Here is a 144,179-nt window from a genome sequence, read left to right on the forward strand (position 1 = left end):
ATAGATAGATAGATAGATAGATAGATAGATAGATAGATAGATAGATAGATAGATAGATCCTTAATTCTATCTATCTATCTATCTATCTATCTATCTATCTAATAGACCAGCGTTTCTCAACCTTTAAGTATTTGCAACCCGAGTTTTCATAACAGTTTTAATCGCGCCCCCCTAATGTTTTTTTGAAAGGAACCCACTAATATAAATTTGTTCTTTTTTAATTAATGATATATCAAGATACATATTTTATTATACCTACTTAACTTTTATCGATATTTATATAACTCTGTATTTATTTTTCTAGTATCAGAATGTAGTTTAAGTTAATTTGTTTTGGTTTCAATAGATTTATTTTTCATATTTTCGATTCTTGTTTTCTTTTTTTCACATCTTCGCGCCCCCCTTTTTGTTGCTTCACGCCCCACCCCCGGGTTTGAAAACCACTGTAATAGACATTCATTTTAGTATAGTAGGCCTGATAGATAGATAGATAGATAGATAGATAGATAGATAGATAGATAGATAGATAGATAGATAGATAGATAGATAGATAGATAGATAGATAGATAGATAGTATAAAGTATCTATCTATCTATCTATCTATCTATCTATCTATATAATAGACATTAATTTTATTATAGTTGTCAGGATAAAACAGACAGAGGCATTAAGCATTGCTCTCTGTCTTTCTAAAACCAATATACAAGTCAAATAGTACAGATAAGAAAGGCATCATAGGTATGAGATAAATTCTAAAAAGTAAAGGCAATTTAAAAATGACCCAGTAACCCCAATGGAGAGAAGCTAATGCAAGACAGCACAGTCACAATGGCTTATGGGTAGTCTGAATATGCACCGTGCAGCGCTCTACTCTTTGTCTCATTGAAACCAAGGTGACATTAACATAGATACGCCACTGTGGGTTTGTACCATTGTTGAACAGCGCACCACAGTGAGATTTCTTTAGGCAGAGGTAGTGGAGCCTATTGAATATCAAACACAATGTTGGCTCAGTACGGAAGTGAAAACAGCAGGACACAAAATGAAGTTTATGAATGGGTAGAACGGTTTAAACCAGGAAGAACACACATAACTGACAAAGCTCAATCTGGATGACCATCAACATCATGCTCACAAGTCTATATCAACATCAGAGAAGACTGACGGATCACGCTGTCCACTGTTGCTGAACCTTTTAATATCAGCTATGGATCTGCATATGTCACAGTGCATGATGAGTTACGCTTCTGTAAACTTGGAGTAAGAGGTCCACCCAAACAGCTTACAGATCTCACAAGCCAACATCCTTCGATGAACTTCAAAAGTTTCACTTCCTCTACTCAAAGAAATCTCACTATGGTGCATTGTTCAACATTGTGTAATCCTGCAGCACAGAATTCATGCTCATTTGACCTTGGCACCAACTAGACTAATGGCAGAGTGCTGTGCTGTGTGTGTGTTCAAACTACCCATAAGCCACCGTGAACGTGTTGCATTTTGTTAGCTTCTATCTGTTGCAGTTACTACATAATTTTCAAATTATCTTCATTCTTTGATTTACCCCATAGATAGATACATAGACAGAAAGATAATTAATTTAGTGTAGTCAGCAGGATAAGATAGATAGATAGATAGATAGATAGATAGATAGATAGATAGATAGATAGATAGATAGATAGATAGATAGATAGATAGATAGATAGATAGATAGATAGATAGATAGATTGATAGATAGATCAGAATTACTTCTATCTATCTATCTATCTATCCTGCCAACTACACTAAAATTAAAGTTCTATCTATCTGCCAGACGAGTAGTATGGTGTATTGGTTAAGGCTTTGGACTTCAGACTCTGATACTGTGAGTTCAGATCCCACTTCTAACACCATTAACAAGTCACATCATGTGCCTGCGCTCCAACTGGGGGAAACAAATTTAACCAATTATGTCATTCACATATTTTAAGTCACCTTGGATAAAGGTGTCGGTCTAATATAATAGATAGGAAAGGCACTATAGGAGATAGATAATCAAATGGGACACGTGGGAAAGGCACTTCAGTGACAGATAATTCTTGATACGCTTTAGCAATTGCTAACAAGAACGATAACTAAATAGTCTCCCTCACAAACCCAGTGTCCTACGTTAAAATCTCATCACCCGCTGTTGCCCGTTGGAGTCTGCATGTTCCCTCCATTTCTAAAATTTTTAAGCCAGCTATCTTCAGTTTTCCTCCGCACCCCTGAAGACGTGTGTGTTTTGTGAAGTGGCCATTCCAAAGTGGCCTGCTGGATTTATTGTGGTCTTGTGAGCCATTGAGCCCTTTGACCGACCTGTGCCATCTTTAGATGTCTTTACTGCTTTGTGCCCGTTGCGGTTATGATGGAATTCTGGCCCTCCTGGCCTCTGCACTATAATTAGCAAGTTTGAGGATGTTATCATTGCTTTGATTATTGTTTGTATTTAATAACATTTATTCTGACAATTAAAAATGCCTCATTGTGCTTTGTTAATATCGTATCATGGTTTACTCCATTTCCATTTAATAACATTACAGGAACCATTGCTGGGCTTCTCTAAGGCTGGACAAATACCTCCACAGTGTTAGCCTCACCTCCCAGTGTCTTCCCAGTCCCACCCGGTGCCAGCTCCCAGTTCTCTGCTCAATCCTTGCCAGCTGCTCGTCACGCTCCAGGTCTCTTCTCGCCAGCGCCTGCAGCCCCAGCCCATTACGAATGCAGCAGCAGGATCGCCCTCTCTTTTTCTCATTAAATCCCAGTGGCTGGCCCTCCTGCTCTCTCTGTGCTTCTTATTCCGCCAGCATCCACTCGGCCTCTCACAAGTTATTGAACTATTTTTATTCAGCCTGCCTCACTTGCTGGGTTTCAATGAGCGGCGAATTCTCCAGACCGTACGCTACTCCGTGGGTGACATACAGATGCTGTCATGTTGGGGGGGGGGGGGGGGGGGGGACGGTAATTACTAAGACTCCCAGCACCTCCCGCCCACGCTTGCACAAACCCAAGTGAAAAGTTTTAGTCGCATTAAACCCGATGCCCCCCCAAACACACGGCCCCCCCCATTCAAACAATCCAGGCACCCTACTAGGAAAAATAAAAATCACAACATTTAAGCATAGCAAAGCAGATACCATTGATCAGCAAACTACAGACAAACAAGTGGCCATCAATAAAATCCACAGCTTGGGACTGGCTGAGCACGAGAAGAGATAGAAATGAAAGGCACAGATAGATAGAAAGACAGGGAGATAGATAGATAGATAGATAGATAGATAGATAGATAGATAGATAGATAGATAGATAGATAGATAGATAGATAGATAGATAGATAGATAAAGCACTTTATTGTCATTGTGTAGCACAACAATATTAATTTTTGTTTTTTTTAGATAGATAGCAGTTTTAATATAGTATGCAGGATAGCATATTTTTCAACGGGATCCACTCCCTCTGCCCAAATAAATCTCCTACAGTGGTGCAATCCCACAGCGGAGCGCCCGTGTTCATTTGACTTTGGCAGAGCACTGCGCTCGGCGAGTTCAAACTACCCAGAAGCCATCGCGAACAACGTGTAATTTTCGAACTGCCTTTACTTTTTTGATTTACCCTCGTGTTATTTTTGGAGCCTGTACTGGACTTAAATACGGGTTTTTCCTGGTACTTTTCATGATTCTTTTGGAAACTAAAAATGTTTTTTCCTATGGCATCGTTCTGAAGAAGCTCTCTGGCACTTTTACTTTTAAGAGCCCGGGTGTATGTAAAGTTGCCCCTGTTAGCCGCGCCTCTACTGACGATTCACCAATCAAAACACGGTTCTCTCGAGACCCCGCCCTCTTAGTTTAGACGGGTGAATATGGTAGCTGTAATTTGATTGCGTGTTTCTTGCTGCATGCAATGTCATTGAATGAGATAAAGAATTTTAAGTTACTTATAATAGTTAGCAAATACATAAAGAAATAAACAAAAAACTATTTCATGATACAGGGTGGTCCAGGTCTAATTATGAAATTATTGCATTGCATTGCATTAAAAGTTGCATAGTTAGATCTGGACCAACCTATACATTTAATTACCATTGTGTTTTTATTTTATTGCCACATTTTACATAAATAAATTTTGCCAATATAATGCTCCCTAACTTGATGTTTACTACAATAACCTTGTTATGTCATTTTGTAACCCACCTAATCCAGACCAAAGTCGCGGCTTGGACGCCACAGCCTGTCCCAGCTAGCATAGGGTGCAGGAACAAACCCTGGTCAGGTGCCAGTCTATCGCAGGCGAACACACACACACACACACACATACAAACACACACGCACACCACCCTCTAGGGCCAAAGGAGTGACGCCAATTCATCAAACCTGCATGTCTTTGGACAATCGGAGGAAATACACGGAACAACCTAGCAGAGGCGGCCTTAGGGGTGGGCGGGGCCTAGGGCTGACCAACCCCGCACGCGGGCGGGGCCGGTTACGTTAAACGCTGTTACCGGTATGTGTGGACTGTATAAAACTTGCGCGCGAATTTAATAAAAATTAAATTTAATAAAATGAATGTTAACATATGATTTGCTCATTACAGTATTCAGCTAATTTATTTTATGTTAATACGCGGACTTGACCAAAATATAACTGGAGAATATAAATTCGCTCGAATGGGACCTCAAAAGCGGGACCCTCTTTGGCGCGGGGCCTGGGGGGGTCGCTCCACTTGCCACCCCGAAACGCCGCTCTTGCAAGCAGGGATGCGAGCTACCGCACTGTGCCACCGTGCCGCACTACGCACTACAATAACTATAATTATAATCTTCCCTTGTCTAAAACATGGCTTATTACTGATATTACACATTTTTTGAGTACTTATTTGAAAGGCGCTATAGAAAAGTTAGCATTAATTAAAAGATTACTATCGCATTAACTACAAAACGTGCCCCTAAAGGAATCCTTGAGGTGGAGACACATTTTGTGAAAATGTCTGCACGTATTAAATGGAAGAATACCGATTGACTACTTTAAATATATATCCGTAGAAATGTATTACATGCGGTAATTAAGTGAGACTCGCTTTTTTTGTTGCTGTAATGAACTTTTACAAATGTTGGCGTTGAAATGACAAATTAAACCTAAGCATTGGCTCGGGGGCGATTGGTGAAAGCTGTCACCAAGGACGGGATTTTGTCACCTGAATAAAATGGTCGTTTTGAAAGCTGATTTGCTGACAGATTCCCCCATTAATCAGCACAGAACTGCTTTTTCTGCGGGCTTATAACTAAAAGTGCTGAACAAAACGGATTACGGTTCAAATGTTCCTTGCGAAAGCGATGAGAACGACACGCCCAAACTACACTTAAACTTTATTATCTAACCGATCACCTCACACGGGAAAGCTTTATGAAATGTTAACTAACGGCTTATGAGAAGCCAGTTATTAAAAGCGTTTTGAGACGTTATCCCAATCGGTGCAAAAATAATCCCTTCTCGTCGTTTTAAAAATGAAGAGTATTTTTTAACGCTCAAATAAGTTCACTAGGAGCTGCTGTTTACTGCTTGTAACCGCTCTTTTGACCGGATCCGTTTATTACTAATTATTGCTCAAACACGGACTTACTACAATTGTGTTAAATTTGACCGAACAGCGTCTTAGTACAACTCAACTACCACAGTGGACGGAGCAGTTTATCAGTTTAGCGTCAATAGGGAAAATGCGTGACGCTGCATCCCCTCGTGGAAGCTGCCGGTACTACAACTTAATCTTTCCAGTGAATGCAAATGTAGCTTGCGTCAGCGGCTCCGGGTGATTCTGAAAAAGAGGACTGGAGTTCGAGGGCTGCCACAAGTGTGTGTGTGCGAGCAGAACCGCAGTGTGTGCACGCGACGAGTGATGTATTTTTGCAAGCGCGCTGCATACATTGAGCAGGGTCACTCTTTATGTGGGATGTGCATATCCTCCCAGTATAGAGACTTGCAGGGTTCATATCCTGCCTGGTACCTCATGCAGTAGGGACTGGCACCAGCCACTAACAACCACCAATTTGGTCATGAAAGGGGGTGAGCTCAGCAAAGAATGGATGTAATTTCCAAATAAATAAATATAAATAAATCGCAGATTTAAATTTACCGATTTAGAATTTTAAAAATTATTTTGCAGATCGTTGTATTCACTCATACTATTTTACAGTGAATTGGAGATTGAACTTTTAGGTTTAGAAACATTTACAGGCATAAACACTGTATTTGCTTTTTTTTATATTTGCGCATTATTAGCCTATTTCAGCATGTTCTTAATTATATATATATTTTCCCGAATGCGTTCTCTTAAAAATAGCAGTTCTTGAATTCTTTTAACACTGGGTTGTGTGGTTCCTCGTAGACCAATTGCTTAATAAAGAACCGCGTCATTCCGGGAAGGGTTCTTTGCATATGAAGTTGGGGCTTTGAGGAGTTCAAAATGTGGATGAAACCGACATCTTGAATGGGCAGTAGACCACCTAGGAGGACAGTAACAGACTCAGAAAACCGGAACTTCGCTTGTGTTACAATATGCACTATAAGGCTCAGTACCCCACTGGCATTTCACAAATCTGTTAACATCAGTTTGTGGCTATTTGGGAATCTGTTATGGGTCTAAATAAATAAAGGATCATTCGGGGTCCTTCATTTGCTTGGGTCTTTTGTTTCCATTTTCCAACCCGCTATATCCTAACTACAGGGTCACGGGGGTTTGCTGGAGCCAATCCCAGCCAACACAGGGTGCAAGGGAGGAAACAAACCCCGAGCAGGGTGCCAGCCCACCACAGGGCGCGCGCGCACACACACACACACACTAGGGACAATTTAGAATCTCCAATGTACCTAACCTGCATGTCTTTGGACTGTGGGAGGAAACCGGAGTACCGGAGGAAACCCACGCAGGCACGGGGGGAACATGCAAACTCCACGCAGGGAGGACCCGGGTCTTCTAACTGCGAGGCAGCAGCGCTACCCACTGCGTCACCGTGCTGCCCCGGGTCTTTTATTTGTGAATTAAAAATGTTTCCACTCTATGGCATTGTTCTGAAATGCCAATCTGGTACCTTTACGTTTAAGAATACCGTACACTCTTAGAAATAAAGGAGCCGGAGAGGTTCTTCAGAGTGATGCCATTGTGGCTCCAAAAAGACCCGCCAATGTGACGGTAACAGAAAGAACCTTCAGATCTGTCAGAGGCTTCATACACATGAATAATAATGAATAGCAGCTTTGTGAAATGCCAGCAGCTCATGATTTTTTTAAGGACTCTCGCTGCAGACGCGCAGGTTAAGTTCGGGTTTTCATAGATAGATAGATAGATAGATAGATAGATAGATAGATAGATAGATAGATAGATAGATAGATAGATAGATAGATACTTTATTAATCCCAGGGGTACTAGGGTGTTGTACCGTGTTAGCCATTATGAATGTAGAGAAAAGCCAAGCAAAATGACACCTTTTATTGGCTAACTAGAAAGATTACAATATGCAAGCTTTCGAGGCAACTCAGGCCCCTTCTTCAGGCAAGGGGGAAATTCACAAATCTTAATCTGTTAGCGTCCTACTGGTATCCTACCAAACGTCAAGGATGTCAGGTTTCTTACATATTAGCAATTTTTTTTCGAAGCACTAACAACCAACTTCATATGCAGAAAATCCTTCCTAGAATGAACGTTTTGCTTTGTCGAGGGATCAACAAGAAACCACACAAGCCAGCAAAAGAACGAAGAAGTGCCATTCAAGAACCATCATTTCTAAAAGTGTATATAATTACCTATCCATTCATCCAACTCTGATTTGTTCACCAAGTTCAGGGACGCGGAGTTCTGCTCGCCATCTCGGCAGCGCAGCCTGAGATGAGAGGTCAGTCCATCGCAAGACACACCCACGGAGGCGGAGTTTTGCGTAGGATGTCACGCCCACACACACCGCGGTTGGCGCAGTTCGTTTATTACTGAAAGCCGAGCCCGTTTGACATTTCTTCTGAAGACGAGCGCATAGACATCCACTTAATTTGTCTTTTAGAAGTGTATCTTATTAACATATATTTAGTATACAATCCAAGATTAAAAAATTACAGTCTTACGCTTTTCTTAATCAGAAGATGTGAAGCACTGTAATTTTCTTATAAAACGCTCGCCTATTATGTACAGCTGGTGTATCAGCGAATAATGACTGGCGTTGCCAGACCTGCTTGGCATTGACATTTTTCTCACATGTACACAATGCCACAGCTGTCGAGTTAGTAAATTACACGGATGGAAAATTAAATTGTCACGTACCAAAACGCCTCGTGTCGAGCCAGCACCCACCGTACGGCGCGGTCCAAGGCGCGGCGCATGCCAACTTGCACGGCTTGCCTTCGGCACCCGCTGCCCTGAACCTTCAATCAGAAAAGAGTTTACGGACCACGTTTCTTAATTTTGTGGTGTGAGCAATTAAAAATAAAACAGAGCCAACGCGTAAACGCGGGTGTACCCTAATCCCGCGAGCCCAGCGACACCTCGATCAGGGCGAGCACAGCCAGGCTCAGGTGCCACTTCGGACGGTGGCTGACTTCAGTGGTCTGGTCGCCTAGGAGCCGCCTTTAATTGGGTCATCGTCTCATCCAATTCGAGAGTAAGTCAAACCCCCGATATTTACATCCACGTACAAAAGTCGCGATGACCAAACCGAGTTGAAGTCCCATGAAGTGCGTTTGACTCGGCGCGCTGCTATACATGGAGTGACCCTTTGGCATAACGGCTAGTCAGCGGTGACAAAAAAAATCAGAACCTTATCACTATATTTCAATGATGAATAACATATACAGTGCAATGAACTGAGGCCCCTGAAACGAACTGGCTAACCCGATATAATGCACTGTGATTTAGTGGCGCAGCGACAAGGAGACCGGGGTTCAAGTCCCGGATGTTCCCTCTACACGTGGAGTTTGCGTTTTCACCGGGTGCCCCAGTTTCCTCCCACAGTCCAATGACATGCAGGTTAGGTGGGCTGGTGATGTGTGAATGTTCAACTACGATGGGCTGGTGGCCTTATTGTCCTGTAAGTTAAAAAGCGTTTGCCCACTGTAACCAAACACGGGCCACGCACGTAATATTATTATTTTTGCCGCCACAGTGTTTATGGTCAGTCGTTATCTGTCATGTGGCTGGTGGGTATTGCCACTCATTCATAAAGAAGTAAAGCATACGCAGCTCCGATAAGATCTATTAATATATATATTTTTTTAATTTTATCACATTTCATCCTCTCCCTTCAATACTGTGGAGAAAATGGTGTAAGAGCAGTCCATACATCAGTTATCAGAAAAGTCGAGATTATTGGGGAGGGGCTTCAAATAAGAGGAATAGCCAACCTCACCCTATAGCATCGGATGAAATGTGAATATTTCAACAAGACTCCATTGGAGAGAAATGAATTCTGAAATGAATAAAGTAAAATAAAATAAGTCAGGTATCAGGAAGAGTTAAAGAGAAGGTCTACAGGACGGTAGTGAGACCAGCTATGTTATATGAGCTGGTGACGGTGGCACCGACCAGAAAGCTGGAGACAGCTGAAGATGGCAGAGTTAAAGATGCTAAGATTTGCATTGAAGGTGACAAGGATGGACAAGATTAGAAATGAGGACATTAGAGGGTCAGCTCAGGTGGGAGACAAAGTCAGAGAGGTGAGATTGCGTTGGTTTGGACATGTGCAGAGGAGAGATGCTGAGTGTATTGGAAGAAGGTTGCTAAGGATAGAGCTGCTAGACAAGGGGAAAAGAGGAAGGCCTAAGAGAAGGTTTATGGATGTGGTGAGAAGGCATGCAGGTGATGGGTGTGACAGAACAATATGACGAGGTGTAATAAGTGTATAAGTTTAATATGTCACTGTGCTCTGTGCAAATATATTTTATAAATCAGCCTTTTTCTACTCACATGCACAGTTGACACAGAGCCAGAAACTGCACTCGTTAAAGTAGTAAATGACTTGCGGATAAATGCAGACAGAGGCCATTTATCTGTTCTCATCCTCTTAGATCTGAGTGCCGCATTTGACACCATTGATCATAATATTCTTAAGAATCGCCTTAGTCAATGGGTGGGCCTCTCTGGCAGTGTCTTAAATTGGTTTGAATCCTACCTGGCAGGGAGAAAATTCTTTGTTAGTTGTGGTAATTCTAACTCAAAGACACATGATATTCTATATGGTGTTCCACAAGGCTCTATCCTGGGTCCACTGCTCTTCTCAATCTACATGCTTCCATTAGGTCAGATTATCTCGGGACATAACGTGAGCTACCACAGCTATGCTGATGACACACAGCTGTATTTATCAATAGCACCTGATGACCCCAAATCTCTTGATTCGCTAACACAATGTCTAACCTGTATCTCAGAATGGATGAATAGTAACTTTCTCAAATTAAATAAAGAAAAAACCGAAATCTTAGTGATTGGCAATAATGGATACAATGAGACTTAGAAATAAACTGGATGCATTAGGATTAAAAGTCAAATCGGAGGTAAAAAGCTTAGGGGTAACCGTTGATTGTAATCTGAATTTTAAATCGCATATTAATAAGATCACTAGGACAGCATTTTTTCACCTAAGGAACATAGCAAAAGTTAGACCTCTTATATCATCGAAAGATGCAGAGAAATTAGTTCATGCGTTTGTTTTCAGTCGGCTAGATTACTGTAACGCACTCCTCTCAGGACTACCCAAAAAAGACATCAATCGTTTGCAACTAGTGCAGAATGCAGCTGCTAGAATCCTTACCAGGAAAAGAAAATCTGAACACATTTCTCCAGTTTTGATGTCACTACACTGGTTACCTGTGTCATTCAGAATTGACTTTAAAATTCTGCTTATGGTTTATAAAGCTTTAAATAATCTCGCCCCGTCTTATATATCGGAATGTCTGACACCTTATATTCCAAATCGTAACCTCAGATCCTCAACTGAGTGTCTCCTTAGAATTCCAAGAGCAAAACTTAAAAGAAGTGGTGAGGCGGCCTTCTGCTGTTATGCACCTAAAATCTGGAATAGCCTGCCAGTAGGAATTCGCCAGGCTAATACAGTGGAGCACTTTAAAAAACTACTGAAAACACATTACTTTAACATGGCCTTCTCATAACTTCACTGTAATTTAATCCTGACACTCTGTATATCCAATTCATTATAATAACTATTCATTCAAAATTTGTACTAACCCCTACTCTCTCTTCTGTTTCCTTTTCCGGTGTCCTATTGGTGGTCCACCATCTACCCAAAGCACCATGATGTTCCAACAATGATGGATGGATTAAAAGCCAGAAGTCTGTATAACCATCAGCATCAAGTGACTCCATGAGAACCCTAACTACAAAGAGGACTATTTCATTTATGTTAGGTAGAATGCCCAAAGGGGACTGGGCGGTCTCGTGGCCTGGAACCCCTACAGATTTTATTTTTTTTTCTCCAGCCTTCTGGAGTTTTTTTTTTTTTGTTTTTTCTGTCCACCCTGGCCATCGGACCTTACTCCTTTTTATGTTAACTAAGGTTGTCTTATTTTAATTTCTTATTTGTCTTTTATTCTTCTTTTCTTCATTATGTAAAGCACTTTGAGCTACTTTTTGTATGAAAATGTGCTATATAAATAAATGTTGTTGTTGCCAGATTTAGCACACAGGAGTTCACCATATAAGAACTGCTAGGCAAGCATTTTAAGACAAGACAGGTTAGGGACAACTGCGAAATGGGCAGTCAGACTGAAGGCCATTGTACACGATTTCTGTGTGTCAAACTCAGCATGAAACTGTCCCCTCTTTGCCTTGTTTGGAATGACATGATTCACCTAAGTGGGGGCCTGCACATGAAGAAAGAGTATAAAGCCTTGGAACATTGCCCGGCCCACCTTTGCAGCTGACAGATGGGATGGAAGATAACATCATCCGATCCTGAAAATCCTTCCAACGCAGCGGTGAAAATGGCAGCCTCTATCCATTGGGCCCCCCACTGGGTTCTTACCATGGCTTCCTTCGTCTGTTATGCAGCGTAAGCTGTCATTAAAGAAAGCTAAGTTATTTTCTCTTATGTGATTTCTTACCCCCGTATCACTGAGGGAGAGGTATCGCCTTTAAATATTAGATCTATATAGATTCGGGTTACGTAACACGCCGCAATTACAAAAGAAGTCATTCAAACAAGGGAGCTAACGCTCCCTACTGGATACACGAGGACAGGAAGATCTGGAACAAGATGATCTGCAGTGGGTGGCGCTGCTGCCTCACAGTTAGGAGACCCAGGTTCGCTTCCCGGGTCCTCCCTGTGTGGAGTTTGCATGTTCTCCCTGTGTCTGTGAGGGTTTCCTCCCACAGTCCAACGACATGCAGGTTAGGTGCATGGGTGATTCTAAATTGTGCCTGGTGTGTGGGTGTGCCCTGCCTGGGGTTGGTTTCCAGTCTTGTGCCCTGTGTTCGCTGGGATTGGCTCTAGCAGACCTCCGTGACCCTACATTAGGATATAACGAGTTGGATAATGGATGGATGATCTGCAGTGGTAAGGAGACCTGGGTTCACCTCCCGGGTCCTCCCTGCGTGGAGTTTGCATGTTCTCCCAGTGTCTGTGTGGGTTTCCTCCCACAGTCCAAGGACATGCAGGTTAGGTGCATTGGTGATCCTAAATTGTCCCTAGTGCTTGGGTGTCTGTGTCCTGCCCGAGGATTTGTTTCCTGCCTTGTGCCCTGTGCTGGCTGGGATTGGCCCCCGTGTTAGGATATAGCGGGTTGGAGAATGACTGACTGACTGATCTGCAGTGATGACCCCCAACGGGAGCAACAGAAACAAGAAAATAAGTTCTTACAGGGTTGTCTAACACCAGGTTCGAGAATGAGAGGGGGTCAGACATTTCAGCAAGATGGTGCTCGCTTCAGAGCGATGGCATAGGGAAACCATTTTTGGACCCATCACATGAAACACTGGTTAAGCAAGTCTTAGAAACGGAGAACATCGAAGGGATGAAACGGAAAGCCAGAAGTCATGGAATGTGAACCCGAATGAGAATCAACAGAAAGTTATGCCAAGGAAACCCGCTACAATTCCAAAATTGTGGAAGAACCCGGAAGACTGGGGTTGGGGATTACAAAAATCAAACCAGAGCAGGGACAGGATAAAGGTCACATCCTGTGGGTGTAGATGTGGCAAAGCCATTGAAAGCAACGGCCTCGACACTTCCTATGAGATTTTGAATGCTGTAATCCTCAAATGGAGTCCAGAAAATTCATTTTTGTGTGTTTTCTTTTGCAATACGGCCCTGACAGTTCTCTAACTTTGATTAGAAACATGTACTTTTTCTCAAAATTACATACTTTTTGTTGAATACCGATTTTTCAAATTCTAGTTAGAACAACTGTAATCATAGCTACAGCTACTATGACATTCAATTTTGAGCAGTCAGCAATACTGGAAAGAAGCAATTTTTCATAAACCTTTCTCTAATTTTGATTGCTAGTGTGTAATAGAGAAGATTTCAAGAGATACTTCAACATTTGGTATTGCCCCTTCATTACTAATCTGGCCGTGTTTGCTAACCTGGGAATTAAAAGCTCATTATTGATTACACGTCAGCCGAGGTGGAAGATGTCGTCCTCTGTCTGTGTGCATAGTGTAGTCCTGGGCAGAACGGAGTAACGGTGCACCTTAACGGCTGGCGGTCCTCGAAATCCAGGTGTGGGTGTTATGTATGACTACAGTTACTCCAACATAGCAGAGAGCCTAAGGGTTAGGGTCAGTGAGAAACGCAAAATGTTTCTTAGGACATTAACAGAATAAACAGTACCAAGGTAACCGGGTACAATGCACCTTCAAAAACGGAAAAACACCTTTAAACAGAACCAAACGCCTGTGAGCTGCAGAGTCAAGCAAGAAAATTAATTACATCAAATAAACACTTGATATTACTTTATCTGGAGAGAGTTTATCAGTAATTATGAGGAGGAAAAAAAAAAATCCACCAACGTAGATTTATTCCATTTCAAAGAAGGCAACAGACAAGACTCAATGAAATGGCAGCAAAGTTTGGAACAGACAGAGGCGCATACAGCAAAAGGTCAAATATATACAAAATCTTTAATCGTCAGTCATACAAACATTCTCGTCTACCCCCCCCCCCCCCCCCCCCATTAAAAAAAAAAAACAAAAAAAAAACTAATAAAGGCAGCATTCACACTTTAAACTGTACAAACATTTTTCTTCTTGTTTAGTCTTCATCCAGGGCCATTCCCGGGGGTGTAAATGACATCAAATCCCGCCATGCAAGTGACTGTCGTACGGGGCCCAGGACAGGAGGTGTGAAGGGCAGGAGGTTGTCACTCTAACGTAAAAAGAGAACAAAAAACGTCAATGCATAAACCTAAGTGGCTTCTACACGATAATCTAAAACCCAGAAGGTCAAACCAGGAACTCATTTTGGACAAACAGAATACTAGCCACTCAATGACCTTTGACCTCGATAATCATTGGATATTAACCTGTAATGCACCATTTTTTTTTTTTTTTTGCATTAACACAGCGTTATGGTAATTAAAACACACAAATATGGAGACGAGAATCGAACTAAACATTACATAAATACAAACTTTTGTTTTATTAATAATCGGCCGTTTATTTGTAATATCTAGCACTGTGATAATAGAATGTTACTTAAGGAATAAAATGGTGACTTAAAAGAAAGAAGCAGCCTTTTGTTTTGTTTTTTTGGGAACATAAGCCATCGTAACTCCAAAGTTTTTAACACTGTGATCACGGATAAGAACTTCTGTTAATGGCACTTAGAGGGGACAGTTGAGCCGTGTGGGTGCGAGGAAGTGCAGACACGTCAGAGACATCGTTGTAGTGTGTATGAGCCCCAAATATCAGACAGGGCCACTTCACCCCCTAATTAATGATCAGCAAATCCTGAAGATTCTCACATGCAGGAACAAAGCAGCTGAACTGGAGGGCTGGGTCGTGCCCGAGTGGTTTCATTGGTGAATGCTGCACCCGGACACTGGTCCCGGGTGACGTGTCGGCGGCTACAGAGGTTTCCTTCCTATAAATACTACATTGTATCTAAAGCTCGGAGGCCATTTATAATTTAAAACATGCAAAAACCGAGGACATCAGATGTGCTGCAACCACTTTGTGATATACAGTAAACCGAGTGCACTTTGCATGCTAAATACACAAGGCAGACCATACGACGGCACACAGAATCGCACTTGTGCTCTAGAATTTAGACATTAGGGAATAGAGAGGCGACTCAAAAATCTGACTGAGCAGAGTGACTGCAGGAGGCAACCATGACTAGTAACATTTTAGTGACGGTAACTAAGGAAAGAAAGAAAGAAAGGAGTTTGGTAATTCTACTCTGTTAACGGCCAAGGAAAAACAGAGCACTTTCAGGCCTGCAACCCTCTCTGCTGCATGAAAGCCATAGTTGTAGTCCAATTTCAACGTGCAGATGCCCTGTCAAACCAGGCCATTACGGAGGATGAAAAATATATAAAATTCAACTTCTATCTGCTTTTCACGAGAGAACTACTTAACAGATTTGGATCGGGTTTTTTTCTATAATTTGCTGGAACATTCCGGTTGATTTTGAGACTTCTCTCATCGTGCTAAGTAGTGCACTTGCAGTACCGATTTATATGCACGAATCTGAGAGACGCATAGCAGATGGGGCCCTCCTCAGGTGCCAGCCTTGAAGCGTGTACCTTACCTCCGCTTAGCGAACTAGAGAACTACTTAACGTGTTTTTTTCTATAATTTGCTTGAGCATTCCGGTTGATTTTTGCGACTTCTCTCATCTCGCTATGTATCATAGTTTGCTTGTGGTACTTATTTATTAGCATGAAACCAAGTGAGACGCAGCAGGCAGCGTGGCCCTCTCACGCGCTAGCCTCGGGGTGTGTACCTTACCTCCGCTTAACGAACGAGAGAACTACTTAACGGATTTGGATCGGGTTTTTCTCTATAATTTGCTGGAACATTCCGGTTGATTTTGAGACTTCTCTCATCGTGCCAAGTAGTGCACTTGCAGTACCGATTTGCGCGAATCTGAGAGACACGTAGCAGATGGGGCCCTCCTCACGTGCCAGCCTTGGAGCGTGTACCTTACCTCTGCTTAGCGAACGAGAGAACTACTTACCGTGTTTTTTTCTATAATTTGCTTGAACATTCCGGTTGATTTTTGCAACTTCTCTCCTCTCACTACGTTTCATAGTTTGCTTGTGGTACTTATTTATTAGCACAAAACCAAGTGAGATGCAGCGGGCGGCGGGGCCCTCTCATGCGCTAGTCTCGGGGCGTGTACCTTACCTCCGCTTAACAAGCGAGAGAACTACTTAACGGATTTGGATCGGGTTTTTTTTTCTATAATTTGCTGGAACATTCCGGTTGATTTCGCAAGTTCTCTCATCGTGCTAAACAGTGCACTTGCAGTACCGATTTATCTGCGTGAATCCGAGAGACACATAGCAGATGGGGCCCTCCTCACGTGCCAGCCTCTGGGCGTGTACCTTACCTCCGCTTAGCGAACGAGAGAACTACTTAACATGTTTTTTTTTCTATAATTTGCTTGAACGTTCCAGATGATTTTGTTACTTCTCTCATTGTGCTAAGTATCACAGTTCGCTTGCAGGAGCGATATATTCACACTAATCCAAGAGAGAGAGGCTGTGGGCCGAGGAGAGGGGGAAGCGTTGTTTCTATCTCTTAAACCACAGGTGTCAAACTCCGGTCCTCGAGGGCCACAGTGGCTGCATGTTTTCATTCTAACCATCTTCTTCATTAGTGAGCCGTTTTTACTGCTAATTAACTTCTTTTGCTTTAGTTTTAATTAACTTGACTCAGGCCCCTTATTGTCTCTTTTTCCTTAATTAGTAGCCAAACAAGCCACCATATAACCAACTCACCTGTGCCCATCAAACAATATCTGAAAATAAAGAAAGGTGAAGGTCTCAGTAAGGTTGGTCTCTCAGGTCACCAAAAAATTTTGATGGTGTTCTTAGAAAAAACAACAAATTTGGAAATATCTGCTGTGGCAGAATGAGAGCAGCAACAAGCCATTGAATTAAATAACGGGCAAGAATCAGTTTCTCATGAAGAGACTGTTTGGAGTGAAATTGGTTGGAGTTTGAAATCCCAGTTTAGCTGGTCATCTGTTGGCTCGTTTCACGTCTCATTTCTGTTTGGCTGCCATTTAATAAAGAAACAAATCAATTCAGAGGACTGAATCCTTAAAAACAGGGCTACTGAAATGAAGGGAAAAGGATTTAATTAGCAGCGAAAACTGGTCACTGATTAGGAAAAGGGTTAGAATGAAAACCTGCAGCCACTGCGGCCCTCCAGGACTGGAGTTGGACACCGCTGTCTTAAACAAAGCAGAGAGAATGATTCTGAGCTCTTGCCATTCAGGTTTAAACCTGTCCAAACCCGCACGACAAACGACAGCACACTCTGCCGTTTAATTTATTGCCAGTCACCGTTTCATGCAGTTGCGTTTCCCCCTCGTGCGCCGGAATCCTAAGTTTAAAAGTGGAGCAACGTGTCCATTTCAAATTTCTAGTAAAATCGAGCAAAACACCAACGGAATCTTTTCAAATGCTTACTGAGGATTACGGAGAAGACCGCATGTCTCGTGCGCGCGTGCGTTTCTCCTAAATTGAAATCTGTGTGTAAAGAGACACCTTCTGAGTCAATGGATGCAGTAAAGAAGTAAACGTCTGAGGCATTGAAACAGCCGAAAGAAACTAATCTGCTCTGCACCTTCGACCAGTGGAAGCCAAGACTGCATCTGTACGTAACTACGAATGGGGGGACAAGCGTTACAACTGTTATATAGATAATAGGAAGTTATTGTGTCAGTCTTCTTATTTAATAGACAGACCTCGTATATATTACATTCTTAGTTCAGAATCGGAATCTGATTATTTAGGTGCTCACCTACCAGGTAACGCTTATGGTTGGTCGGCCAGTCTGCAAACATCCGTCACATCCTCTCAGTTGCCAGGAACAGCTCACAGATATGTGTAAAAAATATATAAAGCATACACAACATGAGTTTCATCCATATTAGAGCTCATCAGGTGTATATGAGCTGCTTGTGGCAACTGAGAGGACGCAGGGTGGGCTGAAAGGCCCGTCCACCTGAAAACTGGAGTAGCGTACTTGTTATGCAACAACGTGAGACTTTGTAGATCACCATATTAGGGACAGCTCCTTGGCCCCTGCTTGAATGCTCATAAAAAGATACTGTAGATGGGCTTTTGCCCAAAAACACATCTCGATTCCGGAGTTTATCATCTTTTGCATGTAATATTCTATAGCTTCAGTCCACCTATCAAATATGAGCAAATCTCACTATGCGATACTGAAGTTCTACTGTTTAATTTGTCAAATAAACCACACGTGTGCACTACAATCTCAATTATGTATTATTGGTTCACGAAGAGGGATCCTTGCCTAAAATGAAAAGCTGGACTAGGAGATGTGCGCCATTTACAATATGTACGGCACAGCTCACAGAACACTCCGAATGCTCAACAGTAAGGTTATGGCAAAGATTACCCATTGTGGGCAGCACAGGTTGTTACTGGGCACAGAATGCCAAAGAGGCTCTAGAGACGTGTCTAGAAAACAGCACCGTCAAGTGAATATGTACTCATTTTTTTTTTTTTTAAATAGATCAGAAATAGAAAATATTTAACCCCAATCTGAAATATTAGTTACTGGTTCAGTTGCCAGTCATAAAGTAAGTAAGTGCACAAGACATGTAAATGTTCAAAAAACAAAAGCCAATAATCAGTGATGTCCTCAAATGTAGGCAATTAGACTCGTCATCTTCAGCCGCTGCTTTATCATTGTGCTTGTGTGAAATACATTGCAAAGGTATAATCTGCAGAAGCACTGCCCTTGTTGAGAAGTTTTGTTTCTGTTATGGTAGCAATCAACCCTTTCCGGAACACAAGTGTTGAAGTCTTGCTGCTTCCTTTCAAGAAAGGCTTTATGATCACCCTGGGATGACATCTTGTCACAGGTACAGAAGGCTCTTGTTAATCTACGTTTTGATTAGCTAGGAAGAGTAAATGATACTTACGACGGCGCCTTGGGTATCATCACCACAGGGGGTCTGAACTAGAGATGGAGGTGGGAGAGGGGAAAAAAAGGAGAGAGAAATAAATGAATACATCACAGACAGACCGGCATCAACACACACATCCTCTTTACAGTTTATGGAAATTGAAACGAAAAGTTCAAACACCTCCTGGAAGACCCAGTTCAAAATAAAACATCGGAGACGCAAAACTTTGAAGATAAATTAACAAAATGGCCTTTACAAGTCACTTACTGTAACAGTTTTTATTTACCACTAGCATTTCTAGTTTAAGGTACACGAACATTTTCAGCATTCAGGCCGAATCCCATTTCAGCACATGCAGAGACGCCCATTAATGTAACTGTGTATTAGAGCTGTCAAATTACACAAAAATTTTGATTTCCCACATTAAAAATAAGTAAACATAAATGAAAAGTTATAAATGCTACTACATGCACATTTGTATTTAACATGCTATTGTATGCTTCATTATGATTGTGTTTTGCAAACTGAGAATCGGACAGGCATTGTGCTTTTATGGCTTGTGCACGGACGCATTCTTCACAAACAAACGTGATTTTCTGTGCATGGACAGTAAGGTTTGGTATCCCACGGGTAAATTTGTTTGTAGCAGGATAATGCCAAAGCATAAGACATTGTTATGCAGGCATATTACTGTTGGTATAAAGGGGCCTTCCTTAGCTACTCTAGCATTTCAATACAACTCAAAAAAGTAAGGGCCTACAATGCCAAAGTCTGCAACGGCGCACCAAAATGTAGCCCGCTCACAGCGCAGGGGTCTCTGATGACGTTCACGAAGGGTTGGTTTCAGCCCAGCAGCAGAAGTTTTGCTTATTTATGCAACCATTCAAATGGAAGTGTGCCTCGTCACCACACATGATGATGGCATCTCGATGAATGGTTTGCAGAATGTTCACGCACAACTATCTAAGGCTCTTCCAGCGAGTTCCTGCACTACCTTCATTTTGTACGGATTGAAATGAAGGTCCTCATACAAAAATCTTCCTCAAAGACAGGTTGGAAACGCCTATGGCAGAAGCAGGTTTGCGTGCTGAATGTCTAGGAGGCTGCAAAATGGATGCCCTTACAGCTTGGATGTTTTCAGGCATTCGTACTGTCCGAGCACAGCCTGGAGATTTGTCTAAATTTAATCACCCACTGAAGAATTTGTTTTCCGATTTGGGACGTCACCATTAAGAGGAATGCCGAAGTGCGTTTGGAAGGCTCGTTGCGTAGTGATGATGGATTCGTTGTTTTTGAAGAACACTTCAACAGCGAAAGCACAGTGCGCACCAGACCAAGGTATGTTGCTGACTGAAAACGACGGGATAACTCGGCTGCCTCTACCTTGCATAATGACCTTGAGAAATGTGCTACTTCATTTTGGCTCACCCTGTATAAATTGCTTTACAATTTAAATAACTGAAAACACTAAAGGTTGCATTGTAATTTTTTTTTAAATATTACCTCCACATTCTTATTTTCTGAAACATCACATACTAACCATTCAAATATACAAATAAAAAGTAATGGAGTTTTCTGATCTTTAAATTGCAGGCATTAATATTTAAAGAATTGTTTTTTTCCTTCCAAATTTCTCCATTGGAATATTTTCTGATAAAATGAAAGCAAACACAACACATAGCTTGTTTTGCATTTGATACTTATTCAAAGATACGGCGTATCTGAAGATCAACAGGCCGAGAATTAAAAGGACAGTGCAAGCAAAATTTCCACGATGGTTTAAGTATAAAAAGGGGTTATATATGGAAATGAGGGCAGCAGCAAATATGAACACAAGTTAAAAGTAAAATGAAAGAGAAAACAGTTTCTGTCAGTCCTTTCACAATGGGAATTGGGACAGTGTCATGTTGCAATTAGGCCACTTAATGTGCCGTTATATATTCACATTTAAATTCTCCCGCGGATAAGTCAGGGCTTGATTTTATCGGATAATTTCCGATATTTGATAACGTCGGCCTTTTAAGTCGAATGTGGAAAAACCACACTATTGGTCCAAGAGATTATGATATGCCAACGGCCACCTGAGCGTAACCACGGAGCACACAGCCTTTTTTTTCCCCCCTTAAGTATTGTGCCTACGTGTCCACACAGTAATACCCGAACTATACTGAAGTGACGTTTGACCTGTTTTTTGTATCTCACGCCCTCGTAAACCTTTATCGTAACAGCATCCCTTATCTACGATGGAGCGTTCAATCAGAAGAAAATATGAAGCTGGTTTTAAATTAAAAGTCATTGAAGTGGCGAAAGAAATTGGTAACTGCGCTGCTGCAACAAAATTTGTTGTGTTAGAGAAAAAGAAAAAAAACATTTAAGTGTTGTATTTTTGAATGGGTGTATTAGGGTGTTTCATTTTTCCAAAGATGTAATTTTCATATGACTTTGCTAACGCCCCGAGTCTCAGTGATGTAAAAGATATATATGCCAAATTTCAAGAAGATTGGATAATATTTAGGGGTTGCACACATTGATCACTTTTATTTCAAACTAGTGAAATTTCTAATATTGAAGTGCTTTGTACTAATGGGCTTCTCATGTATTTCTTTCATCTGTTGCAGGTAATTGAACTTTAAAATGGGAACCAAAAGAGGAATTTGGCTGCTAGAAAAGGTGCCTAGTGGTGAGTTTTTAGGAGCTCGGCTCCCTTCAAAGGAACAAGTACTTTTAGTTTTTATTTACCATCACAAGGAAATCAAAGAAACACTTTCGGATGCTGCTAAATCTACCAGTACTAAACTACAGGAAGTGTGGAGGAAAGCAAATATCCCTGTTAAGACGGAGGAGAATATCCGTGCTGGTATACAGAAGCTGTACAAAGAATACCAAAATCTGGGTAAAGAGAAATCGAGAAACACGGAAAAAGCAAATGTGAAATGGCAGATTTGGAAAGGTGATCTCGTCGAGTTATTTGACATTTCCCGGCAAAATGTGATGGACATGACTAGCGTATCACAAGAAGATAAAGAATTTCTTAGGTCACAAAGAGAAGATCGCATGAGTTCGTCAATGAGTGGAGTAGACAAGGTTTTCGCCTTGAAAATAAGAACTAAGTGTACAAAAGAAGAAAAAAAAGATTCATATAAGAATAAACATTGCAAAAATATCGCTGAAATCAATAATAGTTATACTGGAAGATTCATCTCCATCATCATCATCAGCACCTAGTGACGAAGAGGCCGAGTTTTCGCCTCCAGCAACGAAAAAATTACGTTCAAGTCCTAGATTAAAACCTCTTGATCAGACACTCACGTCTACTTGGGATTGAGAACCGCAGAAAGAGGAATTGCTCTGATAAAAAAGTTTAACGAATTGGTCAGGGACGAACAACAAAGTTTAACGAATCGGTCAGGGACGAACAACAAAAACAATTCTTGTTGAGGGTAGTCAAGCATCACAGAAAAGTTGTCACCAAGCGAACAAAAGAAGGGATTGCATCGTTCAAAGTTGATTAATATAACACATGTTTTGCATACTACCTATTAATCTTAGTGTCTAGTTTTAATATTTTAAGTTTGTGATTTCTAGTTTTCCCAATAAAAGTAATTAACATTGAAAAATCATATTTTTTGCCTACTTTTACAAAACTGATCAAAGTGTGCAACCTCTAAATATTATCCAATCTTCTTGAAATTTGGCATATATATCTTTTATATCACTGAGACTCGGAGTGTAAGCAAAGCTTGCAAAAATTTTACATTTTATTTTTTGCCTTAGAAAATGAAACACCCTAGGGTGTATAAGTCGGTGTCTGATTTTCCGATTGACTTTTCAGGTTTCAAGACCCGACTTATATGCGAGTAAATACGGTAATTATGTGTTCACTTTTGTTGCATCATCATTGGTGGTGTCAGAACGAAAGTTTGCAGATTTCAGTATGACAAAGCTGAAGGATGAGATTTAGACCTTTGAACTTCGTTTTCAGATATTACAGGTGTTTAGAATATATCTGCATTTATTTTACAATGTCAGATTGGTATGCGACAGCTCTAATAGAAATAAAATTTGCACCAGGCATAACCCAGCATGAATGCAAAGATCAATCACAAAAGGAAAACAGACATGCACGTAAGTGCCATGGGTGTACTGGGGATTTGTTTGCACAGTTGGTGCTCCTCGTTTCACTGGTGATATGCACTCGCCTTTCGCGTTTTTCAGTACTACATACTCTTGTTGTAATTTTCAGTATCACCATTCTGTGTTTTTAAAAGGCAGAGATACCTGTACTTTGGTTGTCCTGGAAATTCTCTTCAGCGACTCTTGAGGTATCCATTATTTTAGGGGCGGGGCTGGACATTTCCACATCCTGCAGATCAGAAACACGAGAATCCTGTGGTGTCTCCTCAAGTAGAGGTGTTCTGAGCAGGGTCAACTCATAATCCTCATCACAGATGGCAGGTGTCTCAGCGATGCACCCTGTGGGATGTAGGTACTTCTCGAAATCTTTGCAGGGCTCTTCAACATTGGAACTCTTCACATAAAACAGAACACACAATGGCCAATAGATTACAAAATCGGAAAAAACAAAAACCCGTAATTCATTTCACACTTTTTCCTTAATCACTTTTCTACTCACATCTGCACTTACAGGAGTGGTGGGCGATTTCAGTTTAGTTTCAGTTTCCTCATTTACAAGGTGCATGCTAGAATGGGAAAACAAGTACAGCTGAAATATCGGAAGGAAAAAAGGAGATCTAAAACTTGCTAAAAAGAAAACTGCCAAGCTTCCTTAAACTCCAAATCATTTCGTATTAGAACTATATTTTGGTATTAGCATGAAATAACTAACTTAATTGTTTATCACAAATGACCTTTATTTCCATTTATTTGTTAAGGCAAAGCTCTTAGTCAGACATTTTACAGCTTAAAAAAAATTTCGGAATTCCGGAATCACCATGAATTGTGTGTGCCATCAATAAGGTAGATGTTAATTCTAACTTTATTTGGTCTGAAGTGTATTTGTGACAGAATAACACCGGAAAAAAAATTTCCAATAGCATCAAACAGGTTCTGGTGGTGCATCGATTCCCTGACTGATATACAGAGCACACTTAGCACTTTCTGAATCTGTAGTCTTAATAACAGAAACACAAAAATGGTGAAAATGTTTTGTTTCCAGTTGCTTTAGGGTACATCTCACTCTTTCTTATTACCTTTCCATAGCTGAACTCTGAGGTGAACATTGGACTTGTGCGTCTGGGAAGCGGCATGGAGACTCTGAACTCTGCAACGCCTCAAGAGCAGGGCACGCCAGAGCTATGGAGTTGTTGTGCTCTACTCTGTTCCGTGGAGTGGCTGCAAATTTGGAGACACTGCGTGGAGTCACTTTATATGGCGTCCTCTCAGCTGGTAAGTGAGAAAAGAAAAAAACACACATAAGAGCAAAGAGTAAAATAACAGTTTTAAACATCTGCTCAAGCAGGGGCTCCCAACTTCAATCGTGAGGATCCCTGTGATTATAGGTTTTGTTCCAACCAGCTTTACACTTCTCTTGTTGCTTTATTGCTACTTCACCCTTTATCCTCTGGAGTTTGCAGTATTACCTGCATCCTAAAAATGACAATTAACAGCAAGCAGAGAAGACACAGGTAAAATGACACTTAATAATACATTACAACAATCCACTCGAGAATGGGTCATTCAGCTCAACAAAGCTCGCTAATCCTACCCACTTAATTCTTCCAAAATAACATCAAGTGGAGTTCTGAAGGTCCCTAAAGTCCTACAGTCTACCGCACTACTTGGTCATTTATTTCATGTGTCTGTGGTTCTCTGTGTGAAGAAAAACATCCTAAGGTTTCTGTGAAATTTTCCCCCCAACAAGTTTCCAACTGTGCCCCTGTGTTCTTGATGAACTCATTTTAAAATAATCGTCTCAATCCACTGTACTAACTCCTTTCATAATTTTAAACACTTCAATCAGGTCTCCTCTTAATTTCCTTTTGTTTAAACTGTAAAGGCTCAGCTCTTTGAATTTTTCCTCATAACTCATCCCCTGTAGCCCTGGAATCAGCCAAGTTGCTCTTCTCTGGACTTTTTTAGTGCTGTTATGTCCTTTTTGTAGCCTGGAGATCAAAACTGCACCCAGTACTCCAAAAGAGGCCTCACCAGTGTGTTATAAAGCATGAGTATAACCTCCTTGGACTTGTACTCCATACATCAGGGCGTTAAATAACCCGACATTGTTAGGCTTTGTAATGGCGTCTGTCTGGTCAGTTGATAGTGTCAAGTCCACTACAACTCCTAAATCCTTCTCATGAAGTGTACTTTTGATTTTCAGACCTCCCATTGTGTATCCAAATCTAACATTTTTACTTCCAATATGTAATACTTTACTTTTACTCACATTAAATTTCATCTGCCACAAATCTGCCCAAGCCTTTATGATGTCCATGTCCCTCTGTGAGGATTTAACAGATTCTCGATTATTTATCAATCCACCCATCTTGGTATCAAACAACTTACCCAGCTTGTTACTTATACACTGTGGGCACAATTATTAGGCAAGTTGTATTTTTGGGATTAATTTTAATATGAAACAAATACAGGACCATCAGTCAATCCAAAATATTAATAAACCTGAAATGTTATGCAAAGGAAATCTGAGTGTGAACATTATCAGGGGAATACACGTGTGTGCAGAATTATTATGCAACTAAATCAAAAACTTACATTTTCCCAATCTCCCTTGTTTATTTTCATCTGTTAAAGTGAGAATAAACAACACACAATTTCCGAATAAAAATTTCTGGCATGAAAACAAACAAAAAAAAAAAAATCAGTGACCAATATAGCCGCCCTTCTTTTCAATAACAGCAATAAGCCTTCCATTCATGGAATCTGTTAGTTTCTTGATCAGTTGCCAATCAACATTTTGTGCAACCACAACCATAGCCTCCCAGACTCTGTTCAGAGAGGTGGACTGTCTTCCTTCAATGTAATTATCTCCCGTTTAAGAAGGGCTCACAAGTTCTCAATAGGGTTTAGGTCAGGTGAGGAAGGGGGTCATGTCATTATTCTGTCATCTGTAAAGCCTTTACTAGCTAGCCACGCAATGGAGTACTTTGATGCATGGGATGGAGCATTGTCCTGCAAAAAAATCATGGTTCTCTTGAAAGATGTTGACTTTTTCCTGTACCACTGCTTGAAGAAACTGTCTTCTAAAAACTGGCAGAAGGTTTGGTCTCATCAGTCCATAAAACCTTTGAAAAATCTGTCTTCAGATACTCCTTGGCCCAGTCTTGACGTTTCAGTTCGTGTGTCTTATTCAGTGGTTGTCGGGTTTCAGCTATCCTTACCTTGGCCATGTCTCTGAGCACTGAACACCTTGTACTTCTGGGCACCCCAGGTAGGTTGCAGTTCTGGAATATGACAGCACTGGAGGATAATGGGTTTCTGGTTATTTCACGTTTGATTCTTCTCAAATTTGTGGCAGTTAATTTGCGTCTTTTTTTCTCAACACGTTTCTTGTGACCCTGTTGACTATTGGCAACAAAACGCTTGATGGTTCTATGATCACGCCCCAATATCTTAGCAATTTGGAGAGTGCTGCATCCCTCTGAAAGACTTATAATTTTTGACTTTTCAGAGTCAGTTAAATCTCTTTTTTGGCCCATTTTGCCTGAGGAAGAGAAGCTGCCTAATAATTATACACACTTCGATATAGGGTGTTGGTCTCCTTAGGCCACACCCTCCCTCATTACACAAATACAGATCACCTGATACGCTTAAATCAAATAAGCATTCAAGTTTATACAGCTTGGAGATGGAATATATATATACAGTGCATCCGGAAAGTATTCACAGCGCATCACTTCTCCAAATTTTGTTATGTTACAGCCTTATTCCAAAATGGATTCAATTCACTTTTTTCTCAGAATTCTACACACAACACCCCATAATGACAACATGAAAAAAGTTTACTTGAGGTTTCTGCAAATTTATTAAAAATATAAAAACTGAGAAATCCCATGTACCTAAGTATTCACAGCCTTTGCTCAATACTTTGTCGATGCACCTTTGGCAGCAATTCCAGCCTCAAGTCTTGTTGAATATGATGCCACAAGCTTGGCACACCTATCCTTGGCCAGTTTCGCCCATTCCTCTTTGTAGCACCTCTCAAGCTCCATTAGGTTGGATGGGAAGTGTCGGTGCACAGCCATTTTAAGATCTCTCCAGAGATGTTCAATCAGATTCAAGTCTGGGCTCTGGCTGGGCCACTCAAGGACATTCACAGAGTTGTCCTGAAGCCACTCCTTTGATATCTTGGCTGTGTGCTTAGGGTCATAGTCCTGCTGAAAGATGAACCGTTGCCCCAGTCTGCGGTCAAGAGTGCTCTGGAGCAGGTTTTCATCCAGGATGTCTCTGTACATTGCTGAAATCATCTTTCCCTTTATCCCAACTAGTCTCTCAGTTCCTGCTGCTGAAAAACATCCCCACAGCATGATGCTGCCACCATGTTTCACTGTAGGGATGGTATTGGCCTGGTGATGAGCGGTGCCTGGTTTCCTCCAAACTTGACGCCTGGCATTCACACCAAAGAGTTCAACCTTTGTCTCAACAGACCAGAGAATTTTCTTTCTCATGGTCTGAGAGTCCTTCAGGTGCCTTTGGGCAAACTCCCGGCGGGCTGCCATGTGCCGTTTACTAAGGAGTGGCTTCCGTCTGGCCACTCTACCATACAGGCCTGATTGGTGGATTGCTGAAGAGATGGTTGTCCTTCTGGAAGGTTCTCCTCTATCCACAGAGGACCTCTGGTGCTCTGACAGAGTGATGATATGGTCAAAATACTCACTTGCCTAATAATTGTGCACACAGTGTATTCTTATCCAAATCACTTGTATGATAACACTGAATGTCGAAAGGCTGCAACTACTAGAGTGTCAGACCCTGTGTAGGGGATACTTTAAACTTTCCAGCAGACATACTGTATGTCAGGTGATAGGCTTTTAGCTGGAGTTTGGTCAAGACAAACAGGAGTGCAGTGTATGCTGGGAGACCTAGAACACAAAGTGGGAGTGTAACAGAGTCCTCACACTTGAGCTGGGTGACGAATGAGTTTGCCGCTTATGAACTTGGATGAGGAGGACATTTTTCCAACATTTTCTTTGTTTTTTCACATACATACTTTCAATGAGTTTTGAGAAGTTGGAAAATGTCAGTGGACGCAGCTAGTAGAGGTAAGAAGCAACAGGGTGTCTGATTAGGCAAAAGGGTGGGGAACAAAACTGACACCTTCAGAAAATAATTTTCATTGGGTTGCAATGAAGAATAAGAGCCAACCGAGAATGTTAACTAGAGTTTTACTGTTGCTATTGGGAGTACGTGAAGATTTAACCCACCATGACTGTAAGACTTTATGCATCAGTTTGTAGTTGCTGGAATTGGGTTTAATATAAATTATGGAAAAAAAAATTATATATATATATATATATATTATATATTATATATATATAAAAAAAATTATATATACAGTTGACCCTTGATATATGACTGGCCGGACATGCGAACAACTTGTTTTATGACCAAAATTTTTGTTTTGAATTACGACCAACATCTTGCGTTACGACCTGAATGCGGTCACGTGTATCCGCTTGTGCGACTGTAAACAAACAGCCGAGAGAGTTTGTAAGCGTCAGTCAGAGCTCAGATACATGTGTTTGTGGACGTAATTTCGGTCAGTGCAGTGCTTTATATAAATTCATTTCGATAACTGCTAAGGAAGGAAGTGAAGGTAACGAAGGTAAAGAAAGCGATCACAATCAAAACGAAGAAGGAAATCGTGTGGAAATATGAGAGTGGCGTTCGTGTGACTGATCTTGCTGATATGTACAACATGTCGAAATCCACCATCTCGAAAATTTTACAAAGAAAAGATTTGTATAAGGAAACTCCTTCCAAACAATAACCACCTTCCATTTCATTCTCCTCCTCCTTCCTTCCTGCAAGCCAAAGATGTCAACTTAAATGGTGAGTACAGTATGAAATTGTTGTTTCTGGTAGACTAGGCACTTTTTTTTAATAACTTTTTGGTTAGTACATTAGAAAAAGTATTGGTGTTTTTGGTAAATTATGCACATTATACAACCCTTTTCTATTAAAAAAAAGTTAAGTAAGTGTTGCTGTGGGTGGTTCGGAACACATTAAGGGCATTTCCATTATTTCTTATGGGAAAAATAGTCTTGACTTACAACCAACTTGAGTTACAACCAGCCCTCGCGAACGAATTGAGTTCCTAAGTCAAGGGTCCACTGTGTATGTATATATTTATGTTAAAAGAAAATCTTAAAATGAGACTATTGCCAAGAGATTTTTTCAAGTCCCACCCTCTTCTCAACCATTTTCAACCACACACACAGTCCTCTCACCTCTCATTCATGTGAATGCTTTTGTCAGACACAGTTCCTGCTCTCTCAGTTCTTATCAATTTTTACATTTTCCTCACTTTAAATTCCCAATAAAAGAAGACTTATTATGTCCAAATCTTATTGAAGAATTTCATCTTGAAGGGTTATCAACAGAAGAAATGAGTACACGGACAATCCTAGCAACTGAAGTCAAACTGTAGTAGACAAAGAATCAGTGAAATAATAGCCAGCTTGATCTAAAAGCAAATAAAAGCAAACGTTTGGTGGGAAATGAAAACCTGAAGACACAGAGGAGCCTTCAAGAATGAAGTTGAGGACCACCACACCAAACAGTGCAACATTCTTCTAAATGAGAAAGCACTAAAACCCACAACTCCACCCCCCACCCCCCTATTTTTCACATAATTAAAAATCAAGAAGCACCACAAAAGAATAATAATAAAAAAAAAAACCCTCACCAAAGCCAATTTTTGCAGGACTTTCGACCTTGAAGAATCCGGCATCAAACACAACCACGGGCACAGGAGACTCACTAACACTCGATGCCGCTTGCTTCCGTGCCTTCATGGCAGCTTTCACTGCTGCCAGTCGGCTCTTGGCTGCCGCTGTGCTGGCACCCTCCGTCTTCAAGGGTTTGGATGCTACTGCTTTCTGTAGAGGATGGAGGAGACGGCAATACTTTTTAATAAACAAACAACTTAATATGAAACCCAAGTCCATTTAAGCTTAGCTATAAATTAGTTTACATTGTTTGTGATACGTCTGTTCCATGATCAGTATCTTTCACCCAGAAGGTTCATTTATAATATTTCTAAAAAACACTACTTGCTCCACTCTCCAGTTCTGTATTTTTTCCCCACAAAATCCTTTTTGTATACAATAGTGTTATATCCACAAAAAGCCCCAACAATGGCCATGCTTGAAGAACAGAAGTGTCAAGAAGCATGCATACAGGTTTATACAAAAAGGGACAGTCAGTGCCAAGTCGGGGGACCTGCTGTATTCATCCAGAAGCAAAAGTGTAGAATGAGAGGCAAAAGCAATGCCAACAGGACCCAACTGCTCAAACTACAGCACCAAGGTAGAAGACACAGCCACTACAGCACAGCAAACCCAGACAGCCAGCCTGTCCTCCATGACGGTGACCTATCTGTGCTGCACACGGTCTCTACCACCCAACTGCGTTGACTAGGATATCGAGTACTTTAGGACAGTCCAATGCTGGATCCTGTCACACTGTGATATTAAAAGGCATGAAGAGGTGAACACATTGGGTAAGATGGGTGTACATAACGAACACCCAGGTTTAGAGATGTGACCAGTTGGTCATGTTGAATTTCAGGACTAAGCACAATAAACTGAAATTGCACCTTGCTCTGTGCCTCGTATGCCCCTGTGAAGCAGCAGCAGCAGACGTCCAAAAAGGCTGCAGGAGCCTCCAGCCTTTGATGGAAGAAAGTTGACCATAACTATACCACCACTGGAGAAACCATGCAGTCTCAAGAGCTGGACCTCCAAGTACAGCCAGTGAAAAACAAGATGACAGAACTGCTTATTTTGCGAATATATACATATACGAGGGGGGACCCAAAAATACGATATATATATATATATATATATATTTTTTTTTTAATCGTATATTTCTCAGAACAGTTCCAAAATGTAATCACCCTCAAAATACTCTCCTTGAGATTTAATACACTTGTCCCACTGCTTTTTTCCCCATTGTTCAAAACTGTTCTGAAACTCTTGCAAAGTGATGGCCTTCAGTGCCTCCGTCGTTTGCTTCTTGAGCTCCTCTACATCCTGAAAACACTTCCCTTTAAGGTCCCAGTTTGTTTTTGGAAAAAAGAAAAAATTGTAGGGTGCAAGGTCCGGGGAGTAGGAGGGTGAGAAACGGTTATTGTCCCGTTTTTCATGAGAAACTGCTGCACACTCATTGCTGTGTTGTCGTGATGTAGAAGCCACTCGCCGGATTGCCACAATTCAGGTTATTTTCTCTGCACTGCAGCACACAAACGCTTGGGCACTTCAGGACGCCACTTGGCCAAATGATGCAGAGGGCAGTCTACTACACGCATTGTCACACACGTGCGATTGGGAAACAGCTGAAGGTCTTAAATGATAGAAATTCTACGCCAGAACAGGGGGCGGTGGAGTGTGCGGTCTCTCTCAGTCTCTTGCAGACCATTAACGGGAAATTCCACACAGTTCCTGTGCCGCTGATGTCATCATTGATGCCGCACTTCCCGTACTGCCCTTTAAAACTGCAATCTTGCCTCAATACAAACCAGTTCTGTTTGTGGACTCCGCTCTAGGAACATCTCTGTTCAAATTTAAATAAGTTTTGCAGCCAGGAAACAATATACGGGAGGCAGCCCCAAACCTTTACGATGCCTGTGAGTCGTTATTGTGACAGCACCTAGTGGCAAACGACGGAACTAACGTCCCTCCAGAAAAAAAAACTCCCATTATTTTTGGGCCACAAGTCATTATATTATATACACACACACACACATATACATACATACACAGTGGAACCTTGGTTTGCGAGCATAGTTTGTTCCGGAAATGTGCTCGCAGTCCAAAGCACTCATATATCAAAGTGAATTTGCTCATAAGAAATAATGGAAACTCAGATGATTCGTTGCACAACCCAAAACTATTCATATAAAAATGATTAATACAAAATATAAAGTAAAAATACATAAAACAAGTTAAACTGCACTTTACCTTTGAAAAGAATCATGGCTGGTGTGAGTGAGTTTCTAAACTCTTGTGGGATTCCACCCAAAGGGACGACATGCAGAAGAGCGTCCCAAAGTAATCGCACTCTCCCAGCGCTGTAGCCGTAAAAGCGAATCCGAAAAGATCGCGGACATGCTATAAGCGCCTGCCATTGATGAGTGATACAAGGAAGAAGGAATAATATAAATGCGCAGGGCACAGTACTACTTGGCTACATCCCTGCCTGACTGCTGTGTCTGTGTATAGGAGAGCGGCAGATCCCGCTACAATAAATAACCGCACTGTTGATGCTTCAAGCTGAATAAAGCAGGTGTTGCTAAAGTACTGAGACTCAGCTTCGTTTCGTGTATGCAAGACGGGGACTCACACATCACAACACACACACACACACAGTCACAATGCTGTAGTAAACAGTATACGCTCGTACGGATGTTGACTATATGAGTGAGGCACACCGACTCCGAAGAATAGGAAAGAATGCCCACAATCCCGCAGCGAGAGAGAAAGAAGAACCATCAGCTCAGTTGTGATCACATGATGCTCAGCAGACAAAGCACACATATACTACTTGTATTGCAAGACCTCGCTCGTTTATCAAGTCAAAATTTATTAAAAATTTTAGCTCGTCTTGCAAAACACATGTAAACCAAGTTACTCACAAACCGAGATTCCACTATCTATCTATCTAAACACAATTCGCCAGCCTCCTCACTCACGTCCGTCCGAAGCTGAATGCATAGTCGCCTTCTGCGCAGCTGCCCGAAAAACCTTATGAGACCAACATCGCGGCAGGCGGCGGATTTACGGCCACGAAAATTCAAAGAGAAAGGCGACTTCGATTAAAGCTCTAGAGGCCTGAAAAACGATTTCGACTACAGCCCGAGGCCTAATTACGCATTCTGATTCAATTATGCATTCATTCAATACACCTATATCAGGTTTGTGGTGCTTATACTTATTACTATTCCACTCGTGCCCATTTCATCTTACGTTGTCGAAACGGGCTCTTTGTCTAGTATATCTATCATATATATATATATATATATATATATATATATATATATATATATACACACACGGTGAGTCAAATTTCTGTTAACATTTGAATGGCGGAAACAATTTATTCACAAAACATACTTCATATGTGACAGATGATTTACAGGAATGCCTCAACCTGTCAACAAGGTCGTCCATGCTATTTATGCAGCACACCAAAAATAACATGAAGTCAAGATCTTCAGATCCCTAAATTCGTACTCTCCATCACGCTACATGGTAGTTTACATCCCACTGGTGTACGGTTCGTTGCGTGGAGAAGCTTTCTAACATCTGTGCAAAGACTTCTTTTACGTTACCAACCATGTCCACGTGATCTCACTAAAGAATTTTAAAGAAACACCTGGGATCCACAGTACTAACTCCTTTCATAATTTTAAACACTTTGATCAGGTCACCTATTAACCTCAGTCTTATTGAACCAAAAAGGTTGAATTTATTTGATCCTCCTTTACAGCTCTTTAAACAGCTCCAGCATCGCTATAATTGGATTACAAATGTCATACCTTTATTGTTTTCCGAACGCGAGGTGCCGTCTGTGTGACCTCCTGCCATCCGTTCTCCTTAAGTTTGCTCAACTGAGAAAACTTTTTATTGACATCCTCAACCTAGGATGAAAGATACAAATCACTGCCTGAAGAACTTACTGTACATCAAAGTAAAGATTGAATGAGGAACAATGCATGTCCACACTGAATACAGAAACACACCACAACCTTCATATATGGTCATTTATTTTTGCAGGGTGCCATTACCTTGACAAATGAAATCCAAACTATCAGCCTCCTTAGCACTCTGAACCCAGCAGGCCGTTTTTTGGGCAGGCAGTGTAGTGGTACATACTGTACCTGGAAGGTCAAAATAACAGCCCACCTATCTACTGTAATAACCCTACAAGTCTGAATAACGGCCAACTCACATCTGTTACGGTACTCTACTCTTAAAATCTTGCGGCCGGCTGCTGTAGAGGCATAATCCCAAAAGGCGGTTACACCTCTGTCATCATAACCCAGCAGGCCGGACTACTGGCCTTCTCCACATTAGACTATGTGTATAACATGCTGCCGACTAGTTACAGTACTTATGCAAATGATGCTGTTGTATTTGTAGCTGCGGGTCAGTTTCGTTTTTGCTTATAGCTTTCCATAAGGAAAAGGAGCGGATTTCAAATCTAAATGTTACATGGGAGCATCTCTACCCAATAGATGCGTAACACGCTCAAAAAAGTAAAAGCAGGCAAGAAGAGCTTCTGCCCTTCTACTCCACGGAAGGTTTCCGGCCTTCCAAAGCAAACCTTGGGACATCTGCCTTAGGGTGCAACAGGTGTGCCAGCCCAATCAAACTCCCCACCTGCCACAGCCCCCAGAACAGGTAGCACCACACCCAAAGGAGTTTGGGAACTTGATGCCAGAAGCGGGAGCAATGCGGGAAAGGGGAGCCATTGGTCAATGGATCCAAAAGCAGTGAAAATTATGGGAGGTGTTGCTGAAAACTGTTCTGAAGGATATCACTTAAAGGTGCGGTTTTGGTGTTAGGTCTGTACAATGGATGGTAGAAAATGATAAAAATTGTGAGTCTGTCAGTGATAAAGTCTGTACTATAATATCTGCAAATGTTATGTTGATAAATGAAATTTTTTGTTTCCAAAATTGTTGAAAATTGCTGGGGAGGCTAGGGTTATAGTGTTAAAATGCTGGGGAGGGCAGGGTTCAAAGTGTTAAGACCACAACAAAAAACGAGTAAGAATCGAGGAGGCATTCCAATACCGTCCATGCCATGACTTGGCAGACTTTATTAATTTACAAGTATTTCTAACTTTTTATAGTATTGTTATCGCCTGCCAAATGTTAAAATTATAATCACACATCAATGTTCTCATCTACAAACTAAACTACAACTGGGAAGACAATATGCCACAACAGATGATTTTCAAACTGTACCTGATAGTAAACCATATCCCAGAATCCCTCAAGATCCGTGCAAGTTGTCTCCTTCTCTCCTCTTTTGAACTCACAGTTGTCCACCAGTCCAGCAAACTGTTTAAACCTTTCTGCCATTAAGAGACGAGCCTGCCCAACTGTAGTCCTGATCTGGTCACCAACTGAGTATAGGAAGTGAAAAAAATTACAAAAAACTGGATAAGGTGCACTAAATCAAGAAGTAGCCTGGCACAAACGAGATCAATGTGCAGGAGCTTGTTAGATGATTGGATTAAATATCATAGATATTCAAAATATGGTACACAGTACACCGTGACTTAAATACAGTACCAGAGATCTAAAAAAATGGAGTTCAGTTCATAAACATGCAAAGAAGATAAACATTAAGCATACGATTATTATGGTGATATAATAAGAATATCAAATCAGTCAAAACTCCTATATAGGTAAAGCAAATCTTTATCACAATACATCTATTATCGAGCCTTTAGTGAGATCTATACAGTGACGACTCGGTTAACATGACACTGCGCTTTAAAGATGGAGTTTCCAGTCATATACAATAAATTGAATCAAAGTGCATCGAAAAGCAGTTATTTTATAGTATTAAAATTTTCATTAATGTTTTGTTATTACTGTATTTCAATAATTATTATTCATTTATGTGATGTATAGATTATGTGAATGATAGATTAGGTTATGTCAGGTCAGTTTAATACTTGATGCATTATCACGGTGGCTAGGTTCTTACCATGCACTGAATGCAGCACTTTGTATCCAAAAATCAGCATGCCAAAAATTAAACCAGACACAGAGGCACTCCCCCTGTGCGATACTGGCAAGCCATTATCTTCACTGGGGGCCGTGCGCAGAATGCAACAATGCAGATGCACCCTTAATATACTTCAATGTGCTTAATGACGAAATCGACTAACGACACACTTACTGGAATCCTATGCCATCATTACACAAGAAACAGCTGTGCTATGTTGAATTTTATATATTACACAGTTTTACTGTCAAAGAGTACGCGACATGTGTTTCGCCCTAATTCTGGGCTCATCAGGCGTACACACTCACTGCACCTCCTCTTGAGGATCGAACCACCACCCACACAATCAGATTGTGATTCAGACTACCAATGCCATGAATATATATATATTATTAGCAGGCTGTAACTATCTTGCGGCCTTGTATGAATGTTATCATCCAGTTGATGCTCAGAACGTTTCTAGTGTGCTCCGTAAAAGCAACTGACAGTTTAATCATGAAAAATCCATAGTATTATTTGTTTGTTAACTATACTTTCAACTTACATTATACTTATCATAACAATGTTGTAGTGTCAATAGAATTAAATCAACCTAATATTTTATTGACGTTTTTTCGTTGTTAAAAATTCTGCATGTAAAAACTTATTACTACACCACAAAACAAAAATTAATCTGTCAAAAACCCTTAAAAAAGGATTTCGCTTTTCCCATTGATTTTACACTATTGTGAACATATTCTGCGATTATGTTTTGATGAATATATGCTATTATATATATAAGTAAGCAATTTTATTTTTTATCTACCATAAACATCCTATATTTATTTTCTGGATTCAGTGGCGGTTTGTGATTTTTGTTTATTCATCAATGAACGAATTGTCATTTGTTTCGCAGCATTTTAGCTAACATGATGGTGTTAAAACTACCTATTACTTTTTTACAAAAAAATTTATTTTTTTTAATAAATTCATAATCAATACAAAACTAATTTAATTAAAATCAAAATCAAAATCATAGACGAAATATTTCCGGTTTGTTTGGATCTTGCCATATCGATAAATAAATCTCAAAGACAATCATTGAAAACTGCTGGAATCAATTTGGACACAGCCCGTTTCTCACATGGACAGCTTTATGTGGCATGTTCAAGGGTAGGAAGTCTTAAGAACCTTTATATATTAGCTAAACGTGGAAAAACTAAAAACATTGTATATAACAAGGCACTTCAGTAAATATTACAAGCACATTAGTAAGTCTTCATTGTTTTGTTATTTTTCTTCTGGGCAACGGCAGGTATTTCAGCTAGTATATAAAAATAATAAAATGAATCAATAATATGTGGTCAAGTGTGGGCTGAGGTGCGAGTGTGCACATGGAGGCCCAATCTGAAGTTTGTTTCCAACCTTCACCCGGGTGTCCCTGGGATACGACCTTTTGAATTGGTTAAACATGATATGGATACAATATTCCAAATGATAACTACATTTAGGATGGATTGTTCTTACTTTCTTCTGGAATCCCATCTACTTCTGTCTTGCACTCCCAACAAACGCAAAGATGAGTTAGTCTGTCTGTTTCCTGCTGAATAACTCTCCTGTAAAAGAAAACAAGATCATTTCGATCAATAACTCTATAAAGTACACCCCAGGGCTACTACAGTGTTAATGCGTTATCAGAGTTTTCGGAACTCCGACTTGTGACATTTCACCTCCCTACAGCAGTGAGCTTGTGAAAAATTCTGGTTGTTAAAATAAAGAGAAAACTAAATATACTAAATGTGTATCACTTCACTCCAAATGCAATTTGACCAAAAAAAAATTCTGGCTGACTAGGCAATGTTTTGGTTTTATACAAACTGACTGAGGTGAAAGGTCAGAACTCCGTCACAATTTACGGAATTTGTGTGGCTTTGTTTTCATTGAATTTTCTGACTCGTACAGTGCTTCCGAGTTTGTAGAGCATTTGTGTGGTATTTCCGACTTAAAAACTTGCATTTACTATCTGATACCAAGGGAGCACTTCAAAATGCTGCGCTTACATGTTTGGCAATGAGAAAGCAACGGGAAGTTCATCCTGCATTAGCAGGGGAGACCAAACACCCCACACATCTGCCAACAGAATCTCCTGTCAAAAGTTACATCTCCCCTCCACTTTTCCCAACATTCCACACTGGACAGACAAACCATATGTTTGCGGATTCTTTCATTTTATTCCACTTAACATGTTGCAGTTTAAACAGTTCGTTTTACTAGAAACACACCTCTTGATATTCATTGAAGAACTTGAACACTTAAGAGACGAGACCAAAAGGAGCAAATCAAGAAGGACTGCAGCTGAACTTTATACAAGCCCAAGTGTTAATATTTGTAGAATAGCTAATATATTCCAGAGTGTGAGGTTGCAGCTTGCTGAAGCTAGCAGACTTGTAAAGTATGCTAATAAGCAGGCCAGAATGTTATTAAACATTCTAAAGTCCTATTCGGACAGTGATCATTACCCTAGGACCACTGTAATTGGAATTCCATCACTTGTGCCAAAAAACTCATCCTTCTTGACCAAAGCAGTATAAACATCGGTGGGTTACACAAAGTGTGGACAAGCTCCTTGACAGTCTTCATTTTTTTTTGTCGTATAGGGAAAGTATTGTAATCGTCCAAAAATTCGATATCGATATTTTGATGAATCTTGACATTAGACCTCCACAAGTCCAAAAATACCATCTTTGGAATTATGTCTGTGTGTCGCTGTATGTAAACACGATAACCCGAGTACACTTTCACTTCGTTCAACCAAATTTTGCATACAAGTATTTGGTACAAAACAGATTTCTATCAACATTTGAGCTATTTCCGCTAACTGGTACTTTACCTTTTATTCATGTAGCTGCAGAGTACATTTTTATTCAACTTTCTTCTATAATAATTGTTCAATATATTATTAATTTGTAGTTGATATTTCTTTAAATGTACATAACATAAAAATATCCCCATATCTGAGTATACGAGAAAGTCGAGACCACTCCCGATTTTTTTTTTTCCTGTGAAAGGCTCCAAAATCCTGGGGTAAAAGCCATTTTAATAGGAAATAATGGAATTCAGCTGCCATGTCGATTCGCACAGGTCAAGTTTAACCTTGCATTACTTTTAGAAGGTACTGTAAAAGGATTCTTAATCTTTACCGAAATGTGAACATGCAGTTCATAAAATTAAATGAGCAATTCTGGACAGGACTAAAATTGACAGTGGTTCCCCAATAATAAATTACACACCCACCATCGCACCTCCTGGTGTAAAACTAATCCCATCCAAACAGGGATTTACTTTAATTACTTTGTGAGAAATTTGATAAACGGTAGGACACCATTCAGTCAATCAAGAAAATTATTTTTTAGCTAATAGCTAAGCCATCCCCGAGAAAAGATATGGAGAATGTGGTAATTCAAAATAACGTAATGCTGACATTAAACTATTGCATTATGGTCCTGCTAAATCACCCAAGCAACATTAACACCATGTATATCATCTTGTTAAATACTTTCTAGCGTTACAATTATATCCATTCTGTTTGATATTTTATTTATTTAATCTTTTAACAGTCAGTATGTGAATAGCTTATCAGGCACACGTCCTGCTCTGACAAGAGGAGGTGATTAACCACTTTAGTCTTCAACAATGACAGCTACATGGGGACCTAATCCAGGCCTTCAAAAACCCCAGACACATTCAGAAGGTTAAACCATTTCAACACAAAGAGAATTTACACCTGAAGTCAAGCATGTTCAGGCCCGACCAGTACTTGGATGGAAGACCATCTAGGAAAAGCTTGGGCTGCTGCTAAAAAAGGTGTTGGACAGGTCATCTGGGGAACAAACCATGTGGTGTGTGTGTGAATCTCAATGCCCCAGTGCTGTAAAGAAAATGGAGTTGTCCTTTGAATGAAACGTAAAAATTGAGGTTCTGACTCTTATTGGTCGTTAAAGATTCCCGGGCATCCTTCGTAAAGAGTACGGTATATCCTGATGGTCGGGCTAAATCACCCTGTGTGGTCTGGTCTAGTCATTCTGGCCCCCTAATCATCCCCGGTCTCTAATTGGCTAACTCTCTCTCTAACCCCTTCACCACCTAATAGCTCATGTGTGGTGAACACACTGTTGCAAGATGGCTGCCATTGCATCCTCCAGGCGGAGGATGCACATAGCTGAAGTGCTTGAAATGGTTCCCAGTTTAATAAGTAAAGCATTTTGAGTAGCGAGAAAAGCGTTATATATAATGTAAAGAATCATCATCATCATTATTATTATTATTACTTTGACACTGGCAGAAATTGAGGAGAAGTGCAATCAGAAATCAGTCCAGGAAGCATTTCTGCATATAGTGGAGCTATGAGAATATGCAACAAACTTTAAGGGCATATAAATGGAGCCGGAAGTTGTCCACTCAATGTGTTTTCTTCAATTTTCACATTAGGACAACTCAGATTTGAACTATCCAAGCAAGTTTGATGGTCTGAACCAGGGGTGTTGTACTCCAGTCCTGGAGGGCCGCAGTGGCTGCAGGTTTTCATTCTAGCCATCTTCTTCATTAGTGATCAGTTTTTGCTGCTAATTAACTTCTTTTGCCTTTGTTTTAATTAACTTGACTCAGACCCCTTAGTTTTTTTCTTTTTCTTTAATGAGGAGCCAAACAATAATGAGACACAAAACAAGCTGCCACATCACCAGCTAACCACATTATCTGAACATAAAGAAAGGCGAGGGTCTCAGTAAGGTTGATCTCTGAGGTCACCAAAACATCTTGACGGTGTTCTTAGAAAAAAAAGAAAATCAACAGTTTTGGAAATGTCTGCTGTGTCAGAATGAGAGCAGCAACAAACTGTGGAATTAAGTAACTAGTTTAATTAACAGCAAAAATTGGCTTCTCATTAAGGAACTGGTTGGAGTGAAATTGGCAAGAGTTTGAAGCCCCAGTTTAGCTGGTCATCTGTTGGCTCGTTTCACATCTCATTTCTGTTTGGCTGCCATTTAATGAAGAAGTGAATCAATTCAGAGGGCTGAATCCTTAAAAACAGGGCTATTAAAATGAAGGGAAAACAAGTTAATTAGCAGTGAAAACTGGTCACTGATTAGGAAAAGGGTTAGAATGAAAACCAGCAGCCACTGCGGCCCTCCAGGCCTGGAGTTCGACACCTGTGGTCTGAATGGTGTCATCTCATTAGTCGCACTCGAACATTCTTATTTGGATAGACTGGATTTATCTTCTTTTTAAATCTTCATTTACCCCGTCCTCCTCCTAAACTGAGCCTATGAAATGGTTTGGCTGCATTATGACTTTTAAAGACAAGTTTTAAAACAAAATGTCAAGGAAAACAATAATGAAGTCCAATGACCAGTCGCGTACAAATGTACATACGCACAAACTTACAAAAGATTTAAAAGACCTCTCTTTTACGTCAGAAAAGATGCATGATTCAAATGTACCGAATGCCAAGTTAGCCAAGCTTTCATTAAGGACACGAACAAGCATTCAATCAACATACAAAGGGCCAGCTGACAAAGTCTGCATAATAAGCACAGAATGAAGTGCTTTCCCTGTGGCTAAGAGGTGAACAGAATGAAAGGAAAGTAACAAGCCAACGACAAGTGAAAGCAAGGCTTTAGATCTAAAGGGATTATTCAAATTAGGACTCCTTGGACAGCCTCTATAAAAGAAATTTTCGACTTCTAAGGACCGGCAATACAAATGCATGAATCCTACCTTTACCAAAAAAATGTATCAATTAGGCAAGTGACACATTACTTGATATTACATACAAATGTGTATTCACTGTAAACGACAGCAGGTTGGCAGGACACACTGCAGAGATTCTGAAACCTCGTCTAAGATGTGGTCTCTGATACTCCTTGGAGTAAAAGGCCAAGCTAAAGGCAGGTAGAAGAACTCATTTGTGGAAGATATCAGTCCTCCACATTAGTGTTGATCGGTATACCGGTAAGAGAAAAAAAAAAAAAAATGCAGCACTACCAAATTAAAAAAAAAACAAACCGCACTAAATACCATATATACTCGTGGAAAAGTTCTCCCACGGATAAGTCGGGACTTGACTTTACCGTGTAGTTTCTGGTATTTTATAATGTCGGTCATATAAGTGCGGAAAACTCACGCTGTTGGTCCAAGAGATTATGATATGCTAACGCACACCTGAGAGAGTAACCATATATATTGTGAGAGTAACCATCTATGTATTGTACCTACATGACCACACAGTAATACTCAAACTACTCCGAAGCAACGTGTGCACTGTTTTGTGTTTTTTATATCTCACACCCTCATACACCTTTATCGTTAAGAGCATCCCTTATCTACGATGGAGCGCTCGATCAGGCTACAGCTGGGTATGCCTACCCATCACTTCATTGGTGTGGATTCAGTGTAGAACTTGCCCTGCACCAAACACAAGTTTTTGGATCTTTCTGGATTTTTTTTTTTTTCTCCTTCAAATATTCTGCAGGTGGTTGAATCTGTGGATGTGAATCCCGCAGATACGGGGGTCCTACAGTACTAGAATTATGCAAAATTCAATACTGTTACCACGTTAAAACTTGAGTGAAATTGCTTTGTGCTGCCTTTACAAGAAAGCAAGCGCCGTGTCTCTGAGACATATTATGAGTAGGCGTACCGATTCTATCCACATTCGTCAAGATAGATAGATACTTTATTAATTAATCCCAAGGGGAAATTCACATACTCCAGCAGCAGTATACCGATACAAAAAACATTATTAAATTAAAGAGTAATAAAAATGTAGGTAAAAACAGACAATAATTTTGAATAATGTTAACGTTTACCCCCCCCCGGGTGGAATTGAAGAGTCGCATAGTGTGGGGGAGGAACGATCTCCTCAGTCTGTCAGTGGAGCAGGATGGTGACAGCAGTCTGTCGCTGAAGCTGCTCTTCTGTCTGGAGATGATCCTGTTCAGTGGATTCTTCATGATTGACAGGAGTCTGCTCAGCGCCCGTCGCTCTGCCATGGATGTCAAACTGTCCAGCTCCATGCCTACAATACAGCCTGCCTTCCTCACCAGTTTGTCCAGGCGTGAGGTGTCCTTGTTCTTAATGCTGCCTCCCCAGCACACCACCGCGTAAAAGAGGGCGCTTGCCACAACCGTCTGATAGAACATCTGCAGCATCTTATTGCAGATGTTGAAGGACGCCAGTCTTCTAAGGAAGTATAGTCGGATCTGTCCTCTCTTACACAGAGCATCAGTATTGGCAGTCCAGTCCAATTTATCATCCAGCTGCACTCCCAGGTATTTATAGGTCTGCACCGTCTGTACACAGTCACCTCTGATGATCACGGGGTCCATGAGGGGTCTGGGCCTCCTAAAATCCACCACCAGCTCCTTGGTTTTGCTGGTGTTCAGGTGTAGGTAGTTTGAGACGCACCATTTAACAAAGTCCTTGATGAGGTTCCTATGCACCTCCTCCTGCCCACTCCTGATGCAGCCCACGATAGTAGTGTCGTCAGCGAACTTTTGCACATGGCAGGACTCTGAGTTGTATTGGAAGTCCGATGTATATAGGCTGAACAGGACCGGAGAAAGTACAGTCCCCTGCGGCGCTCCTGTGTTGCTGACCACAATGTCAGACCTGCAGTTCCCGAGATGCACATACTGAGGTCTGTCTGTAAGATAGTCCACAATCCATGCCACTAGGTATGAATCTACTCCCATCTCTGTCAGCTTGTCCCTAAGGAGCAGAGGTTGGATGGTGTTGAAGGCGCTAGAGAAGTCTAGAAACAACTTACTTTACAAAAAGAGAGTGGCGGAAATGACTGATAATACTAGTCATCTCCAACTCGTTTATTTTTAACAAAACTGTCAAAGCGAGATACGGTAATATTTCATTAAAAAGCAAATGAAAAAAAGGGGAATCGCAAGATATCACAGCGCTGCAAGGTTTCCATTGCCAAAGGTAATGTCATAGCTAGTCTTTTCAATCCTTTTTCTTTTGCTCATCCCGTTGTTTTACAAAAGTTCATAACTAGAAGGGTGTGAAATGATATTTACACAGACAGCAGCATGGAGGAAGAGAAATCAGGAAAGAAAATAAAGTAGACAAGTGACGTGAAGAAGCAGAAGGTTAGGGGATGGGAAGGCCCAGAGGAGGACGCCGTTTTTCAGTACGTGTATTATAATTCTATAAACCACCCTTAAAGTATACATTCTTTATATTCCCTAACTGGACTATCACACCCTTGAGCTGAAACTCTGCACCTTAATTCTTGAAATCTGGTTCAAGATTTGCTCGTAATATGCTCCTGATGGATACAGTAGGGTTACACAGTTAATTGTGATTATAAAAATGGCTGCCACAATGTGTTAAGCAATGCAAAAATACATCTATTACTCATTAACTATTGTGTAAACAGGCCTTACCATGCACTTCTTTGGGTCTTCATGAACGAAGAGATTCCCAAAACACACCAACAATTACAATTTTGTATGGAAACCAACACATATTACTGGTTGCATACCTGAAATAGGGAACATCATGCAGGGTCTCTTCATTTTGTTCCTCCAAATTACGCATTTCTACTTGATCAGTTGTCTCTGAACCTGCATGGTCAGGCATAGACACAAGATAGGCACAACTGGCAGGATTTTCCAAATCTTTTAAAGATGGAGGAGGATGTTGTGCAGTATTCTCTGGGTGATGTTCTATGGCAGGCACTGGATCGCCCAAAACGAGAGAAGCAACAGAAGTTTCCTCAGAGGGACAGATGGGAACCTCACAAGGTGCTGCATTAACATCCTCTTCCTCGTCTTCAATAGATACACGGACTGGCTCCTCTTTCTTAAAAGGTAATGAATTAGGAAAGAAGAAGACCTCATTATGTTCTGGCCCAGTAGGGGATGGCTTGGCGTCAGCCAAAATAGAATTGTCCTGAGAGCTGCTCCTTAGAGACAGAGAGATACAGGGTTAGTCAAAAGCGATGAAGAACATTACACACCTTTTTACTAATCACTGCTATGACCAAAAAAATAACTGGTATTAAATAAAAGATTGACTAATCAGATTTTTAAATGTTACATCACAAAATGGTGCTACTATAGCCAGAGCAGACAGGAAAGATGAATTTCTGCTGCAATGGCCAAGGATAAGAAAGGTATGCTGCTCCAATCGAGTGCCCACTGCTAGAGAATCCGCCGATTTTCATCCCAAAATTATTCTATCAGAGAGAGATCGGCAAAATGGCTGATCTCATTAAAAAGTGATTTTTTAACTTCAGTTTTGTAACCATTAAAATAATGAATGTGTAAAGTGTTCCTCAAGGCCCACGATTGCAGTACTTTAGGAAGTAAGCATGTACTTGCACAGCCAACGGTGGTTGGTAAAACAAAGGCAGTCCAGCAGTGTTTAGAACAGAGAAGACCAAAATTTTGGCTTTCACGTTGAAGAAAGTGGAATAATAAGCTGAAAACCATTAATCTGAGGAAGGACACACAAATGTGTAGTCCAGCTAAACTCAGGAGTGGATGAAAAGGGGCCAGTTACAGACTTGAAACAAGAGACACCTCCCAAAAAATCTGCTCCTTGCTTTTTATCATTGTTCCATCGAGAGTGTGCTCACGTACGGACTGTGTGTGTGGTACGGCAGCTGCACTTCCTCAGAAAAGAAAGCGCTCCACAGGGTCGTCAGGATAGCGGAGAGAACAATTGGTTGTACCCTCCCCACTCTGGAACAAATCTACACATCCCGAAGCCGCAAAAAAGCAATAGACATTTCACAGGACTCATCACATCCCGGTCATTGCCTCTTCCAGCTTTTGCCATCGGGCAAGAGATACAGAGCTATGAAAACTAGGACAAACCGCCTTAAAAACAGCTTTTATCCGAAAGCAATCATGGCCCTGAACTCAGAATAAAACTGCTCCATATTATTCTACCAATGTGCAATATAGATCTTAAGTCAACAAGTGCAATTTGTATATTTATTACTATTCGGTTTGTTATTATTTTTCTCTCTTCTTGTCTTTTTAACTCTAATTCCTCACACTGAGTCGATTGCACCTTCAATTTCGTTATTCCTTTGTAAAAGTGACAATGACAATAAAGATCTATCTATTCCACTGTAATTAAAAGAGAAGCTGTGTGGGTAAGTTCAGAACTCTTCACTTTGTCTTAAAATGCAAAGGGACGCTTCAAGCAATTCAAAGTTTCATTCAAAGTGGAAAACAGAATCTCTTAAAAATACAGCAGTGTATTGATAAATTAGAATTCCCCATCGTTGCTTAGTAAATGCTAGGCTTGCTAATTTAAGAGCCTACATACAAATCTTTACACTTGTTAACCTTCGATCTTTTTGTTAATCATATCAAACATTTTATTTGAATTTTGGGTTGTAATTAAAACAAGATTTTAATTTTGTTTTAGATTTTTTGTTAAATAGTGCTGAGCGGTACGATCAAAAAATTCTATATCACGGTATTTTTCAAAATGATGACGGGACGCAATCGTGACGTCCTAACTGGTAATGGCGTTGAAATTCCCTTTGCGCAGCAGTCACACAATCACCATTCCTATAAAAGGCTTTCACAGCAAACGCTTGTTGTGTACCACTCCACTGCTCCATCATAACTAATGGGCAGGGGTTCTAAACGAGGTCGCATTGGTCCCAAACAACTGCCGACACCCCAGGGTCACCGATACCTAGTTCCAAAATTTCCTGTTTCCCTGCACCACCCTGTATAAACACAGAGGCAAAAAGAATGGCTGCTTATTTCTCATGTTCAAGTTTATAGCCGCGGCACAATTTGTGTATTTGTTCACGTGTCATTTACACTACGAGCACAGTCAATACGTATAAGCCTGCATCAACACTAACATTTACTGTACATGTCTGCAGCAAGTGTGGTCATCGGGATTAATTTCATTTTCTTTACTCATAGGTGCAGAGCCTAACAGGTGCAATATATGAAGAGGTCTTAAGACTGAAGGGCACCATCACTTTTGCTATTCACACACTCTTAGTGTCAAAGACAGTCATGATGTCCAAAGTGAAAAACAAACAAAACTGCATGCGTTACCTTCTGCTCTCATCAAATGAATTCCATTGTAATGTAGGCATCAGGAATGCATCCGCACTACGTGGACTCATGGGGGATATGGATAATACCCGCAAACACTCAGGCGGCTGGAATACAAAATTGGGAGGTGCAAATGAGGCTGCCTCATCCACTTCTACCTCCTCCACGCTGGCCTGCTTTATCGGAGAGTGTGGCAAAGCATCTGGTAGCTCTGCTTCTTCAGGTATCGGCTGCTTGGCAAGCTCATCAATAGTGTCAGCCGTTGGGATGGTTGAAGGAAACGTTGACTTCTATTAAAAAAAAAAGGATATATATTATGTACACACAGTACTGTGCAAAAGTTTTAGGCAGGTGTGAAAAAATGCTGTAAACAAAGAACGCTTTCAAAAATGGAAGTGTTAATCATTTATTTTCATCAATCAACAAAATGCAGTTAATGAACAAAAGAGAAATCTAAAATCAAATCAATATTTGGTGTGACCACCCTTTGCCTTCAAAACAGCATCAATTCTTCTAGGTACACTTGCAGAGTTTTTGAAGGAACTCGGCCGGTAGGTTGTTCCAAACATCCTGGAGAACTAACCACAGATCTTCTGTGGATGTAGGCTTCCTCACATCCTTCTGTCTCTTCATGTAATCCCAGACACACTCGATGATGTTGAGATCAGGGCTCTGTAGGGGCCATACCATCACTTCCAGGACTTCTTGTTCTTCTTTACGCTGAAGATAGTTCTTAATGACTTTGGTTGTATGTTTGGGGTCGTTGTCCTGCTGCAGAATAAATTTGGGGCCAATCATACGCCTCCCTGATGGTATTGCATGATGACTAAGTATCTGCCTGTATTTCTCAGCATTGAGAAAACCATTAATCCTGACCAAATCTCCAACTCCATTGCAGAAATGAAGCCCCAAACGTTCAAGGAACCTCCACCATGCTTCACTGTTGCCTGCAGACTCATTATTTTACCGCTCTCCAGCCCTTCGACGAACAAACTGCCTTCTGCTACAGCCAAATATTTCAAATTTTGACTCATCAGTCCAGAGCACCTGCTGCCATTTTTCTGCACCTCAGTTCCTATGTTTTCGTGCATACTTGAGTCGCTTGGTCTTGTTTCCACGTCGGAGGAATGGCTTTTTGGCTGCAACTCTTCCGTGAAGACCACTTCTGTCCAGACTTCTCTGGGTGTACCTGGGTCCCACTGGTTTCTGCCAGTTCTGAGCTGATGGCACTGCTGGACATCTTCCGATTTTGAAGGGTAATAAGCTTGATGTGTCTTTCATCTGCTGCACTAAGTTTCCTTGGCCGTCCACTGCATCTATGATCCTCAACGTTGCCAGTTTCTTTGTGCTTCTTCAAAAGAGCTACAAGCACACATCTTGAAACCCCAGTCTGCTTTGAAATCTTTGTCTGGGAGAGACCTTGTTGATGCAGAACTACCTTGTGTCTTGTTGCTGTGCTCAATCCTGCCATGACATGAAACTGTCTTCCACAACCTCACCTTGGTAGCAGAGTTTAGCTGTTCCTCACCCAGTTTTAAGCCTCCTACACAGCTGCTTCTGTTTCAGTTAATGACTGTGTTTCAACCTACGTGTGACACTGATGATCATTAGCACCTGTTTGGGAGAATTGGTTGATCAGACACCTGACTAGAATCCTACAAAATCCCCGACTTTGTGCAAGTGGACCTATAAGAATTGATGCTGGTTTGAAGGCAAAAGGTAGGAACACCAAATATTGATTTGATTTAGATTTTTCTTTTGTTCGCTCACTTTGCATTTTGTAAATTGATAACAATAAACAATCATTATTTGTAAGCATTCTTTGTTTACAGCATTTTTTCACACCTGCCTAAAACTTTTGCACAGTACTGTGTGTGTGTATATATAAATTATATACAAGTGCTGCCTTTTTTTATAACACTAATACAAACACAGTAAAGTACTAAAAATGCCTGATATATTGATAGCACACTCACAGCCTGTTTAAACCATTTTTTAAAAAGACAAACCAACAAAATCCAGAAATCTTCAAAAGAAATATTATTTTTAAATATGATATAAACAGATATTGTACTGTTCTACATCTCTGTACCTTTTGAGAGGACTTCACTGTTTCGATTTTAGTGCTTCCCTTGGTGTCCTTCAGAGGACCTTTTCCTGAAAAGGCAGTCACACATCATCAGTGTAAAATTTACAAAATCTTGGCTCATTTTCTCTTTAAAGCAGTAACAAATCCCAAAATGTACATTTGTTGACATATTTTATCATTATTTGTAAAATTCATCAAAACATATGTAGATGTGATTTTATCATTTCCTTCCTGTGTTTAGGCGTGTTGTAATTGCTCGGTTACAGACACAGATTTTCTACTCCCGATGTTTATTTCGCTGTTTGGGACCTTCTAAAGCCCACTGTGATGTTTCTACAGGAAAACAGGAGCACAGCAGAAGGCTTGACACAGTACTACCCTTCTGCCAGTGCAGAATGTCCTATGTGCCTATTTTGTCATTGCAGAAGGAGAAACACTGCTGGGAAAGTGCAGTAGATATGGGAAAGAATGCCCAGAATACATCACTGCAGGGCATCAAAGTTAACTTTGGCAATATGGTGGGCTCCCTTGCTGCCACATATGAGGAGCTCAATGAATATTCTTAGAGGACAGGTTGTCGTCTAGTGGAGAAGCCTTTAAAAGGGAGAAAAGGAGACTGGTGCCATCACAGGATTACTCCAAGGAAATAGCACCAGAACTTTCCAGATATGTTCCAGTCACAGGCAGGGAGAATAACCGAAACCAGAGTCTAGTTGAATACACAATTAGGAGTGGAGCTGGAGACACCCAGGGAGGGAGAGAATGAGGCAACATCGAGTGCTTTGTAAAGGTACCATATTGAGGTGGCTGCCAGCATGCCCAACAGGTAGACACGTGTTATGGTCTATAATGAGGCCTAGAACAGACTATAGTGTTTTATCATTTGACCGCTGCATATTTCGTGCTTTGGTTACTCTCCACGTTAACGTCGTTACTGTTTGTCTAACCAACACTTTATTTTACAAGTATAGGAGTACTTGGCATCATCCTGGAATTGGGAGGTTCAGGAAAGTTCTCCCTGTTCTCATCTCTATATCGCGCTTCGTCTTTCGCGGCTTCACTCCATTGCGGATTTTAAATGTAAGCATATGTGAATATATATCGCGGATTTTTCACTGCTTCGCGGATGTCTGCGGTCTACAGTACGTGTGCTTCCTCAGTTGATTTGCCCATTTGAATTCAAACAAGGGACGCTATTGGCGGATGGCTGAGAAGCTACCCAATCAGAGCATGCGGTTAAGTTCCTGTGTGCTGCTGATTGGCTCAGCGACGGAGTGCTGCGTTAACCAGGAAGTCTAATCTCACTCATTCAGCATTAACGTGCCCAAGCACCAACAGAAGATGCAAATGATTGCAGAAAAGGTAAAAATTTTGGATATGTTGAAGGAAGGAAACAGCTACACCGCTGCAGGACACCATTACAGCATAAATGAGTCCACGATTCTTTTTATTTAAAAAGGAGGAAAAGCATATAAGATCTACGGCCGCAGTGTCCTTTAACCAGGGCGCAAAACGAGTTGCAAGTGGACGTGATAAGGCAGCAGGCCGAGGGGAGGTCGGGGACTCAGGAGTAGGGAGCCAAGCAGGGCCCTCCTCACTCACATGGCAGCCTCTGTTCAAGTACCTCTACCCCTCTCGCCACGTGCTGGAGTGTACCTTGCATCTGCCTAGCTAATGATACCGGTTTGTTCAGCAGACCTCATCATCTAGAGGTGGTTAAAGAGTAACGTTTGACGTTTTTGAGAGCGAGGTCACAGCTACATGTGTTTTAGAGGGTACCTGCTCACTGGCAGAGATATCACAGCCACGTGCTTTTCTCCCCACGTGGGGGAACGCTCTCCCATCAGAGCTGAACATGATCAGATACGGAGCCAACGTCTGAGCGTATCTGCCTTCCGATTGGCCAGAATTACTTTTTTTTTTTTTTTATGGATTTTTAAAGTTTTTCCCGTTTCAGTACTACGCGGGCAGAACCACAGGGGACGGCCAGTCCTTTATACACCTAAATTGCAACACAAATTGCTGTCATTACAAAGAACAGTACAAGGATCTGGACAGCAAGGAAAATAACAAGAATTGCTAAAGTGCAACACTCAGGTAGGTAGGTAGGTAGGGATGAAATTATGGTTTGCGTGTGAAACTTTCTTAGGCCGTTTCCACATATTTGTAGGATCACTGAAGGAGCATATGACACTACAGTGGCATAAGTGGTGGTACCAAGTATCAGGCAGTCTGCATATTACTCTTCAGAACTGGGTGAACCCTAGGAAATGAAATTTAATTTACACATAGAGAAGGTACAGACTGTTCCTGGTCTGTAAGCAGAAATTTTGCAAGACAGGTGACCTACTAAATGTAAACGCTAAAAGGACTTCATGTTGTCCTTGGATATGACGACACAATGTGCTACTAAAATGTTATATTATATATATATAAACATAAGCATTTAATCATAAAATCTGAAACGGATCTGGCAAGACCAACAAAAAAACACTGGAATGTCTTTTATTTTTCAAAGTATACAAAATCAGCAACTTCCACAAATAAGATTAAAGTGCTGTTAATGTGCAGATTTGAGTCCCTTACCGGTCACAGGCTGCCGAGTGGTCCTACTGTCGCTTAGCAGGGTCGATGAAGTCTTGACTGCTCTGGTAGTGGGGGCTTTAGTCTGGACGGGAGGCTGCACAGCTACAAAGAAAAACAAAAAGATGTGAATACCTAATTACACCTTAGGCTGGGGTCTGTAAAAGCCCAAGGATTTCATCGATTGTATTCTTAAATAAATTGATAAAGGTGCACTCAACACACATGCAAAATATTAATTGAATATTATAATACATTTTTTCTGCTAATAAATTACTTGAGAATTTCTTCCTGCTGTGGCCCGACAACTTCTGAAGCCTGAATCCTGTCAGCAGTCATAGCCCATGCACTTCAGAAGAGGTCAACCACCTGAAGCTAAGCAGGTTCCAGTACTTGGATGGGGGGACCCTTTGGAAAAAGCTTGGATTGCTGCTGGAAGAGATGTTGGCGAGGTCAGCAGGGGCGCTTATCCCGTGGTGTGAATGTGTATCCTAATACCCCAGTGCAGTGATGGGCACGATGTGGTGTAAAAATGGTGCAGTCTCTCAGATGAGATATAAAAACTGAAAACTTGACTCTCTGGTCATAAAAGATCTCTGGGAATCCTCCATAAAGAGCAGGGTGTATCCTGAAGTCCAGGCTAAATTGCCTAGTCATTCTGGCCCATTAATCATCCCCAATATCTAATTGTGTGTCTCCCTCACTGCCTAATACACTGTCGGGCAGCGCCGTGGAATTTTCTAGGGGCGCCGCGAAAACTTTTGTAAAATATTTAAAATCGCTAGTGTTTTTGAACTTTTGGTGGATTAAAAAGATAATGTTTAAAAAAAATATTTTATGTTGGAAAAACAGACAACGGTTAATCAGATCATTGAATAAACGAATGTATTTATTTTGAATGCAAGTTAAAATTTTCGCTGTTCACCATTCATCATAATATCAACACCAGTGGTGTCAAAAACACATCTCGTGAGACTTAAAAAGTCTCGTTGTTAGAAGATCTCGCTCACTGTACGGATAGAAGAAGGTGGAGCAAATATAGAACGAGAAAATATGAACGCTACATTTCGGCTCTTGCCGACGAGAGAGTATCTCTGTAGCTGCAGCTCTCACCACTTAATCGTCGGAGTATTACTATGGAAAAATTAACCTTACTTTCGCTCTGACACCGCCGAACAACACAGTAAACTTTGTAAACTCGGTGACCTTTTCCAGTTTACCATATGGAAGCTCTTCTCTGTGAGCAAGGTTTTTCAACACTTACGGAAATGAAGTCTAAGAAACGCGAGAGACTTCAAATGATCGACAAGGAAATGCATGCTTGTCTTTCGAAAATTGATCCTCGCATCAATCTTAAATGTGCTGAAAAACAATCTCAATGTTCACATTAATTAAATTTAAGATTTATCCTTTGATTCCTTTATTAATAAAATGTCTTTCAAACTTGTAAAATTAACTTTTTATTGGCGATTGTCCATAGATTGCGTCGTCACGACTATTTATGGGCAGTCCCTCAGGTGCGCCGCAAAAGAAAATTTTTGAACTTAGTGCGCCGCAACTCGAAAAAGGTTGCCTTTCACTAGCCTAATAGCTAAAGTGTGGTGAGCGCTGCCATCACATCATCTGGGTAGATGAAGCACAACAGTGATGGGTGGAGTGGCTCCCCACTCACTATGAAAACCACCATATAAATGTAAAGAATTATTCTTAATCCCGGCCTGATCAACCTGTGGAGTCCATTTGTGCCAACGTGTCTGAATGGGTTTTTCGCAAAAGTAACACTTGTTGTACCTCCCATATCTCAAATACGTATGCTTTAGGTTAACTGGCAACTCTATAGGTATGTGAATGTGTGGGTTAGCATTTTTGGGTGGAAAAGAACTTTAAAGACTGCTGCTTATCTATATTACTAAACCACAGTTAATATATGCACGGCGGACGCACCGAGGCGCATGAGCACTGCGGCCTTGGCGCCCGCCCCAGAGTCAAACGCAGCGGCTTCCCAAAACGCGGCGGCGCCCGCCCCAGAGTCAAACGCAGCGGCTTCCCAGAGTCAGTAGGTGGCGCCCAAATAACACAACGTATTGCGCTGTGGCGCCTGCCCCAGAGTCAAAAGCAGCGGCTTCCCAGAGTCAGTAGGTGGCGCCCAAACAACACAACCTGTAAACTGAGTATATGACTGGATGCCGTCGTACATTCGTCTAAAATCCCACCAAGGCGCATATTGCGCTGTGGCGCACGCCCCAGAGTCAAATGCAGCGGCTTCCCAGAGTCAGTAGGTGGCGCCCAAACAACACAACCTGTTCACTACACTTGCTCTAATCCACTGTGCCAGTAATATAGATCACACAACGGTCACAGACTCAAACCCAGCGGCTTCCCCGACTCAGTGGCTGGCACACGAACACCACAACCTGTAAACTAAACTTGCTGTGCTCCACTCTGCCAGCAGTCGGTGTCAGCAAAGGCAACAGAATCACGTCTCCACAAAACGAGACCGCTTTAGTACAGATATGCTTATTGAATTAAATGACATTTCCCCAGACGCACCCACCCTCCATGATATGTCATCCATCCAGATATCGGACGGAACACAAACTGATTGCCATTCTTGGATTTCCAATTCGTTAGCGAATCGCGGGCTTACTTGTTGGATCACTAAAGCCATGAGAATGCTTGGGAGTTTCTGCCTCTTCTTTCTGGCATATGTTCTTTGTCTTATATACAAACGTCTACATGTGGAAGTGGGCGTGTCTGTTCGGCCCGGCAGTGAGAGGTGGAGTCGGGGTAAGGGGTCCCGCCTCCGAGGAAACAGAAAACTCGCTTAGCCGCTAATAACACAAGCGAGGTGAACACGTTAGCAAAGCAAGACCTCAGAAGAAAGACAAAGTTGCTTAACATTGGCAATGCGGGTACGTCCCTTTTTACTTTTCCTCCCACCGCTAATGCGCAAGCAATGCGAGCACATTGGCAAAATGAAACCTCCTAGGAGAAGAAACGCCCAGAGTAGTTCCTTTCAATTACCGGACATCTCTACATTTCAAATTTTCTTTCTGTCGATTTCAACAGTTTCTAGGACTCCGGGTTTTTTTACAGCACGGGCTTACACAGCGAGTATTCCACAATATGGATACATTTTCAAGTGAGGAAATAGGCTGCTCATGTTACGTCTAGTTGCCATAATTTTATTATTATTATTTTTTTTTTTGTAAAACAAGAGTTTACGTTAGAGTTCGGATATCTTATTCAGATAGCATCTCATCTTCATTTGCATCCGATTCATCCTTAACCTGACTGGGGTTTGCACAAGTGGCTCATGTTTGGCATGCTGCTTTTGACTTGAATGAAGAGCAAGGGCTACACAGACTGGAAGCACCTGACTAGATACTACGCCTGGGCCTGGTGAGGTGGTAATAATTTTAAAGATATAACACCACAGAGCAGGAGAGAGAGATTTAACCAAACATACCGACATGAGCAAAATTAGTGTAGCAAGAGCTTCTTATGGTCATAGGAATAATCAATCGGTCAGCCCCAAGCATGTATACTGCGTGTGCATACAAGTTTTGCATCTATATAATAACTTGCACCTTGTTTTACGGTTTAGCACAATGACTAAACTGAATGTTGCTTCTGAATCAAGTGAACTTCTCATATTAGTGGGGGATCAACAGGGTACAATCTAGATTAGTCCGACTAATTGCTTATTGGCCGAGCAGCAAAAACAAAACAAAAAAAAAAACTTTTAAAAATGACAAAAGTGAAAACGCATGCCTATAATTCCCTAGTCGATGATTAAAGAAAGAAGTTTCAGCTGTATTAAATATTTTACAATTGAAAGAAATGTACAGCGTGCATCAGGTGGGCCAATCTGCATTTTCCGTTAAATGAAATAGGATTAGGACAGTAAGGATTTCATTGTACTCCGCAGACTTGACAATACAACAACTAGTCCTACTAGAACGCCAGACACTTCCAGGTCAAGTAAGTGGGAATGCTTCTGTGAAATAGCAGGCGCATGTGCCAAGAAGTTTCATAGAGCAATCTGCGCCATACAATGCCAATGCTTCATTATTAGGTTCTAACTTAATGTGCATTTAAATTGCTGTGATTTCTTTGAGTCAATATGTGACAATACCACACCACGCAATTTTATTTAATTTATTTTTTTTAACCCAATGGAATGTAATTTTCGAATCCTAATCCTAAACCTAAACCTAACCTTTGAGTTCTTTAAGTTGCATTTCAGGATTTATCACAGTGGCATTAAATCATCTTGCACTTTTATCTCCTAGGCCAGGGGTCCTCAATCACAGTCCTGGAGGGCCACAGTGGCTGCAGGTTTTTGTTCTAACCTGGTTGCTTAATTAGAAAGCAATTCTTGGCAATAATTTAATTTCATGGCTTGTTGGTGCTTTAACTCTGCTATGTCAGGTAATTCTTATATCATGGATTTTCTTTCCCATTCTAAGGATATCATCCAAATGATTTGAAAGCTAAAATGGACGAGTAATTCTCAGTCCTTCACTTTTTCCTCTTCAATTTCCTTCCAAGTATTTAATTTAACCCAATAGTGCATGCTTACACACGGGTGTAAATGGTAACCAGCTAAATGGAGAAATGCTGGTCTCTTTTGTCATTTGCATGTTATTGCTAATTAGGAGCAATTAAAAGCCAAGAATACAGCTGTTTAAGACTAAAATAAGCAATAAGGGTTCAAAATCTTAACGAGCGAGACAACTAAAGTGAAACAGAAGTGTTACTTGAGCAATAAGTGCTTCTTATTAAGCAGTTAGGTTGGAAGAAAAACCTGCAGCCACTGCGGCCCTCCAGGACTGTGATTGAGGACCCCTGTCCTTGGCATTACTGCCTTTTCAAGCAAGATTTAATCAGTGACTAAAATATCTCGGTGTCACCTTGCCTGCAGATCAATGTATGCAAAGAAGGCCGACAGGACTCAAACAGACCAATGGGTCCTCTAGATCTAAATTTCCTTATCACTTACATTAATTTAAAAATATGGGAAATTGCAACAAACTGAAACAGGGTACATTTTAGGTAAACCCTTTTTGCGAAGCAATAAAAGCATTGTTCGTAAAGTGTACAGTTTCACGATCTGTTCTTTGTGTCAGAAGCTGCTAGGATAAGTATGGATAAGTCATCTCAGTTGTGATAAGCCAAGTTATAAAAACTAGGGGGCTTCGCTCGCCACCCCTATTACCCCCACCTCTAATCTGCGCTACGCATCAGCCATTTTGCGTCTCTTCCGCTCACGCTGTGAAGAGGGGGGGCTGAACACACCCCAAGGAGATGTGGTTGCTCCTCCGAAACCCCCTCTTAAACAGTGATACAATGGGAAACACATTTTTATCTCCTCTTTGCTTGATCAGCTGCTGGGCATACTTCTGTCATACCACCCATATCCATATATTCGATCTCTTTTCACTTTTACCTTTGCGTCAATATCACATTGAATTTTGATCCCGTGTTTGTAATTACATCGTGACATCGCAACGTATAACTGCCCGTGACGGAATATCGTTTCTTTCTCTCTACGAGAAATGTGTCCGACAATAGCATTCACACAAATGAGAAATGATTGAACCGTGTGCGTGATTGAAATTTTCTCTTGCGGGATTTTACTTTCACCAAACAACAAATCTTTTAATTCTCATGGATACACCTTTTAATTGGGAAGATACACTACATTTTTTTCCACCTGATGGAAACACGAATTATACGATCTACAAGTCTCCGACTTAAAGTTTAAATCCGAACAATATATTCGATCTCTTTTTGCTGTTCCGTTATTTCTCCGAGTAATAATTTCTGTTTGTTTGTGCTAATGCAATCTTTACTATCCTTTTTTTGAGACTTTCGAATTTTCGTACTTCATTATCTCTAGCCTACTCTGCATGTGTACCGTGCCAATGTTTTTGAATTCTTTACGACATTCTACTTTGTCATCTACACTTCGTCTTTAATTTTCCGGCCCCGGGCGTGGTTAAATCTCTTGGCACAAAGTCTCGCCGGACGTCAAAGCGTCCCTCCGAGAAAGTCTCGCCGGACGTCAAAGCGTCCCTCCGAGAAAGTCTCGCCGGACGTCAAAGCGTCCCTCCGAGAAAGTCTCGCCGGACGTCAAAGCGTCCCTCCGAGAAAGTCTCGCCGGACGTCAAAGCGTCCCTCCGAGAAAGTCTCGCCGGACGTCAAAGCGTCCCTCCGAGAAAGTCTCGCCGGACGTCAAAGCGTCCCTCCGAGAAAGTCTCGCTGGACGTCAAGGCGTCCCTCCGAGAAAGTCAGATCTCGTCTCCTTCCAAGATTTTTTTTTTTTTTTTATAATAGGGAGACATTAACGTTTACAGTAATCCCTCGCTATATCGCGCTTCGCCTTTCGCGGCTTCACTCCATCGCGGATTTTATATGTAAGCATATTTAAATATATATCGCGGATTTTTTTCTGGTTCGCGGATTTCTGCGGACAATGGGTCTTTTAATTTCTGGTACATGCTTCCTCAGTTGGTTTGCCCAGTTGATTTCATACAAGGGACGCTATTGGCAGATGGCCGAGAAGCTACCCAACTTACTTTTATCTCTCTCTCTTGCGCCGACTTTCTCTGATCCTGACGTAGGGGGTGTGAGCAGGGGGGCTGTTCGCACACCTAGACGATACAGACGCTCGTCTAAAAATGCTGAAAGATTATCTTCACGTTGCTACCTTCTGTGTGCAGCTGCTTCGTGAAGCGACATGCTGCACGGTGCTTCGCATACTTAAAAGCTCGAAGGGCACGTATTGATTTGTTTGTTTTTCTCGGTCTCTCTCTCTCTCTCTGCTCCTGACGGAGGGGGTGTGAGCTGCTGCCTTCAACAGCTTTGTGCCGCGGTGCTTCGCATACTTAAAAGCCAAACAGCCCTATTGATTTGTTTGCTTTTCTCTATCTCTGTGACATTCTCTGCTCCTGACTCGCACTCCTTTGAAGAGGAAGATATGTTTGCATTCTTTTAATTGTGAGACAGAACTGTCATCTCTGTCTTGTCATGGAGCACAGTTTAAACTTTTGAAAAAGAGACAAATGTTTGTTTGCAGTGTTTGAATAACGTTCCTGTCTCTCTACAACCTCCTGTGTTTCTGCGCAAATCTGTGACCCAAGCATGACAATATAAAAATAACCATATAAACATATGGTTTCTACTTCGCGGATTTTCTTATTTCGCGGGTGGCTCTGGAACGCAACCCCCGCGATGGAGGAGGGATTACTGTACTTATTTGGCGAATGCCTTTATTCAAGGTGACTTGCAACATTTATAATAGAAATGTAACCAATTGTATTTTCACTTTCTAACAAAAAGTGGTAGGATGGATGGGTAAGTGAAAGTATCGAACTCCATTGGCTAATCTTAATGCTGGTAGCAAGACAGCTGCTATGAAAGGCCTAACAGGTTCACATGATATTTAGTATTGTTTTGTGGTCTTCGACATGAGTTGGGGACTCTGAAACTACCAGCTATGGGAGCTTTGGGTCAATCCTAAAACAATTCAATATTCACACGCTGCCGTACCTCACAGAAACAATTCTGAAGTCTGCAGATCTTACCTTTGCGTGAAGCAGGTGGCGGGACAGTCGGTTGTTTCTTATTAACTACTGTTTCTGTCTTCTTAACTGCACTTTCTGGAAAACGCTTAGCGTCCTGTTAAACACAGGGAAAAATAATCAAATGTCATCACTTTTTACACACATGAAAGAACAAAAATAAGAAGCTGGTCAAAACAAAAACCTTTGAATCGGGTGGCTTCTTAACCATCGAACGTGTGATTCTCGTCTGGCTGATGGCAGGAGGACGAGATTGGGCCTGCAAGATGAAAGCCAAAAAGACACACAACTCATGAATTAGAATATAAAATGTGCTCAAAATATCCGACCAGCAGTGCAAAACAACGCAATTATAAAAAAATATATAGATTCACCCCAAGAAGAAACTCCCATGGGGGGCTAATTAACATTTTACTCAGATACTTCAACATTTATGTGGCATGTAAAATTCTTAAAATCAAAATAAGCTCATGCATCATCTTACATAATGTCCAAGCTAACTGGAGGTGTAAGTGTTTACAGATAAGGTTTCTGCCCACTCTTTTTAGGATCAGGGACCCCAAATCTATCGATTATGCAGCACCAACATCCCCACCTTGGGCTGCACGGTGTATCCTTGTGGAAGAGATGGCAGTGGCAAAAAAATCTGCGGTTCTGGTTTGAAGATTCCAACCTTGAAGACCCCCTTTTTGGCTTTCTCTCTTTGCTCCTTCATTTTGTTAACGAGTTTGGCTTCTTTGTAGCGCTGTAACATCTTCTGGCGCTCTACGGCGGCATTGTTCTCACAGCTCACTGTCTCTTCTGCAAAGGCAAAAAATTTGTAAAGTGCCTGGGCTCAAACAAGGCAGGTCTCTAATGTCAGTGTGTTTACACTAAGCATAATTACAGAGCAAAACGGCCTTAAGGAAGGGCTGTAGGAGATAGCGTTACAGTTTGGACAGGATGAGATAGGGGCTTTTGCGTACAGAGATGTGACAAAACAAACTGTTACTCAATGGACTCACTTTTTTGACCAAGACAGTTTTCTTCAAATGCTGAATTTTCAACTTCTATCACTGTAGAAATATTGGGGTCCAGAACACTTAAACCTCTTTTGGCACTTAACAGACGGTCCCGGTTTTCCTTTTGACTTTGCGAGCGCCTGCGTGCCATCTTCACCCTGATCATCTCCACACTCATATCCTTACGAATTCGAGAGGCAAATCGGGAGGTCGTCTCCATCTTTGTTATCTTCTCGGTATTCTCCTGCACACAATGAGATGGGAGAACATGATATTTACCTGTCCTACATTAGAACTTTGCATTCAGCACATTAACATAAACGTAGCAATTTCTGAAATACTGAGATGGGTTGTTTCAACAAGGAGAAGACATTTGCCTCAGATTGTTTCTCTTTGTGTGTGATTCCACTGTTCTTTACCTTTGGCGTATGTGAAGCACAAGCTAATATATGTGAACAAACTGGGCTCGGTCTCTTTAGGAGACAAATTTACACACCGGTATAAAATGATTTAGGAGCGGCCTGCAGGTGGACGTGCTGTGGAGACCATTCAGTGAGGAACAAAGCAAATCCACTGACCCTGAATAATAATTTGAATTTGTTTTATGATGATAATAATAATAATTCATTACATTTATATAGCACTTATGATGAACTGGTGCTTGTCTCGTTTTTCTTTTACCGTTTTTATTTATGTTTGATTTTGTATGAAATGTATGTAATTTTGACTCATAAAAATTATTTTCACACAACTATATTGATTTTATTTATTTACTTTGTGTATTTTTGAGCACAAAATTTTCTTTTTGAGATAATCATAACATTACCTGTATTTTATTCTATCTTTATACTCTGAAAAGCCACTGTGGAAATTGCACTTTTAAGACATGTTTATTTTCATCAAGGATTGTGACTCTCGGTTCTTAAAGACATGAGCATTTCTAATTAAATGCCGGACCTTGGCTACACTAAGCTCTACTGGACAATCTCGAGGACTTAAACCCCATGCTCATTTTCGTAGTCACAGCAGCCGCTGTTGGTGTTCATTTATTTATTTTTAAGCGCAGGGATTTAACGAAACCAAGTTTCTGCCTTCACCGGGTTACTCGCCTTATCCCAGTTGTGTGCGCGCATGTAAACGAACTCCGCGACATGCGACGTTATAATGGAGACTGTCGGTTACAGTGCTAAATTTGAATATTGGATACATTTTGCCCATGTATGTCTTGTTTCATTGTTTAGACAAGTAGTGGATGAACAGCTAGCTGGACAGTAAACCACAAAATCAGCCGATCAATCCCCACATCCGACTTATTCAAGTCACTTGACTTCCAAATGCCTCAGCTGTAAACGGCAAACAATCGAATGTATTACAAGGTTGAAGTCGGCTACTTTCGTATTTTTGTCCTGAATTTCTGAATCGCCGCGCAAGTGCTTTGAATACAAAGTATACATCAATGCAATCGGTCATCATTTTAGTACTGTTCTCATATGGAGGCTTATTATGTTACCTTTTAGTTTCGCTCTACTTTGATCGCGAGCACCTAGTTGCTCCCAACCAATTCAATTAATCGAAAACTGAAGGCATAAAAAAGCACGCGGTTAGTTCATTTTTAAGTTTTAATAGAGTGGCCGGAAGAAGAAGAAAACTCAACGTAACGGCCAGAAGAAACGCCGCGAATTAACTTCTAGTTAAAGCGTAAAGATGACATCACTTTGGAAATGGACGAAGAGCCGATGACTTAGACGGGGCCGGCTGGGATCGACTAGCCGCCGAGCTGAGCAAACAAGACCGGTTCGCTTTCCTTCGGTTCCCCTCGCTTTACACGATCAGCAGCGCATGTAACACCCCGTTTCGATAAACTGTTTTTCCTCGGGTGTCAGGAATCGAACTACAACGTTGCACAACACACCAAGAAAACTCATTCTTGCAACGTTATAAGCTTGTATAACTTACGACTCTTGTTTTTTTAAGTAACGAAACGTTAATATTTTAATCTTACCTCCTTTCCGGCTCTTGATCAAACTACCTGCTGTTATTCAAACTTGTACACTTAAGATCTGGTTGGCTCGCTGAGTTTTACTGTAATCTGATTGGCTAAAGGGAAATATTTTGAGCGAACGCGCTCACTCATTGGCTGTCTGCCTCACGTCTGCGCAGAAGACCAGAAATGAACGGGGAGCAATCGGATTTGGATGGTCTCCACCCACTATAGTTGCAGCAAAAAAAACTGTGACTTTAAAGAGAAGCGGCATTATATTTAATGTATCATGCCATATCTTTGACATAGTAAATTAACGCCATACGAGATTATATATACTGTATCATGTAGTTAAGGGTTCCTCATGAAGTAATGTTTTGATCCGTATTTTTGATCTATTTGGATGGATCAAGTTAATTTCTTCTTCTTTATCTGATTTTGAAATCTGCGCGCTATAGTTCAGAGTTGTGGGTTTTCTTTAGGTGTCCACGCGGTCATTTTCTCATTTAGGCTCTTCGTGAAGCTCTTCTGCGTATGAAAGCGTGCAGTGTGTTTTTATTTATGTAAATACTACGTGCATTTAACATCAAAAATAAGGTACGGTAATTTGCAATTCTGCATTCATTTTTGCAAGCAAAGCCCCCCTCCCTTTATTCAAATTGCGCTAATTTTCATAAAGTGATGTTAACCTTGACGGCAAAACATTCCAAAGTGAGTCAGTCTGGTCTGCATAGTATGAATTCCATGGAAAGTGTCATGTTGCACGATTCAGATCACAGATAAGTCAGTATTTTAAAAGATTAATTTTCATATTCATACCTTTCACTTTGCTTAGAATCGTTGTAAAGTTGGATTCAATTTGAACTCTGCCCCGTCTGACCTTATTATAGAGGTTAAATAAATTGCAAATAAGGGCGCAGGCGCACACTCATATTGCACCAAGAGGCTAATATCAGCAAAAGTTGAGGATTTCTAAATGTTAAACGTTTTGTGAGACCCCGGCACCCCCTAACTGCGCTGTGCCCTGAAACACCATTAACGCAGGCAGGAACTGCCTCTCCGCTGCCGGTACAACTGCAAGTTCGCAGGCTCACCGCGTACCGTGCCTGTCGCCCGATGATTGATACGGGGAACATTTTAAACCGGCAGTGTGCGCACTTTCTAGACTCTCCTCCAGAATGAACCTACTGGACACAGGAGGCTATCTGTTCATTTAATGTGATGAAAGGAGCGAATGCAGGACGAGTGTCACCGTCACGGCTTGCTTGCTGTCTGTTCGAGTGCTGATGTGACAGCTTCCGTTTGGTTAAATGTTAAAGATTGTTCCTGTCTGCACAACAACAAAGCTGATTTTCTAGGAAACCTGGACTCACCTCCTTTATCCCTCGTGCAAGTGTGCGACCCACACATCACAATTTACAGAGTTTGCTTATGGCTAACGGTGCGATCACAATGCGCATCCCTTCTAAAGGTAAATTGATTACTGCAATAGGCAGAACATTGCAATTCGAACCGTGAAACGTTGATGTCACCTGCTTGTAGTAGTAGTGCATATATAGAACTTTATTTATCCCCAGGAGAAATATGGCTTTTTTAACAGAAGCTCCATAAATAAATAAATATAAGCCAGAATGATTTAAAAGAATGAAAACTTCTGACTTGGCTGTCCCAATCCCAGTCCCACTGTAAAAAGCAATTCAAGGGACCTCTAACCACCACTTAATCAAGTGCATTCTATTAGGTTAAAAATTCAACTTCAATGATTTTATTAAACATTTTAATTTGAAAACATTATTTAATGTGTTGACGTGAAAGAATTATATTAGTACATATTTTAGCTTAGACTTGTAAGTAATCTAAACTCAAATTCCTTTTTTCATTTATTGAAAAACAAAATTCAAGTTCATCTAACCTAATCTAACGTTATGTCTACTTAATTTCTCTGTTTCATGAGTGGGCACGAAACTCCTCCCACTTAACATGCTGTGAGAAGATCGTAACGCCATACTGTAAGTGAAACAAACAACTACGGTGAGTGATAGAGCAGCTATTTTAATTGCTGTCAAAGGTGAATAGTACTTAATTTCTCCTTCAATAATCCTGCATTTTTATTTGCGCAATGCTGATAGGACTAGTAAAGTTACTTTCCGTCTGTAGAGGTTAAACTACGGATTCAGGCAGGCTAACGTGATGGCTGTCTAACATTAGGCAGATGAACAGGTTAAAGCTAAGTGACTGAGGAGCAATTTCAAGATAATAATTATTTACATTGCTCTAACATATAATTTACTTATTTTGCATAACCGGTTGAATAGCTCTAGTGAAATTTAGTGCCGTCCATCTTACCATATTTTCTCAACATTACTTTTTTTTTTGTTCGAGCCGCTAATGATTTCTCACGTGCGTTTCAATGTTGGTTAAGGATTTTAGATGCAATATTGCCTTACTGCATGTAAGCCTGATGCCATTTTGAGAAGATACTTCATTAATTGTAATAATCTTTCTTTGACTCTAAACTTAACAACTGGAAAATAAGTAGAGTATACTCCGAAGCAGTACAGCCATTTTTCTTAAAATTGCTGTTTGTTATTTTCATTTTTGTGCCTTTTTTGCAATTATTCAGAGTAGCCATTTTAATCAGGATGTATGTTAAACTCACCACCATCATCATATGTGTGTGCTTTGCCTCAACTGGATTGTAAAATGTTCCTTTGCTTATAAAATCTGCAGGGGGGATGGAATCAGTGCAATATTATAAATTTTGTCCAAGTTTGTCTTGGTCTTAAAGGTTGAATTGCATAGAGCTCTTTCTGTCTGACCATTGACTGTTTTGACCAAATTAATGGATGTAGTCTCATCTAGAGGAGGAACTTCAGGATTGAGGATAAGGCACATTAAGAATCGGCTTCTAGAGGTGTGACAACTAATCAGACTTGTCTTTGAAATTAAGCTTGCTGACTTGTCACCCTTTTGGATTAGTCATATTGGAATTTAATTTTATTCTTTTTTCACTCAATTAGAACAATACAGTTGAAGTACGGAGAGAGGTGGCCATTCGTTGCCTGGTTGTCTACCTTGGAGAAAAGGAACAGGACCTCTTCAAGGAGTTTAATGTAAGTAATTTATCACCGTGGAATCTACACTTTAATATTCCAGACAAAAACCTGCTATAGATGGCTGTAATTGTTACTGAAAACCTGTTTCACTTATAAAGTGGTTATTTTTTAATTTTTTGTTGTTTTGATACCTTTCACTGTGATATGCCTAAAGTAAGACATGACATTTTAAAAAAGGAAATTTTTCTCTGTAGACCTCAACCAAAGAATTGAAAGTTGAAAGTAAGTTCTACTGTGGCACAATTTGACATCACAAATAGTTGAAACATTCTCACTTTCCTAAAGAATGACACATTATAATGCTAGAGGATAACACAATATATGCAAGAAGGCTTCTTTAAATAATAGAAATAACCACAACAGCATTTTGCTAAATCCTGGCAATGGATCTGATCCATTTGTAAATGAGAAAAAAAATTATGAGTGTATTGACTTAATGCTTAGTCCAAACATATTCAGGTTTCTGATTAGGCTGCCAAACACCATCTTTTCTTTTTGGTGGATTAATACCTGACAAACTTTGCCACTATGAAGATTCTAGTAAGCTTTCGTGCTCTTGTAATACTTCATATTGGCACTTTTGACCCCAACAAACAAAAAAAGTGAGTTAAATTTGTCTCCATAGCTACTGTGTGATGGCAATGCTACTCACTGCTCATGTTGAGCCAGTTCATTTAATTAGATGTGTATGGTGGTGTGTTGGAATGGTTAAAATAACGTCATCAGTATTAACACAATTCTGTTTTACTAAACTTCTTAATATACTTTTGCATTTGTTCTGCCAGAGTATTGAAGAATTTGAAGCAAACCTTGACAGGCAAGTATTGAAGATTGCCATCATTAAAGACCAGAATCCAAACACTGGAACCATCCTGATCGAGGGAGCCAAAATCCTGGATGGTATTGATGTCCCAAGGTGCTGTGCTTTGCTCATGGGTTTAATATACGCTCTGAATCTGAGCTATCCCAAGGATCTAAAATGTACATACGAAGTATTTCAGAAACTGTTCCTTGAACTTGATGGACTAAAAACCAGTGGGAAAGTAATGAATCTCAAGTACAGCATTTTCTAAGAACACTTTTCTTTCAAACCACTGCCATTTTTTTTTTAAACCCATGTTATTATATAATCCATAAACCGCTGTTTCAATTTTAAACATTCTCAGGTTTTGTTTTAAATTTTTGTTGACTATGTGCTGTTGAAAACTTGTTCATTATGGTTTTGTAATACTGTGTTCAAAGAATGTTGCTCTTTTGTCCAAGAATGTTCTTAGGTCAGAGTAGGTGCAGTTGTGTGTTCATACCTCATGATCTTTGTAAGCACTTGGTATTTTCATAGTGAGGTTGCTATATTTTTCAAAATGTTTTTGCATCCTGCAATGGAAGTCAGGTGTGACAAATTTGGCAGTTGAATATTACATTGAGGCCTATATCTTTGCTGCTATAGTATGGCTATTTGTTGAAAAATATAAAAATGCAACATTATATTTCCAATAAAGTAAATTTTGCAACATTTTCATTCTTTAAGTGGCTGTAGTTTTAATAATTTAATAAATAATTAAACTTGATAAAGGTGAAAATTATAGGCTGAAAACACTAATTACACCAACTTCACTTTTTACACCATCACAACTTTAAAATATATTATTAATTAAGTACGTAGAACTTAAAACAGTCTTTAAAAATATAACATAAATTAGTTGGGACAACTTAATTTTTCTGTGCAGTGAATTTAAAAAGTTCTGTGTATCCTATAATTTTTTAAGCTGATGGTGCTTAAAAGCAATTTAAGATCTGAAGGAAAAACCTTTTCCAGTTACTCAATGTTATGGGTTGGTTCTATGTAATTTTAACCAGAAGTTATAGTAACTTAAAAAGCTTGATGCAGAGCGTTGCGTTACTGTTTTGGGCCAACAAAAAAAATTAGTTTTTAGAGTGTAGTGTGGCATACGCAGGCGTTTTGCCATTGGTATAAAGGTAGCGCCCCACGGCCATTCTTAACACGCTTCTGTCGAATGATTCATTGGCCAAAAGTCCTCAGTGTTTAGTACTATTAGCAACAAAACAGAGTTGCATACCTCAGCTACAAGTCCAAAGGGCCACCCCAGAGAAAGCCCGCCACCTGTCACACCAGACTGCCATTTTGATGTTGTCTACCTGCAGTCCTATATTTTCTTCTTGATCTGGAAAGGTAAAACGGACCACCCTGGTCAGGACGTTCATCCTTCCTGCATCATCCTTTTACCAGTAATGGCGTACTGCACAGTAAATACTCTTGACTTATTGTTTCCATCCTCTTTCTCTGTACGTTTATAATTCATTTGCTTAGAGGTTGATGGGCTTGCAGCTTCTTTTCTCCACCCTAGCGGCCCGCTTCTTCTCTACTTTCTTCAGCATCTTTTTGCATTCAAATTGAATAAGTCAGTGTTTCTGTTCAAATTACTTAGTTTGTTTTTCTTAATTTTTCACTTAAGCTGGCACTTAAGTGTTCAATCTGCCTCAAGAATGATTTAAGATATGAAGAGGTAGGGGAAGTGACAGCGATGTGGTAGGGATGAGAATGGCACCTGCATGCATGCACCGCCCTGCTGCCCACTGCCGAGAGTTGATTCTACAATAAAATAAAATAAAAATAAAAAGAGTAATAAAAATCATATATAAGAAGATAAAGGTCTCAGTGCTGAGTAAGTCACCCCTCTCCAGATCAGTCGTCATGCCCGTCCATTCAGTATGATATTTGTACCAGTCACAAAGACATTATGTTTAAATGATAACTGACCAACCGTTGCTGTCTGTTTTTCATCTTGTTGTCCAGGAGTGGTGCTTAGTCCTACTGCTGTTCTAACCAAATGAATCCTACTAGTCTATCGAACAATCAAAGTGCTACTGAAGCAGTGCCATCATCAGAAACAGAATCCATTTTATTGGCCAGATACGCTAGGAATTTGTCTTCATAGTATTGGTGCCACATATAAAAGCAACACAATACAAAAGATAAATATAAGAAGACTAGGGGGCTTTGCCCCCAGCTCGCTTCACTCACCAAACCCCCTCCAATCCCCCCGCCTGCACTATGCGCTAATGTGAAGAGGGGGGCTGAACACACCCCAAGGATATGCAGTCGCTCTTCCGAAATCCCCTCTTAAATGCTGATACAATGGGAAACAACTACAGTTGTTTTTTTTTTACCTCCTCTTTGCTCGATCAGCTGCTGCTTTGCTGCTGCTGCCGTGACGCATGATCTGCATTTCGTGCGGCGCTTCGAACGTTTAAAAGCCTGTACAGCAGCTGTCCTTTTGTCTCTCTTCTGCAATGTCTCTCTTCTCCCCCAGACATCCTCAAACGCTATGCGATCTCTTTTCACTGTTCTGTTATTTCACCGAGTAATATTTTCCGTTTGTTTGCACTAATGTGCTCTTATACAACGAACGGTTCATGAACGTCTTGGTACACATACAAATTGGTTTACGACCAAAAAGTTCACCAAACTTTTGCCTCGGTTCACGACCACACACTCGGTATACAAACAAGCCAGGTTCCCTTTCGGTTTGTACATGTTCAGTCTCTCCCTGTGCAGCGAGCAAGAGAGAGAGTGCGGCACACACGCACACACACACACACACACAGGCAGCGTGAGAGAGATAGCCGTGCACACACACAGGCAGTGCCAGAGACAGACGCACACACACACAGGAGCGTGAGAGAGAGGCGCGCACACACAGGAGCACGCTAGAGAGACACACACACACACAGGAGCGTGAGAGAGAGGCGCGCACACACAGGAGCGCGCTAGAGAGACACACACACACACAGGCGCTGCAGGCTCGCAAAACAGAGAGAAAGAGAGAGAGAGGGACGGAGAGAGCGAGGGAGGGACGCATAAGGTAGAGAAGGCTTGTTTTTGTTTTCAGTTCGGTTCGTAGCTGCATTGTTGCAATGTTACTTTTCTTGGTGGTTTATTAAATTACGGATTTTTCAAATGTTCATTTTTTTCCCCTGTGCTTAAAACTCATTTTAAAAAAAGTGTTTTTAGCGAGCGGTTCCTAGCACTATAGCGCGAAATATTGCAGTGTTAGTTTTCTCTGCTGTTCAAGGTTTTCTCAGTGTTATTCAATGTTTTTACATTTAGTTTACTATTACATTGTGCATTCTATGGTATAATTAACTATATTTGTGCTTAAAAATCTTTTAAAAATTATATTTACATTCCATTTTGGAATAAGGCTGTAACATAACAAAATGTGGAAAAAGTGATGTGCTGTGAATACTTTCTGGATGTACTGTATATATATATATATATATATATATATATATATATATATATATATATATATATTTGCAGCTGGAGATCCACAAAGGGAGAAAAAATGAATCACGTATCATAAAGTAGTTTTTATTCCTGAGCTTTCAACCCCTATCAGGGGTCTTCATCAGAGGATAATGCTTAGACTTACAAGAATCAAAGGCAATATATAGCAAAACATTACGTGGTCAGGGTGGCGTGTAACATACATTTAACTGGGACAATGTACAAGTAAGATTTAAGGCCAGTACTAAAAGTGCCAGAGAGCTGGCCGAATCTTGGCTATCAAATGAGAACGCCATCAACAGACACTTGGACATAAATCCAGCATATGCAAACTTAAGAAGAACATGTTCATAATAAGTAAACTGTACACCCCCCCCCCCCCCCCCCATCACACTGACTTAGCCACCCCCCCTCCACCCCCTCCACGTAATCTTTTGCTATATATTGCCTTTGGTTCTTGTAAGTCTAAGCATTATCCTCTGATGAAGACCCCTGATAGGGGTTGAAAGCTCAGGAATAAAAACTACTTTATGATACATGATTAATTTTTTCTCCCTTTGTGGATCTCCAGCTGCAAATATGTAAACCATATCACAGACCTTCTCTTCCATATATATATATATATATATATACAAATATATATATACTGTATATATATATATGTATGTATAAAATGGTACCAATATTTTTTTTAATGCTGCCACTATTTTCAGCCACCACAGTTAATCTGAATCATTGAAGTTTTGTGGAAGGTTCTGGAGTTCGCAGAGAGCAGAATACCACCTTCTTCATCCGTCAGAACAGGAGGGATGGCGTCATCTCCTGCTGTTCACAGAGCTTGATGAAGGTCTGAAGCCATTATGGAGGCGCAGCCCTGCTCCTTATTAGGTCCCTGATATTCGCTATTTTGTCCACCCACTCGCTCCGTATAATAAGTTTGCACTTTACTCCGCACGATCACGACGCTTTACCTGCTCATCCCGACTCAGACCCCGCCCACATTTATGACATCACGGCCCAGTCGCGTCTTATTGCGAAAACGGCATAAAACTTTCCACCTTATTGATTTGATTAATAGATCGCACTCTCTATCTAGCTCCCCAGGAAGCGTCGTCGCTCTTATCTTCCTCACGCTAAGTAAACATTCTGAAAATGACAGCACTTGTGAAAAGGTGGCAAAGTCCGCAAGACCGCAGGCGCCGTAATGGTGCGAGCAGCTGCGCATCTCTGAGCACATGGACGTTGGAAGTTCACTGAAAATGCCGTTTTAGTGACAATTGACATGCGGCTCTTCAGTCATCGATCTCGTCACGTACTGCAGTGCTGGCAGGTTAATTATGTATAAACTCAACACATGTTAACCACGGACGTGTTTGTTTGTTGTTTTTTTTTGTACATTTTATTTGCTTTTTTTTTGTGTAAATTATCGAGTACACTGTTAAGTTCCTTTTGGAATATGCTTTTGACATACCAAGTTTATAGATATTGATGGATTTATTTCCCTCTTTGTGATCTTGCTGGTACATTACACATTTTATTGACATAGATGCTTACTCAGTATATATTGTGTTGTAGTAATTTTCCTAATCACATCTTTTTTTATTTGTTTTTCAGCAGATTCTAGGCAGCTGAATTTTGCCTTACAGTAAAAGTGATACAATATTCTCCTCACTTACTGTATTTTGTCATTTTTCTACAACTTCACCATTTCCTCTATTGGACAGCCTGCATGTTGTACAGGTAGGGTTTCCATTTACTGAACAGAGCAGTAAGTCAAATTTCCAGTATTTCAAGAAATTCTAAAACATGCAGTGTGATCGACTTCATTTTGAACCAAAAACTCTTGTTGTGCAAAGTGCAGTCAGCATAACCAAGGGGCTCATCTGTGCAAGCAATCAAAAGTTGAGTGGAGCTAACAGAGTTGTATACGTATAATGGTTTGTAATGGTGACTGACCGCCTAGTTTGTTCTGCTGTGAATGGACAAATCAGACACACACCACTGAAGGGCTCCTTTAACAGGAAATCCTCATTTAGCTGACATCACTATCCTTTTTCTTTATGGTGGGTTCATTGTAACAGGAAATATGGGATGGATAGTTCCTTACCCTGCTGTGGGATGGCACCCTGCCCGGGATTGGTTCCTGCCTTGTGCCATGTGTTGGCTGGGATTGGCTCCAGCAGACCCCCGTGACCCTGTGTTTGGATTCAGCGGGTTGGAAAATGGATGGATGGATAGTTCCTTACCTGGCAGGGATGCCTTGAGGGTGGAAGGATGAAAGTAGAATACCACCTGGAGAGCCATGTAGTCCCTCAGTCTGACAGGTGGCAGGAGCTCTCTGCTGGGTCTATATATCATGCCCAATTACTATTTCTCCCGCAAGCCTTACTTGTCCTGTTGATTTTGTATGCGTGTAGATCAGTGATCATGAGTCCTTTCTTCTGATGGCGTTGCGATGTTCATGTATTCGTGTTGCGATTCTTTTTGATGTTTGTCCTATGTATACCGCTGGGCAATATGAACATGCAATATGAAAATGAACATCGCAACGCTGTCAGAAGAAAGGTCTCACAATCACATACAAAATCAACAGGACATACATTTAACTGGGAAAATGTACAAGTAAGATTTAAGGCCAGTACCAAAAGTGCCAGAGAGCTGGTCGAATCTTGGCAATCAAATGAGAACGCCATCAACAGACACTTGGACATAAATCCAGCATATGCAAACTTAAAAAGAACATGTTCATAATAAATAAAATCTTTACAACCAATAACCCCGCCACACGTTCACACTGACTTACCCCCCCTCCACTATGTAATTTTTGCTATATATTGCCTTTGATTCTTATAAGTCTAAGCATTATCCTCTGATGAAGGGGCTGAAAGCTCAGGAATACAAATTACTTTATGATACGTGATTAATTTTCTCCCTTTGTGGATCTCCAGCTGCAAATATATATATATATATATATATACACTTCCCTGCCTTGTGCCCTGTGTTGGCTGGGATTGGCTCCAGCAGACCCCCATGACCCTGTGTTCGGATTCAGTGGGTTGGATAATGGATGGATGGATATATATACTGTATATATATATATATATATATACTAACTGTGTAAGCCCATACTGTTAAAAGCATGTGATCGTATAAAGCAGGGGTGTCGAACTCCAGTCCTGGAGGGCCGCAATGGCTGCTGGTTTTCCTTCTAACCATCTTCTTAATTTGTGACCAGTTTTTGCTGCTAATTACTTATTTTAATTAGCTTGACTCAGGCCCCTTAGTTGTTTCTCTTTCCTTAATTAGCGTCCAAACAATAATGAGACACGAAACAAGTGGCCACATGACCAGCTCACCAGTGCCCATCACACAGAATCTGAAAACAGAGAAAGGTGGAGGTCTCAGTAAGGCTGATCTCTAAGGTCATCAAAATATCTTGATGGTGTGCTTAGAAAAAAACATAAAATCATCAGTTTTGGAAATGTCTGCTGTGGTAGAATGAATAATTAAATAATGGCTTTAATTAACAGCAAGCATTGGCTTCTCATTAAGAAACTGGTTGGAGTTTGAAGCCCCAGTTTAAGCTGGTTATCTGTTGGCTCGCTTCACATCTCATTTCTGTTTGGCTGTCATTTAATGAGGAAACGAATCAATTCAGAGGACTGAATCCTTCTAACAGGGATATTAAAATGAAGGGAAAAAAGTGAATTAGCAGTGAGAACTGGTCACTGATGAGGAAAAGGGTTAAAATGAAAACCTGCAGCCATTGCGGCCCTCCAGGCCTGGAGTTCAACAACCCTGGTATAAAGTATTGAAATCGTCAGAACTACTCTGGGCATCTCTCCGGGCCGCACAGACACACACACTTCCACGGGTAGACATTTATATATATGTATAAGATATGTACTGTATAAGGCTGTTGAGTCACAAAGACAGAATGAGTCCTAAAAATAGCTGGGACGCCAACCTGGCCAACTTGATATAATTTCAAAAACAAAAGGGGTGCGGTGGTGGAGTTCAAACATAAAGAATGCTGACAGTCGCCTCCAGCTCACCCTCTGGTGATTGTTCTGAGTGTCAGCTGAATGATGACATGTATACAAGACAGCAAGATCACCCCCCACCCTACCTAGAAGGGAGTGGGGTAGGGTTGATTTCACACTACAGTATTTTTAGTCAGCCAATGAGGAACACGTGTACCAAATTTCATGAAAAGTGGTGCTGGAACATATACACATATATACACACGTTGACTTTTATATATATAGATATATATTATCACACACGCATGATTAGTGGGCAGCCGATTGGCTCAACAAAGCGTGATAGAACAAGAAAGGCAGGCTGGGAATAGAGTACTAACCTCTCTTTCTCTTATCCAGCAGAAAAATGGAAGAATAAAGTCTGCATTTTTCAAAACCTCCAGAAGAACATCTCCATAAAATTGTCTCACTTCCACAATGATTGCTTAACTTCTGTCCCAACCTGATGATGTCACTTCAAGCTTCTGGTTCCAACGTCATCTCCGTCTTCATCCTAATTTCCTCTGTACATCACTTCCTGCCAATTCTGTATAAAGTTCTGTCATTTCCTGCCTTCATTATCCCAATGTGTCTCATTCTGTTGCAAACAGTCTGAATTGACTTCTTGGACCAGCTCAGACTATACGGGGTAAACCCCCCAAACCTCTATGAGCGTTCTTCTCTCTTTTCTCTTCTTACTACATATATATATATATATATATATATATATATATATATACAGTATACACACTAGGGGGTTCCTCCCTGCTCGCTTTGCTCACCAACCCCCCTATGCACCAGCCACTTTGCACCTCTGCTGCTTGCATTATGAAGAGGGGGGCTGAACGCACCCCAAGCAGACACAGTCGCTCCTCCGAAACCCCCTCTTAAACGGTGATACAATGGGAAACAAATAGTTTTTTTTTTACCTCCTCTTTGCTCGATCAGCTGCTGGCTTGCTGCTGCTGCCTTGTTGTGTGATCTGCATCTCACGCGCTGCTTCGAACATTTAAAAGCCTGTACAGCAGCTCTCCTACTCTTTGTCTTTTATTTCCGTCCCCGGGCGTGGTTAAATCTCTTAGCACAAAGTCTCGTCTCGTCTGGCGAGACGTGAGTTTCAGATATTTTTTAGTTTATAATTTCAAAAATGGAATAAGAATCTGAAAATCTAACAAAATCACATTAAAGTTCAATAAATTCTGAAAAGAATGATACCACACATATATGTGTAGGTTTTAAAATAAACCCAAGTTAAAGCGTGACAAAAAACGTGACATAAAATGTCACATAAAATCGTCGCAGAAAATCGTTGCACTTTTAGGTTTAGGATTTTATATACAGAGAGTAGATTATTATTGTTATTTCTCACAATTTTTCCCTGATTTGGTCAAATAATAAAGACAAGGAAGAGTGAGAGTGAAGCACAGCTACTGACTTCCTGTACGACTTTTCTGGAAGAATGGAGGACAACAATGAAGATGAACTCTTATGTCACTTCTGCTCCACCCCTGTAAGTTCTGCCCCTTCTGGTCCATCTTCCATAGGCGATGAAGACCAAGCAGAAGTTACTATTTTTGGATCCAGCTCCCACCGAGCAGTTGCTAACCAAACCGTAGTCTTGTAGACCAAAGGTCCTTTCATTTCTTGTCACTTATTTTTTTCGCTTGTCCTTCATATTGAACAGGGTCACCACTGTGACATCCCAATACTCTCTTCTTACTGAAGACTCTTTGACGGCACATGTGATTTCCTCGACAGTGTGTTAGCTTCACAGGCAAATTATTTTCCGTAGATGTCTGCCCAGTCCGCAGCATCAGTTCTCCTTCCTATTTTTAAAAATAGTTTGAGGATCTTCTAATCCAGACAATACGGTAGACTTACAACATATGAGATAAAAGAGACAGACAGAGAGAGAGAGAGAGAGCGAGGGAGATTAAAAGGAGAAGTCAGGTGGTTTGTTGCTCAGTTTCTTGAATTGTGTCCTGAGAACGTTGTGCTGCAATCCTACACCCCAGTGAGGTAAGTCACTTCTCACTTGCACTGCAGACTTGACCTAAAGATGAGGAAACAAGGCAAGGACTTAATTATTATTGTGGGTGTCGTGTGGTGGCCTTTTACTTGAGGAAGCATTCTTCTGCTGCCGTCATAAGAAGAAGTGAGTCGTGGGAATGGGAAGAACTGGATTGCTCTTGTATTTTCTGTCTTGTCTGTCTTCTGTATTATGAATTGTCTTCATTGCTCTTAGTGTGGCAGATCGACTGCTAAGCAACGGGCTGTTGATTTGATGAGGGTGGAATTCAGTGACTTCTGAGCTGATCATATGGTGATAGCTCCTGGTGGTCACTCTGAGGGACAGTGGTGAGGGTTGGGAGTTATGGTGCATAGGAAGTATGAGATTCGGTGGTGTTTATTTTTAATGATTTCATAAAAAAGGCCAATGGAGTGTATCGTCCACCTCACTAGTCTTCAGTATTCAATGTTTCCCTTGGGCCCTGATGTGGAATTAAGAACGGTTTAACTAGACAATGACTCATTTGGGTGTTTCTTTCAGAGGGGTCGTGTTCAGGTTCACGTTTATTGTCATGTGTACACAGGAGAATGAGATTCTTCAAAGGATGGATCTACACTTGTTCCACTACCCTGAGCTGGGGGGTCCCATATATTTTGTCGACTTTTCTTAAGTTGAACAATGGGGATTAATGCAAGAATCAAAAAGGCACGCCGGGTCAAAGTGACAGCACTGCTCTTCTACTTTGCTCTTCCAGCATCTCAGGCTGTAAATCAGGGTCCATCAGTTTAGTAAATGATTAAGCAAGTCATTAGAAACAGGGTGTGGTGCTGCGCGGGAGTGAGGGTGAAAGCAGTTACCAGGAGCCGTGGGTCAGGGGGTGCCGATTCTAGACTCTGCGTGTCTGCAAGTGCACAAGGTTTGACAGAAAGTGAAGTCAGTCAGCAAGTTATCTTGGACATGGACCGGTCAGTGATGCCCGAACCTCAGAGCCACACTGGGAATTCTACTGTAGAACACCCATTTGGGCTAAGAAGACAAACCGATAGGACTAATGGGTTTGGCCTTGAAAAATCATTTTGCTATCTTCTTAGAGGGCTGCTTGACCTCCCTGAATATATACGTGACTGTATTTATTTATTTATTTATTTACTAGGGGGTTCGCCCTCTGCTCACTTTACTCTCCAACCCCCCTGGCCTGTGCTATGTGCCAATCACTTCGTGTCTCTGCTGCTCGTGTTGTGAAGAGGGGGGCTGAATGCACCCCAAGGAAATGGGCCCGCTGCTCCAAAACCCCCTCTTAAGCAGTGATACAATGGGAAAGAAATAGTTTTTTTTTTACCTCCTCTTTGCTTGATCAGCTGCTGCCTTGTCATGTGATCCGCATCTCGTACCGCACTTCAAACATTTAAAAGCCTGTACAGCAGTGAACCCGGGTCTCCTAACTGCGAGGCAGCAGTGCTACCATGCGCCTCCATGCCTCCCGTCATATAAAATCTAATTTTCTAATTTAAATGTCCTGGTACAAATGTCTGAATTTCCTAGATAAACATGTAGGTAGGTTCAAGTATATTTTCCTCTTACACCATCCCATCAAGGAGGATACTTCTTCTTCCCGTTTCTGTCGACGAGCTCTAAGAAATAACTCAGAAAAGACCATAAAGGTTTGGGGCACCAAAAGGCAAACCCCATACAATTGTTTAAAAAATTTTAAAAAGCTCAAGTGAATACAATAGTTAGAATGTCTTCAAAGGCACAAGTCCAAATGTGAACTGCTTTAAGATGGCGGGTTTTCTAGTTTTTGAAGATTTCTGAATGGAAGTGGTGGGTTCAAGTGGACGGACCCCAGAAGTGATGTCAGAGGTTGTATAGCCATCAATTTTCCGGTCTGCAGAGGGAGGAAGAAAAAAATCATAAGCACACAGCGCCACACCGTGGAATGGCAGGATATTACCATTTAAGGTGTCAACTATACTCATGTGCGTAACAGAACATGTGCCCAGATTAGACGAATGGCTGCGTCATCTGCGTTTTCGGCCGATTTAGGGTGACTAGTTATACTTTTGTAAACAATGTAATATGAGCGCTATATAGCGCCCGACCCGGCACAGACTCAGGCAGAGGCACGTACTTAATTAAAACAGTTTTTATTCTTCTTCAGCCGTGGGGCATGCCTTCCCCGTGTCCCACAGGCCCAACACAGTCCCAAAAGCACTTCAATATAGCACAACAAACCACACTTCTTCTCTCCACCTCAGCACCACCACTCCTCCTCAGGCTTAGTCCTCCTCCTCCCGACTCTGGCTCTCTCGAGTGGTGGTGGCTGGCCTTTTTATACCTCACCCGGACCTAGTCCAGGTGCTTGGTCACCTGGGCCTAATTGCATTTCCGGGTGGGGCTGAGGAATTGACCAGCCGGGCTGGAAAGTCCATGCAGCTCCCCCTCGCGGCCATCCAAGCCCCCAACCAGGCTGTGGAGGACTCCATGTCCCATGGAGCCATGCGCCAGGCTGGGGAATCATCATCCGCCAGGGAGGCTGACACCAAGCGTCCCGGGGGAGGTATTGAGCTGCCCGTGGTGGCTCCCCCGGAACAGATGCAGCAGAGGCGTCCCTGCCGGGCATGGAACCCGGCTGTCCTTTACAACAATATGAAAATGCTAATGTCGGTGGAAATTGTTTTCATTGAAAACAAAATTTTTAAATTAAAACATAGTAGGGTGGATGTAGCCTAACAGTTAATTCTATCTGTTATGGCCACAGTGAGAGGGATCATGAACCAGAGAACTGGAACAACCAGAAGACAGAACAGTTTTATAGAACAGACAGGATTTCAGCCAAGAAAGAAAACAAGGTGAGAAATACCAGGAAGACATAATTGCCAATAGTAGATAGATAGATAGATAGATTTGAATTTTAGTGTAATAGGCAGGATAGATAGATAGTGTGAAAGGGTGCGTCCTGGACACAGACAGGCAGACACGTTTACAGCCATCACCACACGTTTATTTTACACAATTCTACTATATTTACAAAGTCCTTATGTGCACCTCACCAAACCCTCCCGCAGTCTCCCAAAGTCTTGGCTCCTTCAGCCTTCTCTCTCTTCCAACACAACACACTCGGGCCTCTCCTCGCCCCCTCTGCACCGGCCTTGTCCTCCGCCTACCCGACTCCAGCCTTGATTGCAGGGCGGCGCTCCTTAAATAGGCGGCTGATTGAGGGCCGCACCCGGCCACCTGCCACATGACTCCCACGCTAGCTGAGACCTCCTGGGACCAGCGAACCATTCCGGGAGGACGGGAACTCCTCGGCGGCAAACCGACACACTGTAGCCTAGGGCCCGATCCTGTCAACACAAAAGAAAAACAAGGGCGGAGGCGTTGCCCTGACGCAGCCCCTTGGCTCGTCCTCCGCTGGGCCAACGCTCTCGGCCCCGATCGGCGCCCCGATGCTCCCTTTTTCGGCTTCCCAGCCCGAGCAGTCCGTGCTCCCCGCCACAGAATCACCAGTGGGATCACACTCTGTTTCCACCTCTCCAGCTGCGGGATTTTCCTCTGCCTCCGCAGAGGACAGCCCTTTGCGGGACACGCGCACCCAGCAGCATGTCCTTGCTTATCGGAGGAACTGGCTTCCCCAAGACGCTTCCTCCGTTTACTTTGGGACGCCGCGACGGTTCGGATCTGCCTATTGTAAGAGGGCAGACCCAGCCCCGCTGGCGTCCGGAGCTTCACGGGGTGGGTCTCCCTTACCTTCCCCGCTGTGCCTCTCTGTCCAGGAGCTCCTGCAGTGCGCCGATCCTCTCTTGCCTGCGGCTCTCGATCCGACGCCACTGCCATCCCTCCTGAGTCCAGCGTCTCCGCCCGGAGGGCACATCGCTCGGCCGGTGGCGACAGCACAAGGCGCAGCTGTTTTTGCAGCTCCTGTAAAATCGCCGCCAAGGAGAGAGAAGCAGCCGGCGGTGGGCTTACCTTAGGAGTAGTTCCACTTACCGACTGCTCTCTATGGGCCCTTCCCTGCGGCCCACTCAGGTTTCTTTGGAGCACGGGATGGACATTCCCTGCTCTCGCCTCCGACCAATCACTGGCTAGAGAACAGGACACGCTGTCCAACCCCGTGCCTGTTAGGAGGAGGGTCTTCTGGTCGGCCATCTCGCTCCCCTCTCTCACTGGAGAGCGATTCTCCGGGCAGCTCCGCTGCGGCTTCCCCAGCTGTAGCCTCTCCTTCTCAGCAGCCTGCTTCTTGGCCACCGTGTCGGTGAGCTGCCCCTGAAACACAAAGTCCCACCACGGACCTCCACTGGTCCGCGATACCGCGTTTCCCTGCGGGGTTGGGTGCACGCCGCCCCTGTGGCACGTGGGTGAGCTTGCCTGCTGTGCCGGGCCTTTCACATACTTTTCCATGAATGCAGGTCCCCACCTTGACCCAGGTGGAGCATCCTGTCGGCTACGCCACTGTGAAAGGGTGCGTCCCGGACACAGACAGGCAGACACGTTTACAGCCATCACCACACGTTTATTTTACACAATTCTACTATATTTACAAAGTCCTTATGTGCACCTCACCAAACCCTCCCGCAGTCTCCCAAAGTCTTGGCTCCTTCAGCCTTCTCTCTCTTCCAACACAACACACTCGGGCCTCTCCTCGCCCCCTCTGCACCGGCCTTGTCCTCCGCCTACCCGACTCCAGCCTTGATTGCAGGGCGGCGGCTCCTTAAATAGGCGGCTGATTGAGGGCCGCACCCGGCCACCTGCCACAATAGATAGATAGATAGATAGATAGATAGATCTTTATTAATCCCAAGGGGAAATTCACAAAATGTGAATGTGAAAAAACACCTTTATCCGAAATGACTTACAACATTTGAGGCACAATTGGTTATATTTCTTTTTTTTCCAATTGGAGCACAGACAGGGTTTTCGGGGTTTGAAGTCCAAAACCTTAACCACGGTGCCACTTGCATATAGTTGAATGCAGCAGCAAAACTTAGTGTTACACTTAAAAAAAAAAAAATCATGAAATAGTGTTTCATTTCCCACTAAATTTGTGCCATTCAGAGAGGGAATTCTACCTTCTTCTTTCGGCTGCTCTTGTTAGGGGTCGCCACAGCAAATCATCTTCTTCCATTTCTTTCTGTCCTTGTCATCTTGTTTTGTTACACTCATCACCTGCATGTCCTCTCTCACCACATCCATAAACCTCCTCTTAGGTCTTCCACTGTTCCCCTTGCCAGACAGCTCTATCCTTAGTATCCTTCTCCCACTACACGCAGCATCTCTCCTCTGCACATGTCCAAACCAACACAATCTCGCCTCTCTGACTTTGCCTCCCAACTGTCCAACTTGCGCTGACCCTCTAATGTCCTCATTTCTAATCCTATCCATCCTCATCACACCCAACGCAAATCTTAGCATCTTTAACTCTACCACCTCCAGCTCTGTCTCCTGCTTTCTGGTCAGTGCCACCGTCTCCAACCCATATAACATAGCTGGTCTTACTACCATCTTGTAGACCTTCCCTTTCACTCTTGCTGACACCCATCTGTCACAAATCACTCCTGGCATTCTTCTCCACCCATTCCACCCTGCCTGCACTCTCTTCTTCACTTCTCTTCCGTAATCCCCACTACTCTGTACTGTTGATCCCAAGTATTTAAATTCATCCAACTTTGCCAACTCTACTACCTGCATCCTCACCATTCCACTGACCTCCCTCTCATTCACACACATGTATTCTGTCTTGTAGAGGCAATTCTGTCTGTAATGTAAAAATGTATGAGTTTATGGTAACCCTTTTACTACACCAAAAATCAGTTACATTAATGCTTTCTGTACTTTTATTATGTTTGTGGCCGGGTGCGGGAATGGCAGCTCAGGATGTAGTGAAGGAATTTTGGGTCACTAATCAGGTTGTCTCTTTAATTGTCCGGAGACAGCAAAATAAACAGAAATGAACAAAAATGATGCTCGTTGGCATGTGTCCCTTTGATGGAAATCTCACACGAAAGGCAAAAGTTGCAGTCGCTGCTAGTGGGGCTCCATCAGGCAGGTTGCTCTGGCCAGTAGTGGTGCCTTCCTTCTGAGATACCTGAACCAGAATGCTTAATGCCTTCACTAGGCAACTTCTAGGCACTGTGGGAAAAGAAGGAGATGACAATGGTAGCGGCAGAGCCCTGTCTCGTCTCAGCAGGTGATGAAATACCTTAACTGGGCCGACGTGGAGGTCCTCCAACACGCATGTGTCACAATATCTTATTAATGAAGTTTAGTTATGACAATATGACAAATGTGAGATATAACTCTTCTGGACAAATTGATTTCACTATTGTGAAAATGACAGTTAGGAACCACCTGGATATACATCACTTAGTGGCCTCACCCTGATCATCATCATCATCGTCATCTGTGATGGCTTTATTCCTGTCTGGGGTTCCTGTCTTGTAACAGTAGCTGCTAAAACACACTCTGGACCCCACAACTCCAGATTGAACTGAGAATGTTATGTTATGTAATAATAATTTTAAAACACTTGCCACTAACCTACAAGAAGGAAGGCCCGAAAAGGATTTATTCAATTTAATTAGAGAATGTCATATTGTATTTTTGATGTTTCCGATTGAAGCATGTATACACTGTAAGATGATAGACAAACAGGATTATTGTATTATTATATTGTCAACAGCAATTATCTCTCTCTCTCTCCAAAATGCCAGAGCAATGGCTGGTGTGGAGTCCAAAATGGGACTGACTCATAAGATGAGGTGGATGGATTTTACAGGTGTTGGTCAGGAAGAGGCGGGTCCATGAGGGATGGGGCGGAAGTGAGGTCATCAGGGAGGCGTGGTCAGGAAGGGAGTGAGGGAGCTGAAATTGTTTTAGCTGGGCTTCCGTTCTGGTGATCTGTAGGAGAGGGAGAAAAGACATTAGTGCACTTCGTCAACCCCTGACTCCGCGTCTTACCCCTTTAGTTAAACCAAGTGCACGCGTGTGACGACACATACATACAGAATGTGTTTTTTTTTTAGTCTGGATTGCTACTGTTCTAAGTCAGCTGCATTCTGAAATGGATCACTCATCAGGCAACTAATCCTTTTATTTGTAAAAATATGATAATTTTGGAGAGTAGGGGGTTGAGCCCCCTGCTCGCTTTGCTCGCCAACCCTCGGGCAGGCAGTACGTGCTAGCCACTTCACAGATCTGCCGCTTGTGTATGGGGATGCGGATGTACAATTTAAACAGATTGTTATTTTCATGGGAATTGTTACATATGCATAATAGAACTAACTATTTTACATTACAGCAAGTAATTAACGACAGTAAAAAAATAGTAAAACATAATAAATTGAAAGAAAATTAAGTTTCATGTTGCGTTAAGAGGTATTCATTGCGTTTTATGTTTTCATTCTGATTTGCTTTGAAATTAACATGCAAATACTTTTTAAACTTACACTTTTACTGTAAAGTAAAAGCAATATTTAGAATGAACTTTTCATCAATATTGCATTGAATTTTGATTCCTTGTTTGGATTTACATCGTGACAATGCAACGTATAACTGAGTGGATATTGTTGCTTTCTCTCTATTAAATAAACCAACTTTTTCGAATTTTTGTCCCTGTGATTTGTTATTGTCATAGCAAAAGCTATTTAACGGGAAACTGTAAACATACGAATGGCATATCAAGATCCCCTTTGGTGGCGATGTACTACATTACCTTTCTTGTCACCTGTTAAAATTTTACGTGTCAGAATTGTTCGACCAATTCTGAATACAACTAATCTTGTCCTATTGCATAGCCCATCGCTCAGACATAAATTACGCAATAAAGTTACAATACATCCTTCTTTCTACAGTAATTTGTGTGTTGGAAAACCAGACGATGTTAACGGTTGTAGATATTCTACGGGATATTGTAAGCTGATGTTTTCATCTTCCGCACCATCACCACCAACTGTTTCATCAGAGTCTATCGATACGCATTTAATCAATTTGCCGTTTAACTGATCGACAATTTTCACGTTAATCCATTTGACTTCATCGTTTCTCGGTGCTAGGATTGCATGTGTACTCATTTCTTCTGTTGATAACCCTTCGGAATGAAATTCTTCGATAAGATCCATCTTACTAACCGAAGGTTGTAAACCGGATATGGACGCAGGGCGCTGGGCACATCGAGGCGCACGCGCACTGCTGCACTGCACAGAAAACACAGAAACGAGAAGGTTGTAAACTGGATGTCATGCGCGCGCACCTACAAAGCGCTTATGAAAGGAGTCATGTCACGCGCACTGCCGCACTGCAACGAGCCCGCCACCTGTACACTACACTTGCTCTAATCCACTGTGCCAGTAATGTAGATCACATAACGGTCATTCAGTTTGGCACCCGCCCCAGAGTCCAGAGTCATACGCAGCGGCGTCCCAAAAAGCTGTGGCGCCTGCCGCGCACGCCTACAACGCGCTTGCGAAAGGAGTCACGGCTCAGAAACGAGACTACGACCTGTGAATTACACCTGAGGTAAAGCGTGCATGCCAGGTTGTACGGCCGCCCGGACGCGACCGCCCACACCACCGCATATACCCTCCATGATATGTCTTCACGCGGCGGCTTCCCACCGAGGCGCATATTGCGCTGTGGCGCTCGCCCCACAGTCAGACACAGCGGCTTTCCAGAGTCAGTAGGTGGCCCAACTGAACTTGCGCAGCGGCGAGCGGCTTCCCAGACTCAGTGGCTGGCACACGAACACCACAACCTGTAAACTGAACTTGCTGTGCTCCACTCTGCCAGCAGTCGGTGTCAGCAAAGGCAACGGAATCACGTCTCCACAAAACAAGACCGCTTTACTACAAATATGCTTATGTAATTAAATGACATTGCCCCAGACGCACCCACCCTCCATGATATGTCATCCATCCAGATATCGGACGGAACACAAACTGATTGCCATTCTTGGATTTCCGATTCGCTGGCGAATCGCGGGCTTACTGGTTTGGACATAATAAATCTTGGAACTTAAAGTGAGGAAAACGTAAAAATTTATAAGAGGAACTGTGTCTGACTAAAGCATTCATACGAATGAGAGGTGAGATGACCGCGGGTGTGGGCTGTTAACCGTAAATGTTTGAGAGGAGTGCGGAACTTTAAAAAATCTTTTGGCAATAGTCTCACCTCAGGATTTTCATTTTATAATAGAGAGACAACTAAAAAAAACTCAGCTAACACCTTGTTCCCTACATTTTGGTGTAACAGCATAGACAGATCTTTCGTACGATTGTTATTGATAAGTAAGCTCACTTCTTGTCAGAGGGTGATGTCCTTTTATTATTTCTCTTACTCAACAGACGTTGCTCAACATGTGGGCCTGGGCACTTCTTCCAGTGTCATTGTTCCTGCTCGGCACCATTGGATTTTGGGCTGTGTGAGTAGTGAGGTGTTTTATTTTTTTTCTTAAGGTACCCCCTGAATCACCTTAATTTGCTGCACCGTCCATTCTGGTTTACAACTTGACTCATTCTGTCGCATGTGCTCTCATTTTTCTTTTCAGCTATGGGATAGCTGTGTCAAATAATTCCGTTAATCTCACTGTTGAGTTTCCTTATATCAGGTAAGTTAAAACTGAAAGTACACCTTCATGATGATGGAAGACGATCCAGACTGTCTAAGGAGGATCGGTCTATTAATTCTAAAATGTGTCATATCATCTCCGCAGTACCTGTGGCTCCTACACACCGCAGAGCTGCTACTTTGCTCAGATTCTCAATGTTGGGGCATTTCTGGGTGAGTCTCCATCTTTCATTCTGATTTAAAATTCTCTTAAACTGGTGTTTCTCAAGCTCTGGCTTGCCACCGGTGCATTGTGGGTTGCCGCCATTGGTTTGCGTGTAGGTTGCCCATTGCGTGTTTGTTTCACCCTAACCCTAACCCTAACCCTAACCCCCCCTCCATCCCACTCTTCTAATCATGTTCATATCACCGAGTGGGGGCTCCCACTTTTACAGTTGCGCTCATATTATAAAGGGTGAAAGCCCCCACTGTTATTCATATTGCCCTTGAATCACCAAGGAGGGGTACCCCAATTCCACTCTTACAATTGCATCCGCTTTGCATTAGTTGTAAGTGGGCCGTCAATGAAGCTTAAAAAGCAAAAGTGGATCGCAGGACCATAAAGTCTGAGGAACAATGTCTGAAACTATTAAGCACCTTACTCTATCATAAATCAAATTCAGACTCAGCAAAAAAACAAAAAAACAAAAACATCTGAAACATGAAAAAGAGCCACAGTTTCAGTTTTAGGAGAGTTAATCGACAAATTTGGTATCTTTCAAGTTAAAGTTAGTTCTTCACAAACATGAAATTTGTGCTCTAAAGGTAAGCGTTTCCCATAAATTTTAAAAAACACATAGCCTGTTCAGGCATTTTGTTATGGAAGCTATGGGGGCACAGGGTGCCACCGGAAAACAAAAGCCTGAACACTAACCAAATGTATCTACGTTGAAGTAATGAAAGTTTTAATATAAGAAAACATGTCTTCCATGTTTCTGATGCACGATCTGCAAAATAATCCTTTAATGGCATACTCCTGGTACTATTTTTATCAAGGTAAGGATATGTTTTCTATTTTCTTGTGTGACAGAAGTTGCCTTTATGGCAGGAATTCTCACATAAATATGGAACTGACGCAACATGAGACCAAGCACAGGACTGGAACAGTTTAGTGTCATTGTGTCTTTCGAGTGGAGGCCATGCCCCTCGAGTTGAAAGGTTATTGCGGAGAAAGACACACACTGAGGAAGAGTGCACATTGCAAAATGGCTGTTTTTGTTAAATTACATGTATAAGCTATTTTACAATGTACATTGTGAAATAAATAGCCTCGACAAGCAGAAGAAGGTTTGGGGCAGCCACTCGTACACTTGAGCCCTAGCTACAAAAGGCAAAATTTGTTGCACTGATGTGTACAGATTTGAGTCCACCATTGAACTGAGGAAACATAGGAAGTGGTCAGGGTTTTAAGGCAGGGAACTGGAAGTGATGTCAGGGTGATAGGAACAGAAAGTGATGACATCATGGCCGGACCCGAAAGTGACACCTTTGTAGCCGGAATCAGGCAGAATTTCCCGTGTTTGGTCTGGAGGGATAACAGAGAAAGGGTTAGCGCACCCTGCCACCCCCTGGCCTGGCATGGAATTACTCTTCTTTTAGCTGTCTGCCATGAGCACGTGTGCGACAGCGTGTAATCTCAAGATGTGGATCAATGCTTAATAACTTTGTTGACTTGAGAAGTAGACAAATCGTATTATGTGATATCATCTACTGTTGAATTCTGCTCTGTACTTGTGATATTTTTATTTTTCTATTATATTGTATTGAGGATTACTTGCGTTCTTGTTCTGTGTATTGTATTGACCCCCTTTTTTTTGACACCCAACCCATGCCCAACCTACCTGGAAAAGGGGTCTCTCTTTAAACTGCCTTTCCTGAGGTTGCTTCCATTTTTTTCCCTACTAGGGTTTTTTTGGGGAGTTTTTCCTTGTCTTCTTAGAAAGTCAAGGCTGGGGGGCTGTCAAGAGGCAGGGGCTGATAAAGCCCATTGCGGCACTTCATGTGTGATTTTGGGCTATATAAAAATAAACTGAATTGTATTGTTTTGTACATATCCAATAAGTGTTTACATCATTGTTTTCCGGAGGTGCTCTGTGCCCCATAGCTTCCATTATTAATGTGATAAAATAATAAAATGATTATTTTCAGATTCCCATTTTGGAGACACGGAAGGCATGTTTTCTTATATTGAAGCTCTTGCCTCTTCAAAGTGGACATATTCAATAAGTTTTTAGGCTTTCATTTTTCGGTGATTTCCCCATGCCCCATGGCTTCCATTATGAAATGCCAGTACAAGTTATATTGTTTTCAAAATTTATAGGAAACGCTTAAACTTTAAAAGCAACTTTGTGTGACAAATGCATGCACATCATGTTTCTGAAAAGATAACTTTGACTTGAAAAATTCTGAACTGATCCTTTAAAATGTATTTTTGAAATTGAGAGAGTGAGCACCAGGACTAGCATGAGTGCAATCATCAGTGACAGACCCAGTGGTGATCCTTTCATTTGTTTGGATGGAGAGAGTTCTTTTAAACCCAAGGATCATGAAAAGGTAAAGCGTCCAAGAGGAGATAGGTTGGGATTACTGCTCCTCATCCTGGTCCGTAATGTCTGGGCTATAGGATAAGCAGATGGACATCTGGCTAACTGCTCAACCTCTAAACCTTTCCTTCACAATTCATTTGGTTCTCATCTTGGCAGAGGAACGGTCACAAGCATAATACAGAGTGGCCCATGAAAAAGTGGCCCGCCTCCACCAAGATGACTGCATTACGTGGTGAAGAGAAAATATGATCAAATTTGGTACTTACATTAACAGAAGATGCTGAAAGTGATCTCCTTGTGCGTCAATACATCTCTGTGCCCATTTCAGCATGTTCATGTACACTCTCGGCGGCAGTCGAGATGGGAGTCGTGGACCACCCTGGTAATACAAAAGCACTTAAACAATCAGATGCACTTTTAAATATCAGTTTTTTACAGCATGGTTCATAGATAACTAAAGTAGTTAGGACTTTCTGAATTTTTTCACTCAATGTGAATTTTTTCACTTGATGTGAATTTTTTCACTCGATGTTCTTTCTGTATTTTTCTACAGTGATTTGGATCTGCCTCGTCCGATACCAACAGATCAAGGATTACGAGCGGCATTCCCGTTTGAACACGGCCAGCCTGGTCCTGGGGTTTATCAGTGCTATTGGGATAAGCGTTGTGGGGAACTTTCAGGTAAAATGAAGTCAATTGGACCTTCAATTGAGTGGAATAAAGGGAGGTTGAAGAAGTTAGAGTGACCTGGGAACCTTGTGGTTTCCAAATCTGACTTCCAGGATATTTTCGATAATGGATATGTACAGTAGAAGTTCTTTAGTAACTAGCAGGGCATCCTGAAATCCCTAGATTTGACATTTGAAATGATAAAGATGATGCTATGCCTTCCTCACCAGGGTTAGGCCCTTCGAGATGTGAACATCGAGGTATCTGCAACTGTCCACCCTCTCCATTGGAGTGATGTTAATACTGAGGGGGTGGTGGCACCTCTGCTTTTTTCTCCTAATGTTCACAGTCAGCTCCTTTGCCTTGGTGACATTCAGTAGGAGACTTCTGGCCTGACACCAGTGTGACATACTCTCCACTTCATCCAGGTATGCCTGCTCATTGTTAAAGATCAGGCCTACCACAGCTGTGCCATCTGCAAACTTGACAATGATATTATGAGCAGACATATAGTCATATGTACAGAGGGAGTACAGCAGAGGGCTCAGAACACAACTCTGTGGAGGCCTCATTAGTACAGACAGACTACAGCAGAGTACTCAGAACACAACTCTGTGGAGGCCTCATATGTACAGACAGACTACAGCAGAGGGCTCAGAACACAACTCTGTGGAGGCCTCATAAGTACAGACAGACTACAGCAGAGGGCTCAGAACACAGCTCTGCGGAGGCCTCATAAGTACAGACAGACTACAGCAGAGGGCTCAGAACACAACTCTGTGGAGGCCTCATATGTACAGACAGACTACAGCAGAGGGCTCAGAACACAACTCTGTGGAGGCCTCATAAGTACAGACAGACTACAGCAGAGGGCTCAGAACACAACTCTGTGGAGGCCTCATATGTACAGACAGACTATAGCAGAGGGCTCAGAACACAACTCTGTGGAGGCCTCATAAGTACAGACAGACTACAGCAGAGGGCTCAGAACACAGCTCTGCGGAGGCCTCATAAGTAAAGACAGACTACAGCAGAGGGCTCAGAACACAACTCTGTGGAGGCCTCATATGTACAGACAGACTACAGCAGAGGGCTTACAACACAACTCTGTGGAGGCCTCATATGTACAGACAGACTACAGCAGAGGGCTCACAACACAGCTATGGCCATCTTGACAGATGATGTTAGAGTCATGAACAGCCACACAGTTACTTGTGTAGAAGGAGGTCAACAGAGGGCTCAGGACACAGCTCTGTGGAGCCCATGTGTTGAGAGTGAACCACCTGGGGTCTGCCTGTTAGGAAGTTAAAAACCCATCTGTACAATGAAGTGCTCAGACGCAGCTCCTTGAGCTAGTGATAAACTTATAGGTGTTTCTTGTGTTAAATGTAGAACTGTAGTCTATAAATAGCATTTGCACATAATTGTTGTCCAGGCAGACCAAAACTGTGTGAAGGATCATGGTGTTGGTATCCTCTGTGGATCTGCTGGAGCATAATAAGCAACCACCAGGGGGCATCCATGAGCCCCAAGCTGTAGACACAATAGTGCCCAGTACCATTCTGGGTTCAAATAAAAGATATTTATTTGTCCATCACAACTTTCCAATAATCACCCATCCAAAGATCAGTAGCAAATACAATATCTTCTCAAATTCTTTCTCTAAGAGTGTTGCCCACTGCCTCCTGACTCTGACTCCCTGATGTGAGGTGACAGGCTCTTTTTCAAGCAAGACCCGGGAATGCTTCCAGTGTCACTAAATTGCATGTCAGGAGCACTTCCAGGTCACTTGGAAACCAGCATTGTCCTCCCCTAGCAGCGCCCTCTGGCGGCTCCCAAGGATCCAGACAGGGCTGTACTTCCACAATCCAATTCCCAGTCTTTTGGGAATTTATTAAAATCAAATAACGTTCCATACAAGCAAGCCCAATTTTACAAAACTAGGTTTGAATAAAATAAACCCCCCACCCATGAGAAAGAGAGTTAGGCCAACAGAGTAAAACTTTAATAGAAGGAAAAGTAAATAACTAAATAGAATAAAAACGGGAAGAGAATCCGCTTCCTCGATTTAATTTCTTATTCTAAACAGGGCTGTACTTCCACACTCCAATTCCCTTGCAGTCTTTCAGGGACGCCCACGTAACACCTGGTTGCGGCTGATAGAGGGTCATTTCCAGAGGGTCTGCCTGGGGGGTTGCCAACCAGGATCCCGAGCTGTTTCGTCGTGTGCTGTACCAGTGCATGCTTCCCAACCTGACCTAACCTGACCTTTCGAGAGCCTTGCTTGGGATCAGCCTCGAAGGAACACTGCCACCATTTGTGTGAGGGTATGAACTGCTCCCAGAATCCACGTTCACCCAGACCATTTGTTAAAGTTCAAACCGAGCTTGCTGGAAGATTAAACAGGTTGTGTTTCTACTCCTTCAGTCCTTCCATTAAGGCAGCGTTTCTCAACCTTTAAGTATTTGCGACCCGAGTTTTCATAACAGTTTTAGTCACGCCCCCCTAACGTTTTTTTTGAAAGGAGCCCATTAATACCAATTTGTTCTTTTTTAATTAATGATATATCATAGATGCATATTTTATTACACCTACTTAACTTTCATCGACATTTATCTAACTCTATATTTATTTTTCTGGTATCAGAATGTAGTTTAAGTTAATTTGTTTTGGTTTCAATAGATGTATTTTTCATATTTTTGATTCTTGTTTTCGTTTTTTCAAATCTTCGCGCCCCCCTTTTTGTTACTTCGTCCCCCCCCTACAGGGGCCCGCCCCACAGTTTGAGAAGCACTGCATTAAGGCGTCCTGGACGGGCAAGACATCTGTGTCCATTCTGGTCGTGATACTCGTCTGTCCTCCATAGCACATACAACCGTAATGGATCTAGTTCTTTGGGTAGTGACGTGCATATGTCATTTTTCACTAGCCTCTCAAAACACTTTATTACTATAGGTGTTAGAGCGATGGGATGATACTCGTTCAGATAAGACAGACTTGCTTTCTTAATGGATCTTTTAAAGCATGTTGGTGTGATACACTGTGTTAATGAGAGAGTAACGCTGGTGCAAACTGATTGGCACAGATCCTTGAAGCACCTCCTGGGATGGCATCTGGATCTACTGTCTTCCTGCTGTTCCCTTTCCTGAAAGCTTCTCCTTATGTCAAGTCCCAACAAAGTAGGCGCTGCAGAGGTGTTGCACCGCTGGCTGGCTGGCGTTAGCAGCATTCACACTGAATCGCACATAAGAGTTATTAAGCTCGTCTGATGGAAGGGTGTCGCAGTCACTTTATACTGCTTTATTGTCTGACGCTCTTGCCACATGCATCTTGGATTAGTTTGTTCGAATTGCTATTTCACTTTCTCCCAATTTTGTTGCTTAGCAGGGTGTATGAGGTCCAAATTCCCAGATGCAAGCCCTGGGTTGTACGCAGTTAATGCATCAGGAATGGTTTTATCCATCCATGGTTTCAGGTCTGGTTAAGCCCTAGTGACATTCAGTACAATATCACCTACACGATATTGTGGAAGATCGGGGGTCGAACAGCCCCCTAACCTGGACACAGACAGGCTCAGTGACACACATGTCCCAAAAGCACAACACACTTTTCTTTTCTTTTTCTTTAGCACAAGACCCCAATTACTCAGGTCAATTTCCTTTCTCTCGTTTCTTTCTTCTCTATTTCTCTTCTTCCTCCACTCCTCCTTACAGCTTTGTCCTCCACCACCTGACTCGAGCTCCCCGATTAGTGGTGAGGCAGCTCCTTTTATAGCGCACCTGGAAGTGCTCCAGGTGTTTCTGGACCTTTTTCCGGCTGCACTTTTGGGTGTGGTTTTAGAGGTTCCTCAAAGGATCCAGATGCACCAGCAGCACCCCCAGGTGGCACGCACGGAAACCCAACAGGGCTGTTCCAAACTATGAAGTCCCAGCAGACCCTCCCGAGAATCCGTGGTGCTGTAGCAACCCAGGGAGACCGCCCTCTAGCATCCAGCGGGAGATAATGTCCCAAACATGGTCTCTCCCTCGGTCCTTCAACCCAGCTGGCGTCCCGGCTGGGTAATAGTCCTGGCTATCTGCCACAATATCCAATGGAGCACATCACAGCTTCGGTCACCACCAGAGCTGCGTCTGAACATTCCAGAGTCAGTGCTACCCAGTGCATCTTGCAGAATGGCCTCTGATTGGTCCGTACAGCACACCACCTCATGTGTGATTGGAGCTTCCTGCTTGATCTTCTGTTTGCATCTGGGCGTAAGAAAAATAGTACAAGTGTTAAAGCAATGTCTGAACTTTGTTGGAGAAGAAAGGAAAGACTCCACTTCTCTAGTCCCATCAGTTGACACGTTCAAGTGTTATGTATACTTCTGAATGGGAAAAAGCGTACACTTTAGAGATTTCACACTTAGTCTGTTTTTTAACAAGATCTAAACTCAAAAGTAAACTATAGGGCAGCATTTTGAGGGGAGGTCTTGAATCTTTGAACCGAGTCAACAAAATGGAGTCGTGCTTCTTACGTCATATAATCCGATGCTCTTATTTACAGCAAACTGTCCTGTTGGGGGTCCACATGTTTGGCGCCTTCTTGGCCTTCTTCATTGGACTGGCATACTTCTGGATTCAGGTCTATCTCACTTTCAAAGTGAAGCTGAACCACGGTGGAAAGTGGATTGGGACCACGAGAACCTTCCTTTGCATCATTTGTACCATACTGATCATCAGCAGTATCCTTTCATGGGGGAGAGATTTTGAAAGAGGCAAGTAAATGAGGTCTCACAAAATGACTTACATAATGCTGGTTAATTTATCAATTTTCTTCTTTACCTTTCCATGGTTGTATGGGCTTTCCCTCTCAAATTCCTCCAATTGAAATCTAATGGTAGTGGATTGGGGTATCCGTCAATAAGGGCGCGCACATAAAGGCGACCTTCAAAAGGGCGACCTCAATTGGGCGCGGCGAATAAAATCGCACATAAATAAAAGCGATCTTCAAAAGGGCGACCTCAATTGAGCACCGAATAAAGGCGCGCGCAAATAAAGGAGTGCTTCAAAAGGGTGACGTCAATTGGGCGCAGCGAATAAAGGCAAACGCAACAAAATTATTACAGAAAATTTATTACATAAAGGCAATGACTGAATGTATAAAAAGGTGAAAGCAAGTTACACTTGAAGCTGTAGATTATGTAAAATGCCACATAGATATTCGAGAAGCGGTCTATTAGCATAATCAAGGTGTGACACCCCGTGTAGTGGGAATCAAATCACCAGTCTACACTCTGGATGTCTAGTAAATGGGACCGAGCGTGACCAGGATGATAATGGATGACAGGGAGACATGGACACAAAAAGGGTTGGGTTTTTAAAAATAAAGTGAAGTTTTATTTACAGGTGCACTTAACAAAAATAATGTCCTGCGGAATTTATATATTAAAACACAGTTCAATACCGCAAAAGACACACAAAAACAGTAAATAAATGATGTTCAAAAATAGTGACTATATACAAAAATAAACAGTGCACCAAAACCCATAACCCAAATAAATACCTCCACCAAAAAGTATTCCAGAGATATTTTTACAAAAACAAATATTTACAAAAACAACTCACAAGCCGTCATGTCTGGTAAATCCGAACTGTCCTACTGAGTACCTTTCTCTTAGAGGGTCTAATCAAAAAAGCACCATGCTCTGGGGCAATGCGTTCCTTTTATAATCGGTGCCCTTGTACCGACCAATTAAACTGTCCATTGTCATCCCTCTACAACCGCGCGATGACGAGAACTCGTCGGCGAGAAGTGGCGTCTCTTGCCCTGCAAAAATGCTATATTAAATCGAGCAGCCGGCGCGCACGCGCATAGCTGTGCCGGCTTTTGAGACGCAACTGCGCTTCTGCCTTAAGTTACAGTAAGCACTTTTAACTTTTTACGTCCTTCCCCTGAGCTACTGCCCAGACAACTTCACACATGGGATCCCTTTTCTAAACCGCGGTAAAGTAATATTATGACGCTTCACCCTTTCTTTTACACTTTTAGAGTTATGGGGCCGCAGGAGGCACACGCAAGAGTGGAAAACCGTTAATGCCATCCCGGCCGGTTAATGGCAAGGCTGTCTCTCCATACTGCACGAGACCTACTGCAACACTCTCCAAAAGGCGCTAATAAGGTCAGTGAAGATGTCCATCTGCATTCTATACAAAAGGAAAAGGCAAGTTTCCTTTCTTTATACTTTGATTTTTTCCCCAAACAAATGCCTCTCAACACTGCAGAGGACACTTGACAAATTTTATTTACTTATAGGTAATGCCAATAAGGCACATTACCACACAAGGACAATTAATTTAATTCGCTCCGAAGGTCATCCTTTTGAAGCTCGCCTTTATTTACGCGCGCCTTTATTCGGCGCTCAATTGAGGTCGCCCTTTTGAAGATCGCTTTTATTTATGTGCGCTTTTATTCTCCGCGCCCAATTGAGGTCGCCCTTTTGAAGATCGCTTTTATTTATGTGCGCTTTTATTCTCCGCGCCCAATTGACGTCGCCCTTTTGAAGGTTGCCTTTTTGTGCGCGCCCTTATTGAATAGAACCGTGGATTGGCAGCCCACACAGGGTTTGCTTCTTCCCTGTGATCCTGGACTGGATAATTGATTTGAGAGGTGGATACTTGGGCATTTAAGCTTTCACTTCTGTGGCCTGTTGTTGCATCAGGTCATGTTAAGGCCCCACAGCACATGGACCCTGGTTTAACTCCAGGTTGGGGTGCTATCTGCATGGGGTCTCACCATGATTGTGAGAGTTTTCACAAGTGGCCCTGTGTTCCTCACACAGCCCAACAACATGGACTCCAAATGAATGGACCATTGCCCTATTTGCAGCTGCAGTTTATTACTAGGTTGAGTTGAGTATTAAATAGAAAAGAAGCAGGCTGCCTAGAAAATGGGGTAAAGGGGACAACACAGAACAATCCAGAAGTGATCCTTGACCCATGCTTCCTTTAGTGGCGGTCCTTCACAAAACCGGCTCCCGGAGTGCCGCAGCTGGCTGTGAATGGCTGGCTGCCATGACCTTCTTCATGCTCTTTGCCTCATTTGCGGTGGAATTCAGGCACGTGGAACAACACTCCTACCACGTGATGCACAAAGAAGTCGATACAACGATGTCAGTGACACTATGAAGCTCTACCTCAAGACTCCGGTGACTTTCAAATGGCACTGGCACATGCTCATTGACTTGCACATCTATTAAGGTTTCAGTTGTCCTAAGGTTGTAAACCTCAGGGAAACAAAAAATCGGGAGTGGTCTCCCCTCGACTTTCTCGTATACTCAGATATGGGGATTGAGGAGTAAACTGCAAGACATGGATTATATTTTTATATTATGTGCATTAAAGAACCATCAACAAGAAATGAAATCAAATTAACAATCTATTGAACAATTATTATAAATGTAAAGTTGAATGAATCGAACTCTACAGCTGCATGGATAAAAGGTAAAGTATCACTTCTGGTTAGGGGAAATAGCCCAAAAGTTGACACAAATGCAAAATTTGGTTGACCTAAGTGAAAGCGTCAACTCAAGTCAAGTTATCGTGTTTACACACACACCTCGACAGACAGACACAAAGACAAAATTCTAAAAATGGTATTTTCTGACCCAGGGAGGTCTAAAACAACGAGATTTAAATTGAATTTTTGGACGATTACAATACTTTCCCTACGAGAAAGTGAATCGGATTCAGTGAGTTGTACAACATCGAGATTCATCAAAATCTCGAGGTCGAATTTTTGGACGATTCCTTATACTTCGTATACGACAAAGTAAAAAAAAATTAAAAAATGGACTCAAACATATTTCTCTCCGGAAGGGTAAGGTCACAATTAGTGAAATAAAATTATCTCATTCGTGATTTAGCAGGTCATAAGGTGAAACGATATTACCTCTGTAGCTGTGTTTACCCAAAATTTCCAAAGTTCTGCAGCTTTAGTTTCCTTCATAGGATTCCAGCAGTAGCTGCCACATTGAAATGATTCCATGGACAAACTATCTTCATTTCAAAGTAAAATTTAAAGTAAAACAGTTCACACAAAAAACAGAGAAAAGTTGGTATTGTGAAGTAAAGTTCCGATTTAAGACAAGTTCTGTTTAAAGCTTATATATCTTTTGTTAAGTTTTCTGTTACATTTGATCCATATCTAAACGGTCAGAAAACTGTATGCCAATGGGTCCTTCAGTCTCTGCCAGCCTATTCCTAACACACCCTAAATTAACACTCTCTATTACAGATATAATTAGGACGGTTCTATCTCATGTTAATTTACAGGGGATAAAGGCTAATCCAATAATCTATAGCTATGAAAGACAATTATATTCTATTCAAATTAAGCAAATACATGACTTTAACTTAAAACTTTAACTTTATAAGATTGGCTCTCTTGGCACCTCTTTGGTGCTGTGATTTTTTTTCTCTCATATATGCTTTTAAAGTTGTGACAAATGGCCTTCCTGATGGAAATAGAACTGATCTAAAGCTTAATGTGGTGACTCATAATGATCTGAAATCCAAATTAAAGTGAACCAAGCTAAAAAGAAGCAGCAGATCTACAGTGACATTCATGTCTCTGGTGACTCTTCCTGTGAAGTCAGTAGATGTAGATGAGTAGACTCAGACGCTGTGAGTGTTAACCACTGTGTCGTGGCTTTTTCACACATTCTTTTTTATTTCCGTAGGTTAAACTGTGTGATCGTGCTTAATAGGAAAGGCACAATATGCAAAGCAAAAAAAAAAAAAAATAGTTCAGTGCCTCATTTACGTAAGTTACTATAAAATGTAAGGTGAGAAGCACCCATGTACCAGACCCCAGTCCAACACAAGGCACCCTGACACAAAAAGCAGTCCCAAATGGAAATCATCAAATAACCAAACAGCCATCTTTAGGATGCGGGACATAAAAACTACACAGATAATATAGATAGATAGATAGATAGATAGATAGATAGATAGATAGATAGATAGATAGATAGATAGATAGATAGATAGATAGATAGATAGATAGATAGAATTTTTTTATTTTAGTAGATTAGGTAGGATAGATAGACATATATCACTTTTAGTATAGTTGGCAGGATTAGGTAGATTTTTGTTATTTTAGTAGAGTGGGCAGGGTAAGATAGATATTAATTTTAGTCTATATTATCCAAACTACTGTACTAAAATTAATATTGATCAATCTAAACCGGCCTACTATACTAATAGTATCTATCTTACCCTCTCTACTATGCTAAAAGTAACACCTATCTATCCTGCCTACTCTACTAAAATAAAAAAAACTCTAACTTATCCTGTCTGTTAGATAAATATTTTAGTATATTAGATAGATAGATAGATAGATAGATAGATAGATAGATAGATAGATAGATAGATAGATAGATAGATAGATAGATAGATAGATAGATAGATAGATAGATAGATAGATAGATAGATTTTAGTGTAGTCGGCAGGATGTGATAGATAGATAGATAGATAGATAGATAGATAGATAGATAGATAGATAGATAGATAGATAGATAGATAGATAGATTTTAGTGTAGTCGGCAGGATGTGATAGATAGATAGATAGATAGATAGATAGATAGATAGATAGATAGATAGATAGATAGATAGATAGATAGATAGATAGATAGATAGATAGATAGATAGATAGATAGATCTTTATTGTCATTGCCACTTTAACAAAGGAAGTAGAAGTAGGAAGTAGACGGATTGGGAGAACGTGGGGAGTCATGAGGTCACTGGAAAGGGGTGTGTGGCGCTCCTAAGCAAAAGGACGAAGGTCCAAGTCTTTAGAGTCCTGGTGCTTCCTGTCTTGCTGTATGGCTACGAGACATGGACGCTATCCAGTAACCTGAGACGAAGACTGCACTCCTTTGGTACTGTGTCTCCTTGGGCACCAACGGTTTGACTTTGTGTTGCTCATGGAGTCCCAAATGAGGCACATTACCTGCATTGTGAGGAAGCGTCAGTTACGGCACTACGGCCATGTGGCGCGATTCCCTGAGGGTGATCCAGCTCGTAGGATCCTCATTGTTGGGGATCTTCATTGTGGCTGGACCAGGCCAAGGGGATGCCCACATAACATATGGCTGCAGCAGATAGAATGTTATTTCCAGAGGGTGGGACAGGACCACGTGTCTTCCAGAAGGGGTTGCCAAGCTGTTTCGTCTTGTGGTGGGTGCGGCAACACACTGTACCAGTGTGTGCACCCCAACTTGACTTGACTTGATCTACACTCTGCTGGTAACACCAGTGGCTCATCTGTCTGAGGGGTGAAGTGACCTCTTATACCCCCTGGAATCTCCATCTCTACACCTGAGGTTCTGCTTTGAGACTTTGAAGGCACTTGAATGGCATACCTACAATATATGGCTCTTCTTCATCACTTTTAATCCATCTTGGGTGTTGGCCCATCATCCAATCATCTATGTTATCATTTTCCAATCATCCATGGCATAATCTGGACAGGCTTCTCTTCGTCTAATTACAGGGTGACCTTGTTTCACTCTACCGGAAATCATGAATACTTCACTATCTCCTTGGTAACATCTTTTCAGGTTTCCAGTTCTTTAAGGTAATATCAGGTGAGCAGTCCAGAGCCTAAAATCTTTTGCCATCTTACTAAGTGATCTTAACCAATACTTTTGTACTGCTGGTTTTCAATTTCAGAGAGTGATAATATTTATTCTGACAGTCTACCAAAGTCGCTGGCCTTTAGAGTTTATTTCATATTCTTCCCCAAAATGCTATTTTTAGCCAAGACTTGTATGCTTAAATTGAATGTATTTAGATCTGAAATTAGTTAAATTCCAGAAAATATTTAAAATAATAATTTGTTATCTACTTAAGTATTCAAGGCCTTCATTAAAACCTGCTCATGGCCTTTAGGTTGACTGACAGTAGGTGCCTTCCATAAGGGAGGGACATGAGATCCAGCAGGCACTAAACCCTTTTAACAAATCAAAAGAGAACACACTAATAAAAAGACAGAACAAAAGACTAGTTTTAATAATCATCATCATCATCGTCGTCATCATTATCCATGCATATAAAATGAAAAAATGTCTGGTATTCAGTGTCCATGCCCTGGCGAAATGTTGTCTGGTGTCCACAAGAGAGCTGCAGTGTCTGATGAACAAAGAGAACAAGAAGCACAAAGAAAGGGGGATGTAAGGGCGAGGATATCCAGTGAACAGAGGAAACGACACTGTAAGTTCTGCGCATGATGGACGGACGTCACGATCAGGAGAGGGGAAGGTACCTTGCCTGAACGGGAGGACCCAGGCGGAAGGATGAACATCCCGTCCAAGAGAGAGGAAGGTTTCTTTCTGAGGAGGGAAGCCCCAGGTGGACGGACAGGAGTCCAGACCGGACTTATTTGTGTGTTTGTGTTTGGGCTCCGTGGCGCCCCCTAGGCTTCATAATGCATAAGAAAGGGGGATGTAAAGGCAAACATATCTAGTGAACAGAGGTTCCTAAATGCACAGCATGATCAAAACAGACTTCAGCTTGTAACATGGTGCCCATTTTAATAAATGGGTGCTTTGCTATGCTAGTAATATTAATAATAGCTGAGGAGACAGCTAATATACGAGCCATAAAGTGATAGCAAAGCTAACAACACGGCCATAACTGTGAATTTCCCCTTGGGATTAATAAAGTATCTATCTATCTATCTATCTATCTATCTATCTATCTATCTATCTATCTATCTATCTATCTATCTATCTATCTATCTATCTATCTATCTATCTATCTATCTATCTATCTAAGAGGTGTTGCACTGATATACAATAAATGAGTGGCTTTTGTTTTTAGCATGTGTCTCATTTTCTTGTTTAAGCCTCTTCCTAATATTTGGCACATATTCATAACATAATGCTTTTTTAACAGTTTTTGGTCATATGTATGCGATGCAAATGACAAATGTTTAATAAGAAAAATAATATGACAGCTTATTATGTCTTTGTTTTTGTTTGTGTGTGCCTCTCAGTGTGATAATACAAGGGATGTGCTTAAGGTGCACATGCAACTGAAATGTGAGCCATTATGAACAACGCTGCACACTCTCTCTCTGTCATTCAGACACTGAAGACTTTCAGCCATCAGCTCATTCAGCAGAAGTGTACCAGGAAACACTATCTATCTATCTATCTATCTATCTATCTATCTATCTATCTATCTATCTATCTATCTGTCTGTCTGTCTGTCTGTCTGTCTGTCTGTCTGTCTGTCTGTCTGTCTGTCTGCCGAAATCCTTGTTCTTGCACTTGACTGGAATCATTTTGCCTTTTTACCGTAGCTGCAACGTCACATGACTGAAGTCACCAGGCGTATCGTGACGTTTCCATCGTACAGTGCCGTATCCGTGTCAGCGTCTGAGGACCAAGGCACATTGCCGTCACTATTGCTTGACTCGACTTATATTTCATTCTAAAACCAGCTTTACATTTTTTTATTTACACACCATTGTGTGTTTCTGTGAAGGCTCCGCCCCCACACATGAATATTAATGAATTACTCTAGAGTGTCAAAACACATGCAAATATTCATGATTCTTTCTGCAGCATGATGTTCTTTTATCCACTAGATAGCAGTACAATAATAGATAACATGCATGGACTGGCATCCCCACTTCCTAAACCAACCAGGAGGCCAATACAAGGAAGAAATCAGGCTGTATGCCCTCCTGACCTGGTTAGATGGCAGAATCCCTTGGCTTTGGTACCCATTCAGTCAGCAACTGGCAATGCTGGGAATTGTAGTCCAGTGGGGGTGCCACCAGGGGGTGGTGCAGTGAGTTACACGCCTTACCTTATGGGACTTCTGTATGGCCTGGCATCAGATGTACTTCTGGGTTTTCAATATAAAGAACCTCTTTGCCGGGAGTGGAGATGGTTGACACTCACCTGAGAGGAGTAGCAGCAGAGAGAAGAGAGAAGAAGCATGCTCATCATTACAGTATGGAGGTAATTCTTTACAATCAAAACCCGAGACTTGTCTATGCATTCGCGTTTGGGGTTTGGGGCTCTGTGGCGCCCCCTGTTGATCACAATGCAAACAATACAGTGTGGCCAGATGTAGGAATGAGAGGTCATGAAGTGGAGAAAAAGTTGGGACACCAACTACCATTTAGTAAGGAAGTCCAACAAACAAATTAACAATAAACAGCCTGTTTGGGCAAAAATAAACAATATAAAAAATCTGGGACTTTGCCGAAGTGCGTCGGGATCATTTACTGGAACTGGAAGGGGAGGAGCTAAGTGTCGTCAGTGGGCAGCTCCTCAGAGCTGTGGGGAGAAAAGAAGAAGAGCACGTTAGTGACAGCAAGTCCCTGTCACCCAGGTGGCTTACCGTATACCTCGATTAAGCCTGTGAGGAAATCCTCGGATGTGGATGCGTGACAAGAGCTTAACCCCAGAGAGAGACTTGGGTGTAACCAGAGGCGTAGCTAGGGTTTTCAGCACCTGGGGACAACTGAAGATTTCGCGCCCCATCCTGTTTGCCAAAATGCAATGGGGAAGGGAAATTTGGCGCCCCCTGGATGCTGCGGCCGGGGACAGATGTCCCCTCCTTGATCCTCGACCCCTCCCAGCTACGCCACTGGGTGTAACTGTACATATTTCCAGGGAAGGGTAAGAACCATAAATCATATCAGAGGAGAGTCTCCTAAGCACATTCAAACAGGCAAGCACTTCCCTCTTCAGTGACCAGTTTCTCCAATTAGATTGAGTCCATGGCCACCTTAGCAGGGATCTCAACCAGGGCGGTACTTGGATGATACAACATTAACGTGAGGGCTCTGAACAGTTAAGCAAGCAGCGGGTTTAAGCGTATTTTCCATTTTGCCCATGGATTTGGATTGGGTTGTCAAAATTTCGGTATTAGCATCTTTTCTTTTTCTTTCTTTCTTTCTTTCTTTCTTTCTTTCTTTCTTTCTTTCTTTCTTTCTTTCTTTCTTATCCTGCCTACTATACCAAATTCTCTTTCTTTCTTTCTTTCTTTCTTTCTTTCTTTCTTTCTTTCTTTCTTTCTTTCTTTCTAATCCTGCCTACTATACCAAATTCTCTTTCTTTCTTTCTTTCTTTCTTTCTTTCTTTCTTTCTTTCTTTCTTTCTTTCTTTCTTTCTTTCTTTCTTATCCTGCCTACTATACCAAATTTTCTTTCTTTCTTTCTTTTTCTTTCTTTCTTTCTTTCTTTCTTTCTTTCTTTCTTTCTTTCTTTCTTTCTAATCCTGCCTACTATACCAAATTCTCTTTCTTTCTTTCTTTCTTTCTTTCTTTCTTTCTAATCCTGCCTACTATACCAAAATCTATCTATCTAATCCTGAGTACTGAACCAAATTCTTTCTTTCTTTCTTTCTTTCTTTCTTTCTTTCTTTCTTTCTTTCTTTCCCTGCCGACTATACCACATTCTCTTTCTTTCTTTCTTTCTTTCTTTCTTTCTTTCTTTTTCTTTCTAATCCTGCCTACTATACCAAAATCTATCTATCGAATCCTGAGTACTGTACCAAATTCTTTCTTTCTTTCTTTCTTTCTTTCTTTCTTTCTTTCTTTCTTTCTTTCTTTCTTTCTTTCTTTCTTATCCTGCCTACTATACCAAATTCTCTTTCTTTCTTTCTTTCTTTCTTTCTTTCTTTCTTTCTTTCTTTCTTTCTTTCTTTCTTTCTAATCCTGCCTACTATACCAAATTCTCTTTCTTTCTTTCTTTCTTTCTTTCTTTCTTTCTTTCTTTCTTTCTTTCTTTCTTTCTTTCTTTCTTTCTTTCTTTCTTTCTAATCCTGCCTACTATACCAAAATCTATCTATCTAATCCTGAGTACTGAACCAAATTCTTTCTTTCTTTCTTTCTCTTTCTTTCTTTCTTTCTTTCTTTCTTTCTTTCTTTCTTTCTTTCTTTCTTTCTTTCTTTCTTTCTTTCTTTCTTTCTTTCTTTCCCTGCCGACTATACCACATTCTCTTTCTTTCTTTCTTTCTTTCTTTCTTTCTTTCTTTCTTTCTTTCTTTTTCTTTCTAATCCTGCCTACTATACCAAAATCTATCTATCGAATCCTGAGTACTGTACCAAATTCTTTCTTTCTTTCTTTCTTTCTTTCTTTCTTTCTTTCTTTCTTTCTTTCTTTCTTTCTTTCTTTCTTTCTTTCTTTCCCTGCTGACTATACCACATTCTCTTTCTTTCTTTCTTTCTTTCTTTCTTTCTTTCTTTCTTTCTTTCTTTCTTTCTTTCTTTCTTTCTTTCTTTTTCTTTCTAATCCTGCCTACTATACCAAAATCTATCTATCGAATCCTGAGTACTGTACCAAATTCTTTCTTTCTTTCTCTCTTTCTTTCTTTCTTTCTTTCTTTCTTTCTTTCTTTCTTTCTTTCTTTCTTTCTTTCTTTCTTTCTTTCCCTGCCGACTATACCACATTCTTTCTTTCTTTCTTTCTTTCTTTCTTTCTTTCTTTCTTTCTTTCTTTCTTTCTTTCTTTCTTTCTTTCTCCGAAAGCCCAAAACATCGTGAAGCGAAAGAGAGAGAGAGAGAGAGAGAGAGAGAGAACCGAAGTGACAGAACGGCAACTGACCAGCGACTCTCAGAGGCGAGAAGAGCACTAAACACACCGCGGCTTGGATTTTAGTATTCCAAACACACAAAGCCGAATAATCCCTGCAGCAGAGAAATATTAAACATAACAGCCTCATTCTCCATGGCTGTTAATGAAGCTCAGGGAAAAATCAGCTGCCGACATGATGAAAGGGGTTTCATTCCGGCTGCGGAGAATTATTGCATATGGCTTCCTGGTGCTTTAAATAAAATACACACACATACTGAAAAAGAACCTCAGGCTTTACTACCTAATAGACAGTGTTTGTTTTGGGGTGTGGGGTTGGAGCCCATTTTAACTAATGTGATGTTTTTTCCCCATTTTTCAAGGCTTTTTATGATTTTTATAATTACAGGTATTATACAGTAGATTGAAAATTTGTATTGAATGATCATTTTCCGTCTCCATGCCATAAAAAAAACCTGTAATTGAAAGGCATTCTAAAGAAACAAAGCAAGAATGAATAAACGACTTTGATACAGTCCCCGCGTGTTTATTCTGCTCACCAAGTGCGTGTACGGGATGGAAATTGCCAAGCCGCGATGCAGCTGGACGCGCACATCTCCTCTCCTCTCCTCTCCTCTCCTCTTTCTATCCTATTACCAGGCTCATTTTTTATGCTTTATCAGTTTATTGCAGAATCTCTTACCCGTTGGGCACGTTGGCAGTGAATGTCGAAACCAATTCTTTTAGTAGCTCAGAGTCATTTGGATGGTGATGGGGGCTGGTGGGGGGAGGGAAGGGGGGTGCTAGTGGTGGGAACCTGGCAAGAGCGTCACCCTGACCTTTCATGCCAAGATATAAAGCCCATCATCAGATAGAAACCTTAGCGATGTGATTAGAAAACAACATCAACAACAAAAAAATAAAAATCTAAAGATAAGACAAAAGTAGCTGATGTAGAGACACTTGGATCTCTGATTTGCTTCCAAAAAGTGCATTCTCTTATCGAGCCATGACAATTAGCTGGCATCTTTTCATCTCTTTCTGTTATCTCTCCTCCTTTGTGTGTCTGGAGTTCCAAAGCAGTTTCAATGTTTCTTTGCATTTAAATCTCCATCCATTATGTACTTGAGCAAAGACACGACCGCTGACTGAGGGATCTGAACTCCAGAGGGCTCTTTGTACTTCCTCAGCTGGTTGCACAGCACTGGCAGGACATGCCACCCTGAAGACAACTGGACAACTTCGTTCTCAGAAATGATTACAAACCAAGGGATGCCACACTCACTCACTCACTCGCTCACACTCACGCCAATGACTAATGTAGGAAGTGCCAATGAGGATGGACAGGCAACCCTGCCAGAATGGAGGGTGATAACCTGATAAACTGCATAGTCAGAGACATAACCCAGCTGGAATGACTTGCGACCATCATCTCAGAGGAGATAACACAACTGTGGATGGATTGGCAGAAGCTGGAATCCAAGAGTGGTTCATCCCTTCATATGACAGGCGGCAGTGTACCTCACGATTCGTACCAATAAAGGTCCCCACATGGCTGCATAAAATTTGGAGTGTGAAAGTGCAGTCCTTGGGTGCTACTAGAGGGTGCCGCCAGGAGAGGACCTCCCTTGTTTCCACACAATCCAGAACTTCTCCCAACAGCCAATGCCACGGTACTGGACACATTCTCAGGTCCTGCTTAAAAGTTCACCGAATCTCCTCTGGGAGTTTGAGTTGGGATACAGTGGGCGACACTCATTAGGAGGAGTGGAGATGAAGAGAAGTTCACTTGCTTTTCAATTGTCTTGAAATTGTCTGTGTTTACTTGTAAGGGTGTTGGTGAGGAATAAAAATACATTTCAGCAATATGTTGAGTGAAATTGTGTTTGGGATTTGTTGCCCCCTTGTGGTTACTAGATAGATAGATAGATAGATAGATAGATAGATAGATAGATAGATAGATAGATAGATAGATAGATAGATAGATAGATAGATAGATAGATAGATAGATTTTGACTTTAGTGTAGTAGGCAGGATAGATAGATAGATAGATAGATAGATAGATAGATAGATAGATAGATAGATAGATAGATAGATAGATAGATAGATAGATAGATAGATAGATAGATAGATAGATAGATAGATAGATAGATCTTAGTTTTAGGATCCTTTTGCTGGTGCCTGGGGGAACGGGATGTTTTCTCAAGCAATATACTGCAGTAATAATATCTATCTATCTATCTATCTATCTATCTATCTATCTATCTATCTATCTATCTATCTATCTATCTATCTATCTATCTATCTATCTATCTATCCTGCCTACTACACTAAAGTCAAAATCTATCTATCTATCTATCTATCTATCTATCTATCTATCTATCTATCTATCTATCTATCTATCTATCTATCTATCTATCTATCTATCCTTCCTACTACACTAAAGTCAAAATCTATCTATCTATCTATCTATCTATCTATCTATCTATCTATCTATCTATCTATCTATCTATCTATCTATCTATCCTGCCTACTACACTAAAGTCAAAATCTATCTATCTATCTATCTATCTATCTATCTATCTATCTATCTATCTATCTATCTATCTATCTATCTATCTATCTATCTATCTATCTATCTATCTATCTATCTATCTATCTATCTATCTAGGTGCCACTGGATTATGTGCTTCACTCACCATACTCTTCCATCTTTGGCGATCAATGGTGATGTTTCAGGCTGCATCAACGGTCAGTCACTGGTTCTTCGATTTATTTGAGCTACGTTTTCTTTGGCGCAGTTTGTTGAACTTTCCAGGAGGCAGGTCGCTCTTGCCATAAAAGGTTGTACGGCAGTCTAGTGAAGTTTATCCTGCAGACGTGGCCAAACCATTGCAGCCTGCGCTTTATGATCATGACTTCAATTGGAGGTTGGTTATCGCACTGCATCTGAATAGTCACATTTCAGCAGCGATCACAGAGGGACACACCCAGTATTTGCCTTAAGCATCGCATTTGGAAGACCTTCAGCTTGTTCAAATCAGAATTCAGCAGAGTCCACGTTTCTGCTCCATACAAGAGAATTGGCGTGATCAGAGTACAGGAGAGATGTATTCTTGTTTTGATAGAAATATCGGACTTCTTCCAAAGGCACCAGTTGAGCGTTGCGATGGACTTCGATCGTTGATGCCACTTTTGTTCATAGATAGATAGATAGATAGATAGATAGATAGATAGATAGATAGATAGATAGATAGATAGATAGATAGATAGATAGATAGATAGATAGATAGATAGATAGATTTTGACTTTAGTGTAGTAGGCAGGACAGATAGATAGATAGATAGATAGATAGATAGATAGATAGATAGATAGATAGATAGATAGATAGATAGATAGATAGATAGATAGATAGATAGATAGATAGATAGATAGATAGATAGATAGATAGATAGATCTTAGCCCCAGTAGCGTTTCCTGGCACACTTCTGCTTAATAAGCTGATGGCTGAAAGTCCTCAGAGTCCTCAGTGTCTGAATGACAGAGAGTGTGCAGCATTGTTCATAATGGCACTCAGTTCTGTTTTAATTTTCTCCTGCGCTACGACCTCTGGGGGTCCAGAGTGCCTCCGATGACTGAGCTTGCCACACCAACACACACACAATGGCACCCCCTTTTGCTGCAGTACCCACCTGAGCCCTCGCTTACATTTCAGTTGCATGTGCACCTTAAGCACATCATACTGAGAGACACACAAACAAAGACATAATAAGCTGTCATGTTATTGTTCTTTATTAAACATTTGTCATTTGCATAGCATACATATGACCAAAAACTGTTTAAAAAAGCATTCAGTTATGAAGATGTGCCAAATATTAGGAAGAGGCTTAAAAAAAAAAAGATGAGACACATGCCAAAAACAAAAGCCACTCATTTACTGTTTATCAGTGCAACACCTCTTAAATGTACAAATGACCTGCTGGGGTGTGTTTAGGTAGAGTTTATCACAAGTATTTAATTTTTAAATTAAACAAATCTGCCCAGCAATGTCCACTTTCTAATTAAATACAAAGAAAATAAATAACACTTCACTTGCTCTTTATAATACTGTCAAACAAAATATGTCCTCGTGTCACTTAGGTGGCCGGTGGCTTTAGGGCATGAAGACTTCATTTGAACTGAAGTTGTAAATGACGTCAATTTTTTCCTGATTTACAACGTGCGACTCCTGATATGCAGGGGGGCAGCGAGACTTTCTGACACGGTGCTTGCCGAGCAGCGTGTCGTGTGGACGGGAGATGGTCCACCTCAGGATAGCAAAGGACATTGACTCTGCCCTTCTTAATTTCAAGCACTTTTTTGGTCAGCAATGGCAGTCAATTACTTTCCCGTTACATCTCCTTGCGGCATTTTTTTTTTTTTCTGTGTCACCGCATTAAAAAGGCCGATAAGAAATCGGATTGGAAATCACTGCAGGGCTCATCCTTTCAATATTGTGAGCAAAGATAAATGTGCTCTATTGGAAGTAAAAGCATTACGTATTTGATTAAGGGTTGGAAGAGCAGCAGCCCTGATGTGCAGAATTGCAGATTTCTTTCAAGGATTCAATCGACTCGAGCTGCCTAATGTAATGGAAATGAAGAGGTGGTGGGCTTCGTTTCATCTTCTTGGTCTCGTGATTACAAAAGGGAGGATGCCTATGAAGCGCAGATACTTCTGTCGAGCCCACATTTAACTCATTCAGGGTTTCTAACCCTGACAAAACCAAAGCATGGGGAGGTGGTACATGTCTGCCCCCTGACATAAACAAGGAGGCCCCCAGAACTGAGGTTTGGGTTAGCCAATGGGTGGGCAATGTCAAATCCTGGAGAGCTGCAGTGGCTGCAGGATATGTCCCATGTGTTTTGTGAGTGGTCCCCCAAGAGGCGGGGCTTCCTGCCAATCACCACCGGGAACTCCCCCTTCCACCCTATAAACCCAGAGGGTCTCCCACAGTTCTTGACAGTTCATTTAAAATTGGGAGTGGTGAGTTTACTTGCATTCATGGTGAATTCTGTTAACTATCTGGATCTCGGACGTTTTCACTTTCTGCTTTGTTTCTTGACCCCCCCCAAATTTTGGGATTTGTTAGATTTTTGTTTCAGGCAGTTCTGTTTTGCCTTTGTGCTTCGTGTGTTTGGAATAATTTTAGTGAAGAAGAAGAAGTCTTTTCATGTGTAAAGATTCAGTGCTTACCCTTATTACGAGCCGGGGTTTGATGGTGATTTCCCCCTCTAGTGAGCATCATTAGAAATGCTTTTGGAATGTTCACGACATTTGCAAAACTGAAACTGACATTTCTTCTGCAGGCGACTTCACAATATTGCAAAGTTAGAAACTTCCTACAGAGTATTTTTGGGGGAGTTTAAAGGTTTTGAGTGGAGAACAAGGAGTCCTGCGCCCTAATGCTTTGTTCACTCTTTATTGTTTGCTTGTGTCCTTTTTCAGAAAATGGATGTCCCATTTGTATGCATGTGACCATTTTGATATTGTAACTAGGCAGACGTCTGGGTGTATTTCTATTTAAGAATTCACAAAAATGCTATAAACAGCATAAATGCAAAAACCAAACCCTCATCCTAACAATCAGAACCCCAAGACTTGTACATGCATTCTGAGGTGCACTGTGGAACAGAAAGAGTCTTCCCCTGGTGCCCCAGCTGGTAAAGACCTCAAAGTAACATATTGTGTATGTGCCCACATATTATTTCAGAAAATTTTTCTTGGTGGTCTTACAACTCTTCTCTGGCCTGGTCTCTTTTCCCAGGACAGTTTGAGTTGTGGACCAACTTGCTCCCAATCACCAGTTAATCAGGGTTGGAACTGACCAGCATATAAACTGGGCCATCTGTTATGAGGCGAGACAAGCGTCTAAAATCTGGCCAGTTTCTGGACCTCTTTAACCTTGGAAGCTGCACCATCTGTATTAATCATCTACAAAACGCATAGACAAGCCTGGCGATAAAAGTGATGAATAGCAAATCAGCGTGGAAAGCAATACTTTAACGTGACGCCTAATTTATGCAATGCAAATGAAACAATCACTCGCTGCTGTTTTCCAGGAACTCTCCACGTCCCTGGACATCTTAGACTTTAGGAATATCACGAGCAAAAAAAAAATAAAATACACTCATGGATGGTCTTTGTTCAGCTGAGTCTATTTTCTTCATAATATAAATAGATGGCCCTACTTAAATATAAGGTAGGTAAGGTAATATAAGGTAAACAGAAGGGAAATCTTATGCTAAATTAATTTTTGAGGAAAATTTGTGAGTCTATATAAATATATATATATATATATTGTCACTCATGCGCACCAGAAGGTCGCCTTCCAGGCTCACCTAAGGTACGTGGTACCACCCCAGAACGAGAGGGGACGCTGTCGCTACCAGTCTTGTCTCCTTCTCTCCCTCACAGCCTCTGCATGTGGGCACCAAAGTCAAAGAAGTCCCGCCCCTTCCAGTCTGAGAAGCTTCTGGAAGGTGGCGTCTCACTTCGGACCTGACCAGAGTAGTGAACACTTGAGAGAGAGAAAGAGAGAGCGCGAGTGAGTGAGCATCCCTGAAAGAACACTGGTTCAAGGGAATTGTCCCAAGTAAGGAATGCCAAGGAGCGCAAATTTTCGTTACAGTCTTTTCTTTTTTTTTTTTGTTGGAATTAAACAGGGTTTTGCCTGGTTGGCAGGCCAAGCATTTCACTTTTGCCTTTCCTCATCATTTGCCCTGCTACTCTCTCTATATATACATATATATATATATATATATTGTCACACACGTGCGAATAGGAGACAGCCAAAGGGCTTAGATGTTAAGTATAAAACGCCCACCCAGGGGTGGCGGGGTGCACTAACTGTTTTTCTAAGTCTCCTGCAGAACCTTTCCCGGGAAATCCCACCAGGAGCCAATACCTCAGCTTGAGACGCACCACTTCCGGTCCCGGCCCCTATGACGACATCACTTCCCTAAGACGCCCTATAAAACATCACTCCCTGCCTCTTAAGTTCAGTTCTGTTTTGGATTCTGGCTTGTAACTACTACTTGCTTGCAACTTTTACTTTTTGCAGTCAGGATACAGATTATACGGGTGGCTGCCCCAAACTTTGCAATGTCTCGGGTCTCTTCTTGTCACAATAAATAAATCCATCCAGCCATTATCCAACCCGCTATTTCCTAACTACAGGGTCTGCTGGAGCCAATCCCAGCCAACACAGGGCGCAAGGCAGGAAACAAACCCCGGGCAGGGTGCCAGCCCACCGCAGGGATATATAAATCTGATTATATATATATATATATATATATATATATATATATATATATATATATATATATATATATATATATATGTATGATCATTTGGGTGATTACCTACCAGGTAATGCTTGTGGTTGGTTGGCCAGTCGGCAAACATCTACCACATCCTCTCACTTGTGAGAAGAAGAACATAGATATGTGATACAGTATCTGCCAAATAATACAAAGGGTACACGACACATGTTTTGCCTTTAATGGGGCTCATCAGGTGTACACACCAAGGTTCGATCCCTGCAAAGCAAGCAAAGGTGTGTAACAACTATCTATCTATCTATCTATCTATCTATCTATCTATCTATCTATCTATCTATCTATCTATCTATCTATCTATCTATCTATCTATCTATCTATCTATCTATCTATCTATCTATCTATCTATCTATCTATCTATCTATCTATCTAATCCTGCCTACTATACTAAAATATCTATCTTTCTATCTATCTTATCCTGCCTACTATACTAAAATATCTATCTATCTATCTATCTATCTATCTATCTATCTATCTATCTATCTATCTATCTATCTATCTATCTATCTATCTATCTATCTATCTATCTATCTATCTATCTATCTATCTATCTATCTATCTAATCCTGCCTACTATACTAAAATATCTATCTATCTATCCTGCCTACTACACTAAAGTTAATATCTGTCTGTCTGTCTGTCTGTCTTCCACCACAGTACAGAGAGTCCAGGCTTTCATGGCGGGGTTCCTCCCAAGCTGGGGTATGTAACCAACTGTTTGGTCTCTTGTGGGGTATACAAGTTAAAATATGATGTTTAATGTATGTAATAAACAGAATAACCCTGACAAAGCTTTTAATGTATTATTATTAGTTCCAACATGTCATTAATATTAATGACAAAACAATTATCTTAGAAAAATAAAACAAGCTAAATGGCTGCTACCTTTCTGGCAGAGCACGCTGTAATTAAGGGGACACAAATCTAAATACTGAGTGTCACTGCTACACAGGACCACATCAGAAATTAAACACTTTCTAATAATCAATTTCCAAAATATACATTTAAAACATGAACTAAAAACCATGCTGCACAAATTTTGTACATTTGTCAGATTTCTTTTTCTTTCTCTTTTGGATTTAGGGTCCCGGATGTTCAAGTATTTCTGTTTAAATTTATCAAAAACATTTAAAGAAAAATCAGTTTATAGTATAATGTTTTTCCTTCCTGAAAAACTTTAAAAAAATGCACCTATTGCATTAGAATAAAAAAGTAAAAAGTTAAAATATATGTATATATTAAACAACTTATGTTATATTTCATCTTAAAAGCAAAGCCTAAAGTTTTGTTTTGTTTTAAAGCAGCCAACTTCATTATAACTGTACCGTCTCAAACGGCCTTAGTCCTGCAGTAGCCAAATCAAATAAAAAAGCACATTAAAAAACACAAAAAACTATTTCAACTGCAGTTACACGTGTTGACCACACGGGGCACCCTTGAGCACCCAAGGCCTCTCTTGCTGGATTCCTGTACTATTTTAGCTGTGTACCGCAGCAGACGCAGATCCATTTTTGCACTACAGGAATGCTCTTTAGCGAAACTAATATTTTGCAGAACTTAAACAGTTTGACTGTTTAACTACAAAAGTGTAAACCGTAAATAAGAATGTGAAATTATTATTGCAGGTCTGAATGAAGTGCCCAGTGCATAATAAAGACATCTGGCATGAGCACAGGGGCTTTAAAACGGCACAGAGAGAGTGAGAACGCTACATGGAGCCGATTGCTTCCGAACAAGTCACCACATGTGGACCCCAAGTTCTCGGAGAGAAACGATGTCTTCTCAGTAATTTCAGTATCTCGCCCGCAGATACACGACAAACTACATGGCGTGGTGTGGAGAAAGCGGGGACCTCTTTAACTGTCGCACCTTTGATCGACTGCTGTATCACAGCACCCCTTCCTGCACCATTCACACTTTTATTTGTATGGAGACGTTCTGTTAGCAAAACTAAAGAACGACGAATCGACGCTCTTACGGTCTGTCTCCCGTGCAGGTAGCTTTGATAAGTCTTTTTGTCTCCAGTGTGAGACCTTCTCATCTGACATTGAAATAGCTACCGGCCAGCATTAAACAGAACTCCTTGGTATTGGTAAATAATCCATTTTTTCCTCAAAGCGTATCTTAGGTGACATCTGTTATTCAGTCTTGAAGACTGAAGATTATTTTCCATCCTCCGCTTCTAGATGGGCCATCCGTTCATCCATCCAGACAGATTAGGGTCACATGCAGAGTCATTTCATAAAGACTTAGAGGACACCATTCTGCATGTAATAACGCAAGAAATCCTGGACGGGCTGAACCACTAATAACAGATGTTTATAAGAAATCTCATATCTTTACACTGAACTTACTCAGTCCAACTTAAGGCCCACCATAGTTGATTATGTATAGACATATCTGACTATACTAGATTATTACCTAATTACTTTACATACATGCAGAATTAACGCGATACGCATATCAAGGCACGGTCCAAGACGTGAAGGGGTCCGTTTGGGGAGGCTAGGGGTTGCATCGTTGCTGACGATTTGTTCCCAGGTGTGAAGTGGCCGGGGTGAGGATCAGCACCTCCAAGTCTGAGGCCATGGCTCTCTCTCTCTCTCAGAAACGAGTGGAGTGCTCTCTACAGGGGAAGGGGGAACAACTGCCCTTAGTGGACGACTTCACGTTATCTCGAGATCTTCTTCATGAGTGAGGGAAGAAGGGAACATGAGACCACTGGAGCTGTTCTGCAAGTGCTGTACACAGAGGACTCCTTAGGGGTGTGCGGGGGACCTAGGGCTGACCAACCCCACGCCAGGCGGGTTACGTCAAACGCTGTCACCGGTATGTGTGGATTGTATGAACTCGCATGCAAATTGAATAAAAATAATGTTAACATACACCGGATATTCTCATTACAGTATTCAGCTAAATTTTTGCAAGATAACACGTGGACTTTGATATAATGAAGCATCTCAAATATATGTATACTGGAGAATATAACTTGTCAAACAGGACATGCAGACCTCAAAAGCAGGGCCCCCTTAGGCGTGAGGCCTGGGGCGGTCACCCTACTTGCCACCCCCAAATGCCGCTCTTGGCTGTACCGGTCTACAGTGGTGAAGCAGGAGCTCAGCTCTCTCTCGGTTTAGCGGCCAACTTGCATCCCTGTTCTCAGCTATGGTCGTGTGGCGTCGATGATGACTGAAACAAGGAGGTGACAAGTACAGGGTGGTCCAGATCTAATTATACAACTGTTCGACTGACAACCGTCTCCCCGCCATTTTGGAATGAAGGGCAGGTCCTGCCATCTATCGGCAACAAAAAGAATTTTAAGTGAAATCTCTATATGCAGGGCTGGTGCTGTGAATTCTCTATGTAATAAACTTAAGTGATAGCGTAATGAAAATTGCATACCGAATTTACGCGTGTACCATGCACACATTTTTTCCCGAAAATTAGCATTAGAAAATCAGGTCCACGTCATACACGAGGAAATTTTTTTCTGTAATGTTTACTTCTTCTGCTTGGGCTCTCTCGCTCTCTCTCTCTCTCACTTGTTCGTTCGTTCGCTCTCTCTCTCTCTCGCTTGTGCGCGCTCTCTCTCTCTTTCTCTCTCGCTCGTTCACTTGCGCTCTCTCTTGCTCGTTCGCTTGCTCTCTTTCTCTCTCACGCTCGCGCGCACACTCTCTCTCTCTCTCGTTTGCTCGCGCTCTCCCTCTCTCTCTCTTTCTCTTTCGCTTGTTCGCTCGCTCTCTCCCTCTCTCTTGCTCGTTCGCTCGCTCTTTCTCTCTCACGCTCGCGCGCACTCTCTCTCTCTCTCTCGTTCACTCGCGCTCTCCCTCTCTCTCTTTCTCTCTCACTCGTTCGCTCGCGCTCTCTGTCTCTTGCTCATTTGCTCTCTCACTCGTGCACGCTCTCTCTCTCTCTCTCTCTCTCTCGCTCACTTGTGTGCGCTCTCTCTCTCTTTCTCTCTCGCTCGCGCTTTCTCTCTCTCTCTTTCTCTCTCGCTCGTGCGCTCTCTCTCTCTCTCTCTCTCTGTCATCATGGAACAAAAACAGAATTGCATTTCGCAGAAAACGTGCCCTAAACACTTCCTATACAATCACAACGTGCATCGTACACAGGGCAAATTTTTTTCATGATTTTCTTTGTAAAATTCAGGGTGCGCGTCTTACACGAGGGCACGTGGTACACAAGTAAATATGGCAATTAGATCAGGACCACCCTATGTATATAAGTGGCAGAAATGAGGGATCGTCGCAGGCTGACATTGGGCAAGAAGCTCAATGATTCAGGAGACACTCAAGAGTAGAGTCGCTGATCCTCCAGATTTAGAGGAACCAGTCGAGATCATGTGGGCATGACCCCCCTGGAGTTGCCCCGGGCACGACCCACTGGGTGGAAAACATGTGGCAGACCCAGGACAGGCTGGAGGGATTATATCTCTCTTCTTAGGTTGGGAATGCCTGGGAATTTCCCAGGAAGAGATGGAATCTGTAGCTATGGATGGGGATGCCGCCCTCACCAGGAGAAACGGCGAAGTTACTCTCTTCAATGTAACATCTACATGTGACTTTATCATTAAATTTAAAGTCTCACAATGGAGAGCTAGTCTGGAATAAGACATGCAAGTCCTCTAAGAAAGTCAAAGTCAAATACATGTGCGGTACAAAGTCCTCGGTATGGGATAGAACGTCAAAACCAGCAAATATACAAATATAACCGTTAGTGGGACACAGAAAGATTGACACAGGACGTCCTGCACAACACCCATTGTAGAAGATACAGATCTCTACATAGGGAGAGTTAAATTGTAGGTAAGGAATAGTAAGTCCAACATAAGAAAGCTTATCAAATCAAAAGTGTAGCGTCAAAGATATGCAATTGATGGTCTGACGTAGCTGATCTAACCTATGAAGAAACATTGAATCTCTGTTGAAAATGTTGTCCCCCAAATTAGGTATAAAATGTTGGACATTTTAAGAAACAAAACATTTTACACTTAAACGTTTATCTTCAAAGTTAACTGGCACCTCTAATGTTGGTAACCTGAAATGTTTTAGCTGAATGTCGAATCTTATATTGAAAATATGAAGTCTTGTGTACGAAAATAAAAAGGCCAACCTTCAGTACTGTCAAAAAGTCTTAAACAGCCCAAGAAAATGTCCTTCAAAGCTAGTTCTCTGAACAGTAAGTTTATTTAATTATGAAAACACTCGATAGCATCCATCCATCCCCCCATTCATTTTCTACACCCACTTATGGAGAGCAGGGCTGCAGGGGAGCTGAAGCTTATCCAAAGAAACATCTGGCAAAAGGCAGGAACAGTCCCTCGACAGGACACCAGCCCATCTTAACACTTTATAACTTCCACCTCAATAAAAGGATGAGTGTCTATCTGTGTGCCCATCCAGTTGCTATGTCTCTGTCATTCCAACAGATGGCTCATCACAGACATTTTTAGCCTTAAGATGCTTTCCTGTTGTCACTCCAACAGATGGAGCATCACAAACATTAATACTGCTTTTATGAATCCCAAACCAAAAGGCATATAACAGTGACATATGCTTTGCGTTTGTCATTCCAACAGATGGCGCGTCACAAATATTAGCACTGCATTTTTTACAAATCTTATTCCATCTGGAGTATAAAAGAGATATATGTACAGTGATCCCTCGCTATATCGCGCTTCGCCTTTCGCGGCTTCACTCCATCGCGGATTTTATATGTAAGCATATTTAAATATATATCGCGGATTTTTCGCTGCTTCGCGGGTTTCTGCGGACAATGGGTCTTTTAATTTCTGGTACATGCTTCCTCAGTTGGTTTGCCCAGTTGATTTCATACAAGGGACGCTATTGGCAGATGGCTGAGAAGCTACCCAACTTACTTTTCTTTCTCTCTCTCTCTCTTGCGCTGACGTAGGGGGGTGTGAGCAGGGGGGCTGTGTGCAGCTGCTTCCTGAAGCGACGTGCTGCACAGTGCTTCGCATACTTAAAAGCTCAAAGGGCACGTATTGATTTTTGACTTTGTTTTTCTGTGGCTCTCTCTCTGTCTCTTCCTGCTCCTGACAGAGGGGGTGTGAGCTGCCGCCTTCAACAGCTTTGTACCGGCGGTGCTTCGCATACTTAAAAGCCAAAAAGCCCTATTGATTTTTTTTTTTGACTGCTTGCTTTGCACTCCTTTGAAAGGAAGATATGTTTGCATTCTTTTAATTGTGAGACAGAACTGTCATCTCTGTCTTGTCATGGAGCACAGTTTAAACTTTTGAAAAAGAGACAAATGTTTGTTTGCAGTGTTTGAATAACGTTCATGCCTCTCTACAACCTCCTGTGTTTCTGCGCAAATCTGTGACCCAAGCATGACATTCTAAAAATAACCATATAAACATATGGTTTCTACTTCGCGGATTTTCTTATTTCGCGGGTGGCTCTGGAACGCAACCCCCGCGATGGAGGAGGGATTACTGTATTGTATTTGTCATTACAACAGTGGGCACATAACAAGAATTAGCACTGTTTTAACAAATCTCATAGCTGATGGCATATAACAAAGACCTATGTGTTGTGTTTGTCATTCCAATAGATGGCACATCACAAACATTAGCACTGCTTTTACAAATCCTATACCAAATAGTATATAACAAAGACATATGCATTGGATTTTCCATTCCAACAGATGGCAGATCACAAACATTAACACTTCTTTTACAAATAACATGCCAAATGGCATATAATAGAGACATTGCATTGCATGGTGCACTGCTCATGTTAAAGCTGCGTTCAATTACTTAAACTTCACCCTGTCCTGGATTGGGAGCACAGCTAGTTAGAATATATTTATGATTATTTTCTTGGGTGGGATAAGACATTTGTCCAATACCGTAATTGATCTGAAATCTTAAGAAATACCAAGTTGTAAAAGTTGTAACAGAAAGACAGACATGGGTGATCTGCAATGTGAAGAAACTCCATGTCTTATGAAGAAAATCTTATGTCTTACACATGAAGGTAAAATCAGTTCTACTCTAGGTAATCCAAAACCTTACGAAATGGAAAATGTTGCATCTTTAGCTGCAAAAAGTTGTAAATACAAAATAAAAAAGTCAGACATAGGTGAGGTGAAATGTAAAGAAATTCCAAGTCTTGTGTAGAAAGCATTGTGTCTCATACATGAAATTAAAATCAAGTTTACTCCAGGTGATCCAAAATCTTATGAAATGGAAAATCTCACTTCCACAATATTACATCTTTAAAAACTGCATGTTGTAACTACTTCATCTTACCTAATAAAAGGGAAAGTCTTGCACAGATGACCTGAATTTTTAGGAAATAATATTATGAATATGATATCCCACATAAAACATACGTGATTTGAAACCTTAAACACAGCAAAGAGTTACTTCAAAAATGCTTAGCCGTACATAGTACATAAAAAGTCCTGTGTAGGTGATCTGAAATCTTAAGAACGTCTAAGTCTTATATCACAAGCAATGAAATACCCGACATAGGAGACACAAAGTCTTAATAAATGGTATGTCTAACATCACAATATCTAAGGGGTTCCCAAGGAAATGTAATTGTTGTACGCAGGCAGTGTAAAATATTTACAAGATACAATCAAAGAGTTCAGTCATATAATCTCATTGGCCACCAGTCCACAGCAAGCAAGCTGAGTGGGCGGAGTTTTGCATGTTAACTTCCTGCTCATTTGCATTCTTCCATAACAAGTGCAATTTGAACCATCAACCAGAAAAGTGGCAGAACACATCATGGAATCGCACCGCACCGCACAACCCACTGCTTTCATAAATAGCCATAATTACTGTGGCCTAAAATCAAACGAACTACGATAGGAGAAGAGATCTTTATAAAACTGAACCAGCTGAATGCAACGCAAAGTGACCGTACGATGGCGATTCTGAAGAAGATTTTTGAACCAGAGAAGCAAACGTGCATCAGGGGATTTCTTTGAAGGCGGTTAAGGTTCCTCTATTGTTTAAACATTCTTTTCAAAAAACTTTTTTGGATCCGACAACGGACATTCAAAGTGTCTTAGAAGAAGTTTACCAAATGAACGGTAGCCCTTGAGCCCATCAAGCTCGGATCTGCAGTTAATAGGTAAAGTGACCCAATGTCTCATCCACCTACAGTATGTCAGGCTGTATGCTTTTGTGCAAAGAAATGTGAGCCGTGCCCTCAAATACATGAACCACGAAATCTGCTGGATTAGCTTTATTGATCTTCTGAGAATTTTAAAGACATGGATTCGTTCTTTTCTGTCCCACATTTTGACAGTCTTGTCCAGAAATACACTTGCTTGTTCTTCTCTGGGTGTTCCCTAAAGCTTCTTATACGTCATAATCACCAGAACCTTGGAAGAGGTGTTGGTGGAGCTAAGGGGCCGCTCACTCTGGGGTCTGTGTGTGGTTTCCAATACCCCAGTGAAGAGACATAGGCACTGTGTTGCCGTCCTTTCAGTGAGACCTAAAACCGAGGTCCTCACTCTATGTGGTTATAATCTTTCGAAAGGGGTAGGGTGCTTCCCGATGTCCTGGCTAAACTGCCCAGCACGGCCTGGTCATTCTGGGCCACTAGTGATTCCCCCCTGTCTCTCTATCTCACCACCTTCTGGTGAGCATTCTGGTGCAAGAATGGCTGCCGTCGCATCATCTATGTGGGTGCTGCACATTGGTGGTAGTTGGACTGGATCCCCACGATCTATGTAAAATGCTTTGAGTCGGTTAGAAAACCACTATCCATATATATCTAAAATCCATCGTTTGTCTGTCTGTCATCTGTCTGTCTGTATCTGAGATACAATCGATCTCATTTCTTGTTTTTCCAGTTGGAGCACTGGCAGATAAGGTAGTGACTTTCTGGAAGCCGCATGGTGTCAGCAGTGGGATTTGAAGGCACAACTTCAGGGTTTGAAGTCCAAGTTCTTAATCCCTATGTCACGCTGCATGCTTTCTCTATATATAACGTCCAACGTCTCTTTGTCTGTCTGTCTGTCAGTCTGCTTTTTACGAGAGAACTACTTAACGGATTTAGATTGGGTTTTTTTCTATAATTTGCTTGAACATTGCAGTTGATTTTGCGACTTCTCTCAACGCGCTAAGAATCACAGTTCGTTTACGGTTCCGATTTATTTGTGCAAATCCGAGAGACGTGCAGCAGGCCGAGGGGTGGGACCCTCCTCACTCACACGCCAGCCTCGGGGCCTACCTTACCTCCGCTTAGCTAGCGATTGTTCTAGAATTTGCTTGAACATTCCAGTTGATTTTGCGACTTCTATCATTGCGCTAAGAATCATAGTTCGCTTGCAGGAGCGATATATTCACGGTAATCCGAGATAGAGGCTGCTGGCTGAGGGGAGGGGGAAATGCAACATCAGGAGTAAGGAGCCGGATGGGGTCCTCCTCACTCACGCGCCAGCCTCAGTTTGAGTTGGTTTACCTCTGGCCACGTTTTGGAGCGTACCTTGCCTCCGCTTAGCTAGCGATACTTGTTTATTGATTTTTAAAGTTTGTCCTGTTTCATTACGTGGGGGATGGCTAGTATATATATATATATTATAGAAGACAGGCTCCAGACACAGACAGACAGACACCGTATGTCCAAAATGCACACGTTTTTATTTAAACGGTCCTGTACACAAAACAGTATTCGGTCCTTCTCTCTCTCTGTCGCCGCCTCTACTCCTCTCTTCCTAAGCTTCGTCCTCCTCCTCCCGACTCTGGCTTCTGAATGGAGTGAGGCGGCCTCCTTAATAGTGCGCCCGGAAGTGCTCCAGGTGTCCCACAATTAACCTCCGGCAGCACTTCCGGGTGTGGCAGAAGTGCTGTATGCCCAGACTCTGGAGCTGTTCAGGTGCCCCCTTCTGAGCTCCAAATCCGTGGCCCCGATGTAAACCCAGGGGACTGCCCTCTTGTGTCCTGTGGGAGGTACTCCTGGTAGTGCACCCATTCAGCCCCAGTCTTCTCATATAAAGGGCATCCCGCCTGGGCAGGATCCCCAGCCATCCATCACAATATATGTAGGAGAGACCTGGGGACCTGGGTTCGCTTCCCGGGTCCTCCCTGCGTGGAGTTTGCATGTTCTCCCCGTGTCTGCGTGGGTTTCCTCCGGGCGCTCCGGTTTCCTCCCACAGTCCAAAGACATGCAGGTTAGGTGCATTGGCGATTCTAAATTGGCCCTAGTGTGTGCTTGGTGTGTGGGTGTGTTTGTGTGTGTCCTGCGGTGGGTTGGCACCCTGCCTGGGATTGGTTCCTGCCTTGTGCCCTGTGTTGGCTGGGATTGGCTCCAGCAGACCCCCGTGACCCTGTGTTAAGATTCAGCGGGTTGGAAAATGGAAGGGTGGATATATATATATATATCTATATATATATATCTATATATATATATATATATATCTATATATATCTATATATATATATATATATATATATATATATATATATATATATATATATATATATATATATATATATATATATAATATATTTCATTATTATAGAGATTTAGCATAATATTTTTTTGATTTGCATTCACTGTGAATGTTTAACTTCCTTTTTTAATTGCTTCTGCGCACTGCTTGGAGGATGAGACGTTAGTATGAAGCCTAAAATCATTATCTGGGAAATTCCAATGGAGGCATTGTGAAAAATGAGCTTAATGTAAACGCTTCAAGGTGTAAAGAGCTGCTGAAGTGGTCATCTTCAAAAAGAAGCAGGATGAGGACCTTGGATCAGTCTACTATTAACATCCAATTGAGCTTAAATGTTCTCATTTGTGGCCTTACATTCCAAGATGCCAATACAGGAAATGCAAAAGTTGATATGTTAAACGTTAACCCTTTACATAACAAAATAAGGCTTATAGGAGAGATACAAAAAATGAGGAGTGAAACAGTAAAATCTTAAAGATTTCCAAGCAATATTGACATTCCTACAGAGAAGGTGTAAAGGAGAAGAGGATAAAATGTGATGTGTTGGACACTCAAAATGTTTCATTCAAAATACGAGTTCTCATGTAGGAAATGGGAAGCTTCAGATCGAAATATTATGGCCATATCACATTACACGACTTATAGTCGGAGGGGATGTCAAACTTGATGACTGCAGTTGTTGATTGCATTGACCAAGTATGTCAATTTGCACAAGCAGAATTCGAAAGGTGTGATAAATTTCATAGCTCGGTGAGAACTTTCCTTCACAGTTGTCATGAAGTGACCCCATTATTCTAATAACCAGCCGTCTGGCTGAGCCAGTAACCATGCCAAAGGTTTACAGGTACGCAATATGTTCCCTGGTTTGTAAAACATGAAACATCTGACAGACGTGCCAAGGTCCAAAACACATGCTTTCCTTATTCTTTGTCGCTGCATTATATGCATTGGACTTCTGAGCTGAGCGTTCATTGGTTGTCTTCTCTCGCACGCACAGAGCCCAGCCCGACGACTAAAGACAAAGTCAAACCAGTTTGATTGTGTCGGGGCGAGTCACGGACTGGTTGGAGTGAGTCACTGGGTATGTCAAACTACACAACTAGCAGTCAAGATTAATTAAATGAAGTCTGTGACGGGAAAATTGCTGAAAAAGTCGTGTAATGTGGCAGGGCCTCTAATTAAAAGGCTTGTGTAGGTAAATTAAAGGATATATATAAAGGTTTACATCAGAAATACAAATGGATACGTCCTGGTAAGCGGGTTATGGTAATGGATGGCTGTGTTTATATGAAGTAAAAGTGATATACAGAAGAAACTACTTTTAAATGGGAGATTCGGAGGCCTGGAGAAAATAAAAGCCTTATTTTGGAAGTTTAAGCCTAAGGGGCCATTACACATTTCTCAATATTCATTCATCCGTCACTAAACCCACTTACAATAATTTAAGGATGTCAGAAATTTTACAGAAGCGCTGAAAAGTCTTCAAAACAGTTACAAAGTCAAAGATTAAAGGTATAAAATCTTACATAAGTAGGGACTCTTTTCACGTCCAGTGCTCCTTTGTACTGCCTTGAACCAGTTGCTCCAATTCCCTTCCAGTCTGAACAGGGATACAAAATTCGACAATATGTTCCGATATGGGAGACACAAAGTTGGGCCTTTGCCACGTTTCAACTGGTGCTATAGCACGCCAGCCGAGCCCCTCACAATTCTAGTTGATAATGAGCTCTGTCCAATAGCTACACAACCTTTTCGTTTTTTGCTAGGGGTATTGAAGAAAAAAAAAAACGAAAACCGGTCTCGTCGACTCTTCCTGAAATTTGAACGAATAAGAAAAAAAAAATATATATATATGCTGTATATATTAAACGTTTTTGAGGTGCATCTTCAGCTGCAGAAGAACAACCGACTTGAAGGAAGCCGCTCAACGGCGTCCAGAAATTTGAAACCGCAGCCACTCACGTGTTCCAAGAGTCCGTGAAAGAGAAGCAAACGAGAGAAAAACAAAAAAAAAAAGCCTCAGCCCGCTTTCAGCTGTGAACAAAAGTGCAAATCCGATTCTTCCTAAGTCTATTTTAAAATTCCCTTTTGTGTCGTCTTCATATCATCTCTGGAGTTGGCAGGCAGCAGCATGGCAAAGCTTCTGATATGCAGCTGTGCAGGGCAATAGCAGATCCAAAATTGGAAAGGAGCGATTGGGTTAGGAATCTGCCATGTTGTTACCCATCGATAACTCACTTCAACGGTCCGGCGATGGTGACCAGCACAGCAGCTCCTAACTGGCCAGCTCTCCATGGACCCTGAAGCGGTACACACACGTGTACTCTGGGTTGCCCCAATTACTCAACACGCGGAGCTCCATGACACCATAGATGTTGTTCTCTTCGTTCTGTAAGAGGAAAAAAAACAAGCGATAAACGATAATTGAAAATTGTAATATTTGTAGAAGAACAGAGTCGTGTTTATACAAATGATACCACGATAATAGAAGAGTCTTTTCCCTTTAAAAAGACACGCTCACTTCCTCTCCATATCTAATCCCCCCAAATAAACAAGCAAGTCTTATCTGCCTAACCAGTAAATGACAGGATGATGAAGAGGTAATAAAGTACTTGAATACAATGAACAGCAGGAAATAAAACTGAAAATATATCACCTACAAAAACAACTCACATTAGCCTCATCTGTCACAACCGGCTTCCATACATCATCCTACACATGTGGCTTTCAGGATTAAATCAGTTTGGCTAATATGAATGGTAAGTAGCTAACAAAGTTAAACAGGCTGTGCAAGTCTACAGGGCAACAATCTGAAATGAGCCAATCAGAAGCGTCACTGGGTAAGAGAATGAATGGCCGCTATACATCCAATATGTTGTGCCGCAGTATATGGGTATTGTTATAACTGGGGTTTGTTCCCTGCCTTAGAGTCATGGGGAAAATTGTTAACATTTTTAACAACATCTGTGCACTTAAACAGAAGACTTTCTTGCAGACGGTACCTACAGGTAAAGGCAATAGACTTGGATAGAGTTGTAGCAGTTCTACTTAAATTGCCAACAACTCCCAGCAGCCATGGCGGTATTACGACATTGGGCAGATTCACGGGGTGCAAGGGTTGATGGGGAGTTAATTAACCAAACTCTTTAAAAAGACGCTGTAAGGAGCTGTTGTGATGTAAGATTTTGCATATAACTTGATAAATATTTTGTATGTCTTTATTTGTAATTTAGGCAAAGCAATGTGATTTAGTGTTACATTAGTGAGTGCTTACCCCCCCCCCCCTTTAGGAATGGGTCTCTCTGAATTTTATGAGTGAACTGGCGAGTGTTTCTCTGCTAAAGTCTTTCAATCTCTGCAAGAAAGCCATAAAGACATATGGTCTTGGGGGTGGCAGGTGTTAAGATGTTGTATTCCCCCATTGGTCTGAAGTATGGCTGTTTGGAATTGGCTTGGATCAGAAGCTTTTAAGTACCATGACGTCCTATTGAGCCAATAGGGGTTGGACAGAGAATCTATAAATCTGCTTGTTCAACCATGTTCTCTCTCTCTTACTAACCTCTGATGATGAAGACAACACAATGAAGACCACAGCTTAGCAGCCATATTGGAGCAGGCATACAGCCTGTTCTGAAGAAAGCTGAGCACCAATGATGCCTTAACTAGAGATTTTAAATAACTACAAGTCTGTGTGCCGCCTGAAACTACACATCACCATTTAATCAGGTTGTATGGTTGCCAATATTCAAATGTACTTTGCATATTGTTATTATTTATGAATATTACCAATAATACATTGTTTTATGTGTAACTTAATTCCTGCTTGTCTTTTCACTACACCTAATTGCCTATAGATATAGAAGGGAAGGTGGGGGTAAGTTATTTACTATAATCTATACTAATAAAAGGCAAAGCCCTCACTCACTCACTCACTCACTCATCACTAATTCTCCAACTTCCCGTGTAGGTAGAAGGCTGAAATTTGGCAGGCTCATTCCTTACAGCTTACTTACAAAAGTTAGGCAGGTTTCATTTCGAAATTCAAAGCGTAACGGTCATAACTGGAACCTCTTTTTTGTCCATATACAGTAATGGACGGCAGCTCGCTGGCCGTGGGAGGCGGGGTTGCGGGGGTTGTGTATCGTGTCATCACGCCTCACACGTAATCACGTGAACTGACTGTGAAGGAGAAAGGACGGCCTTATATGGCGTTCGTTTATAAAATAGCGGACAGGCTGTGTAAAGGCAGCTTCACAAAAAACAGATCCTTAACAAATTGTTATTGGTATATTTTCAGTCAGTTTAAAAAGGTTTTCTTTTCTTCTTAATAAAAATTTAAAAGCAGAACTTCGCCTCTGCAAAGCGCGCCTGACTTTATTGAAAAGAAACTAAACTTGCAGCGCCGCCGCTATTCTATGACATGTGCCTAACGCCTGACTTTATTGAAAAGAAACTAAACTTGCAGCGTCACTCTAACACCTGACTTTATTGAAAAGAAACTAAACTTGCAGCGCCGCCGCTATTCTATGACACGTGCCTAACGCCTGACTTTATTGAAAAGAAACTAAACTTGCAGCGCCGCCGCTATTCTATGACACGTGCCTAACGCCTGACTTTATTGAAAAGAAACTAAACTTGCAGCGCCGAGCGCCGCCGCTATTCTATGACACTTGCCTAACGCCTGACTTTATTGAAAAGAAACTAAACTTGCAGTGCTGCTCTTCAATGACGCGCCACTATTCAATGACACTTGCCTAACGCCTGACGCTGCTATTCAATCACGCGCCGCTATTCAATGACACTTGCCTAACGCCTGACTTTATAAACCTTTTGAGTTTGTATGCATAGCCCCATTTGGCTGTTTTAGTTTTTTTTTTCTTTCTTCAGGGATCTGGGCATCAGTCAAAGCACCAATCACAGGCCCGATTAGGAAGCGGGAAGCTGTGATTTGTCGTCTCCCTCCCATGTAACAATCACAGCCCGTGTTACAATGCACTATGTATGTATGTATATATGTATATATATGTATATGTAGATATGTGTATATGTAGATATGTATATATATGTATATATGTATATGTATATATATGTTTACATAACGTCTTTAACACACTACTTCTCCACTGTGAAGCGCGGGTATTTTGCTAGTACCTTATAAACAGTGGTAAGTTGGGGAGATTTTAGGCATTCTGACAAAGGCTACTTATTAATAATACAATAGGGGAAAGTAGAGCAATATATTACTCTACCAAGACAAAACAGGAGCCTCGTCTTATACTGTATATAAATGTCTAAACATGGAAGTATGTGTGGCCCAGAAGCGCGAGGCAGCCTGGAATTGTGGGGTAGCCCTGAAGTGTGAGGTTACAGCATGAAGCTCAAAGAAAGCGATTCTGTCACCAAAGTGCAACTCGCTTAGCCGCTAATACAAAAGCGAGGCGAGCACATCGGTAAAACGAAACCTCCGTGGAGAGAGAGAGAGACAATCTCGTTTAGCTGCTGATAGACAACGGAGGCAAGCTCGTCAGCAAAACGAAACCAATGAGGAGCTGCTAATGCACAACCGATGCGACTGATTGACTGAAGTGCTAGAATCCATGGTTTCTTGGAGCCCAGGCTTTTTACAGCGTGGGTTTACACAGGTAGTCTGTCTGTATTTGTTTGTATGCATCACACACACTGTTAGATTACAACTACAACCACTGTGTATTACAGTTTCTATCTGGATGTATGTGCTTGTCCTGAGCCTGCTTGTTTGTGCAATTTTTGTCTTGGTTGGATGTATCATGTTCGCCGTGGGGTGTGCACTCCCAATCACGCCAAATCTTCACACTACAACTGGAACCTGGTAGGACAAAACTTTGCAATTCCTGCAGAGGGCTGTTCACTGGGGGTTTTCAGTCCACACACCATCATCATCTACACCTGCAGTCCTGGACTGTGTTATTGTTAGTATTAATTGTTTACTGAGTAGTGTCTGTTGTTTCATTTACATATGTAGTGTATGTAAATAATTATCGCCGTCGCTGACCTGGAGAAGGCTTTTGCATATGTGTCTTTGGTGTAATATTGTTTGTTCTCTTCATTATTTGATTAATATATACTTTATTATCTTTATTATTGACAAAGCCATTGAGCCGCTTATCAGTGTATTTGTGTGTGAGTGTGTGCATACTGGGTTGAGGCTGGGTGTGTTCCTGGGGTCCCAGTAATACAATAAACAAATTATCTTCAGACAGTGTGAATCTTAGCATCCTTGTGACCGCTACATAGTCACTCAGTCATTTATTCAACAAAAATATCAATAGATGGTATGTTCTACTGGGGAAAAAGTAAGTCCACCATTAGCCCAATAACAGAAATGACTTTTTTGACCATTTTTAGACCATTCTTTGGCCATAGCAACTACCTTTAGTTGTAAGATGTTTGTGGGTTTTCTTGCGTGCACCACCCATCTCCCTACAACATCTCACTAGGATTCATAACAGGGCTCTGACTACGCCAGTTCTTAAACCTCAATTTCTTCTGTTCGAGCAATTCCCTCGGTAGGTTTGCTAGTGTTCTTTGGATAATCATCACGTTGAATGGTCCATTTCCAATTCAACTTTTGGTCAGATGACTTGATTTTCTCCAGCACACTTTGATATGATGCATAATTTATGACTGCAAGCTGGCCCTGACGTAGCAAAGTCGAAGCCAGAACATATCCACCACCATGCTTCACACCTCGTATGAAGTTCTTCTTCTCAAATGCTGTCTTCAGTTTGCACCAAACATGTCTACTGTTGCTGTGATCAACTCTGTCTTTGATTTATCTGTCTAGAGCACATTGCCCCAGAAGGCTTGATCGTTTCCTAGATGTTCTGTTGTTTCATTCAGTTTCACGTATGTAGTGTATGTAAATAATTATCGTCATCGCTGACCTGGGAAGGGCTGTTGCATACATGTCTGTTGTCTAATAGATAGATAGATAGATAGATAGATACTTTATTAATCCCAATGGGAAATTCACAAAACAAATATTGTTTGTTCTCTTCATTATTTGATTAATATATACTTTATTATCTTTATTATTGACCTAGATGTTCAATGGCAAATTTTTGTCTTACTCTGTTGTTCTTTCTACTGACCCACACCACATGCAGGTCAAATTTCTGCAAATCTCTTTCTGATTGAAGATGCCAGCACTTTGATATGAACAGTTACCTACAGATCCCATGATGACTCTATACAACAAAACAGTGTATCACTGTTTATTTGATTGTTTCTGTTACACAAAAATGTTTCAATAAACTAACTGGAATAATTGAATAAGCCTAGGCAAGTGGTTGTTAAAACTATTTTGTATTAGAACGTAATCATTGGGTTATTTCTGCTTTATAGGAACATATTATAGTGCATGAAGGAAAAATGTAAAATCTCGATTAATATGCAGTTCATTTCGATTAAAACTGTTAATTGATTACTTGTGATTATATTTTTTAATTGAACATCAGCTCTGTTAAATTTATATATTGTTACACACATGCAAGTAGGGAGCAACTGCCTGGCTCAACTGAGCGCGATAATACACAGAAAATAGGTTTGGAACAAAGGGTTAGGGTTGTTAAAGGGTTGTTAGGGTTAGAGGTGTACTAACACCTCTCCCTTTTATTTAGCAGAAAAACAGACGAATAAAAAACCTTTTTGAAGACCCACAGACGATTTCCCTTCCGTGTGTACCTCCCTCCTGTCCCATCCTGATGACATCACTTCCGGCTCCACGTTTCCATGTCATCTCTGGTACATCCTGGATTTTCCCATCATACCCATTGTACATAATTTCCTTTCCGTCCCATATATAAATCCAGCTATTTCACCAATACGTTTGTCCTTGTTGTGATTCAATTTCTTTGAATGTACGAGTCTGAGAAAGACTACTGGACACTTCACTATACTGGGAAGACAAATCCCCAAAACGTTTTGAGCGTGTTGTCTCTTACTTATATCTTCACAATGTACACACACACACACACAGAGGCAGACTCAAGCGCATGCACGTGCATACACATACACATTCAAAGACATTAATAAGTTACGACAGTTGAAAACGTGCTGAACGATGAAGAGAACGAAATGAACACCATGATAGATCATTGACAGGTCGATGTGGACAGAAGCATTAAGCCACTCCGATACCAATCTGTCGATCATGCAGCTCGTTTATTTCCTTTGACTCAATGTAGTTAGGTTCAAGCGAAATACATGTTAAATTCCATGAAAACTAATTCTGTTTTAATAAAATCCTTAACCTTTTTTTTTTGGTCCTGGCCAATTTCCTATAGAACTAATGTTAAAAAGTCAGTTGTACAATATGTGCAAAATCCATTACAGCAAAGTCATTTTACATTAGAAAGCAGCAAAACAAGTGTATTTCTCCAGTACTAAGCCCAAAAATTCATGATTCAGTATCTCCACTGAACAGCCAATTAAATTTCACATTTACGTCACTTGGTTTGCTCGACTGTCGTCACACTCTTGCAGCAGAGTGGAGCTCGAGAAAGTTTACTGCAGACCAGAGGCATTGTGGGAGTATCTAGGGGCGGGATAACTGTCAATCAAATTTGACTCCAGCTGTACTTGTGGAGTTGCGGAGGTGCGTTGCCGCTCGACTTGTCTCTTGTTTCCGAGTTTCTCGAGGTGAGGTTTGACTTCAATGACTGCACTGATGAGACTGAGGATTCAATTTTGTGTCGGCCTTCAGCAAAAGTGGTGACTGCTGAGCTTCCCTCGTTTTGTACCACTCAACTAGTTTTTAACGTGTTTCATAAATGCGCCCAGATCTAGTCCTGCATACACCTGAACGCCGTAATCTTTTTCAAAAACACAAATGTGTTACATTTGAATGTGTCTTTGAATTCTGTGCTCGCAAATCCAACAATGGAACTTTCATTTCCTTAAATTATTTGTCGAGATTTTTTAATGTAAAAAAGGGTTAAAAAAAATGGTGACTCACAAAAAAAACTGACAGCAGCCAGAGAGAGGACGTTTCTAACCAAGGGGTGGGCATTATGGACACTGAGGGTTTGGCATTTATGTAACTCAAGCGGTGTGTGCTCTGGACACCGAGGGGGACCTCCCCGGACCTCGACGTCTAATAATACTGATTACGCACTATGGACACCAAGGGCCGTCACTACAAAAAGAAAAGTTTGGAACTTCTGGCTGCTATTTATGCTAACAAGAAGAAAAGAGACGTTGCCATTGAGTTTGGCATTCCGCATTGTCAACTGTACGTGCTGAAAGTCTGCGCTATATCTCAGTTCCATTACAGCAAAATCCCCATTATAACAAATTCTTTTTTTGAGCACTTTGTTCTAACGGAATTTGACTTGTAGTACTGAAGTTGTTCATTTCATTCAATTTCCTGTCCATTTAACCCTCCACTTGTGTTCATAATAAATATAAGTTAGTATACCTGCTTGTATATCATTGTACAGTACAATCAGATGTGCTGTATTGTAAAACCTTCGGTTGAGTGATTTTCTGTGGTGTCACTAAAGTGTAATTTGGTGTTGTATGGACCATTCCATACTGATTCTTTGTTTAAAGATATAAAACCCCTCCAGCAGAGGCACACGTGACCTCCGCTTTCCACAGTGCAGTTTATCAGGCTATGCTTTCCATTCCTCTTTAATTAAGTGCCACACGCTATATTACAAATGGATCCGTGAAACATTTCCTGACAAGTTCGCTGGCATGTTTCCAAGATGAAGTTTCAGATGATATTTGTATGATGGATGAGACAAATGCAGTACACTTGAGAGGAAATGAAAATCAGTTAAAAAAGAAGCTGTCACATCGGAGACGGGAATAAAGGTAAATGTCACTTGATTGTTATGACTACTGCAGGAACAGCAAATACCGGAGAAATTATTTATAATTCTTTTGCATTTCAAAAGCAAAACTGTGCAACAAACAAAAATAAATTAGAAATGCGCTGTCAGTTATGTGGGTTACTTTGCACTTCTCAGTCATTATGGGATCTGCTCAGCCTCCCCAGTTCTGCATGGGGTTTTCTTCGTTACTCTTTGTGACTCCTATATAGTGGAAGGACTGGGGGAGAGAGCATATTCAGGACAATTCTCCCCGTACCTTTGCCCACAGTACACTAGAGGGTAGCCCGCCCTGGGTTGCAGCGGTGCCTTGGACTCCCACAGGGCACGTGGGGAGTTGGAGTTCGGAGTAGCCCTGCTGGGTTCCACGGGCGCTACCAGGGTGGCGTGGCAGGGACAGCTGAGCCCTGTTTGGCAGACCTGGAAGTGCTTCCGGAAGAAGGTCGTCGACCACCTGGAGCACTTCCAGGTGCCCTATAAAAGGAGCCACCCGCCACTACACCCGCCAGAGAGGGGTGGAGGTGGACAAAGCTTGCAGAAGGAAGAGTGGAGGCGAAGAAAGAGAAAGAAGAAGAAGGAAAGAAAGATTTTTGTGTTGTGTTTAGTGCTGTGAACTGTGCTGTGCAGGTGGGAAACGGGGGGAAAGCGTTTCCCACAAGGTAAAAGGAATAAAAATAAAAAAATAAAAGTGTGTGTGCTGAACTTGTGTCCAATGCCTGTCCGTCTCGGGTTTGGGCAGCAGGAGCGTCCTCTGCAGGCCACACTTCTTTATTCCAAAAATGTGCCTTTGTCATGCATGGGCGCGTGAGGATCACCATCCAGACTTTGTTAAGGTGTTTAATACCACCTCAGGACGAGAGGGGGCACAATTACCAAGTGTGTCATGTCTTTTTGACACTGCAGCACCCAAGAAACCTCCATTTAAGGGCTGCCGGACTCCACCCACAGTGTCCCAGAGGCTCCACTCATGTGGACTGGGATGCTTTCAAACCAAGACGCTCACAGAAAAGGGCATCTCACTTCAGGGAGAAGCCTCCGCATGACACAACTCCCCGTTGTTTTTCATGAGCCTAGTAGGCTAAGAAGGAATTTAAGAAGCCTGATTGGATTACTGCACTGAAGGGAGTTGCCCAATTGGTACCCCTACTTTTCTTTTCATTGTTTCTCATATGGCATACTTTGCTGTCTTGGATAGACAACTGCCTTCCTTGGCCATTAACTGGATAAGCAGGTTAGTAAATGGTTGGATGGAGCGATGGATGAATGGATGGATGGATGGATGGATGGATGGATGGATGGATGGACGAAGAGGTGGATGGCCTATCAGTAGTAGTAAAGTACCAATCACATTTTCCAATGGCAGAAATGCTGATGATTTCCTAGACATTGGGGTTTCCTCCAACATCCCAAAGAAATGTTTGGTTAAGCCAGAACTGTAAGAGTGAAAATTGGAGAGTGTGGCACACCACTCAGGGGAGCCACTACCTTAAAACTAGTGCTGCCAGAATAGACAGATCAGTTTCCCACAGCCCTGAACTGGATAAGTGAGTTTGAAAATAGATGGTTTGATAGTTTATAGGTGTATAAGGTCACTATTGTAGATTTTGTGAAGTATAGTGCAGTTCTTACTTGCATATGTCCTTGCTTCAGTACCATGACTAATGTTAGTTGCTCCTTCAATGGTTGTCCCTCATCATAATTAGTATTAAAATAAAAAAAAACATTTTAATATTGCATCCAAAGTGGTTGGTAACTGCTGTGTCACACATCCAGGAGGGCCTGCTAACCACGTTGAGTTTGCCCAAGCCCACCATGTCTGAATTGTGTTTTCTCCAACATTCCAGACACTAACAATGGACTCTGCACTGGTTCAGTGTGATTTTTTCCAAACCACAGCCAAGGTTGGTTCAAGTCTGAACAGGATTTGGCCACTTAAAACACTGTGTCAGCACCAGTAGGTCAGAAAAACAGATTCACAAGTTCTTCTGGGACAAATTTCACAGCTGGTCTCTAATAGGGACATCGAGTCTACTCACCGATAAGTAGAAGGTCTGCAGTGGCTCTCCGTCTTGATCAAAAGCAAAGCTTCCCAAAAGTGTGCCTTCCTTCTGGGATTCATTCTTCAAACCCTGAGACGAAAAGTTTCATGATAAGAGCAGGTCCAAGCAGGGCCGGCCTGTTATTGACCTGATTAACTTTTACTGTATGTCTATCTTTACTCTTTAACCACACAGTTTACCAAGTTGAGCAGGCCACTCTGTACCTGAGAAACGAAGTCTCAGTTTGCTTATGGTAGCAGTCCAAGTGGGACAAAGCACGAAAAAAACAGATATAGAAAGGTCTCATTTTGTTTGAGGCAGCTGTGCACATGGATGGGTTATAAGGCAGATATGTCTAAAATTCATACACACATCATAGTTATCAGTTATAGCTTTCAGCTGCTCCTGTTAGGGGTCGCCACAGTGGATCATCTTCTTCCATATCTTCCTGTTGTCGCCATGTTGCTCTGTCACACCCAGCACCTGTATGTCCTCTCCCACCACATCCATAAACCTTCTCTTAGGCCTTTCTCTTTATCCCTTACCTGGCAGCTCTATCCTTAGTACCCTTCTCTCAATATACTCAACTTCTTTCCTCTGCAAATGTCCAAACCATCGCAGTCTCGCCACTCTGACTTTGTCTTCTAACCGTCCAACCTGAGTTGACCCTCTAACGTCCTCATTTTTAATCCTGTCCATCCTCGTCATACCCAATCATCTTTAACTCTGCCACCTCCAGCTCCATCTTTTGTTTTTCGGTCAGTGCCACCGTCTCCCACCCATATAACATAGCTGGTCTCACTACCGTCCTGTAGACCTTTTGTAGCGTAAGTAAATCAGAATAAAGATCGGGTGAACATTCACGATAATACATCATGCCCCTACCGATAGCCGTACCAGGGCACCCTCCAAAGCTCAACTCTGCCGACCCTCAGTTTTCCTACCTTACTTAGGACTTGGGTGGCCCTATCCCTGTCCTTTCCTTGCCTACACTTTTCTTCATAACCTTAATATATACAGTGCCATTTTATTTACGTTATATTTTTGACTTTTCTAAGTCACCTTGTCTATAGGCAGTCAGCTAAATTCACAATAGTAATTATGACAGTGAGTTAGCAAGAAGACAGGCCGATTCAGAAAGGACAGGCCCTACCTTGTGAGAAGAGGACCCCGTCCTTCAGGACTCCTGTTTTCAGATACCCAAAGCCAACAACCATACATTCTCCTTACGTGAGCATTCTCATAATAAAATAAGCCCCTTAAGAAACGTCAAGATTCAATATGCCAGCCGAGCAGACTCACGTAAACAGCAAACTCGCGTGGTGCACTGTCGATCTTGTTCTGAGGAGAGATGGACTTGGGGATGTGTTCCAGGGTGACAGCGGTGGGCTGGATCTGTGAAGCCAGCTCGATAACAATAAAGCCATGGGATCCTCGAAAAGCCCAGCAGTTCCCAGGGTGCACATCTGGCTGTGGAGAGGAGATATGACAAATGAACAAATTGAAAAAGGAAAGCACTCCTGGAAAATATTTCATAAAAAGATAGTTTTTTTTTTTTTTCCCAGAATGAGGCCACAGATGCTAAATTATTAAAAATGGGTTCATTTACTTGATGAATAAATACTATAGAACAGTTTTTTTTTTTTAAAACTATGAGTCGTGAATTCCAATTGTAGCGAAAACACAATCATCAGTAGCCAACAATGTTATGTCAAAAAGCATAGCAAGTAGCCCTACATCTGCCTGATATCCTCTCCTTATCTAAATCGTTAAGTAAGAGTTGGATTGTCGAAGAGTTTTTATCCAAAGCTTGGATGTTATGAAGAGCATGTTGCCTTATTAAACAGTGTTAGATGATCAGAGATGTCAGATGGAGTCTGTCCTCGAGTTCTTAAGGCTGTGCTGATCAAATTTATAGAGTCCTCTGTCACCTGTTCAGTCTGTCCCTGAGGCTTCAGAAAAGTGTCACTGGTTTGGAAAACATCCCACATTGTTCCTGTTCCAAAGAAGGTAGGCACCTCTTCACCTAATGACTACAGAGCAGTGACACTCATGGCTCACATTCTGTAAGAAGGCACATTCAGGCACATCATCTTCATTTCATATCTTGGATTTTTGTTCCAGTTGAACAGGTTTTTGCCCCGGTTGGCACCCCAAACATTTCAAATCATTCACACCATGAAGACCTTTGACAGACCACTCCTGGACTATATCAGTTCTCTTGTGGTAGACCACTTGGACCCACTGCAGTATGACAATCTGAGAAAGACTGGAGTAGAGGATACAATTAGCAGTCTGCTCCACAAGTTCTAGAAAGTTGATTCAATTCATCTGGACATACTTCTTTTCCAGGGAGATACGTTACATCACTCATCCAAGTGACCTCCTCAGTCTCGGTTGACTGCAGGTTTCTCCAACCTTATAAACAGTACCTTTGCATAATGACCGCAACTAGCACCATTGACTAACAATGGGCCGTGTGATCAATGATATGCATCCATCTTACAATGCTGTGATTGCAGCCATTCCCCAGTTCTCTGTGAATGGTACTCATGGCCACTGATCAATGGACAATTTGCATATCATTGATCACATGGCCCATTGTTAGTCAATGGTGCTAGTTCGGTCATTAGGCCTAGGTACTGTTTATAAGGTTGGAGAAACCTGCAATCAACTGAGACTGAGGAAGTCAGCTGGATGAGTGATGTAACGTATCTCCCTGGAAAAGAATTATGTCCAGATGAACTGAATCAACTTTCTAGAATTTTCTTACCTGGATTATTGAGCATGCATGGAGACACTCCACAAGGCTTATTCTCACCTGGACAAAGCTGGTAGCACTGTGAGAATTATGCTGTTTGGATTCTCCAGTGCTTTTATTACCATCCAACCATCCCAGTTAAAGGCTAAACTCAGAGTTATGAAGGTGGATGGGCCTATGGTGTCCTGGAAAATGGACTATCTGTCAGGTAGACTGCAGTTTGTGAGACTCAAGGACTTAACACTGGAGCACCACAAGCATCGGGCCTGTCTTCTTTTCTCTTCACTCTGTACACCTCTGACTAGACATACAACACCAGGTCATATCAGCTGTAGAAATTCTCAGATGATTTTGCACTTATGGTGTATTTTGATAAAGAGGATGAGACTTAGGAGGAGGGACAGATGGAAAAGTTTGTTTTCGGGTGCAAAGAGAATCGTCTGCATCTTAACATCAGCAAAACCAAGGAACTGCTAATTGACTTTTGACACACATTATGATTGCTCACTATTCAAGGAGTGGATGTAGAGGTGGTCTACTCTTAAATGTACTTGGGAGTCCAAATTAATGACAGGTTGGAATGGTCTCAGAACGCAGAGGTACTGTATAAGAAAGGACAGAGCAGGCTCTTTCTCCTTAGCAGACTGTGTTCCTTCTGTAACTCTGGTGCCCAGTGTGATTTTTTACACTGTAGTGTCTGGGCTGATAACACCACTTCAAGAGAAGCCCACCGAATCAACAGGCAAATTAAAAGGGCTGGCTCAGTTGGAAGACACACTCTCGACACCCTGGAGGTCGTAGCAAAATGAGAATTAAAATAAAACTGAGTGAACACTGCTGCACGTCCTCTCTCTGACACACCAACACTGAGGACTTTCAGCCAACGAATTCTTCAGCAGAAGTGTGTCAAGATACGCTATGGGAGCTCATTTATACCAATGGCAATATGACTGTGACAGCCATGTCAGAACTTTCCTTTCTTTTGATTTTTTTTTACTTTATAGTATTTGCAGTGTGTGTTCAGATCAAAGTGTATATCTATATATACAGTATATATATATATATATATATATATATATATATATATATATATATATATATATATATAGGTTTAGGTTTATTTGTCATATATAGGTTAACACAGGGTCAACATTACAATGAAATGTGTAAGATGAGAAAAACAAGTCACTCAGCCTAGATCCAATAAAGCTAAAAATAATTAAATAAATAAATAAATAAATAATCAAGTTAAAAATAGACTAGCCATCTAAAATAAAATGTGTATGTTTTAAGAGAAGTTATAGAACAATATGAGTTGAATGAGCAGCAAGTCCAAATGACAGTTATTGCACAGATAATGTTTTATACAGTAAGTACAGATGTATATTCCATAAAGTGCAGATGCATGTTCCAGTCAGTATTCAGAGTGTGTGCAGGTACAGTTTGTGTGTGAGTAGTACAATGTAGATGTGATGTAATGCAATGTAGGTGTAATGTAAGTGTATGTGTTCAGGTGTTGCTGTTGAGGAGTCGAATGGCCAGGTGGTAAAAACTGTTCTTAAGTCTTGTAGTCTGAGCAGCCAGACTCCTGTATCGTCTGCCAGATGGTAACAAGGAGAACAGCTGGTGTGATGGATGGCTGTGGTCCTTTATGATGCTTCTTGTCTTACGCAAGCACCGATGGAGGTAAATGTCTTCAATGGCAGGGAGACTCTTGCCCGTGATGTGCTCTGCTGTCTTCACCACTCTCTGTAGTGATTTACGGCTGCTGGCAGAGCAGCTCCCATACCAGACGGTAATGCAGCCCGTCAGCAGACTCTTGACCACACTCATTTAAAAGTTTGAGGTGATGTTGGCATTCATGCCAAAGTTCCTCAGCCTCCTCAGGAAGTAGAGCTGCTGGCGAGCTCTCCTGACCACAATGTCTATGTGAAGGGTCCACGAGAGATCCTCTGTGATGTTTACTCAGAGGAACTTGAAGCTGTTAACCCTTTCAACTTATAAATATACATTTATAAATTCCTCAGTCTTCTGATATAAAGCCCCCTTCTCGCTGATCAGGGAGATCAGGTGATGCTCCAGAGCAGGCAGACGAGACAAGAGTGCTGGAGTCCTGCAAGGACACATGGGAAAATATCATAGAGGACTAAGCTACGGTAATCTTACGGCTGCCCTGGTAGAGCTCAAAACAGAGCACCATACTGTGTATTACTTTAACTCTTTCAGGACTGATGTCGACTCTTGTCAAAAGGAGGAGTTGATGATGGTAATCAACTGTAATCTGTGACAAAACCAACTGTTATGTTTTAGTTGGACTCTCATTGTCTGAAGGAACGTTAAGATTCATTGGTTTGACCGAGATTTCCTGTGCTCGCGTGAGTAGCAAGGCGCAAACAACGGCAAAAATAGGACTGAGATCTGGCGAGAGATCAAAGCGATTACGTAAAGCAAAATACTCCATAGACGACATTTTGCCTATTATCTCTGAACTGGACTATGACTTGTTGGACTCTGATTTTGATACAAAATCCAGCTTCAGGTGATTGGTCCCCAGCTAATCGTGGTACTGACAATATTCACCAGGTAGAACTGCCACCTAACAATTATAAGAGGTAGAAACCATCGTGATTGCTGCTGCTGTTGCCCCAGCCACATGAAGACAGCCTGGCAGCAAACCTGCTGCACATTCTTCACAAACTGGCAGCCACAGCATGCAGCAACATATGTTTTATGTTGATTTCTGTGTGAAGCCATTGCTTTTCAGAAACTTTTTTGGACAAAAATATTCAGCCCTCAAAGAGTTAACATAAGGGGGTCCATACATTTCAGGGAACAAATACATGTGTCAAACTGGCCCACCAACACTATGGCCAAGCAGTACTGGCATAGTGAGTGGCCTAACTCCATAAGACTTATGAGTAAATGAGAGAGGAGTAACATGACCATCCTCAGCTTTTATAGATAGATTGATAACAATTTTAGTATAGTTGGCAGGATAGTCAGTCAGTCAGTCAGTCAGTCAGTCAGTCAGTCTGTCTGTCTGTCCATCCATCTGTCCGTCCATCTGTCTGTCTAATCGGGGATCTGCACCTCACATGAGAAGCAACAACACAGTTTTCATAACTAATAAACTGTAGCCAACAATGGTGTTGGATGAATATAACTGAATAAAAAAATCTCAAGAGATTGAAGAAAAATGGCGCTCTTGGTATTTCTGCAAGGACTAAAACCAAAATGTATAACAAGCAGGAGGGTTCTGGTTTCTTCCTGTCCTCCATGTTCTTATCCCTAAATGGGTAACCTGGCACTAGAATCACTTTTCTTTCCACTTTGGATTTCCTCTCTTTTTGGATAGAGGTCAGACATCTTCTCAGACATCTGCCGTCTACTGACCTGGGGGTTCATGGTGTATTTCTACTCTGGCGTCATTTCTGTTACCTGTACTGACACTCATGCCTAATGCCCTTCGGCAGTATCCATCACATGTGTAACGCATTCTGCTCATTAGTGGCTCTTACATTTTCACACTGGCATGTACAGAGGGCGGAGTGGTGGCTCTGAGGCTGGGGATCTGCACTGGCAAATGGAGGGTTGCCGGTTTGAATCCCGTAAACGCCAAAAGTGACTCTACTTCGTTTGGGACCTTGAGCAAGGCCCTTACCCTGCAATTGCTCCGTCCTGCATCCAGCCTTGCAAGCAGGTCCTCCAACTTGCAGGGAAAGCAAGGTGGCACAGAATTGGCACACCAGCCACCATAAAAAAACTCACAATGTTCCACTCCATCTGAACTCGTGTGGTGCCGAGGTGTCACCCATTGCTTGGCTGGACTCGGGTCCTAACCTGGGGTCCTGAGTTGGTTTGCCATGTGGTGGGTGCGGCAATGCGCTGTATCAGTGCGTGCTCCTAACCTCTCTCTCTGATGTACAGGACCTCCAACTGGTGCCATTGTATTTTTGCTTTTCCGTCCTTCTGGAGGATACACGTTAAATATTCCTGCACTACATTGCACACAAATGGATTCTCATTGTATGAAACCAGTATAGGAGTTTAATTCAATTCAAAATGACAAAACTTACTTCACACTACCTATCATGTGCCTACTTTACCTGTATAACAACTCTTGGAGACTGGGACTGGTACCACAATGGTATTCCAAATAGGCTGATGAGCGCGGATTTGGTCTCGTAGGTCTCAGAACAGCGAGTGTTGATCACGCTGGCACCTTCAGGAGAAAAGCTAAAGTAAGCAGGGAACTGAATCAAGCACATCAGATCTATGCACTATTAGTTGAAGAACTGAGCATTTACAAATTGGATACATGAGTACCAACAACCTTATCACTTGATCATATTCTTAGCAATGTTTTAGAGATGGACAATAAAGAAAACATGGAGTGGGTGGTGCACACAGTCATAAAAACAAGCAGTAGCCCAAAAGGAGGAAATAATAGTGTGCTGGACATAAAAATCAACCAATATGAAAATCACAGAATTTTAGGAGACTTCACAATTTTTTGAAAACTATGAACATGGAAGTTGTCCAGGTATTTGCACTGTGGCAACTGCTGACAGACAACCAGGAATCTGCAAAGTCTGAATTACAAAGGCCCCCTCCTTTTGTGTATTACCATCACACTCCACCTGTCAACAGTGCAAATCCTGCCGACTACGCCAAGTGTTTTATCATGAAATCACATTGTGAGCTATCCCAGTGTGGATATTTTCACCACTGTAACTGTTGGTGGTGAGGTCACAGTTACACACAATGCAATAAAGGATTTGACGTGATATTTTTCATGAAGATAAAAAGAAAAGTAAATAGGTCAAGCAGGTATCACATCACTTTAAAAATAACATGACATCAAAATGATACTTCTGGCTTAAACCATAACTTAACTTTTTAAATCTGATGTATTCAAATTAGGTGAGCAGTTAGTGTTATGGCACAACTTAATAAATGTGGATATTTCCAAATGATCTCACTTGGAACTAGCAGCTAGAAGAGCATTCACAAGAAATGTTCCTTTCAGAAGCACCCATAATTCCTTTAGCACATGAAAGCAGCACTACATTCAGCATGGAGCATGCTGGGATATGATTTGCTTGGTTAACTCACTGTTCTCCATCACTTCCACTCTGTGTCCCTTACTCTCCCAAATGTATCTACACCTATCACCTCTGTTCAGAAATATTAAGGCTCAGCTAAGCACCAGACTTTACAAATTTACAAATGTTTGGCGCTGTTCCTGCAGAGTAAAACCATAAATCAGACATCAGCTTGACATGTGCACCTGACTGGGAGAGTTTCTTTATTATTTAGGGTGTTGTGGTATTTGATCAGATGAATGAGCACAGGGGAGGACATGTTCACTTATGACCTTCTATCATGAAATGAGCCATGGCGAAGAGATGCGAACACTCAGTCTGCCCCTTTCGGAAATATCACTAAATGTCCTGCAGTGAGCTGAAAGGCAATGTTTTAGAAGAGACATTGTGCAACCAACTTTTCAATTTGGTATTAAGAATTTAACTTGACAAGAGTGATTTATTGATAAATTAGATTCATCCCTTCAATATCTCTCTATTATAAAAGAAAATCTTGAGACGAGACGAGACTATTGCCAAGAGATTTTTTCAAGTCCCGCCCTCTTCTCAACCATATTCAATCACACACACGGTCCTCTCACCTCTCATTCGTGTGAATGCTTTTGACAGACACAGTTCCTGCTCTCTCAGCTCTTATAAATTTTTTTGTTTTCCTCACTTTAAGTTCCTCATTTTAATTATTGAAGAATTTCATCCCGAAGGGTTATCAACAGAAAAAATCAGTACGTGGGCAATCCTAGCACCGAGAAACGATGAAGTCAAACAAATTAACGGCAAAAATTGTTAATCGGTTATACGGCAAATTGGTTAAATGCGGATCAATAGACTCTGCTGAAACAGTTGGTGGTGATGAAAACATCAACTTATAATATCCCGTAGAATATCTACAACCATTAACACCGTCCGGTCTTCCACTGCACGAATTACTGTTGAAAGATGGATGTATCGTAATGTTATTGCGTAATTTATGTCTGAGTGATGGGCTATGCAATAGGGCAAGATTAGTTGTATTCAAAATTGGTCGAACAATTCTGACATGTAAAATTTTAACAGGCGACAAGAAAGGTAAGGTAGTAGAGGGGATAACATGAGGCACCAAAGGAGATCTTGATATGCCATTTGTATTAAAACGTTCACAGTTTCCCGTTAGAATAGCTTTTGCTATGACAATTAACAAATCACAGGGACAAACATTCGAAAAAGTTGGTTAAATTATTAGAGAAAAAGAAACGATATTCACTCACGGGCACGTTGTGTTGTCACAATATAAATCCACTAACGGAATCAAAATTCAATGCGATATCGATGAAAAGTTCATTCCAAATATTATTACTGAAGTTTTACAGTAAAAATGTTTAAAAAGTACTTGCGTGTTCATTTCAGAGCCAAACAGAACGAAAACGTTTAACGCAACGAATATCTCTAACGCAACATGAAACATAATTTTCTTTCAATTTATTACGTTTTACTATTTTTTGCTTTGGTTAATTACTTGCTGTAATGTAAAATAGTTAGTTCTCTTATGCATATGTAACTATTAACATGAAAATAACAAATCTGTTTAAATTGTACATCCGCTTCCACATACACGAGTGGCAGAGCTATAAAGTTGCTAGCGCATAGTGCCCGCTTGGGGTTTGGCGAGTGAAGCAAGCAGGGGGGCGGAGGCCCCAAGTACTGTAAATTCAAATGTCGTGTTACTTAACACGTTTTTCCTCTTGAGATCATTGGGAGTTGAACATCGATCAATACTAAGAAATAAATGATGAAATTCTGAACTCTCGACTCAAATAATAATAATAATTATTATAGGGTGGCACGGTGGCACAGTGGGTAGCTCTGCTGCCTCGCAGTTAGGAGACCTGGGTTCACTTCCCGGGTCCTCCTCCCTGCGTGGAGTTTGCATGTTCTCCCCGTGTCTGCGTGGGTTTCCTCCGGGAGCTCCGGTTTCCTACCACAGTCCAAAGACATGTAGGTTAGGTGCGTTGGCGATTCTAAATTGTCCCTAGTGTGTGCTTGGTGTGTGTGTGTGCCCTGCAGTGGGCTGGCACCCTGCCCAGGGTTTGTTTCCTGCCTTGCACCCTGTGTTGGCTGGGATTGGCTCCAGCAGACCCCCGTGACCCTTTAGTTAGGATATAGCGGGTTGGATAATGGATGGATGGATGGATAATTATTATTATTATTAACATTTACATAGTGCTTTTCTCAAAACTCAAAGTGCTTTACATAGTGAGTGGGGAGCCACTTCAACCACCACCAATGTGCAGCACCCATCTAGTTGATGTGATGGCAGCCATTATTGTGCTAGTATGGCCACCATACAGTACGTAAGCTATTAGTTGGTGAAGATA

General features: G+C 41.6%; 3 protein-coding genes across 3 annotated transcripts in view; 1 reads left to right on the top strand and 2 right to left on the bottom strand.

The window, feature by feature from the left end:
- Nucleotides 1-14,007: 14,007 nt before the first annotated feature.
- On the bottom strand, nucleotides 14,008-62,478 carry dlgap5 (discs, large (Drosophila) homolog-associated protein 5). Its single transcript, XM_028815130.2, has 18 exons — nucleotides 62,412-62,478; nucleotides 60,413-60,653; nucleotides 60,004-60,209; nucleotides 59,593-59,667; nucleotides 59,412-59,505; nucleotides 51,823-51,924; nucleotides 49,240-49,304; nucleotides 47,148-47,437; nucleotides 44,594-45,016; nucleotides 37,567-37,655; nucleotides 35,289-35,449; nucleotides 33,855-33,956; nucleotides 30,003-30,195; nucleotides 24,331-24,523; nucleotides 23,754-23,820; nucleotides 23,399-23,648; nucleotides 19,136-19,173; nucleotides 14,008-14,371 (listed from the first exon to the last, which is right to left on the bottom strand). Exons 2-18 carry the CDS (start codon nucleotides 60,627-60,629, stop codon nucleotides 14,258-14,260), a joined length of 2,679 nt encoding a protein of 892 aa, XP_028670963.1. The 5' UTR covers nucleotides 60,630-60,653; nucleotides 62,412-62,478; the 3' UTR covers nucleotides 14,008-14,257.
- Nucleotides 62,479-75,747: 13,269 nt separating this feature from the next.
- tmem150b (transmembrane protein 150B) lies at nucleotides 75,748-95,948 on the top strand. Its single transcript, XM_051934473.1, has 7 exons — nucleotides 75,748-75,856; nucleotides 85,184-85,260; nucleotides 85,387-85,446; nucleotides 85,552-85,619; nucleotides 88,545-88,672; nucleotides 93,206-93,383; nucleotides 95,651-95,948. The coding sequence occupies exons 2-7, from the start codon at nucleotides 85,196-85,198 to the stop codon at nucleotides 95,824-95,826; spliced, it is 675 nt and encodes a 224-aa protein (XP_051790433.1). The 5' UTR covers nucleotides 75,748-75,856; nucleotides 85,184-85,195; the 3' UTR covers nucleotides 95,827-95,948.
- A 26,218-nt stretch (nucleotides 95,949-122,166) lies between these two features.
- Nucleotides 122,167-144,179, bottom strand: part of sun2 (Sad1 and UNC84 domain containing 2) — a 97,683-nt gene continuing 75,670 nt past the window's right edge. Inside the window, exons 14-17 of the mRNA XM_051934433.1 lie at nucleotides 140,830-140,945; nucleotides 135,265-135,432; nucleotides 133,960-134,052; nucleotides 122,167-124,437 (exon numbers count right to left, since the gene is read on the bottom strand). Of these exons, the coding sequence (XP_051790393.1) occupies nucleotides 124,324-124,437; nucleotides 133,960-134,052; nucleotides 135,265-135,432; nucleotides 140,830-140,945 (491 nt within the window). The 3' untranslated portion in view covers nucleotides 122,167-124,323. The remainder of the gene's footprint in view (nucleotides 124,438-133,959; nucleotides 134,053-135,264; nucleotides 135,433-140,829; nucleotides 140,946-144,179) is intronic.

Source organism: Erpetoichthys calabaricus, chromosome 12 (genome assembly GCF_900747795.2).
Source record: "Erpetoichthys calabaricus chromosome 12, fErpCal1.3, whole genome shotgun sequence".
NCBI lineage: Eukaryota > Metazoa > Chordata > Cladistia > Polypteriformes > Polypteridae > Erpetoichthys > Erpetoichthys calabaricus.

Bases quoted from the DNA above. Each gene is read 5' to 3' on its own strand.
- dlgap5 (XM_028815130.2), bottom strand. From the start codon at position 60,629: ATGGAGACGACCTCCCGATTTGCCTCTCGAATTCGTAAGGATATGAGT. The intron at 59,506-59,592 runs GTTTTTGTTTTG...TGTGTTTAACAG, and splicing joins AGAAGCCACCCGATTCAAAG to GACGCTAAGCGTTTTCCAGA. The intron at 30,196-33,854 runs GTATGACATTTG...CATCCTCTACAG, and splicing joins GCGTTCGGAAAACAATAAAG to AAAGCAGTAGCATCCAAACC.
- tmem150b (XM_051934473.1), top strand. From the start codon at position 85,196: ATGTGGGCCTGGGCACTTCTTCCAGTGTCATTGTTCCTGCTCGGCACC. The intron at 88,673-93,205 runs GTAAAATGAAGT...TCTTATTTACAG, and splicing joins GCGTTGTGGGGAACTTTCAG to CAAACTGTCCTGTTGGGGGT. The intron at 93,384-95,650 runs GTATCCTTTCAT...TGCTTCCTTTAG, and splicing joins TACCATACTGATCATCAGCA to TGGCGGTCCTTCACAAAACC.